The sequence below is a fragment of the Diospyros lotus genome, chromosome 11 (genome assembly GCF_014633365.1).
Source record: "Diospyros lotus cultivar Yz01 chromosome 11, ASM1463336v1, whole genome shotgun sequence".
In the NCBI taxonomy this organism is placed as follows: domain Eukaryota; kingdom Viridiplantae; phylum Streptophyta; class Magnoliopsida; order Ericales; family Ebenaceae; genus Diospyros; species Diospyros lotus.
Genome location: NC_068348.1, coordinates 24,502,949 through 24,647,127, shown reverse-complemented (window position 1 = coordinate 24,647,127; position 144,179 = coordinate 24,502,949). Strand labels below are relative to the sequence as shown.

At 36.3% G+C, this 144,179-nt stretch overlaps 7 protein-coding genes, 1 long non-coding RNA gene and 1 other non-coding gene across 15 annotated transcripts; 2 read left to right on the top strand and 7 right to left on the bottom strand.

The window, feature by feature from the left end:
• Positions 1–31,158: 31,158 nt before the first annotated feature.
• Positions 31,159–35,100, bottom strand: LOC127813649 (uncharacterized). The gene is made up of 3 exons (XR_008026165.1): positions 31,767–35,100; positions 31,578–31,682; positions 31,159–31,487 (listed from the first exon to the last, which is right to left on the bottom strand). It is a non-coding gene; the product is annotated as an uncharacterized LOC127813649 (long non-coding RNA).
• A 16,385-nt stretch (positions 35,101–51,485) lies between these two features.
• On the bottom strand, positions 51,486–60,130 carry LOC127813648 (uncharacterized). 2 transcript variants are annotated; one of them, XM_052354730.1, is made up of 5 exons: positions 59,484–60,122; positions 58,244–58,280; positions 57,307–57,543; positions 56,297–56,344; positions 51,495–52,414 (listed from the first exon to the last, which is right to left on the bottom strand). In XM_052354730.1, the coding sequence occupies exons 1-5, from the start codon at positions 59,804–59,806 to the stop codon at positions 51,941–51,943; spliced, it is 1,119 nt and encodes a 372-aa protein (XP_052210690.1). In that variant the 5' UTR covers positions 59,807–60,122; the 3' UTR covers positions 51,495–51,940. The 2 variants fall into 2 exon arrangements, with proteins under 2 accessions (XP_052210691.1, XP_052210690.1); XM_052354731.1 differs by lacking the exon at positions 56,297–56,344 and having other exon boundaries at positions 51,486–52,414; positions 59,484–60,130.
• A 7,509-nt stretch (positions 60,131–67,639) lies between these two features.
• Positions 67,640–91,221, bottom strand: LOC127813237 (glycerol-3-phosphate acyltransferase, chloroplastic). 4 transcript variants are annotated; one of them, XM_052354109.1, is made up of 13 exons: positions 90,619–91,218; positions 86,434–86,531; positions 80,838–80,924; positions 80,660–80,757; positions 76,648–76,705; positions 74,366–74,467; positions 74,219–74,280; positions 74,009–74,119; positions 72,783–72,861; positions 72,369–72,488; positions 72,185–72,298; positions 70,091–70,261; positions 67,640–68,124 (listed from the first exon to the last, which is right to left on the bottom strand). In XM_052354109.1, the coding sequence occupies exons 1-12, from the start codon at positions 90,914–90,916 to the stop codon at positions 70,127–70,129; spliced, it is 1,362 nt and encodes a 453-aa protein (XP_052210069.1). In that variant the 5' UTR covers positions 90,917–91,218; the 3' UTR covers positions 67,640–68,124; positions 70,091–70,126. The 4 variants fall into 4 exon arrangements, 3 of the variants coding, with proteins under 3 accessions (XP_052210069.1, XP_052210071.1, XP_052210070.1); XM_052354111.1 differs by lacking the exon at positions 90,619–91,218 and adding an exon at positions 89,078–89,691; XM_052354110.1 differs by lacking the exon at positions 90,619–91,218 and adding an exon at positions 87,314–88,355.
• Positions 91,222–94,415: 3,194 nt separating this feature from the next.
• On the top strand, positions 94,416–94,489 carry TRNAI-AAU (transfer RNA isoleucine (anticodon AAU)). Its single transcript has one exon. It is a non-coding gene; the product is annotated as a tRNA-Ile (tRNA).
• A 997-nt stretch (positions 94,490–95,486) lies between these two features.
• Positions 95,487–98,741, bottom strand: LOC127813739 (dolichyl-diphosphooligosaccharide--protein glycosyltransferase subunit DAD1). The gene is made up of 5 exons (XM_052354870.1): positions 98,573–98,741; positions 98,437–98,484; positions 96,138–96,225; positions 96,007–96,050; positions 95,487–95,836 (listed from the first exon to the last, which is right to left on the bottom strand). Exons 1-5 carry the CDS (start codon positions 98,663–98,665, stop codon positions 95,753–95,755), a joined length of 357 nt encoding a protein of 118 aa, XP_052210830.1. The 5' UTR covers positions 98,666–98,741; the 3' UTR covers positions 95,487–95,752.
• Positions 98,742–101,254: 2,513 nt separating this feature from the next.
• LOC127813232 (uncharacterized protein At1g32220, chloroplastic) lies at positions 101,255–109,207 on the top strand. Its single transcript, XM_052354097.1, has 7 exons — positions 101,255–101,444; positions 104,375–104,477; positions 104,632–104,720; positions 104,881–104,936; positions 107,508–107,654; positions 108,263–108,388; positions 108,738–109,207. Exons 1-7 carry the CDS (start codon positions 101,332–101,334, stop codon positions 109,016–109,018), a joined length of 915 nt encoding a protein of 304 aa, XP_052210057.1. The 5' UTR covers positions 101,255–101,331; the 3' UTR covers positions 109,019–109,207.
• A 397-nt stretch (positions 109,208–109,604) lies between these two features.
• On the bottom strand, positions 109,605–126,796 carry LOC127813233 (uncharacterized). Its single transcript, XM_052354098.1, has 5 exons — positions 126,572–126,796; positions 125,540–125,649; positions 114,355–114,899; positions 110,767–110,875; positions 109,605–109,860 (listed from the first exon to the last, which is right to left on the bottom strand). Exons 1-5 carry the CDS (start codon positions 126,644–126,646, stop codon positions 109,818–109,820), a joined length of 882 nt encoding a protein of 293 aa, XP_052210058.1. The 5' UTR covers positions 126,647–126,796; the 3' UTR covers positions 109,605–109,817.
• A 1,816-nt stretch (positions 126,797–128,612) lies between these two features.
• LOC127813121 (probable 3-beta-hydroxysteroid-Delta(8),Delta(7)-isomerase) lies at positions 128,613–134,736 on the bottom strand. 2 transcript variants are annotated; one of them, XM_052353892.1, is made up of 6 exons: positions 134,587–134,734; positions 133,747–133,799; positions 133,418–133,623; positions 129,348–129,494; positions 129,123–129,231; positions 128,613–128,993 (listed from the first exon to the last, which is right to left on the bottom strand). In XM_052353892.1, the coding sequence occupies exons 3-6, from the start codon at positions 133,590–133,592 to the stop codon at positions 128,726–128,728; spliced, it is 699 nt and encodes a 232-aa protein (XP_052209852.1). In that variant the 5' UTR covers positions 133,593–133,623; positions 133,747–133,799; positions 134,587–134,734; the 3' UTR covers positions 128,613–128,725. The 2 variants fall into 2 exon arrangements, with proteins under 2 accessions (XP_052209852.1, XP_052209851.1); XM_052353891.1 differs by lacking the exon at positions 133,747–133,799 and having other exon boundaries at positions 134,587–134,736.
• Positions 134,737–135,574: 838 nt separating this feature from the next.
• LOC127813120 (probable inactive shikimate kinase like 2, chloroplastic) lies at positions 135,575–141,245 on the bottom strand. 2 transcript variants are annotated; one of them, XM_052353889.1, is made up of 8 exons: positions 140,909–141,245; positions 138,889–139,091; positions 138,617–138,811; positions 138,060–138,121; positions 137,196–137,262; positions 136,990–137,108; positions 136,401–136,577; positions 135,575–135,855 (listed from the first exon to the last, which is right to left on the bottom strand). In XM_052353889.1, the coding sequence occupies exons 1-8, from the start codon at positions 141,140–141,142 to the stop codon at positions 135,749–135,751; spliced, it is 1,164 nt and encodes a 387-aa protein (XP_052209849.1). In that variant the 5' UTR covers positions 141,143–141,245; the 3' UTR covers positions 135,575–135,748. The 2 variants fall into 2 exon arrangements, with proteins under 2 accessions (XP_052209849.1, XP_052209850.1); XM_052353890.1 differs by having other exon boundaries at positions 138,889–139,079; positions 140,909–141,243.
• Positions 141,246–144,179: the final 2,934 nt, after the last annotated feature.

Below are 144,179 nucleotides of genomic sequence, written 5' to 3'. Positions count from 1 at the left end.
ATTTTTAATTATTAATAAAAATGATATTTTGTACTTATTTTTTATTATTTTTTATTTTGAATTAAAATTAGTAGATTGCACACATGACATGTTATGAAAGGCATATGTACACGTTAATATCATTGATCACGTGCATTGTGGCCATAAGGAGTACGAATTAGCACTGCTATTTTATCAAAAGGGCCCCATGCACCCCGACTTTAAAAGAGGTGGCCGATAAGATGGTAGGTAGCATAAAGGGTGCAGTTGACACCTACGATGAGTAAGACATTGCATTCATACACGAAAATATTTGATACCCTTATTTAGATGATGAATCATCTAATTTGGGATTTGCCCCTAGAATATTCAAACGTTCCAGATAGAGATTGTAGCAGATACGATGATGAATGAGGTATGAAATAGTACTTGGCAAGGTGCATGAAATGTATGTTATGTAGCCTATATATTTAAGTTCTGCTATTTTGAAATTTGAACGTTTTTCCATGATGTAAAATATGATTTATGATTGAACATTTTGAGGAGTAATGATGTATATCCTTAATTATGATTAATGATGATGTAAGGATTGATTTATGATCAATGTTAAGATATCAGGTTCGATTCAATTCTACCTTTCGCAATTTGATGTGTATAATGATTCTCTTTCGAGATAAAATGTATGAGAATTTTGGAACGGATTTGAGAAATAATGTGGTTTAGAATTAGTTTAAAAGAAAGAAAAAATAAATTTATTGTCCTAGAATTGTCCTAAATTATAATGCACCCGAGAAAAGCGTAGCATTACATTACAATTGCAACACCTTTTTCTAACAAAAAGAGAAAGAAAGGAAAAAAAAGAATAAAAAAAAAATAAGGCAAAAATGACAGGATTGTGGGCCACCAATATCGAGACATGACTAGAAAAGACAAGAAGAAAAAAATGGGTGTTAGGTGCATGCAACACACACTAAGAGCAAAGCTCACTATAAGATATGATGCATATGACACACATCAGAGTATGAAAAAAAAATAAGAAGACAATCTAAAACATGCATGAAAAATTGTAGAAAAATAAAGAAAATTATTTGGGATATCCCATAAATTTTACATTCTTCTTCCTTCACTTGTAGTTTCTGTTGGTTGGTTGTTTCTTCATCAGTTTAGATTTTGTATTTTCATCTTGCACTTATTGGCCATCAGTTTAAAAACTGAATTTATCCTTCAAATGACATCATTAGAAATTCTCCTCCTCTATGTTTAAATGCGATCTAAAAGTTTTTATAGTGTTTTGTTCCCCGCTAATGATTTTTTTTTTTTTAATTCAATGGTTATGATTTGTTAATTTATTGGTTTCTTAATTAAATTTTGTTTGATTTTATTGTTGTTTTTATTATTTCTTTTGAAAAAATAAAATGACAATTTCCAATTGATGCATTATTTTTGTTTTTGTTTTTAAAGGAATAACATATATGGTGTTTAATTTAATATTTTTGAAAAAAGAGTGAAATATTAAAATGATATTTCCTTATTTATACGTGTACTTTTTGTTTTCATTAGTTGAACCAAAACTACTACTTTCTTTATCAAACCCAATCATCTCCCACAACCTTCCAAGACTCATCTTTATTCTAGGGGATGGGTTAAGATAATTTTTTTAATATTACCTAAAAAAAAAGATAATATGATATAAATATATTGAAAAAATCGTATAATCACCAATACAATAACAATATACATGTACCGAATATAAATTCAAAATTTTGAATCTCACAAGAAAAATACAAAATTGGTTCAACGAGAGCATGATTTGCTTGTGGAAATTCTTAAGAGTTAGACAGGTTGACAAACAGACTTACGAAATGAGGGTTAAAAGACAAAAATATCCTCACTCACATTGCATTGCACTTTTTTTAATGCAATGTGGGTAAACACTTTTAAATTTTTTAGCTCTCATTTTGTAAGCATGTCTATCAACTTAACTAATCCTATAAAAGAACTCTTTGCTTGTACCCATCCATCAAATGAAAACAAACATCAATTATAAAGATTACTTAATCATTAAGTTTGGTTCAATTAATGATTTGTGGAAAGCTATAATTAATGATTTGTGGAAAGCTATATAAATGCTAGGAAGGGCTGTTCGATTGCATTGCATTCATTAGAGGGGTGTTTAGGGCAGTGGTTTGACTGATAAGTTACCCCTTCAGATATAAATTAATAAATCAAAGAGCTCAAACTTTATAGTAATTAATTTAGTTACATGTTTGTTAAAAATAGAATTTAAACGTTGTTTCAACAATATTTTAGCCCCCCCCCCCCAAAGTTTTTCTCAAAACGTTGTTACTAGTTTATTTCGTTGATCAAATATTTTACCATTTTGCCTTCCAAAAAGTTTAATATTTCCAACCTTATCCTTCTCTTTCATTCCTCTTCTTTCTATTGCCACCACCTTCATCTCCTCCATGGCAAACGCCACTTCCAAACCTGTCCCTATCGCCGCCGCCCTCATCTCCATTTGTCACCTCTATCGTCACCTCCTCTATCTCCATCTGTTGCTATCACCTCCATTGCAGCCTCTTCCATCTCTGTCAATTATTGTCGCCTTCATCTCCTCATCGCGTTACCTCTATCGCCACATTTTCCATCTTTGTATATATATATATAATATTGTATTAATATATTTTTAATAATTTTATATAATTTATCAACATTTAATGATAAAAATTTTATAGTTGAATATTAATTTATAATTTATTTTTATTAAAAATTAATATTTTAATAAATTTTATTTGTATTATTTAACAACATGTTTATTTTAATTTTTTTGTTAAATTCTAATAATTTATTAAAATTTTAAATTAAATATATAATTATATAAATAATAATTTAAAACACATTTACTTAAATACGATATCAATTTAGGTAGTATTTATTAAAATGAGTAAGATAATGCTTTATAAGATAACTTATTTGTAAAGTTCAAGATAAGTTATCCGGGAGAAGGGATAAATTTATCTTAAAAGTTCAAAATAAGAAATCATGTGACTACTTTCTAAAAAATTTAACAAATACAATGGAAAACACTTTTATCTAAGATATTTTTTATATCTCACTTTTTTTAATCTATACCTTAATTAATAAACACTACCTTAGAAGGTTAATCAGCCGTAATGATATCAATTCAAACGTTAATCAGCTGTAAAAGTTTACACGGCTTTTTAAGTGAAAGGCTTTACAACTTTCCGGGATTGGAACTTTCAAAAGTTGCCGTGCCTTCTCAATCTCTAAACCGCTACGAGACGAGTATACGTGACGGCAACTTTCAAAAGTTGTCGTGCCTTCTCAATCTGGCTATCGCCCTTGAGACGTGCAAGTTGGAAAGTGTAGGAATTTTACGCTCTATGGAATTGTAGGAAAAGAACTTGTTGAGAACTAACAACAAACCTTAGGGCTTTTACAGTATTTCAATTGCTGAAGATTGATGAACAAAAAATTGGAAGCAGAAATAAAACATACACGAAACTGAAACAAAAACGAAAGCGAGACACAAGAGATTTTACCGTGGTTCACCTCAAAACCGAGGCTACGTCCACGTTGAGCTCTGGTGAGGAGAGCTCACTGAACTATGAGAAAAACCAGAGATTACACCCACATATAAAGCCTCCCCATCACTCTGTACATACAATGGTTCGATGAAACAAAACTTGCCCTAAAATCACTTAATACAGATTAAAAGGCAACCTAATCGAACCCTATAAACATGCTCTATACAAAGCATTTACAGAAGAAAAGAAACAAAGGGCAAACCAAAAAAACCCTAGTCCGAGGGCGAGAGCCAACCACCGAATACCCGACTGATCCTTCTCATTCCTCTTCTCACCTTTTTCTCGATCTTTCGTCTCTACTGAACACATCCCGAGGTAAGATTAAAAGCAGCAAAGAATGGCTAGGATTGATCCTCATAAAGCACTGAGGGGCGGCTAAGATTCAATCGTGCAAGCACGATTGATTATTCCAACAGAAATAGCAGAGATTAGGATCAAGCAGGAGAGAGATCAACCAGGCGCTGATTGAGGCTCTTGATGGTTGCCACGTGCCGCCATCCAGTAGCTGCCAATTGGCCAGTTGCGGTTGCAGCACATGGCCCTCCAACCAGCTAAGAGGGACGGCGTCGTTTGATGCTTCATAACCAGCAATCTCCACCTTGAAGCAGCAAACAGAAGGCAAATCCCACAGATTCTTTCAAGTTCAGCATGCATCAACCCTCACCTTCATAGCTCTAGTTGAGCTGATCAACCAATACTCACATACAACAAGTCCAAGCAATGCTTGAACTTTATTGCACTTAGGAACTTTGTACCCATATCTACTAGGTTATTTTCTGTAGGCACTTTTAGTATAGAAATAGTGCCATTTAAAACCAAATCTCTAACATAATGATACCTGACATCCACATGCTTAGTGCGTTCATGGTAGACTGGATTTCTGGTTAAGTGAATCGCACTTTGACTGTCTGAATACACCTCAGCCTTACCTTGAAGTAGGTGAATTTCCCGAAGTATACCTTTAAGCCAAACAGCCTCCTTTACTGCATCAGTCACAGCTACATACTCAGCCTTAGTGGAAGACAGAGCAATTAGAGGCTGCAGCTGTGACTTCCAGCTGATGCAATTTCCACCTAAGGTGAATATAGAGCAGTAGTGGACTTTCGGGTGTCTTTATCCCCTACAAAGTCAGAATCTACATACCCAACAAGATCAAAAGAATTAAATATTTTCTTGTAAATTAATCCAACATCAACAGATCCATGTATATATCTTAATAAATATTTAAGAGCATCCCAATGAGGTTTACTTGGGTTGGACATGAATCTGCTAAGGGATATTATAGCATAGGCTAGATCAGGCCTTGTACTAATCACAGCATACATGATACTTCCAATTGCATTAGCATATGGAACATTTTCCATTTTAATGATTTTAGAGTTGGACGAAGGGCATTGAGATTTAGTTAAGACAAAATGTCCAGTTATTGGAACACTCACTGGCTTGCAATTTTGCATGTCAAACCTTTTTACAACTTTCATTAAATAGTCATTTTGATGAACCTTTAAGCTGAAATTTCCTCTATCCCTTTCTATTGTCATTCCTAAAATTTTCTTAGCTGACCCTAAGTCTTTCATGTCAAAACTTGTGTTGAACATCTGTTTTAATTCATTTATCTTAGACTTAGACTTGCTGATTAACAGAATGTCATCTACATACAACAGTAGATAAATGGGGATATTTGAGAGAATAAAATAGAAACAGTTATCATATTGACTCCTTACAAAACCAATCCCTAAGACAAAACTATCAAAATTTTTATACCACTGACTAGGGGATTGTTTTAAGCCATAAAGAGATTTTTTCAGTAAACACACATGCTCAGGTTTATTTGAGTCAATATATCCAGCTGGTTGTGTCATGTAAATTTTCACTTCTAAGTCTCCATGCAAAAATGCTGTCTTAACATCTAATTGTTCTAATTCAATGTCAAATTGAACAACTATTGATAGCATCATGCGAATGGTTTTAAATTTAACTATAAGGGAGAAAATTTCAATGTAATCTAAACCTTCCCTCTGAGTAAACCCCTTTGCCACTAATCTTGCTTTATACCTAATTGGATCAGTAGGAGAAATACCTTCTTTTAACTTATACAACCATTTACACTGAATTAACTTCTATTTCTGAGGTCTTAGCACCAACTCCAATGTGCCATTAATTTTAAGTGAGGACATTTCCTCATCCATGGCCTGCTGCCACTTTACATTTTCCTTGGAGCTGACAGCCTCCTCATACGTGGAAGGTTCACTGCTCCTTAATTCCAGACCTGCCATAAGGGCACAAAACACTAAGTCTAAATAGGCATACCTTGCAGGGGGTCTTGAAACCCTCCTGCTCCTATCTCGGGCTAGATGGTAATCACTGAGATCTTGGGATGAGCTGTGATGCTCCACCTCAATGTCATGTTCCTCTTCTTGTTCCTTTTGATCATCATCATGATCAGAGGTTTGATTTTCATTTGGGGTTGGAACATCTTCTAGGTTGGATTTTGTTGGAGTAGTTGGAAGAGAACCTTTAGCCTGTTCCACCTCAATTTGAGACCCTTCTAGAATGATAAAATCATCTGGACTTCTATTAATGTTAGTTTCTTCAGAGTGAATTGTTTTGCAAGGGAAAGTGGTTTCATTAAAAATGACATATCTGCTAATAATGATTTTAATCCCACCAGATTGTCTTTTCCATAATCTAAAACCTTTGGTTCCTTCTTGGTAACCAACAAACACACACCTAACGGACCTAGGATCTAATTTACCTTATGATTTGTGAGCATATGCTTCACAACCAAACACCCAAAGGTAATCAAGATTTAATTTCCTACCGGTCCATTTTTCTTCAGGGCATTTTAGATTTAGGGCAGTGGAATGACTTCTATTCACCAAATAGGCTGCAGTAGACAAGGCCTCCCCCAAAAAATATTTTGGCATATTTGTAATACCCCATATCTATGTAAGGTCACCGCGTAATTTAGATGAATTTAAAATACCGAAAAGTGTGTTTAAAAGTAAAATAAATTGCCGAATCAACTGGAGGGAGTACCCCGAGACTTATATGTCTAAATAAAATGGTACATCAGTAACGAGCGTCCCGAGAAAAGAATTATGGCATTTAAAAAAATGAGATCAGGAACAGTTTTCAATACAGCAAAAATACAGCTACCAATTAGGTCGTATTACCGAATTGTTATAGACGACTTCCAAAAAGTCAATGGAGCATGTCAAGGAATATAATTTTATGCATAGAACAACCCTTAAGTGATTTCGAGTCGAATCGAGTGGATTTAAGGTCAAAACGATCAATCGGGCCTAAGTGTAATTTTTTGAATTTGCCAAGGGAGGTCAAAACAATAATTTTTCAGAAGTTTCCAAGGAGAAATGAGAAGTACTAATCTTGAGGGTCTTAGTGATGGTGCTGGGAAGATCAGTGGCTTGAGGATAAGGACCAAAATGCAAAAGAAAATTTCAAGAGGGCCAAACTGTAATTTCCAAAAAATCTGCTCGGAAATGGCAGATCTGGCCACCATTTGTGGCCGAAAAATCTGGAGATTTGCAGCTGTTCTTCGATAGGGCATAGCCAAGGTCGCATAAGGGCGAAGCAATGGCCTCTGATTGGTCGAAAAAATGGACGAATTTGGCTATAAATAGCCGAGTTTTGGTGAGGGTTTGCATCAAAGATTTTACTTCGGATTTCTCACTTTTAGGAGTGAATTAGAGGTCGGGAATAAGGGGATTTTGTTCCCCAGGTTGTGAGGAGTAATTCTGGGAATTTTGAGGGTTTTTGGAGTAGTGTAGGGAGTGTTTTCGCATATATATACATTCGGCCGTATATATATATACATATTGCGTGAGTATTAAATCGGGTTGTAGAGTGATCTATCGAAGGATCTATTAAGGCATTTTTGGTCGCAAGACTATGGGTAGTAAATCTGGAAAGTTTTGTGTCAATCGGAGTTCGAATCGAAAGCCAATTTGATTCACCGGAGTTCAGTGGCGGGTAGCTTCGACGTACTATTTTCGGCCAAATCGGAAGGTTTCCAGTGGGTTGTCAGACCAAGATTGGTACCATTGGGATCAACTAAGGGAGAGGAGCAGTCTGGTGTCATCACTTCGATTTTCTGGTGTGCCGTCGTCGGAGAAGATGATCGAAGGTATTTTTTATATTTTTTAAATGCTGAAAATATAGAAAATTCAAGAAAAAATAAAATTAAAGGAATTAAAATTTTAAAAAAATATCCAGAAATTCAAGGAAAAGGAATAGTTTATTTTGATGAATTTTTATCTTGAAAATTTCTTGAGAAGATAATTATTTTTTATTTTTGAAAGAAAAGGTAAATGAAAAATAAATATGAGGGATTTTTATAAAATTATGGGAAAATTCCAGAAGGATAAGGAATTTATTTTATGAGTTTTGGTAATTTTTATTGGAGGAGATTCGAAGGAAATCATGGAGAAATAAATTTTCTCAAGGAAAAGTAATTATGGAAATTTGAGAAAATAAGAGAAAAATCTGGAAAATTTCCAGAAAATTCCAGAGGCTTATAAATATTGTTTTTTTAATTCCTATGGAGAAAAAGTTGGAAAAATGGTTGAATAGGTATTTATTTGGAATTATCGAGAGAAAAATAGGATGAAATTAGAGAAAAATTATGGGAAAATTGAGAAAATAGATATTTATTTTTCTTTGAATGCATATGATGTCTAGGTTATCATTAAAGCTCGAGATTGAACTAGAGAGCGCCTGGCACGAGAATCGAGGTCGATCGGGCACGCATTTCGAGAAATCTTGAATTTAGCCCAAGGTGAGTGGTTCTAACGAAAAACTCATTTGTGGATTACTGTGAGTGTTCATCGCCATGACTAAGTTTATTGTTGGTTTTACAAATGATTATTTACACCTGTATAAGATTTTGTACGGTAAATTGCATACATTGAGATGTTGATTTTATATCATGCATGTTATGATTTTCAGCATTGGCATGTTATGTGTTGTCCATGTGGGACGTGGGTTGTTAACCTGTGATGTAGCCCTCGAGTGACAGCACTCGGGATGCGTGCCAAAGGTTAATGCTATGTGACCCACTTGGGACGGGGCTGAGATGGACTTCACCCTACGGTACTCAAGTGGCGGGGCTGAGAGTGGACACCACCCCGATTGTTGGCTCAAGTGGAGGGGCTGAGAGTGGACACCACCCCAGGATCCTTTGAGTAGTAGCATTAATACTGAGGTGTCGTTGATTCCGGGAATAGTGCTGATGTGACACTCTTTGGGCTAGGGTTGCGTTGGGTTTTGGAATGCTTTTGGGTAGGAGCGTAATGCCTAACAATGACAATGGGGTGATTCCCGGGCTCATATGTCGAGGTTGTCCCCTCTTAAGTAGGATTGGTTTTCCAATGGGTCGGTGTGGTCATGTCACTTTTAGAGAGATTGCATTTTTCCCAGTTAGGGCTAAATTGTTGTATCATATTTTTTGGTATATGAGAAAAAGTGTTTGTTGTGAAATATGTCTTTGAAGAAATTCATATTTCGAAATAGGTTGTCATATTTCGAAACAATGCATAAAGAAATTCTAGGCGCGAAACCTTGTATGTTTGAAAGAATCCAAATGCCTATATGATATTTCGAAACCAACGGTCCATGTTTCGAAACACTGTTCTTATAGGTTTCATTGTTTGCAAAATCTGCATATCATGTTTCGAAACCTACCCTATCATGTTTTGAAATCTAAGTCTCTGCTTGTAGAACATCCAATCGTTTATAAGTTGCTTAATGTTTTTAAAAGAAGTTTTTTTTTAAAACATGTTTCGAAAGCTCTCATCTATGTTTCAAAACTTCTTACTATGTCAGTAGAATCTTTTCAAAACAATGTAGCATGGGAGCTGAACATTTACTTAAATAAAATGGCTTTAAATTCATTTTGAAATGTTTTCTCCATGCCTTGTAAATTGATTTATTAAATGGTTGAGTGGAGACCTATTTTATATTCAAATGTCCATAAGATTCCTTAAGAATCTTGTCTCCCACTTGACTGTGTCTCTAAGTGCTTTGTCCAGCTAGAAGCTGTGATGTTTCAAAACCTGAGGGTCATGTTTCGAAACCTTGGTCTAGTTCTTTGATGTTTCGAAATACAGTATGTATGTTTCGAAACCTACTTTCCTGAACTTGTCTCTAACGACTATTTTAAGTCAGAACTTTGCTCTCCAACACATATATAGCAGATCCTCAAGATGCAAAGCTAGACACCACACTCAAGACGAAAAAGAGCCGAGCACTTATCTATCTATACTCAAAAGAGACACAAGTTGCACTCACATGCACATGTGAATGAAAACAGTTTAGAAGGGTTTCTACGAAGATCCTTTGTATCCATCTTCAAAGTGTGCTGTGTGAAGTGATAAAGGAGAAGCAAGCTACAAGCATTCTTTCATCTATACTCTCCAATCTTCAACCAAAGAGGTTTGTACAGCCGAGTTTTGATAAGTCGTTTTCATTACGCAAATCTATTGGGCTGTAAGAGATAAACTTTACTTATCTCATTTAAAAATTGTAAAGGTTTGAGTTGAGCCTAAACCTCACAAGTTGTAAGGTTCAAGTTTATCCCGTAAAAGCTCATTGTGGTGAAGGTTTGAGTTAAGCCATAAAAACTCACCTTGTAAGGTTTTAGGGTGAACCGTGGTAAAACCCTTGGTGTGTTGATCACTAAGTAAAAGTGATTGTGGTTGAAAATCCTTGAAGTGGGTAAGCTTGAAGGTAGTGGAGTAGGCGGGTGCCGAACCACTATAAATCTCATGTGCTCGTGTCTTGTTCGTCCTATTGATTTATTGGTGCTATCAGTACACTCAAAAGAATCATTTTTCAAAAGTAAAAGAAGTTTCAAAATAAGCTAACCTGAGAAAAAGGTTTCGAAACATACTGCAGTTGGTTTCGAAACATACTTTCCAGTGAGTAAGATTTCAAAACATAATCACCTGTGTTTCGAAACATACTTAACAGAGAGGTCTGTTTCGAAACATACTTCTTCAGGTTTCGAAACCTGGTATCCTTCTTAGCTAAAATTCCCCAAGTTTGTCTAAAATCACTCAAATCCCAATTCACCCCCCTCTTGGGATATTTTTGCCATTACATAGAACTAACATAAATGCTGTGTGAGATTTTCTTAGGCTGGGGCAAGTCAGGATTTATCGGTTTTATATATATGATTTTGCATATCTACATGAAAATGTTTTTGAACTCTCACTTAGATGATTTAGCATCTAATTTGGACTATGTCCCTGAAATATTCAAACGTTCCAAGTGAAAGCAGTGGCGCCAAGGGAAAGAATGTCATCGAGATGTAACTGCTATGTTTAGTTTTTGTAGGTTTTTGTCTATGATTGCGATGATCAGCGGTTATGTAATATTTTGATATTTTCATGTGAAACATCGATTCAGTTATTATCTGTAAAAGGAAATTGTCAGTTATATATCATTGAGGTTTCGATCTTACTTCCACTAATGTGATTGATAATACATGTCTTAGTCTATTATTTTTAAATGCTGAGAAGGTATAGTTGGGATTATCGAGAAATGAGTATGATGAGGGCATGTATATTGAGAGACTTATGTAGTGTGTATAATATTGAAAAAAAAAATCCTGAGATCTCGAGGTAATGCACGTTCTGGGAAAACGGGGCGTTACAGTTGGTATCAGAGCAAACTAGCAAAAACCCCGATTGGAGACTCAGAGGTACTAGTGGAAATTGGGAATAATTGACCCAGTAACGATTAGTCTAAGGTGACATAATCTAGCTATCAAGTTAGGTTTGTAAATAGGTGATATGAATCATTGAGGTTCGAGTATTAGAATGATTTGGTATTTACCATGGATCATAGGGAAAAGAGAAACCTATGATGGTTCGGTTAGTGTTATTGGAAATAGAGTCTAAGGATTCTGATGATTGAGGTTACCTCTAAGAAAGTATTGGTGTTTTCCTTTTCCAGATGGTGAAAACTCGAAGAATCACAGATCTCAATGAACAAGATGAGGAAAGCGGTAGTAGCAATCATCGAGGTCGCTCTGTGAGTCACGCCACGAGCAGTCGCCGTAGTCGCTCTACGAATTTCGCTACAAGTAATCACCGTAGTCATTCGACGAATTGCACCGCGAGCAGTAGACGACAAGAAGAGCAATCAAGTCCTAGGGAAAGTAGACTTGATCGAATGGAGCGAATCTTAGAGGGCGTGCTGACACATGTAACGAGGAATGAGCCGCCAAGGCGCACCCCCCATGTGCTGGATCAGTATCGTCGACAAAGACCCCCGGTGTTTAGAGGAAAAGTAGGAGATGACACCAATGCAGCTGAGTACTAGATGGAACAAACTGAGAAGCTGCTTCAACATCTGTGGTGCAGTGACGAAGAGAAGGTTAATTGCGCCACATTCATGCTAGAGGAAGAGGCTGCACGATGGTGGCAATCAACCCAGCGAGCTCTGCAAAGGACACACCTAGGCAAGCAGCATAAGATCCAAGGCCGAGACAAGCTCAGCCGATAACCTAGGAAGCATTCAAAGAAGTTTTCACTGCTAAGTACTTTCCCTAAAGCTAGAAGGAAGAGAAGACTTGGGAATTCATGAAGTTGAGGCAGACTGATGAAATGTCAGTAACTCAATATGATGTCAAGTTTACTGTAACACCCGATATAATCGGTGTTAAGAGATCAGGAAATGAAGTAAGTAAACTTCCAAAAATGCCCCTGAGGAAGTGATGATCATTGAGATTGAGAATGCCCATGAGAAGGGCATTTTGGTAATTTGGATAGAGAAATCCAATAAAAGGGTATTTTGATAAATTAAAAATAATTCCTATGTGGAATTAGGTGTGTAAGTGAATAAAAATCCCAATTTGATATTTATGAAGAGATATATGAGATTAATAAATTCACAAATAGTATTTGAGAATTTTGGAGTGATTCCATGAAGGAAATTAATTTTGGAAATAGGGAAAATGGTGGATAATAAATTATTTGAGGAGAATAATTAAATTTTCCCTAAGTTAGTGAATTAATGTGGTAATGCCACATGGATAACCAAGATAAAGAATTGGAAGCCAAGTTTGTGTCTTAGAGTGACACTTGGCATAATCTTGGAAATTTGAGAGGAATTATATATATTAGAAATGTGGGAGCATATATATATATATGTGTGTGGATTTATGAGTTGGAGAAGGAATTAATTAAATGCAAAAGAAATGATAATTGGTCTTGTAAGCATTTAATGAGAGGCATGATTATTTGGATTAATGAAAATCCAAAAAGAAAATGGTAAATGGTCACCATTAATGCCTTGGAAAATATGAGAGTTAAATAAATCAAAAGGAAAATAGGAAAATGGTCTCCCATTAATGCTTTGAAAATTATGAGATTTATTTAAAGGAGAAAGAAATGATTTATGTCATTCATTCTTGATGTGTGAAAATTGTCTCCATTTTGTAAATGTTGAGAAATTAATAAATCCAATGGTTGGGATTAATCTTTTAATGGGATTGTGATCCAATGGTGGTGGATGAAAGCTTGTGGTTGGCATGGATTGCCAACTCCTTAAAGTGTGCTTTCTTTAAATGGTAGAGATTAAATCTTGAAAAGGCCAAATGATCCAATGGATGAGATTAACCAAGAAGAGAGCACATGGATTGTGCTTCTTGTGTTTTCTTCAAGAAAGAAGCCTTGTTTATTAAAATGGATGGTTGAGATCAAGTCTCCCTTCAGCACATGGATTGTGCTTTAAATGGATGGTGAAGATCCATTCTTGAAATTTGAAAAATGGTAGTATATAAGGGCAAGTATGGAAGACTTGTTTCCCCTTTGGCCATTTGAATGAAAAAAAAAGAGAGATGAAGAAAGAATACAAGAAAGAAGAGATGAGAGGAAATGGAAGAAGGGAGAAGAAGTGAAGAAGGAATCAAGGTAAGTCTCCTTCTTTTTCTCCTTATTTAGTGTTCTTGTAAGCAAAGAAAGTAAATTTCTTGTTTTAATGCCATTTTAGATGAGAGAAAGTGATGTTAGAAGCTCTCTTGAAGTGAAGATTAATTATTCAAGAAGAGGTAAGGGATGGCCCCATGGGAGGGTGGCCTTGCAATGGGTTTTTAAATATGTTTCATAAATGTATATGTTGCATTTGGCATGTTCTTTGTGTTCATGAGACTTATGGCCATAGGTTAGTTTGAGAACATGGTTGAAATGGTGGGTTGATGCCTCTAACCTTGGAGGGTTATGAGGGCAAAGAAACCTACCACACTTGCATGCATTTGGCATCATATAACTTGTTATGTTCATATTTATTTGGTATTGCACCCTTATTGAGCTTAATAGCTCATGAGGTTTTACCCTCACATGTAGGTTGTGAAAGCATGATAAAGTCAAGGCCAAGTGAAATGGCATGGGAAAGCATGGAAAGAAGATTCAAGTGTATGTTATGGCTTATGGAAGCTTATGTTGATGTGTTTGATTTATGAGATGTAATGTATTTCATTTTTGTAATGCTTGATTTTATGTTGAAATGAGGCATTGGCTTAAGGCATGTTGAAGCCTAGGTTGGGTGAAAGCCTCATTGTTAGGTATGTTGTGGGAAGCAACCAAGATGTAAGTAAAGGAATTTTTGTTGGAAAAATTAGTGAGTGTTTGATGTATGTTGTGGAAGCATCAAGAATATTGTTTAAGCCTTAATTATGGAGAATAATAGGCTAAAATTGAAAGCATGTGAAGTATTTTTATTCTTTTTAATTTCAGGAAATTTGGAGTTTTATAGCCCACAGAAAAGGAAAAAAAAAAAAGAGAAAAGGAGCGAAGGAGCAGCAGGAGGCTGCTAGAAGCAGCAGGCGCCTGCGCGCCGCTCGCGCGCGGGCAGGCGGCCGCGCAGGCGGCCATGCCAGCGCGCGGGGGCGTGCTCGCAGGCAGGCGCGCAGCCACGCGCAGCCGCGCGAGCGGGCAGGCGCGGCCAGCCCGGGCGGCCATCGACTAGCGGGGTCCCACGTGGGCGGCGTGCCAGCGGGCCCCGCTGGCCAAATTTTTTTAAAAATTTGGAATTTTGGGAAATTAAGGGGCATTTCTAAATCGATTTTGGGCCCCGGAGGAATTTTCAAAATAAATGGATTTTTCGGGCATTTTTGGAGAAAATGCCGAAAATTTGAAAAATTGAAAATGATGAGTTTTTCCTCCAAAATTGGTGATCCATCAATGGATTGGTTTAAATGGTGATTTTTTGAGCCCGGTAAAATTCTTGGTAGGAAAATAATTAAATAAAAATGAGAAAAAGGCGATTGGGCGTCTGAAAGAGATTTTCTTTATAGCCAATGCGGTGTGGCTAAAGCCCAATTCTGCTAGTGAATCCTAGGATTCAACGAAAGGAAGGACGAGCCTAGTTCCCACCTAGGGCGTTTCGTCTTGAAACATGGTCCGCCTTTCACCAAAGGCCGGGCAGGTAGACAATTTGGGTAATTGTTCACGAGTAACACCCGTAAGTGGGAGCGGGGCGTTACATTTACCCAACTAATCAGGTACGTGCCTATGTACGAAACTGACGAGAGGCAGAAGGCACAGAAATTTGTGGGTGGATTGAAGGTGGATCTATAATAAGCTCTCAACTCATATACTATCAGCACTTACAACGAGGAGCTGGACAGGGCTCTGACCACCGAGATGAATCTATTGCGTGTAGGACTAATAAGATCTGATGAAAAGTAAAGAGATTCGAAATGCAAGGAGCATAAGTCAGGTGGGAAAAATTTCAAAGATAGCAAATCGTGTCCTCGATGCAATAAAGAACACCCAGGCAGAAATTGTTCTCAAGGGTATATCACGTGTTTTTCATGCGGTGAAAAAGGACATAAGGAAAAAGACTGCCTTAAGAAGAAAGATGTACCTCCGACCGGGAATCGAATGGGGATCACATGCTACTCGTGCAATCAACCCGGTCACTACGCTAGCGAATGTCCGAAAAGACAAAAGATAGATTAACCCGGGAAGATAAACATGACGCCAGGACCTCGTACCGGACGAGTCTATTGTCTAGAAAAAGAAAATGAAGAGGTCTACCCTGGCTTGGCAAGAGATGACAAAGAGACCCATTCGACAATGACCAAAGGTATGTCAATTCAGATTGATTTTTTATGCATTCATAGCATATGCATTAGCTTGGTAGTAAACTTGGAAATTAGGTCTAAAGTCTAGAACACCAGAAGTAGATATTAAGAGCATGCGGATTATGTTAAGACGATGAAAGTCATGAGGCAAATAACTGTATGAATTAGGTGTTGCCTACCAAAAATCGATTCTTAACCACGTTACCTAAAAAGGCTAAAGCATGATATAGGGTGTCAACTAGAAAATCAAAATTGGGTGACGTAGAATGTTATTTTAAGAATCAGTCTGAAAGGAATTCGGATCTCCTGAAGACAAAAATAGAAGTGATTACGGCAAGAAACTTGTGGTGATATCAAAGTAATATAGGTCATTTTGGGAGATGTGTAACTACCTGTAAGTGAGCTACAACTGGAAATTCTGTGAGAAACACGTAAGCAATGGGCGTGTAATAAAAGCAGATTGGGATAATTGATTGAGGTATTTAGGGCATTTAAATTGGAAGTTGTATCAATATCAATGATGTAATATGTTAAGTGCAAAATTTCGAGGACGAAATTTCTTTAAGGGGGGGAGAATGTAATGCCCCATATCTGTGTAAGGTCACCGCGTAATTTAGATGAATTTAAAATATCGAAAAGTGGATTTAAAAGTAAAATAAATTGCCGAATCAACTAAAGGGAGTACCCCGGGACTTAGATGTCTAAAGAAAATGGTACATCAGTAACGAGCATCCCGAGAAAAGAATTATGGCATCGAAAGAAATGAGATCGGGAACAGTTTTCGGTACAGCAAAAATACAGCTGCCAATTAGGTCGTATTATCGAATTGTTATAGACGACGTCCAAAAAGTCAACGGAGCATTTCAAGGACTAGCATTTTATGCATAGAACAACCCTTAAGTGATTTCGGGTCGAATCAAGTGGATTTAAGGTCAAAACAATCAATCGGGCCTAAGTGCAATTTTTGAATTTGCCCGATGGAGGTCAAAACGGTAATTTTTCAGAAGTTTCCAAGGAAAAATGAGAAGTAATGATCTTGAGGGTCTTAGTGATGGTGTTGGGAAGATCAGGGGCTTGAGGATAAGGACCAAAATGTAAAAGAAAATTTCAAGAAGGCCAAACTGTAATTTTCGAAAAATCTGCTCAGAATGGCAGATATGGCCGCGATTTGTGGTCGAAAAATATGGAGATTTGCAGCTGTTCTTCGACAGGGCATGGCCAAGGTCGCGTAAGGGCGAAGCAACGGCCTCTGATTGGTCGGAAAAAATGACGAATTTGGCTATAAATAGCCGAGTTTTGGTGAGGGTTTGCATCAAAGATTTTACTTCGAATTTCTTACTTTTAGGAGCGAATTAGAGGTCGGGGATAAGGGGATTTTGTTCCCCAGGTTGTGAGGAGTAATTCTGGGAATTTTGAGGGTTTTTGGAGTAATGTAGGGAGTGTTTTCGCATATATACATTCGACCGTATATATATATACATATTGCGTGAGTATTAAATCGGGTTGTAGAGTGATCGATCGAAGGATCTATTAAAGGGCTTTTGGTTGCAAGGCTATGGGTAGCAAATCTGGAAAGTTTCGTGTCAATCAAAATTCGAATCAAAGGCCAATTTGATTCGCCGGAGTTCGGTGGCGGGTAGCTTCGGCGGACTGTTTTCGGCCAAATCGAAAGGCTTCCGGTGGGTTTTTCAGACCAAGATTGGTACCATTGGGATTGACTAAGGGAGAGGAGCATCCTGGTGTCATCACTTCGATTTTCTGGTGTGCCGTCGCCGGAGAAGATGACCAGAGGTATTTTCTGTATTTTTTAAATACTGAAAATATAGAAAATTCAAGAAAAAATAGAATTAAAAGAATTAAAATTCTGAAAAAATATCCAGAAATTCAAGAAAAAGGAATAGTTTATTTTGATGAATTTTATCTTGAAAATTCCTTGAGGAGATAATTATTTTTGATTTTTGAAAGGAAAGGTAAATGAAAAATAAATACGAGGGATTTTCATAAAATTCTGGAAAATTCCAGAAGCATAAGGAATTTATTTTATCAGTGTGGGTGATTTTTATTGGAGGATATTCGAAGGAAATCAAGGAGAAGTAAATTTTCTCAAGGAAAAGTAATTATAGAAATTTGAGAAAATAGGAGAAAAATCTGGAAACTTTCCAGAAAATTCCAGAGGCTTATAAATATTGGTTTATAAATTTTTATGGAGAAAAAGTTGGAAAAATGCTTGAATAGGTATTTATTTGGAATTATTGAGAGAAAAATAGGATGAAATTAGAGAAAACATTATGAGAAACTTGAGAAAATAGATATTTATTTTCCTTTGAATACATATGATGTCTAGGGTATCATTAAAGCTCGAGGTTGAACTAGAGAGCGCCTGGCACGAGAATCGAGGTCGATCGGGCACGCATTTCGAGGAATCTTGAATTTAGCCCAAGGTGAGTGGTTCTAACAAAAAACTCGTTTGTGGATTACTGTGAGTGTTCATCCCCATGACTAAGTTTATTGTTGGTTTTACAAATGATTATTTACACCTGTATAAGATTTTGTACGGTAAATTGCATACATTAATATGTTGATTTTATGTCATGCATGTTATGATTTTCGGCATTGGCATGTTATGTGTTGTCCATGTGGGACGTGAGTTGTTAACCTGTGATGTAGCCCTCGAGTGACAGCACTCGGGATGCGTGCCAAAGGTTAATGCTATGTGACCCACTTGGGACGGGGCTGAGACGGACTTCACCCTACGGTACTCAAATGGAGGGGCTGAGAGTGGACACCACCCTGATTGTTGGCTCAAGTGGAGGGGCTGAGAGTGGACACCACCCCAGGATCCTTTGAGCAGTAGCATTAATATCGAGGTGTTGTTGATTCCGGGGATAGTGCTGATGTGACACTCTTAGGGCTAGGGTTGTGTTGGGTTTTGGAATGCTTTTGGGTAGGAGCGTAATGCCTAACAATGACAATGGGGTGATTCCCGGGCTCATATGTCGAGGTTGTCCCTCTTAAGTAGGATTGGTTTGCCAATGGGTCGGTATGGTCCTGTCGCCTTTAGAGATATTGCATTTTCCCCGGTTAGGGCTAAATGCTCTGTGAGATTCTCTTAGGCTGGGGCATGTCAGGATTTATCGGTTTTATATATATGATTTTGCATATCTACATGAAAATATTTTTGAACTCTCACTTAGATGATTCAGTATCTAATTTGGACTATGTCCCTGGAATATTCAAACGTTCCAGGTGAAAGCAATGGCGCTAAGGGAAAGAATGTCATCGAGATGTAGCTGCTATATTTAGTTTTCGTAGGTTTTTGTCTATGATTGCGATGATCAGAGGTTATGTAATATTTTGATATTTTCATGTGAAACATCGATTCGGTTATTATCTGTAAAAGGAAATTGTCAGTTATATATCATTGAGGTTTCGATATTGCTTCCACTGATGTGATTGTTAATATCTGTCTTAGTCTATTATTTTTAAATGCTAAGAAGGTATAGTTGGGATTGTCGGGAAATGAGTATGATGAAGGCATGTATATCGAGAGATTTATGTAGTGTGTATAATGTTGAAAAAAAAAATCCCAAGATCTCGACGTAATGCGCGTTCTGGGAAAACAGGGCGTTACAATATTAGAGGTGAATAAGAGGCATCTAACCTTTTCAAGAAGAGTTCGGTTCATCCTCTCAACTACCCCATTTTGTTGGGGTGTATACCTCACGGTCCTATGTCTAAGTATTCCTTGGGTATTGCAGAATTCATCAAACTCTTTGTTACAGAATTCCAGACTATTGTCTGTCCTTAAGATTTTAATCTTTCTATCTATTTGATTTTCAATTATGTTCTTCCAAGTTTTAAACTTCTCTAGAGTCTAGTCTTTAGATTTTAGAAGAAAAACCCAAACATTCCTAGTGAAATCATCAATAATAGAAAGAAAATACCTGTTACCACCGTGAGTAGGGACTTGAGAAGGCCCCCATAAATCTGCATGTATATATTCTAGGCATACCTTCGCCAGGTGGGTTCCCTTAGGGGAACCCACCCTGTGTTGCTTTCCTAGAACACATGGCTCACAAAAATCGAGGGACCCCACTGGCACTGAACCAAGGTAGCCTTGGTTAGACAGTGCCTTAAGACCTTTTAGGCTCATATGTCCAAGTCTCAGGTGTCATAATTCTGTCTTATTAGATTTGACTATGCATGCAGAACTAATATTATCATAAGAGAAATAACAGCCATTCAAAACATACAATCCATTTTTCTTAGCACCAGTTAGAATTAGATCATCTCCTTTAAACACATACATTGATCCATTTTCTGCTTTATAAGAGAAACCTAGTTCATCTAATGTGCCAAGAGATATCAAATTTCTTTTTAGGCCAGGAACATATCTTACATCAGTTAAGGTTCTGGTTTTGTTATCATGTAATTTGAGAGATATGCTTCCTATACCTTTAACCCTACATGATTGGTTATTACCCATAAACACTGTTCCAGATTCATTTTTATCAAAATTATGAAACCAATCAATGTTAAGACACATATGGAAATAACATCCTGAATCCATGATCCATTCATTATCAATAGAAGCATTTGAAACAGTAAGAACCTCAGCTAAACAGTTTGAATTACTAGGATTAGTATTTACATTTCCCCCTTACTTTTGTTTCTTAATGTAGTCATAATAGTATTTCTTAATGTGTCCCTCTTTCCCATAGTGATAGCATTTTCACTTTTGCTTACCCTTTTTATCTTTCTTCTTACCCTTTTTCCCTAACCCACTAGCATGATCATTATTACCAGTCGAATGCTTTTTCTCATTCTTCCCCTTTATAAAAAGATTATTTCCAGATTTCTATAATGTCCCTAGTTCCAGTTCTCTAGCCTTAATGCCTGAAATAACAAGGTCTAGACTAGGTACTATGCCAGTATATCTTAATGCATGTTTAACAACATCATAATCATCAGGCAATGAATTTAATAGAATCATAGCTTCACTAAAGTCTCCTAATGCTTGATCAATACCTCTAAGTAATAATGCAAGCCTAGTAAATTCGTCTATGTTCTCATCCATTGTCTTTGATGCATTCATTTTAAAATTAAATAGCATGCCTTTCAGATATACTAAATTAGGTGCAGTAATGACAGAAAATAAAGCATCTAGTTTATTTCAAAGTTCTAAGGGAGTGGACATACCATCTAACTTGCGAATCACACTGTCATCCAGGTGGAGGAAGATCAGATTGAAGGCTTCTTCTCTGATTTCCTCTGTCCTCGCAAGCTGGTCTGCTGACCATTTGCGATCATCTGTCTCAAGTGCTATAAGCACTTTATGATAAGAGAGTAATACTCTCATCTTTTTCTTCCAGCTTCCATAATCTCCTTTTCCATCAAATATGCCGATTTCAAATCAGGTAGAATTCATCTTCGCCTTGCACGAAGGTAACTTAGGTGGCTCTAAACTCAGAAAAGAATCAACACAGCACACACCCACTGAAATAGACTCTCTCAGAGAAACCCTAGATCACCCGCAAGATGAGAAAACCCCAGAAATGAAATCCTAACAGATTGAAGTTATAGAAACCCTAAGAGCCGAACTTAACAAAGCTCTGATACCACTATTGAGAACTAACAACAAACCTTAGGGCTTTTATAGTATTTCAATCGCTGAAGATTGATGAACAAAAAACTGGAAGCAAAAATAAAACATACACGAAACTGAAACAAAAATGAAAGTAAGACACAAGAGATTTTACCGTGGTTCACCTCAAAACCGAGGCTACGTCCACATTGAGCTCTGGTGAGGAGAGCTCACTGAACTATGAGAAAAACCAGAGATTACACCAACATATAAAGCCTCCCCATCACTCTGTACATACAATGGTTTGATGAAACAAAACTTGCCCTAAAATCACTTAATACAGATTAAAAGGCAACCTAATCGAACCCTATAAACATGCTCTATACAAAGCATTTACAGAAGAAAAGAAATAGAGAGCAAACCAGAAAAACCCTAGCCCGATGGCGAGAGCCAACCACCGAATACCCGACTGATCCTTCTCCTTCTTCTTCTCACCTTTTTCTCGATCTTTCGTCTCTACTGAACACATCCCGAGGCAAGATTAAAAGCAGCAAAGAATGGTTGGGATTGATCCTCATAAAGCACTGAGGGGCAGCTGAGATTCAATCATGCAAGCACGAATGATTATTCCAACAAAAATAGCAGAGATTAGGATCGGGCAGGAGAGATCAAGCAAGCGCTGATTGAGGCTGCCGATGGTTGCCACATGCCACCATCCAGCAGCTGCCAATTGGCCAGCTGCGGTTGCAACACGTGGCCCTCCAACCAGCTAAGAGGGACAGCGTCGTTTGATGCTTCATAACCAGCAGAACTTGTAAATAGTCATAGATATAGTGGTGGCCTTACTGTGTATTCTAGGAAAACCCTATGATGAAAGAGATAGAAAGATTCCTTTTCCCTTAAAAATTTAGGAGCTGTATATTTTTCCAAGCTTCCTTGTTGTAATTGAGTGATTCCTCCCTCCAATCAAGTGTGAGGCTCAGTCAAATTGAGCGATTCTGCCATTAACAACATTAAATGGAATCATTGCCTTGAGTTGCGTGAGTTTTGGATAATTAACCCCACTTGTTGACTAAAACCCCCATGGTTTTGGCTAATTCAACCACCTCTTAACTAATCTGCCTCATTTACATATGTGGTTTTAATTGTATGATGTCCTCAATTCTTAATTGGGCGTTTTGAAATCACTATTGATCGTCATTTATCCCCAAAGTTGGAATGGAGGATGGACGATGACTTGTTTCATGTCCAATGATGGCCTGCCTCTAGCTAAATGTTTTGTTGCTGAGTACTTGATTGACACTCCACTGAGAATTGATGAAGGTTCCTGTGTGATACAAAGCTATGCGTCAATCATGTTGCCTTTTTGAATCTTTTGTAATGTAATTAATGAATGTACTTGAAGTTTGAATGAATTGTGGTAGAGCATAATTTCAGCTTTAGACAAGGTACCAACTCTCTTTAAATTATGGAGATTTGGTATTAACCCATAGTTTTGTATCAAAAGTAATGGAATTTTTGCATCCTTTTCTTTATCTCTCTGTCGCCTTCTTCTTCAACAAAAAATAGCACAAAACTTCCAACATCTGGTATCAGAGCCTTCTTGATCTTAGTAGGGCTGTGTGTGAGAGAAAACAAGTAAGGAAACCTCACTTAAAAGCCTAAACACTTGAAAGATTTGAGTGTTTTTTGTGATGGCTACAAGCAGCAATATCTCTACTCCTTCTCCTCCAATCTTCACTGGAGAAAATTACCATGTTTGGTCTGTGAAAATGGAGGCATATCTCAAGGGTCTGCTACTGTGGGAAGCTGTTGAATCAAACTTTGAAACTGTAGAGCCACAGAATCCAACTCTGAATCAGCTCAAAGTATATGAAGAAAAGGTCTCTAGAAAATATAAAGCCTTGAGTTGTCTTCATTCAGTAGTAAATGAGACTATTTTTATCAGGATCATGGCATGCAAAACAGCAAAAGAAGTCTGGGATCGACTAAAGTCAGAGTTTCAAGGAAATGAAAAAACAAAACAAATGCAGATCTTCAACTTAAGGAAGGAGTTTGAACTTCTCAGGATGAAAGAAACTGAGAATGTGAAAGAGTATATTGATAGAGTTATTAAAGTTGTTAATCAAGTAAGGCTGCTGGGTGAGGATTTACCAGAAAAAAGAGTTGTGGAGAAGGTAATGGTAACTCTTCCCGAAAGATTTGAGGCAAAAATTTCTTCACTTGAAGATGCCTGGGATTTATCTAAACTTTCTCTCACGGAGCTTGTAAATGCTCTACAAGCTGTTGAACAAAGAAAGGCATTTAGAGAAGAAGAAGGCTCAACTGAAAGTGCACTTGTTGCATCTCAAAAGGCAAAAGTGCAAACAGATGATGCAAAGAAAGGCTATCATAAGAGAGGTAAAGATAAAAAGTTTAATCAAAACTACAAAGGAAGAAATAGAAAAGGCAAGTATCCACCTTGTCCTCATTGTAAGAAGACAAATCATACTGAAAATTATTGCTAGTACAGACCGGGGGTCCAATGCAAATCCTGCAAGCAGTTTGGACATGTTGAAAGGATTTGTCCAGGAAATTCTAGTCAACAAAATCAAGCTCAACCTGCTCAAGTCATAGAAGGGTCTGAAATTCAAGAGGATAAACTTTTTGTTGCTGCCACAGTTGAGAGATGTTCAGCTGCAACTCAAAACACTGATGCCTGGATGATTGACAGTGGTTGTACTCATCATATGATAGCAAACTTTGAAAATTTTAGAACTTTGGACAGAACATATTCTTCCAAAGTAAAGCTTGGTGATGGGAGACTAGTGGATGTCAAAGGCAAAGGTGTTGTATCTGTGCAAACTTCATCAGGTACAAAGCTTATCTCTGATGTGTTGTTTGTGCCTGAAATTCAACATAACTTACTAAGTGTTGGTCAGCTGTTAGACAAGAATTATTCACTTGAATTCAAGAACAAGTTCTGTGAAATTATAGATCCTTCTGGTACAAAGCTTCTGACAATCAGAATGTACAATAGGAGCTTTAATATTGACTGGAAAAATGATGAAGTTAAAGGTTTAGTTAGTATTGAATCAGACTCTTGTCTGTGGCACAAGAGGCTGGGGCACATAAATTATGATGCCTTGAAGTTGCTTGAAAAAGAGAAAATGGTGAATGATTTGCTTGTTGTGACTGTAATTTCTGATGTTTGTGGTACTTGTCAACTTGGTAAGTTGAGTAAAACTCCATTTCCTCTAAACCAAGCTTAGAGAGCAATTGAGAAGCTCCAGCTAGTTCATACAGATATATGTGGACCTATGAGTATACCTTCTTACAATGGCAGCAAATATTTTCTCTTGTTTATTGATGATTTTTCAAGGTATTGCTAGGTCTATTTTCTCAAACACAAATCCGAAGTATTTTCGATGTTTCATAAGTTCAAGGCTGCAGCAGAAAATCAAAGTGGGCAAATGATCAAATCTTTAAGATCTGATAATGGGGCAGAATATAGATCAGTCATGAACATGGCAAGGTGCTTGCTGTTTGAAAAAGGATTGCCAAAGAAGTTGTGGGCTGAAGCAGTTAATACTGTTGTGTATTTGCAGAATAGACTTTCAACTAAAGCTGTTAATGGTAAAACACCTTATGAAGTCTGGACAGGTGTTAAACCATCAGTGAGACATCTAAAAATCTTTGGCATCATCTGTTATACCTATGTACCAGAGGCAAAAAGAGACAAATTGGATCAAAGAGCTAATGCTGGTATATTTGTTGGTTATAGTACTACTTCAAAAGGATACAGAATTTTAAATCCTAAAACTGAGAAGGTTTATGTGAGCAGGAGTGTGAAGTTTAATGAAAAAGATGCATGGAATTGGGAGAAAATGATTGGAGAGTCTTCAAACCAAAACACTAATGGTGAAAATGCATCAGAGACTCATGGTGAAACCTTTGAGGAGGACTCTGATAATGAAAATTATGCTGTGAGAGGTATGAAACCTCTACAAGATATCTACAATAGATGCAATGTTGCTGTATTGGAACCTGTCACAGTTGATCAAGCTTTGCAGTGTCCAAAATGGAAAGTATCCATGGAGGAAGAATTTAATATGATAGTCAAGAATGACACATGGTTACTTGTTGACAAACCAGAAGATCAACAAGTAATTGGTACAAAGTGGGTATTCAGAGTTAAGATGAATCCTGATGGCTCAATCAAAAAATACAAGGCAAGATTGGTAGTGAAAGGCTACACTCAGCAGCAAGGTATTGACTTCACTGAAACCTTTGCTCCTGTAGCTAGATTTGATACAATTAGATTGTTGCTTTCTATAGCTGCTCATAGAGGCTGGAAAGTTTATCAACTTGATGTTAAATCTGCATTCCTCAATGGTATTCTTGAGGAGAAAATTTATATTGAGCAGCCTGATGGTTTTGTTATTAAAAGTGCTGCTGATAAAGTTTATTTGTTGAAAAAGGCACTATATGGCTTAAAACAGACTCCTAGAGCCTGGTATGCAAAAATTGATGGTTATTTGCTTGACTTGGGATTTGAAAGAAGCATCAATGAAGCAACATTGTATGTGAAGCAAGTGGTTGCTGAAATTCTAATTGTTTCAATCTATGTTGATGATATTCTTTTTATCGAAAGTAATTCAAACTCTGTGAAAGAATTTAGGAAACAAATGGAGGGCATGTTTGAGATGAATGATTTGGGGGAGATGTGTTATTTTTTGGGAATGGAAGTGTCTCAGGTTTCAACAGGCATTTTCATTTCTCAAAAGAAATATGCAATAGATTTACTGAAGAAATTCTCTCTAACTAGTTGCAAAGCTGTTAGTACTCCAGCAGTTCAAGGATTGAAATCACAAGCTGATGATGGGTCAGCTTCTGTTGATCCTTCAATCTTTAGGAGTTTGGTTGGTTCTTTGTTGTATTTATCAATCACAAGGCCAGACATAATGTATGCAACCAACATTCTATCAAGATACATGCACATGCCAATTGAAAATCATTTCACAGCAGCCAAAAGGGTCCTGAGGTATATTCAGGGGACAATTTCATATGGTGTGATGTTTAGGAGGAGTTCAGCTCTGAACTTGCTAGGATTCACTGATAGTGATTGGGCTAGATCACTTGAAGATTCAAAAAGCACCTCAAGCTATTGCTTTACTCTTGGATCAAGTGTTATATGTTGGAGTTCAAGAAAACAAGGCTCTGTTGCTCAATCAACTACAGAGGCAGAATATATGGCTGCATCTGCTGCTATTAATCAAGCCTTATGGCTGAGAAAAGTTATTAGTGATCTGAAGTTTAAGCAAGAAGCTGCTACAAAGATTTTGTGTGATAACAAATCTGCTGTTGCAATGGTTAAAAATCCAGTTTTTCATGGAAAAACTAAACACATTAAAATCAAATATCATGCTATTAGAGAAGCAAAAAAGGAAGGTGAAATTGTGCTATTGCATTGTTCAGCAGAAGAGCAAGTTGCTGATATTTTTACTAAAGGGCTGTAGAAGAATAGATTCGAAGAACTTAGAGACAAGCTTGGTGCTGTGCATAGCTCTTGCATCAAGGAGGAGTGATGAAGGTTCCTGTGTGATACAAAGCTATGCGCCAATCATGTTGCCTTTTTGAATCTTTTGTAATGTAATTAATGAATGTACTTGAAATTTGAATGAATTGTGGTAGAGCTTAATTTCAGCTTTAGACAAAGTACCAACTCTCCTTAAATTATGGAGACTTGGTATTGACCCATACTTTTGTATCAAATATATAAGTTTTTGAAGTAACGGAATTTTTGCATCCTTCTCTTTATCTCTCTATCACCTTCTTCTTCAACAAAAAACAGCACAAAACTTCCAACAAGAATCACTTAACAAGCTTCAAAAGCATTCAAAAGAAGACTAATTACAGCAAGCACGAAGACTTTAATGTCCTTGTATACCCACTTGATAGAAATTGATTGGAACTGCTTTAGACTTTTGTTCACTGTCTCCTTTCAAGTCCGTGTCATTACAGGAATCGCAACATTGAGAGTATGTGACCATTTGACTAGTCAATGCCCTTGACTAAGTGCTAGCCAATCCATCTGTTGTCCAATTGCTGGGGAAAAATAGGAGGATCTGTGTTAGTAGATACTACAAACTCTTGTGCTGTTCAAGGATCGATCCTTCAAAGGACTGTATGTTTATATTTACAGTCAGAAACGTCAGTCAAATACGCAGAGCAAGAAAAATATATCATGAAATATGGGATACACAAATGTTATTCATCACTTGACTGGAATCTTGCTATACATGGTTCCACATACTAGTGAACAATGGCATTGGTAAAGTCAGAAATTGTTTTATTGACCCCGGTCTTTGGGTCTTTAGGCTTTTGTCATATTCTACCGATTCAAATAACTGCACTTTGTAATAACACCACCAGTTTAAGAAGCCGCTCACAATTTAAAAGGGAAGCACATATAGGATAACTGATATTCGAACATTGAAATAGCATCTTATGGTCTCAAGTCATGTCCTTCAACTTCTACACCAAAATGATGCAACCTGAAACATGGGTCTTCATTTCATTGCTGTTTCTTTTCTTCAGATTTTGCACTTCCATTGATACCTTAACTTCAAGCCAAGCCATCAAGGATGGTGACCTTTTGGTGTCAAAGGGTGAGACCTTTGCACTTGGGTTTTTTAGTCCTGGAAATTCCAGAAACAGGTATGTAGGAATATGGTACAAGAAGATCTCAGTACAAACCATAGTTTGGGTTGCAAATAGGAACAATCCAATCAAGGGTACCACTGGAGTTCTGTCCATCAACAAAGATGGAGATCTCGTCATCTACAGTTATAACCAAAGTGTTCCATTTTGGCAGACAAATATTTCCAAAGCAATAACAGCAAGCAGAAGCTATTCAACTCAACTCCTTGATTCTGGAAATTTGGTGTTGTTTCGAGGTGATAAGGCAAGTAGACTTGTTGTGTGGCAAAGCTTTGATTATCCCACACATGTTTTTCTACGAAAAATGAAACTGGGGCTGGACCGTAAGACTGGTTTAGACCGGTTCTTGACATCTTGGAAGTCGCCTGATGACCCAAGCACTGGGGAATATTCTTATAGAATGGATCCAAAAGGCTTGCCCCGGTTTGTCTTGCTCAAGGGCTCGACCCCTAGATGGCAAACCGGGCCATGGATCAATAATAATTTTAATGGTATACCAGTGTCTCCTAGCGTTCTCTCCGCATCCAGTGCCAGTTATATTGACAATAGTGATGGACTCTCTGTGATGTATGATTTCAATGCCTCTGTGGTGTATATAACATACCTGGATGAGTCTGGTTTTGTAGGGAGTACATGGTATCATAACAATGAATGGAACCTATTTTGGTCAGCCCCTAAAGATCAGTGTGACTATTATGGCCACTGCGGTGCATATAGTATTTGTGATCCAAACAATGGGTTTTCGTTTGAGTGCTCATGCCTCCCGGGATATGAACCCACATCTACACGTGATCGGTATGCAGGAGATGGTTCTGCTGGATGCAGGAGGAAGCGCACGGAAGATCACATGTGTGGTCATGGAGAAGGGTTTGTCAAAATTACAAATGCAAAGGTTCCCAATACCTTGGAGGCACAATTAGCAATGAACTTGAAGGTGGAAGAGTGTAAGCATGCGTGTTTGGGAAATTGTTCTTGCTTGGCTTACGCAAGTGGAGACAAGGGCGAATGTTTGACATGGTATGCGGATTTGATAGACACAAGAAGGTTCTCCTATGGGGGTCTAGACTTGTATATACGGGTGGAGGCTATTGAATTAGGTATGTTATTAAGTTTGTACTTTAATTATTTTTAGGAAATAGTATTATTCTAAATTTAGTTATTTTTGTTTATCTTAATATAATTATTTTCAACCCTAGTTCAAACCCTTTTCGACTATTGACAATTAACCATTTTCCTTTATTGGATCACAACTCCTGTCTGGTTTTTTAGAACATTACTTCTTGTATCATTTATCTAGTTCACAACCAAAGCCAAAAAGAACGTCTTTGGGAGTTGACCAAATTCTCCATTAACTTTTGTTGGAATTACCCGCTCTAAATGTAGTTGTTACTATTTCAGCATTTATTTGATTTTGATGAGGAGAATATCCTCGGGCCCATAATTACCCTAATAAAACCATTAGTTTCGGGCCTCACGCCCAAAAGGGAACAACAAACTGGCGCCATCCTACCTGAATTCGAAAGGGACACGTGGCAAGCCCACATCACCGCCTTACCTGGCCGGTTGCTCAGCGAGGATAATCCAAGCCTCTCGAGATTGACTGTCCCACCGAAGATCACGGAGACAGGAGCTATCCCAAATTCTTTGGGGGCAGTTACGATTATGGAAATCCTATCAACCAGATTTCGAGAAGAATGGGATAGGGATCTTGGGGATTTCAAGAGAATCCTTATCTCAGCGAGAGGAAAAAAGGAAGGAGGCAAGAAAGAGGTAAAGGATTAAGTGATATCCGTTCTTACGTTAATTATTGATCTGGTGATCTGACTTGATTGCCGGAGATAAACCGGGGGGTCAGTCCCCGTCTCCATCGCAGGTGCTAAGGCAGAGGCAGAAGAGGGAAATCGGCCACCGCATCATCAATTGGCGTCCACCGTGGGGCTGAGGCATTTTCTTTTCTGTCTCTCTAGCACGACTGGTCACTACGTTTTTAGCAATCTCCTTTGTTTTGATGGCAACGAGAAGGCAGCAATCTCGAGCTGCTAGGGGTAACCCCGTCCTAGAGCCAAGCCTGCAAAACCCTCCAAGGAGTCCGTCGGGGAGAGATTGAAGTCCAGAGGGCCCTCCACCCCCACCTGATCGGATAGCGCTCTTGGAAAATCAGGTTCAATGGTTGACGGAGTTGCTCATTGGCTTCTTGGATCGCCAGCACCAACAAGCTCAGCATTCTAGGGTGGAGGAAAGGCAAGAACCCCCATGGGATGAGGAGTCCTATCAGTGGGAAGGGGATCCTCAGAGGCCTGGACAAGATGATGGACGTGGTGAGGCGGCCGAATCTTCTGACATGTCGTATGCGCAACAGCGGCAAGAGAAGAGACTACGACAGTTGGAAGAGGAGATTGCGGCCCTGAAGCTAAAGTTAGAATAGACTCAGGGGATAATGGTGAATCAACCCCTCAGTCCGGAGATCATGGCCGCCATACCGCCGAAGCGTCTTCGCATTCAGACCATTAAGCCATATGCGGGGACTTCCGACCTGTTGGATCACCTCGATCTTTTTACCTCTCATATGATGGTGCAGGATGCCTCTGCACTACAAGAAAACAGTCAATTTGAGACGGATTTAGAGACGGATTTTGCGTTTGAGACGGATTTTGGGCCATCGCTAAAATCTCCGTCAGTAAATTTGAGACGGATTTTGAGACCGATTAGAGACGGATTTAGAGACGGATTATTTCCGTCTCTGTTTGAGACGGATTTAGAGACGGTTTTTTTTCGTCTCTGTTTGAGACAGATTTAGAGACGGATTATTTCCGTCTCTGTTTGAGACGGATTTAGAGACGGATTATTTTCATCGCTATTCGAGACGGATTTAGAGACAAATTTTTCCGTCTCTGTTTGAGACGAATTTAGAGACGATTTTTTTCTGTCTCTATTTGAGACGGATTTAGAGACGGATTTTTCCGTCTCTATTTGAGACTGATTTAGAGACGGATTTTAGAGACGGATTTTTCCGTCTCAAATTGAGACGGATTTATAGACGAAGTTTGAAAAGAATTTGAGACGGATTTAGAGACGGATTTTTGCCGTCTCTAAATCCGTCTCTATTTTAAATTTAATTAAAAAATAATTTTCTTACAAAATTTTATATATAAACCTGTTATGCACAATATAAATAATGTATAAATATATAAACTTGATATACACAATATTAAATCCATATAATATTAAATTCATACAAGAAATCCATACAATATTAATAAAATACATCGTCCATGAATAATAAAAATAATACAATGTAATATCTATCCATGGCAATGACGAATCCTCTTAATGATCCGATCCCATATACACGACCCTTCTTTTTCTTGCCTGCAACCTCCAACCATAATGATGTCTCATCAAAAGCTAGTTGTGAAGGCTGTGCAGCAGCGTCACTATCTTCTATCGGGCCAACTGCTGATGATTGTGATGATGCATCATGTTAGCACATTTGGAAGTCAGCCTGCAAGTATATACATGGAATAAGTTGTATTATCAAAAATGTCAGTTAAGCATAATAGAATATAAGACACAAGTATTGTTGTATACTTACATAAGTTTCCTCAGACCTATTGTCAACGAATCCTGATTTATCTTTTTTTTGGTGCGTCGCAATAAATAACTCAACCTGTGTAGGTGAGCGACCAAGTAGCTTAGACTGCAAGGGAAAAAATAAAGTGTTCATGCAACCATACTTAAGTAATTAAATATAATGAAAATAACAAAAAATATCAAATATTACCAGTCTCTTCTTATGCTCTGATATAGAGATGGAACCACAAGTATGCTTGCTACCTCCGACATCTGAAGACCGATTTTTCTTGGCCTTTTCTGATTTGTTTTTAAATTCTGGAGTATTCCAATACTCCTTGAGTGCTTCAAATACAACTTCACACATCCAAGATGGTTTTTTTGACAAGTCCCTCCTCACACGGAACAAAAGGTCAGTCAAACAATCAGAGGCTGTCTTTTCCTCCCTCACATTCTAAGTAAGCCAACATTGACAAAATAGGTATATAAACTACCCTAAGCCCAGTGCATATATATTTAGTCACTAATATCCAATGTTATTTTTAAAACTATTGTTTTTCACAAGACACTCAAAAATATAAATGATAAAATAATGAATCTCAAGTGAGAAAAAACAAATCTAAATAGTAACACCACAAAGAACATCAATCATATTCGGATTCCTTCAGATCCCAAACATCTTTGATCAATTCATCAATGATTTATCTCCATAAGTCATCAAATACCTCTACCAATAATCATCTCTAAGGAATATATGCATGAAAATGCTATTTGCTTGTATACTACAATAAACACATCCAAGGAACTATTAGTGTGTGTGTGAGAGAGTGTGTTTAAAAGAAAGAAAGTAGAAAGAGAAGGTAGCCATAGCAGTAGAGGCAACTGTTCACGACTAAGGCCTCGTTTGGCTTGGCAGTGTTGTGTTGTCCATAAGACCGCAAAATAAATAAAGATTTCCATCATTGGGCAAATGTATCGAGATATATACCACATTCAACCTTAACTTGTATATGAACATAACTTCAAAGGAGTGCAATATAGATCATACAGAGCAACTGCTTGCTAGTGATCAGACCAAAAAATCAGCAATTTAATGGCGGAAGAGGCAAGGAAAATCTGGGGCTAGAGAAGGCAGTGATTTTAAATAGTCATTCCATGCTTTGATAAAAATAGTGTTGGTAACGATTAAGCGCCAGCTTGGTATAACAATATTAAACTAAACAATAATTGATAGGTAGTACACAAAAGCTTAAGCAAGGAAAACACTATTCTAATCCTCAAACAAACTAGCAATACAACAACATAGCATAGCTATACAAAATAATTGCAATAAGAAAACCACTATAACTTCTAAAGCTTCATACTTGAAACACCTACAAGTAAAAATAACATTTAAGTAATCATGAATTAAAGAATCAAGACATAATCAACAAGTTAAAATCAATTGACTAGAGCGAGCATATCAAAGTTTCATGGAAGTGCTGGAAAGCAAAAGGAATAATGACTGATTTTTCACAAAAAGAATAAAAAGGTCAAGCAATACAACAAATTGGTACAAACTTTAATGATATTGAATTATAGATAAGGCCACAAATCCTAGTGAATCTATTTCCTATCTTTCAAAACTGCTTGTTCTTTTGTGTTGTTAAGGAGTTGGATGAAAACTATGGCAATTTTCAGCACTTTGAGAAAAAGAAAAAGGACATAAAGCGCATTTATTCACATTTACAAAGATCAAAGTCTCTATATATACATTTTGAAGTTAATTTATTCTTTCTAAATGAATGAACAAATGAATAAGTACTCCAATTTCTTTCACAACAAGAAGAGGAAGTATAGATTGTCCAAACATCTTAAAAGCTAACATTTGAAGCAAAGGTACACTTGAACCATAGCATGTTCAACACTTCCTAAGTTCCATGTCATACCTCTCATAATAGAATCTGAATTTCCAAATAGCCCACTTTTGAGAAAAATAAATTTATGTATTGCCCCACCCCCACTCACTTCATATATTTATATATATTTTATTTATATTGCCCCTCTAGCCTACAATACCTTCATATATCTTGTTGTTTGGTTAATTGGCTTAGATTGGTAGACATTTTTTTGCTTGAAAAAACTGCAGGCTAGTAAAGCAAGTAATATGATCATTATCTCATAAATCATGCTACTTTATCAGAACATCAAATTAGAGTTTGGGAGTGTATTTTAATTAGTGATAATGATAACAATAAGGGAAGGTTATCATTGATCCCACCCACTTCAGTTGCAAGCATGTAATCCCCTGGCATCACTGTGCTCCCAAATTACTGGATTTTCAATGCATATATATATATATAATATACATACGTAGAGGAAATGGGCACTTCAATTATTCATTCATTTCATATCTTCCAAATCACATGATTTTCACGAGTATAATAGAGATTAATATGTGTTCAAGTTACCTATGGTTTTGTTACAAAAAAAAAGTCACCTCAAATAATATATATTTAGAAAATAAATAAAAACAGAATTTGAGAGTTTAAAAGTTCATGTCTCTCTGAAAACTATATCTATCTATATACATTTTAAAAGATTATGTGGTATTCCAATTTCCACATAATCTATGAAAAATAGGAGTATACAGTTTGTTGTGTGAATCAAAAATACATGTACAGTAATTTTCTTTTAACAGTTAGACATAGTAATTCATAATTCAATGGGATACTCATAGGTATAACACATTCAAGTAAATGTCTAAAACTAGACATCGAAAACACTCTGGCTGCAACAATTTCACCTGTCTGATGAACATTGCCTTTTAGTCACTTAACGAACAGTCTTATTTGCTATTCAGTTGAATCAAACAAGAAAATATCTTATATTAAATTATCATCAACGACTTATTTCCTTTCTTGCTCTCTATATTTTATTCTATTTTGTTATTATCATTTTTGCTTTTCGATTGTTCCTTTAGAACCTGCAAGCACCTATATGGCACAGCCAAGCATGCACCGATCCATCCTCAAGAAGGTTGAGATTTCTAATTGAACTGACACAAACACAATTCTTATCCTAGAGCTGAGCTCTGTATGAAACGATTAAAATCAAACAGCATATAATTAACTACCAAACTGACTAGAACAAATGGAATCATCAAACTCTTAACCAACCTAGTCGAGGAGGACTTGGAGAAGAGCTGGTTGAAGAGTGAGAGAGAAAGGGGGGAGTTTAGCCTTACGGTTTCTTTTCGCAAAGAGGGAAATCGAAATGGGCGGTGGAAGAACCAGACCTTGAGGCAGCTGCGATGATGACTGGAGGCGGATCAAGAGGCGGTGACGGTGACCGAAGGCGGGAGACGAAGCGGCAGCGACGACCCGAGGCGGGAGACGAAGGCGGCGGCGACGACCGGAGGCGGGAGACGAAGGCAGAGGCGGAGGCGGAGACGTCGGGCGTGAGTTCAAAGAGAGAGAGGGGGGAGCTAGGGATTTGAGGGAAAGAGGGAATGAGAGAGGGAAAGAAGGATTTAGGAATTTGGGGATCGTGAGTTAGGGATTTGAGGGAAAGAGGGAATGAGTGGAGGAAAGAAGGATTTGGGGATTTGAATTTTTTAAAAAAAATAATTAATTATTAATTAAATCTTAATAATTTTTTTAAGTACTGTGTCACACAACTTGGTTTATAAAATATTAAAAAATTATAATTTTTATAAAAAACAACAAAATTTATTATTAGATATACTTTTTAATAATAAATGATACAAAAGTGATTTTTTACTTTCTCATTTGTATATGTACTTTTCTATTATTAGATATATTTTTTCAATGATAATCTTTATTATCCTTTCTTGAATATCAAATATTACTTTAATATTTTCACATTTATGTATATATTTACCATTTATATTTTTTAGCTGAAAAAATCTCAATGATCTAAATATAAAGGATAATGATAACATCAAAATTAGTTGTCCAAATTGATTGTCGAGTTAATAAAAAAATAAAAAATAAAATGTCAACAAAATTATTATGTAAATAAATAAAAAATAAACTATCAAATATTTTATTATATTTTAAGTTTGGGAGTGTCATAATACTTGAAAAGTAATCAAATAAATATTTAATTTTGAATCAGATTAGTCAATAAACTTTATAATAGTAAAATAATAAATTATATTACTTTTAGAATTAAGAATCTAATTTTGAGTTAGTATCTAAATTACGACTTAAATTTGATAATGTGTTGCAAGTGCCATTATTTTTATGAAACGCTCGTGTTTTTGAGTTTCAATACCATTCATTCTCCTACCAACATACTCAATTAATCAAAAAAATAAATAAATAAATCATACATAAGCCCTCAAACTTCTAAAGAAAGGGTTGCACGATTAATGAAGATTCATAAAACAAAGTGAAACACTGTCAATTGTCGCCGGCTATTTTCGACGATCAGAGACAAGCACCCAACACCCTTACCCATATTGACCAACATACCCAAAAATCAACAAAATCCAACGGTTGGATCTCTATAGACTTACCTACTTGGCCAAATACTCAATTTCCACATATAAGTATATATATAATGGATATATACTGAAAAAATTGTATTGATGAAACTAAAAGACTTACCTACTTGTACATCAAGTTCACTTTCATAATTAAAACGTGTCGGATCGACGATCGAACGGCTAGATACATGACATAAAGCGATGATTTAGAAAAGTGTTATTGAGATAAAATTGAGAGAAAAAATAGAGCAAAATTGGTGGGGAAACTTTCGTCTCCCACTATCGACCCCATCCTATTTATCTTTGGGCTGATCGGCAAGAGACCTTCCCTTTTAGTAGGCGGATCTGACCCGGTCCGCTTGACTTCTCTTTTTTTTTTAATATAGATATATGTGTATATATATCTATTTTTTTAATATAGATATTATTATTATTATTATTATTATTATTATTATTATTATTATTATTTAGAGATCGATTTTCTCCCATATCTTCCGTCTCTAAACTGTTGCTTTATTATAATGTCATTTCGTTACAATAAGTATGTTGTCAGAATTTTCATACCTATTGTGACAAATTAGTTTGTCAGAACAAGTCTAAATTCTTGTAGTAAATGTATTCACTATCTTAATGTGACTGGCATTGTTGAAATCTATAGGGTCCAATTGAACATGTCTTTAACCTATCATCCTTAAATAAATAAACAGTTCTTAGATTTCTCAAAAGAAAAATATTATAAATTAATTATAAACTGACACATGGACTACTACTTTTAATTAGTATGAAATATTTATATTAAAGAATAATAAGTCACATGTCAATATTCATGAGATGAATATAATAGATATATGGATAAATGTTAGTTGAACATCTACTGAATGTGACACGAGTCACATAGGTAGTACCATTTTTTTTGTTGATTCATATTAGAAAATTATTTATATATTTATTATTGAATGTCTATAATTTTTTTTATTTAACATTTTTTAATTGATTTAAAGGTGTTTTTAATTAATTAATCATCTTAAATTTTAGATTAATTAAATTTTAATTTAATTATTTTTTAATATTTGATTCTCCCATTTTACTTCCTCAAAATTTAAAATGTAATGTATGTTTAGTATATATTTTATTTATAGAGTTTTATAATATTAAAATGTAGTGTATTACTAATTAAAATGTAATGTATATATTATTAATATTAATTACTAATTAAAATGGAGTGTGTGTTTTATAAAATTTTATATTTAGTTTACATTTTTTAATATATTTTTTTATTATTTATATATTTAAATAAATTTTCAATAGATTTTAAATTAAATAATTATATTTAATTGCTAATTAGAGACTGATTTAGAGAAAAATATTTGTTTCTGAAGTTTGAGATGGATTTTTTTCCGTCTCAAATTACAGACGGATTTAGAGATGCAAAAAAATTCATCTCTAATTAGAGACGGAAAAAAATCCGTCTCAAAATCTGTCTCACATTTCAGAGACGGATTTTTTCCGTCTCTAAATCCGTCTTTAATTTGAGACTGATTTATTTTTGTCTCTAAATCCGTCTCAAAATAGAGATAGAATTTTTTCCGTCTCTAAATCCGTCTCAAATTAGAGACGGATTTTTTCCGTCTCTAAATCCGTCTCAAAAATTTTCTGTCTCAAAATCCGTCTCAAAATCCGTCTCTAATTTACTGTTTTCTTGTAGTGCTGATGCAATGTGGTGTAGAGTCTTCTTAGCAACCTTGGAAGGGCACATGCGGGCCTGGTATTCAAACCTGGCCCACCACTCCATAGCAAGTTTTGTGTAGCTTCAGGGTAGTTTTTTGGTACATTTCACACCTCTTCAGAGGCATCGAAGGTCCACTATGGCTCTTGTTAATCTGAAGCAGGACCAAGGAGAGCCTTTGAAAGACTTTATTTCACGCTTCAATATGGAAGCCTTGAGCATTGAGAACTTCGATCACAGTGTAGCTATGGTGGCGTTCCATAATGCCCTAAGGCCCGGTTCTTTTGTACAGTCGCTAGCCAAAACACCCCCGATCACATTCATGGACATCTTGGGTCGTGCTACGAAGTACATAAATGTCAAAGAAGTTATGCAAGCTAAGAGGGCGGAGCACGCAAAGAAAAAGGAAAAAAAGAAACACCCCGAAGAGAGGAAGAATGAGGACCGGAAGGAAAAGCATCGTCCTCAATGGGACTCGAGTGGTTTTACCCCTCTGAATGCCCCAAGAGCGGAGATCCTCGCCACCATTGAAGGTAAGGACTATCTGAAGAAGTCTCGGCCGATGAAAGCACCGTCTAATAAAAGGAACCGGAATAAATACTGTTGTTTCCATCGAGATCATGGCCATGATACGGAGGAATGTCACTAATTAAAAGAGGAGATCCAAGAGCTAATCAACCGAGGTTTCTTGAGGAATTATGTAGCCAAGGAAGTTGATTCTCGAAGAAGGAAAGACTGATGGTCTAGTCATGGAGCCCCTCTAGGAGGGACCGGGTGGATGACAGGGATCAAACTCGACATTCGCCTCGAAGGGAGAGATCGCAGCGGGTGGAAGGCGATCATCCCCAGCCTCTAGTATTCCATATGCTTGCCACAGGGGAAGTCCCAGTAGCGAAGGGTGAAGAAGGTGATAGCAGTCGGGCCGGTGGGCTAAAAAGGTCGAGGTGTGTCGAGTCAATCTCTTTTTCAGATAGCAACCTCCCAGGGTACCTGAATCGAAATGACCCGCTGGTAATAACAGCTGAGCTCGAAAAGTGGGAGCTTCGGTGGATCTTCGTGGATCCAGGAAGTTCTTCGAAAATTTTGTATCGACAGGCCTTCCTGGGCATGGGTTACAAAATGGAGCAGTTGAGGCCAGCGAAGGTCCCTTTGGTGGGATTGGACGGGGAGGCTGTATATTCGGAAGGGATCATTCAACTTCTGCTAACCGTGGGGAGAGGCTCCCGAACCTCTCGAGTCATGCTGGATATCTTGGTAGCAAATGTGCCTTCGGCCTATAACATGATCCTCGGAAGATCGGGCCTTAATGCCCTACGGGCTATTCCTAGCACATATCATATGATGATAAAGTTTCCTACGGTCAACGGAATAGGCGAAATGCGAGGAGATTTGCGCTCAGCCCGCGAATGTTATATGGCCTCCATAGGCATAGCAAGGGATAGGGGAGCAAGAGAAGTAGCGTTGCAAGAGGAAGCTATGGGTCCTCGAAAGGACTCCTGAGGAAAGAAAGGAAAGAATCCCCCAAAGAAGGTCAATTTTCTACTAGAAGGGCCGAAGGATCCGAAAACAGCAGAGCCAGTGGACAAATTGGAGGAAATACCCTTGAAGGAAGATTGCCCAGATCATTGTATAAAGATGAGTGCAGAGTTAAAAGACCCATTAAGGGGTCGGATATTGGCACTCCTTCCGCAGTATGCGAATATTTTTGCATGGACTGCTTAGGACATGCCGGGAGTAGATCTAGAAGTTATGACGCACAAATTGGGAATACGACCGGGCTTCTGACCTATTAAACAGAAGAAGCGGAGCTTCGCCGCTGATAGAGCTCGAGCAATTGAGCCAGAATTTGCAAAGTTAACGGAGGCACAATATATTCGGAAAGTTGATTATCCGAAATGGCTAGCGAATGTTGTGTTAGTGCCTAAAGGGGAAAGCAAGTGGAGGCTTTGCATTGATTTCACTGATCTTAACAAGGCCTGCCCGAAGGATAGCTACCCTCTCCCTAGGATTGATGCCCGGATTGATGGGACTGCCGGTTGTTTGGTTATGAGTTTTCTAGATGCCTTTCAGGGATATCACAAAATTCCATTACACACGGAAGATCAGGACAAAACGACGTTCATTACCAATAAGACAACTTACTGTTACATAGTGATGCCCTTTGGTTTGAAGAACGCAGGAGCCACTTACCAGTGCCTGGTGAATAAGCTTTTTCAACACCAACTCGGGCAGAATATGGAGGCGTACGTGGATGATATGCTGGTGAAAAGCCTGGTTGTGGAGAATCATCCAGAGGATTTGGAGGAATGCTTCAAAACCCTTCGTAAGTTCCATGTAAAGCTTAATCCTGTCAAATGTGCTTTTGGCATCTCTGCAGGAAATTTTTTGGGTTACATAGTGCATCACTGAGGGATTGAGGTAAACCCAGCAAAGGTTAAAGCCATCATGGATATGTCAGCCCCAAGGAATGTCAAGGAAGTACAAAGCCTTACGGGCAGGATGATAGCCTTAGGGAGATTCCTCTCTCATTTGGCAGAAAAAGGTCTTCCTTTCTATAAGGTCCTATCAAAGGCAAAAAAATTTGTATGAAACGCTGAATGTTAGAAAGCTTTTAACAAGCTGAATGAGCATCTGGCTACGCCTCCGATTCTCATGAAGCCACAACCAGGAGAACCATTGTATATCTATTTGGCGGTAGCCGAGGAAGCCGTAAGTTCGGTGCTAGTGCGAGAAGAAGATAAGAGACAAAGGCCCGTTTACTATGCAAGTAAGCGGTTGATAAGAGCAGAGGTCCAGTATCCTCCCATGGAGAAGTTAGCTTTTGCCTTAATAGTCTCGATAAGGAAGATTCGGCCCTATTTTCAAGCTCATACGATTATTGTGCTTACTAACCAACCTTTGAGGAAGGTTCTTAGCAAACAGAACTTTCAGGGAGAATGCTAAAATGGGCAATAGAGCTTACATCTTTTGATATTGAGTATAAGTCGCGGCCGGCTATTAAGGCTCAGTTATTGGCAGACTTCATCACCGAAGGGATAAAGACGTCAGAAGCTCCAGAAGAGGATCAGAGGTCATGGATAGTGGTTGTAGATGGGAGCTCAACCTCGGGTGGCGGTGGAGTAGGATTAATGATCAAAAGTCCTAATGGACAGACATGGCCTTATGCTTTACATTTTGAGTTCCGAGTATCTAACAATGAGGCGGAGTACGAGGCTTTGTTGGCAGGATTGAGATTAGTCGAATAGTTGGGAGCTCAGTGCGTCGAGGTGAGTTCAGATTCTAACCTGGTAGTGCAGCAAGTGAATGGAGAGTATAAGGCTCGGGAAGGCCACATGGCGAGATACTTAGCCATGGTCAGAGAATTAATTGTGTGTTTCCGATATGTAAAGGTGGAGTATGTCCCTCGGGCCATGAATATGGAGGCAGATTTATTATCCTGGATCGCCTCTTCCTCTTTTCCTACAAGCTCTCGAGAAATTCGGATCGAGTCCCTACCACAAAAGAGTATCGAAGAAGTCCCTGATCAATTATGTGTGGAAGATGAGCCTAGCTGGATGGATCCTTTGTTGTTATACTTAAGATAGGAGAAACTCCCTCTAGATGATTCAGAAGCTCGGGAAGTCAGAAGGAAGGCCCGAGGCTTTGTATTAGTTAACGGGGAGCTTTATAGAAGGTCATTCTCGCAACCTTTGCTCAAGTGTATCAGGCCTCGCGAAGCAGACTATATCCTGAGGGAAATTCATGAAAGCATATGCGGAAGTCATATCGAAGCTCAAACTCTCAGCTAAAAAGCTCTTTGGCAGGGGTACTATTGGCTAACGATGGTAAAGGACTCAAAGCAACTAGTCAGGACTTGCGATAGATGCTAGCAAACCTCTAACTTGGTTCATGTGCCGGCAGTCACACTAGCTCATTTGGCTACACCTTGTCCTTTTGCTCAATGGGGTATCGACATCTTGGGGCCTTTTCCCCCAGCGGCTGGGCAGGTTAAGTATATCATGGCTGCCATTGATTATTTCACAAAGTGGGTTGAAGTTGAGGCAGTGGTTTCTATCATCGCTCGGCGTGTAAAGCAATTTCTGTGGAAGAATGTGGTATGTCGCTTTGGGATTCCTCGGGTACTAATATCTGATAACGGCACTCAATTTACTAAACGATCTGCTTAAGAATTGTGCCAGGAATTGGGAATAAGGCAGCAGTTCACAGGCCAACAGACAAATTGAACTCGCCAACAGGACTTTGCTGCGTCGTCTAAAAGCGCAAGTGGATAAGGCAGACGGAAGCTGGGTGGAAGAACTACCAAAAATCCTATGGTCTTATTGAACCACTGTGAAGGTATCCATGAGAGAAACCCCTTTCAACTTATGTTACGGTTCGAAAGCATTAATCCTAGTTAAAATAGGAGTACCTACGCTAAGAGTGGAGCTTTTTAGCCCTCAATCCAATGAGAAAAATCTAAGGGATAACTTAGAGCTCCTTGATGAATTTTGCGATCAGGTATAGATTCGGCAAGCTGCCTACAATCAACGTATAGAAAGATACTACAATTAAAGAGTAAGGGCACGGAATTTTCTTCCTGGAGATTGGGTATTACGACGAACAAATGTTCGGGGGGCCCGAGAAGCGAATAAGTTAACACCGAATTGGGAGGGTCCTTTCAAGATAATGGAAGTTCTCAGCCCTGGTGCTTACAAACTCTAGACCCCCGAGGGTACACCAGTTAAAAATGCTTGGAACGTGCAGAATTTAAGAAAGTTCTATCAGTAATGCTTTCTTTATTATTTTCATATGTTATTCTAAAATAAACTTATTCTTTCTCTCTCCTGTTAGTAAAGACTCTTCGTCTCAAAAGACACAAGAGGGCACCCTTGATTAAAAGTGAGCCTAACTTCAGGAGGCCTCGAGCCCTAGATCGAAAACAACAAGATCAAATGTGATCCTCAAGGGACCAGAAGCCTCGATAAAAAATGAAAGGATCAGATGTGATCCTCGGGGGGCCCGAACCCTCGACAAAAATAGAGGGGTCAGATGTGATCCTCGGGGAGCCCAAATCCTCGACAAAAAATGAAAGGATCAAATGTGATCCTCGAGGGGCCCAAACCCTCGACAAAAATGGAAGAATCAGACATGATCCTTGGGGGGCTCGAACCCTCAAAGAAAATTGCAAATTCAAGTTCTTCGACAAACAAAACAAACAAATTCGACAAAAACGAAGGATCAGACTTGATCCCTAAAGGTTTTTTTTTACGAAGGATCAGACCTGATCCCTAAAGGTTTTTTTTTCGATGAAAAGCAAGGGAAGTCAACTAAAGCAAGATAACATCCAAAGAAAATTTCCAAAAGTCAGGCAAGTGAAAGCTAAAATTTTATTATGGCAACAAGTTTGAATACAAAGATATCTATTCTAAGGAGAATAAAGCGGCAGTAACATCGAAGGGGATAGAGTCCACATCCAGGTTCGAGAAACGCTCCTTTGTAAGCTTCTTCATATGCTCAAACCCACCCCGAATGACTCCTTCCAACTCCACTGCATAAGCTTCAGAGCTTCGAAAATCCTCCCGACCATTTTGAAAGGCTACCCGGCATCCTTAAGTGCAGATTGGAGTTGGGTATGAGCGGTGCGAAGGTCTTCCTTGCACCGAGAATAGGACTCCAAGGCCTCGACTTGCCCCTTCTTAGCCTCCTTCAACTCTAAGGTGAGTTTTCTTATATTTTCTTGAAGCAGGTCATTTGCGCCCTTCACGACATCCAGTTCCTCCCCGAGCATGGAGTTAGCCTGATTAGCTTCGAGCATATTTCTCTAGGCCAACTCCAGATCCTCGCGAGCTTGAGCTTCGGCTTCATTAGCGAGTCTTGCCTTTTCTTGCGCTAGCTCGACGGATTTGGTGAGTATATGTACGCGGTGTTCAAAATCCGACAGTTGGGAAGAAAGGGACTCAAGCCCTCGAAGCCTCTCGACCTCGGATTCCAAAGAGGTAATCCGGGCGCGGAGTTTGGATTCTCACCGGGAGATTGAATCTTGGAAGCCCGTAAGGTTCTGAGAAGCAAAAGCGAGGTGAGGATTAAGACCTATCAGCATAAAAAGAAAGGAAAAGACAATGTGGTCGTACCCTTAGAATCTCGGCGCAGTAATCTGGTTCACCCGTGCCAGGCGAAACGCTGGAGAAGGCCAAGGTTTTAGTAGGGGGCCTGTTCACTTTAGGAGCCGAAGGTACGGGGATTGTAGAGACAGAAAAAGTAACTTCTACCCTCCGGTGCTTAGTCTGGCACGCCAATATCTCCTTCATGGACAGTACGAAAGCCTCCCCTATCATTCCTGGGCGCTCCGCTGGTGCCAGAGACGTTAATATCCGCTTAAAGACAGAACTAATAGGAATGCTGGGAGGCGTTATAGTGGGCTCCGTACCTGCAGGAGGTTGTTATCTTTGTGCTTCCATGCGAATCACCTCAAGTGCTTGGGAAATAGTCTCTGTATCGTCTTCAAAGGGGACTGGCATGGGGGCAGGCACTGTTGTTGCTATTGGTTGCATAGATGGGGAGTCCTTGTTTTTAGAGGCAGGAGGCTCCGCAGACGGGCCCTTTCAGCATGCCTCAGCACTGTTCTTGGAAACCTCTTGGAATGTCTGAGGATCTCCCTCCACCATTCTTCGCGATCTGGAAGAGGCCAAGAATTTCCTACTCCTGGTGTTCTCCGGAGGTCGCTTGGGTGGCGCGAATAGCCCCGGGCCTTGGGAAAGTTTGGGAGCCTTCTCGGATGTTTTCTTACCGCCAGAAGGGCCTGAAGAGCCCTTACTCTCGGGGAAGTCCAGGACCATCCCCGAGGAAATAGGAGAGTAAGTTATCTCCCAAAGGTTTTTAATTACCAAAAGAAAAATAGAAAGAGTCAATATTGAAAATATAAAGGTGATGGAGGGGCGAAAAAAGAGAAAAGGCAAGAGTGGGCACTCACAGTTGTCGCCATCCAGACCCGCTTGGCGAAGCATGGGGTTAGAGAGCCAATGTTCCTTCTAGTCCCGGCTAGGGCCCATGATTCGAGAGGCTGGTTCTATGATAGCTTCAGCATTCGGGCATTTATGTTTAGTATCCAAAGTCCACTCGTTACACACCGACCAAACCTCTTGCACAGAGTTAGACGCCCTGGGACGGACGAAGACAAAGCCCTCCTTCCAGTCATCCGAATCTTTAGATCCCCCTGAGAACATGAGCGAGGTAGCAAGGATATCCGGATTAGGATGCTCTTTAGCCCTAAGAAGGGATTTCTCTTTCACAACTCAAGGGGAGATGGAAATCCAACCACTGGGATCGCGGTTAGTGGAGAAAAAGTAATCAAAGAGCTCACCTATGGGTTCCACCTTGGCAGTATGGTAGATGACGATAAAGCCCATTAGATACCTCCACCTGAATGGGGATAGTTGAGCTGGAGCAATGGTAAGATGTTGAAAGAGCGACATGACCCTCTTAGGAGGCGAGAGGAAAAAAGGAAGGAGGTGAGAAAGAGGTAGGGGATCGAATACGATAATTCTGAAAAGATTAAGTGATATCCGTTCTTACGTTAATTATTGATCTCGTGATCTGACTTGATTGTCGGAGATAAACCGGGCCTGGGTGAGTCCCCGTCTCCATCGCAGGTGCTGAGGTAGAGGCAAAAGAGGGTGATCGGCCACCGCATCATCAAATTTCATTCCTACTACACATGAAAAAAAAAAAAAAAAAAGATTTTAAGTTTGCTGATTCTGGTGTGTTCACAATATTTCATTGATAAAAAAGGGTCTTTGAGCATGCCACAGAGCCCTCCCATGCTTTTCATCTTCTCATTTTAGAAGCCTTCCAGTATCATCTACTTCATGGGTGATTCCGATAATTGTGTCTTGTGAATCCCTGGCCATAGTTGTCTTCTTTGCAGCTCAACACTCGAAGAAGCCCCACAAATTGCATGGCAAGGAGATGGCCATTGTGGTAACTTCTGTTATTGTGATGTTATTGCTGAGCGTTTCCTTAGTATGCTCGTTGGCAAAAAGAAGAACAAAAGGTAAATAAAATAATTTCTATTTATTCCTGCCTCCCCACTTTATTATTGTTTCAGTCTTTCATCTTTTTCTGTATTTCCAATATTTTCTTTTGATGAACAATTTATACCAAAAAGCAATAATTTGCACTCCATAGTTGTAATAAGCTATTATTTCTTTTGTGCTTGCATAGAAACATCAATGAGAAATTATGGCAGTAGTTCTTTTGCCTGCACACAAACATCAATGAGAAACACAGGATTTATATAGAGGATTTATATAGAGGTAACAAATAATTTTTCTGCCATTTTGTGATAACAGATGTAGGATCCAACATTCAAGCCACTGATAAAGAAAATCTAGAATTGCCCATATTTGATATAGTGGAAATTGAAGGGGCAACTAACAAGTTTTCTGATGATAATATAATTGGACAAGGTGGCTTTGGGCTTGTCTACAAGGTAAGTATAATACATTAGTATACTATTTTAGGGGACAATTGAGGTCCCTACATACTCAGAATAGAAAGCTGTAACCTTTAGCATCAAGATCCAATGAATGTTATGTGATTATCATAGGGTCTTTTGTCATCTGGAAAGGAGATAGCTGTCAAACGGCTCGCAATCAACTCCAAACAAGGTCTTGATGAGTTCAAAAATGAGGTTATTTTGATCACCAAACTTCAACATCGTAATGTGGTGAGGCTTTTGGGGTATTGCATCAATGGTGAAGAAAGGATGTTAATTTACGAGTACATGGCCAATGGGAGCTTGGATTCCTTCATTTTTGGTTCGCTCTCTTTACCTTCCTTTATGTGCTTTTTCGAATTTGTTTTTGACCTGGAAGGTCATGGGTTTGACTATTGGAGAACTGCTTATTTGCTGAAAAAACAAGGAAAAGGTTGAATACAAATAAGATCCTCCCCCGACTCTCTTGAAGTTGGGGACTTCTTGCACTGGGAACTCTTTTTTAATAAATTAATGACGATCATTATACTGACCCCACTTGTGAGAGTAAAGGCTTGTGATGATATTATTGTTGGTCTAGTGAGATCATTATAGAAGGTCCCTTTTCAATGCAGGTCTTGCAAACACAAGAAGTAAATCCCTCGGGTGGAGGCCGCGTTTGGATATTATTGTGGGGATTGCACAAGGACTTCTTTATCTTCATCGTGATTCAAGATTGAGAGTAATTCATAGAGATCTCAAAGCCAGCAACGTGCTACTTGATGATGATTTAAATCCTAAGATTTCAGATTTTGGAATCGCAAGGGCTTTTGGAGGGGATCAATCTTCTGCAAAAACAAGAAGGGTAGCTGGAACTTAGTATGTGACCAATGCTCTTTGTCCTTATCTAGGTTTAGCCAAGAAAATGACCTAATTACATCTCTAATCATCTTGCATTAATCTTTAGTTCCTTTGATAATTACGTGCAGTGGTTACATGTCTCCAGAGTATGCTATAGATGGTCTTTTTTCAATGAAATCAGATGTCTTTAGCTTTGGAGTCATAGTTTTGGAAATATTGAGTTGCGAAAGGAACAGACTGTTCCATCATTGCGACCATGATTTTAACCTTCTTGGGCATGTAAGTTCATGATCGAACATACCTTTTTTACTTTCTCCTGTTCTGCAGTTGTTAATATTATCTTTCTTATTAGTAGTTGATTTCTTTGATGTGCCATATTGAGTGATATCAGGCTTGGAACCTTTGGATTGAAGGAAAGGCCTCTGAGCTATTAAACCCTCAAGTTGAGGGCTCAATTCCAATGTCAGATATATTGAGATGCATGCAGGTTGGTCTTCTATGTGTGCAGAAATGCCCTAAAGACAGACCGACCATGTCATCTGTGCTCTTAATGTTGATTACTGAGACTGCAATCCTACCCCAGCCCAAGCAACCAGGGTTCTATGTGGAGAGGATACCCGAGGAGACATATTATATGGGGGCCGAAAGTATTTCCAGTGTTAATGAGGTGACTGTGACACGACTAGAGGCCCGCTAAAACATCTCATTGTATGCACCTGATATGTAAATAGTGAAGAACAAAATCATACAATGCCTCTGCTGCATTACCCGAAAATTAACTTAGTATTTGTTTCCCCCGTCATTAAAATACATGATTGTATTGATCAGACAAATCAGTATTGAAAATTCTTGTAAAGTCGTCTTTTTGTTTCTTCCTCTGTATATATAGCAGTGCTTTATTGATAAAAACAACTATTGACTTCATATGTTCAGCCTAGAAATCATGTATTAAGTTAAATTTTAGCTATAACACTTGTACTTGCACATAAATTTTGTTTGGATTAGCTCCTTTCTTGTAAGAATTCCATTTTTGTGATGAACGCATTCATCGAAATAGAGAATGCACCCTCTTTATATTTTTATTGCTCTTCTGTTTCACTTTTTCCTTTATGTGAGTGAAGGAATACTCTTTCATTGTAATTCAGCGGGGAGAGATCTGTGTATAATATAGCCAGTTGTGGACAGCCATACGTTCCAAGTTGTAGAGGTGTGACCTGTTAACGGGCGCCATTCCTTAGGAATTGGTTCTGTGTAGGAAATTGGCATAGGATGGTTACCAGCGGAATTTTTGGAGTGCTGGATCAAAATATGATTGAACAGCTTGAAATTAAGGCGAGATGAAATTTTCTTTTGGTCAAACTTAGTGTTGTATTTAAGTGAAGCTTCAAACGGCAGTATTTTGAGGAGGGATAAGAGGGTCTTTTGGCAACCCTCATGGCTGACCAAAACAATAGCATTTTGGGCCCTGAGTGGAGGGCCAAAACGGCAACCCCCCTGCCGTTTCATTTGGTGTGCTTCAGCTTGTCCTTTAGCCTTCCTCTTCCTCGATTGTCGATGCTCTGTTGTGCCTTTATACGATGCAATCTACACCGCTTGTGTTCTCTTTATATCAGCTACAGTCGCCTCAAGATGTGGAATGCTTAGCCTTCGATTATCAGCTTCGTTTTAGGGTTTGTCTGCTCATTTCTCTATTTTCATTCTCGTTGTATAGTTTGTTCGATTGGTTTATTTCTCTCGAGGGTTTGTGCCTCTAGCCTGTAGATTTGTGGCTATGGGACCGATTTGAGTTGAGGGATGTTTTTGTACAGTGAGATTTGAGAGTGAGTTTGTATATTGAGACTGTAATCGATTTTGTCCCGATAGTGCAGTGAGTTCCCTTTGCCGAAACTCAACGTGGACATAGCTCTCTTTAACGGGTGAACCACGATAAATTGCTTGTGCTTCTTTTCGCTTTAATTTGTTTTACTTTTCTATGTATGTTTGTTGGATGGTTTATTGCTGAAATCGGTCTGTTCATAAAAGGGGTTGAGGAGGGTTTAAGACTTTTAAATTTAAGGTGTTACAATATTACTAATACAATCTTAACGAGAACATAGTAACAGTTCATCTTCTAGTGAAATATAATCCAATAAATATAAGAAATAGTGAAATACTTTCATCTTCTAGAAACTTCTAATTTAGTAATACAAATATAGATATATGGAGGTATATTGTCATTTCTAGAAGAGCAAAGCCAAAGAAAGGAGAGACATTAGAAGACAAAGGAAGCAAAGACAAAAAGAAAACCTGGCAAGAAGCCTGAGGTTGACCTATTTACGTACCAAGGATTGAACCACTTGTGGAAATAAATTTATAATGGATTTTTTATTAATTCTTCTTAATAAAAGGGATCATTTACTCTTAATCTTAATAATCAGAGCAATCAATTAAGCAATAAAAGCAAAAAAATATTGTTCATGAAAACTTAAACTCTGTAAACACTTCAACGCTCATGTTATGTTATTTGAAATGACACTCTAATGATAATTTAAATAGAGAATTATTTTATTTTCCCCTTCACAATTCTTACTCGCTTTCAAAATTATAAAAATTATAAGATCCGAGTTATTATATGAAAACCCATCAGTCTCCATTTCAAAACTAAAATGGAGGATCGCCATTCTATCCTCATCAAACATTTTATTTACTTAATCTTATATCTATAAAAAGTATCTTATCCCAATATTAAGAAAACAATTCCATGCAAGAGTCTTTCCACTTTTCTTTCTTGCCTCTCTCTCACTTTTAGATAATTTGCTAGCAATAATTATGGGTGTTATTATTGCCATCTTAAAACAAATATTCATAATTTTAAGTGAAAAACTAAGGTGGTGTTCTATTTGTGTTTTAATTTTTAATTTTAAATTTTAAATTCATTTTTCAGTTTTGTGTTTTGAGTGTTTGTTTTGAGACTATTGAAAATGAGTTTTTTTTGTCATTCTGAAAAATTATTTCTCAAATTAAAAAATTGAAAAATGCATTTACTTTGAAATTTTGAAAAAAAAAATATTGTGATATTTTATTCAATAAATTTGATTCAAAGTAAATTGTAAATAATTATTAATAAATTGTAAATTTGATTCAAATGTTTTAAACTATAATACAAGAGATAATTGTGATAATCTAATAGTATGTAATACATTAAAATTACAAAGTGCTTTTTAAAGCAATTTTCGATTTGGTTTAACTATTAGTTCCGTGATAAATTTACTTTTGTCTACAAATTAAAATCTGATGTTAATTTCAAGATTTAAATTACTCACATCATGAGACATTGAAGAAAGGAATTATACATCACAAAATAACAGAACATTGGTTTATCATAAAAAGAATCCAAAACTTTAGAAATATCATTAAAAAGAAAAATTAATACAAAAAAATCATATTACATATTCACTATTCAAATAAAATAAAACAAAACAAAAATCAAATCACAAAATGATTCAAAAGACAGAAGATGAGGAGCCACAGTAGTAAGAAATCAATCATAGAAAAAGAAATGATCGGTGAAGGAGAGGTAAGTCGTGATTCGAACGGCAATGGTGGTTGGGCTTGTTGGTCGATGACGGTGGGTGGTGGCAGGCGTGATGCTCGATCGAACAAAAAGGGGGCGATGATGTCAGACGCGATGCAAGGGAAGCGACGGTGGGCGGTCGACAGTAGCTCGCACAATCGATGGCGGGGTGCAATCAACGATGGTGGTCAAGGTGGCAGTGGCGGGTGCAATCGACGGCGGTGGCGGTGGCGGTGGCAGTGCTGTGTTTCCGAATTTGCAAGATTTGGGCGTCTTAGAAAGAATAGATGAGAGAGAAGAGGGATGCGGGTCTGCGAAATTTGGGAGGGGGTGTCGTGTTTTTGCATTTTGGGTGTTTTCAGTGTGTTTTAACATATGTTTTTAAAAACAATAAAGAGAATGTATTTTAAATTTTTTGAAAAACTCAAAACAAATTAAAAACAACAAAGAGAACATAATCTAAGTTTTCAATTTACCACTTTTACATTATTTACATTTAAACGGAACCCACAATCATTTTTTTCAATCTCCTTGAAAGCAACCCATTTGTAATATAAGGCTCCAAACTCTGTGTTTCAGCCATAAAATGCCTATTATAACAAATTTTTATTTTCTATTTATAATTATACTGCACAACGAAAGCTCTAAATTCTTCCTTCTACGCCCTATACAGTAGTGCATACAGTCATTCAATGCTTTTGCTGTTGCCTAACGGCACAAAATATACACTTTTCTGAAAAACGAAAAAATACAAAACAGGTATCCAAGAAGTAAATAGAACATTCATTGCAGCAATATTGTTTATTGCTGATTTTCATCTATCTACGACAAATTCCAACATTGTTTCATTTGGTTCAAAAACAATTTCAATCCCCCAATAGTTTGATTTGAGAGTTAACATGTTAACATAAAATTTATCCAGTACACATTGAAAGAAGAGTATCATCATTTACGGGTTCTCATCATAAAAAAGAAGAAGAATTCCCACAACACCAATTCTTTTCCAATACCCATTGCTTCAGCTTTTTTCCAGGACAAGTATGCCATTGGTTTACAGAACAACCCACAAGCAACAAATTTTGGATCATCAGATCATCAAATTTTGGAGCATCAGATGGGTAGTTGGGCAAAAACAAAAAGGAAAACAAACTTCTAAACACAGCAAATTGATTGTGAAGAAAGCAAATGTGTCAGGAATCATATAATTAGATCCTTCCTATCCCTTTTCAACTCGCAAGCAACTACTTCCTCTTGTGTGTCAGCAACTTCAGCAACCTATACACAAACTTTTCCGCAACTAACTATCGCCAGCAACAGCATAAACATCGCGCGCAACCAGGCCTCCAACATTTGATGCATCTGCATCGACATTCACAGCATTTACACTGCCACTCTGGGCATCTGCATCTCCATTCTGGGCACTTCGGCCACCAGAAGCATTTCGCGCAGCTTGCTTTCGAGCATTGAGGCAGGCATCTGGGTCGGCTGAATTTGATCCCACAGCACCTGCTAGCAGCATTGGTGTTAGCAGTGTTAGAAGAAGTATTAGAAGAGCGCTTTTGCAGACGAAGGCTCTGCCTGATCTTTCTAAGTCGGATTTCTGTTGTTATGCTCTCCATTTCTTGGATGAACCTGCAGAGGTGGCGGATGTAATCTGGGTACAGCTCCAAGTTGCAGTGCCCGCCTCCTTTAATCCATAGAGGCTCGTAAGGGTCTCTCGCTCGTTTCCACAATCCATTACCGTGTAACCAATTTACAACATCATCTTCTGTGCCCTGCAAATTTCATTTAAACAAAAAGTACATGTTGAGTATCAAGCCACAAAAGGCAGGAGTAAAGAGGAATAATCTAGTGTCTTTTGCTTATCATTCTTTTTCTCGTTCTGCACAAAAGCAATACTACAAATAATGCTCAGTTTTTTTTTTTTTTTTTTGGGTGCTCCAAGGTTAAAGAATCCTATATGCAAGAGTTCATACAAGGTCCTAAATGCAAGAGCTCATACAAGATATTTCTCCAGTGATTTGACTAAGGTCATCTAGTAAGATTATACCACTCACTTATCAGGGGAAAAATAGATTAAACCACTTGGGACCTAATGAGGGAGCACCGGCAGTTGCTCCCAAAGCTCAAACTCAAGACTTAGGCTCATTAACATTACCCATACCACTAGGCTACAGCTCCAATTGTAAGTTCGTCTATCTTAATCATGCATCTCAAGCAATATCTCTGGCTATCTTACGAAACCATGTGAGTTTGGCAACTGATCACAAGGACCTGAACGGGTGACCATAAAAAAAGGGAAACCATTACTCATGATAGAATGGCTATTTTTTTAATAACAGTGTACGAATGACATTTGGTCATCAAAAATTTTGACCAATAACTAATTTTTTTATAAGAATAATTTAGATTTATTGGGATAAATGCTGCTTGTTAAAAATAATTTGAGTAATGATAAAAGAGGGACTGGATGCATGAAACATACAGGTTACTTGTCAAAACAGAAGGCATACAGATTACCCAAACATCTTAAACCAGGAACGGGGAGGGGGTGGCAGGTCAGGCGAGAAGAGACAAGTCCAAAACAGTCCTGCAATCAAATCCTTTAATACAATAGCGGACTCAAAACCTTCAATTCTTCTGCTATTGTAATTTTGTTTTTATGGGAAAAAGATATATTCTGTAGTCCTAATGGTTAAATTTAGTTTCCCAAAAGTCACATAATCCTATTTTAAAATTTTTAAGCTAAAAATATGCTCTGGCGTGCAGAACAGGTTACAAATTTTCAGTGATTTTGCCCCAGGAAGACACATGAATAACAGTTTGCAGAAGATGCCATATCAACAAATACATACTCAGAAACACCGAGCACTATTCACCGACAAATGTAAGATCCAAAAAGATCTTCAATTTTTAATTTAAAAGCGCTGTAGTGGAAACATCCAGGTGCCCACTTCCCATTGCCCCAGAAATTTGCAGTTGGAAATCCTTATATCAACTAAATACTGATTCCAATAGTATAAAACTCTCGTAACACCAAACAAACCAAATTAAACCAGATGTAGATCAAACAGTTTTACTTTCTCAACGTGCTATATATAGGCAATTTATGACTTAACACTATTTTTGTTATTCAGAGTGTATGGAAAATCCAAAATCCACTAAAAAAATTTCTTTGGATGTGACAGCAGTTGACATGTTGAATCATGTCTGGAATCCCACCCGATAGTTGACAAAGGCGCGCCTAGTCTCAAGGCTCAGCTGAGAGCGCCTTGATCTATGAGGCACACAACCAGGTGCAAGGTGTGCACCTTTTGCACCTATCTTTTTTTTTTTTTTTTCAATGGACTTGTCACAATCTAACCAGTAATAACCAGAAAAAATAAAAGAAATTTGAGAAAACAATAAAACACCCCCCAAATTAATGGTGTTGGCTATTGTTATGTATGATTTTATAAGGTTGCATTTATCTCTTTATAGGTATTTATTAAAAATAATTATGTATATGTACTTTTATACAGATCTTTGCCTCAGTGCGCCTTGAGCCTTTGATAACTAGGCTCCACCATTGTCCTAACAACTTAATCAAGCAAAACTCTCATGTCTGGCCATAGAGCAAGATTAAAATATATTACAAACTTAAGGGAAGAGAATTTATCTGAGTGCATATTTAATTATCTAGAGGTATTCATAAATTAGCAACCATAAAGCAGGAATAAATTTCTAGCTGATACCACAATCTTCTATCTCAAAATGGTCAAATAACATGGCAAGCAAATAATAGCATCGCCTACCTAAGCCACAAACCAAAGTACATTTGCATGAATATGCATACAGCATGGAGCAGAAAGATCACACACGTGATCTTGAAAACAAAAATAAAATAGAAAAAAATTAGCATTTTCCAATCTTTAAAAAAATAAAAAGTAACTAATATAAGTACCATTTAGGAACTTGAGATGTTTCATTTGCATTAGCTCCCCATGTGGAATCATGTACTTGTCTATGACTGATTCTAAAGAAACAGGTAGAGAAATCAAATAACTCTTTTATTACCATTAGTAGTAAAGGTATTACGATCATAGTCAGTCCCAAGTTCAAGTGAACAAGGCTTGCTTTAAATAGCAGATAACCAACATATAAATTGTCAAATCTATTTATCATCAATTCTAGACAATCTATTTTCCCTAACAATGAACAAACTGACTAAATGCATCCAAGAAAAATGTCTTGGTTTCTACTATTGCATATGGCATTATAAGATAAGGCACGAACACCAAACTCAAGCTGTAGAGGAACACCTTAGAACCAAAGGCTCTTAATTGAAGATATAGAAAACCAAATATACAGAGTGCAAGTCTAGTAAAAATAAAACTATGGATAATGTTGTGGTTAGACTTAAGAACAAGTCATTCCAAGAAAAGATGAGTTCAGGTACATGTACCTTGTATCAAGTATCCAAAAAGATAACTCATAAAAAAAAAAAAAAAAAAGTATCCAAAAAAGATGGGAAAAGATTGTTGAAGATGTTGTACTCAGAATTAATGAAAGATGGTTAAAATAGCAAGTGCGTCCAACATTTATGTGACTGTAAAATCCAGTTAAAGCTATATATATATATATATATATCAAACATCTACAAGACCAGCTTTATTGTATGATACAAAATGCTGAGCAACGAAGCATTAACATGTGTAGAATATGAGCATAAACAAAGCTAAGGAAGTTACAGTACCTGCGTAGCCATACAAGAGAGGACAGTATTAAAAATGAGGTAATCTATCATGAGGTCTAAGTGTTTCCTATTGAAGATAAGATACATGACAGGCAATTAAAATGATTTGCTTATATGAAGATATGACCAATAAATACTCCTAAGAGGATAATGGATGAAATGAAAGAAGCTTTTAGTAACAGAGAAAGAGAAAACCAAGAAAAACTTGATGGGAAACTCTTAGGCATAATATGCATTATAATGGGCGTGCAAAAGATAGAATAATAGATAGAGATGATTAGTAAGCTAGAATCCATGAAGCCAACCTCACCAAATGTATTAAGGCTTGATATGTTGTTGTTGGATAGAGAAATCAAATGATATACCAGTGTTTCATGATGCACTGGCCAGTCACAGAAATGGTGATATTAGTTATTGGTCCTAACCATATTTTTAATAGCACCAAAAACATTGAGCAAACAAATCAAATAGCCATGAAATATTACGGAATCCACCAAATTGGAACTTTTAGATTTCCCATTGGAACTGCACCAGCAGAAAATCTTTGTGTGTCCCATCAAAAATGATATCAGGTGGAAGTGAAAAGAGAAGGAAGAAAACAGCACATCATTAACATGAGATGTTTCCTGGAAATTAAGATGCAATAACTGTAACAAAATTATGCAATATAATGGAGTAATTAAAAGGAAATGAGGTCGAAGATATCATTGACAGCATTTCTTCAAATTTATCCACACACAAAATGAGCGGAGGCAGGAGAAGGTAAAAAACAAAAAACTGATGCACTAAACTTTCAAATGAAAAGCAAAAATTTGCCGTAGGGATCATGTAGCTGGAATCTGAAATTTCAATCTAAGGAAGAACAAGAAAACAAATTATTGGTGCATTAGAGCTAATATATTTTTAGATGTCAATAACTTACATGTATGACTAACACAGGGCATTTCACCTTCCGAATTTTGTTTACATTCTGCATTAACCAGAACAATTATAGGTTGAGTCAGCACTGGAAGAAAGGTAAAAGATAGGCCAAAAAAAAAAGAGCATGGCATGCTTGTGATCAGGTTGTTAATCACCGAACAAACTAATATGTTGAACTACGCAAGAAAAAGAATGGTATTAACCAATTGTACACCGGAAAGAGATGTGATACAACAACTTTGCGTATTACTAGTTGGTTCAACACCACAAGTAAGTGAACTATTTAGCAGGAAGTTAGGCTGCATGTGACAAAAAGTTGAAGACCAGTTGTATTGAATCATCCACTCAAGCTCCACAGCACACTTAAAATAAAACTTAGTAAATTAGGTAATAGCATGCCAAGAACCAAGGGTAGTGATGACTTGGTTCTAGGAAATAAAAAGAATCTTTTCTGTATATATTTATTGTTGTTGAACGCCAAGTACATAACTGTATTTCCTAACACAAAATAAGCAGTAGTATAGAAACACAGGAGCCAGTTATTTAACAAATAAGGATGTGTCTATTAATTCCTTCTTCCTAGGCCTCCTATTTGTTTATGAGTGAAGCTTTGTGAACAGATAAAAATACAATTTGTTCATACTATTTTTCTAATATAATGTGGAAATAGTTACTAGTTTAGGAATAACAACATTTTTATGCATCTGTAAAACCAAAATTAGTAGTAGTGATTATAGAATAGAATGAAGATATCTCTTGCACCCAATCATTTATTAACATTATTCGATTTATCATAAGAATTCACAATAGTCCAACTATAAAGAGGAAATAAACTTATTATTCATGATTTTTTTTTTCTTTTTTAGGTAAATCAGAGAGGGTTCAAACAATTTTTTACCATTCCATTATTGTTAATTGCATAACAAAACCCATTAAGCATATTGTTTATCAGATGAATGAATATCATGTATCTTAAATATAAAACAGAACCAGTCAGAATGTGCTTCGCACCTTATAAATGTCAAAGCAACACCTGAATTTCACATGGCATACCACACGAAGGCCAGACAGAATAGCACTATGCAGGACAACGCCTCTCAACCTTGGCAATTTAGCTGCTAAGTGTAGTGTTGGTCCACTTCCAACCGATTGCCCATACAGAATTACATTTTCCTGGCTAATGCCATATTCTGTCTCAAGGCACTGATACACTGCCTCTATGTCAGCATACGTATTGGATTCACTTGGCTGGATTACATAAAAAGAAAAATCAGTCCAGTCAAGCTACCAATGCAAGCAAATTATAGGACGTATAAAGGGGGAAAAGGTAACAATGAGCAAAATCAGAGAAAGCATTGCCAATTGTGAGATGGACTTAGACCACAAAGGGTTATCGAGAAGAAAAAAATCTCTCCATTTTCATGGCACTAAGAAACTTCTTGAAACCAAAAGAACAAAACAGTAAGATGAATCGATGCCACAGGCATTCAACAAACATAGTTGTTTCTTCAAATTAGCCAGGAACTACTTTATTCGCAACATTGCAATACTAAATCTTGGAACTAAATTCTGATCGTTAAATGATAAGAGGGACCAGTATCACAAATTGGCATCGAAAAAATGACAACTAATTTCAAAATAAAGTTACAATGATACCTATATTTAAGTACTTTTGAGCACTCCCTTAATCAATTGTGAATCCCAAAGTCATCATTGTGGAAAAAGAGACTTAAATGCAACCCATAAAAACTTAATATTGGTTTCAAATATGGCTGATACAGCACTATCAATTAGAATTTTAAGAACTGAAGCCAGTAGTAACATACATATACATAAAGAAATAAATATGTACATATAGATGTGTGCGCATAAATATGTATTTCCATAATCCTCAAAACGGAGAAGTATAATAGGTTGACCATGACATATAACGGGAGTAAAATCCTACCTTGCCTGTCGAAGCTCCATAGCCAGAATAATCGTATCTGCATGATAGTATTAAAATGAAAAAGATCAGAACGGTACTCACTTGATAGAAAGAGCAGCGGCATTATTAAGCGGAAAACATAAACCATTGAATTGGAACCACAGAACTAAAAGCTAACACCAAATGAAACATAAAAATACAATCTTCTTAGAATTTACATGAATTTGATGCAAGCATCGAATTGAAGATTTTATCTGGAAGAGTCCATTGGAATTAGAACAAGCTAAAACCCAGTTTCCTCACAAATTTCCAGGACTTCCAAGAAACCATAGATTGGAAGAATGAGTGGCACTGTGGCAGAAAATGGAGAATTCCAAGATCTAATATCAGAAAGACTGTATCTGGAACGAGCACAGGGAAGCAAAGATACCCCAACAGTAAACACTCTGAAAGGATGAATAAACCTCGAGATTACCCAAAAGGCAAGCACCAAAAATTCACAAAAGGCGGTGAAATTGAAAACATGACAAAGACTAGTTGGACCAACAGAGGCCAAAAGCAGCTCAACTTACGTTTCACTTTTTTATTTTTGGAAATATAAAAGATCTGGACTAAAAGACATTGAAATTTACAATAATGGATAAATTAAAAAAATCATGTATCTAAGCGGACATGAAGACCTGAAAACTGGGAGAAGAAAATTTAAAGGAAATCAGAACATGATACAACCTATAAGATAGCAACCACAGAATCAGGAGACTCAGAGAGCATAAGTGTGTAGAACAGAAAAATGATTTCTTTCTTTTCAGATTGTTCTTAGTTATTTATTTTTATTATTTTTTTAGTTCGTAACAGGTTGAAAAATGCTTTATAACCTTCACCTTTCACAGGAAAAACGAGAAAAATGTGAGATTCACTATAAATCTAGAGTCACAAACAAAAGTGTTTATGAGACTGACCATATGGTTCACATGAACCTCAAGATTTTCTATAGATCATTTTTTTATAAGATTTTCGATAAATCAGAAAAATAAATTTGAAGGCTAAGAGTTGGGTAGTGGTAAAAAGTCATAGTGATAAAAGACTGTAGTTCAAACTTTTGCAGCTTATCTAATGCTTGCGGTTGCGGTTAGTGACTCTTGGACGTGTTCGAAGAGTGCACCCGAAAAATATTGGATACTGGTTCTCGTCATCAAACAGAAGGGAAAAAAAAAAGGGAAAGAAAACCTTAAAAATGAGTAAGCACGGAAAGGGTGAATACCCAATGACATTGACTCTGAGATTGGCTCTGAGCTGAACAAAAAGGTCGTAGAGCTGGCCGAGATCGGCGGCATTGCCGTGAGAGTAGAGCAGAGTGAGGCGAGCACACGGGTTTCGGAGATAGAAAGCGACGATCTTGTTCCCTCGCTTGGTGTCCAGCAAGAGGACATCCAGGCAGCCGTCGTCGCCGATCGGCACCGGCATGGCCCCCGCCGTGGAGACGGCCACGAGCTTGCCGCCGTTGCAGTTCTTCACGGCGTAGGTCGCCGGTGACGGCGGGAAGAAGGCGAACTTGGCCGCCAGCTGAGACACGAGACACCCCATTTGCGGCCGCCGCCCCCAGCAAGGTAGCCCAACACCCAACTCATGAATATTGCATGTGTGATCTCTCTCTATGTATATCTAGAGAGAGAGGGGGGGGAGGGGGGGGAAGATTTTTTCTGTGTTTTGGTTCGTGGATGGAAAATGAGAGTGAAGTTGAAAGGTCTAGCACAGAATGAGAAGCTACAGAGATAGAAATGGCAAAACTTTTCAGAGGAGAGAGAGAGAGAGAGAGAGAGAGAGGGAGATGGAGATGGGTTAGTTCACTGCAGAGTGTGCTTGTTAAGCTTGAATATATTAATGCTGAAAGAAAGAAAGAAAAGGTGAGTTCCCTGTAAGGGGGGGATTCAGTTCAGATAATGACTTCATTTTTTTTTTGTCAGTTACGACAAAAGAGAGGAGGAAGAAGGGAGGGGGTGAATACGTCATTTCAATCCGCTCCGCAGCGGCTCAGACTTCATTTTTGGCCCCAATCTGAAGAATTCCGATGCACACTCACTCGCTTGCGTCTACACAACGCCTCCTACTCGCTCTTTCATCTTCCCTTTGTCTCTTTCTTCCAACTCTCTACGATCTACTACACTTAATTGCCATATTTGATAGAAACTGTAATATAATCATGCCCCTCCCTTCTCACAAGCTATGTTGCATAGAAATATTTTATAAATGTCGTTTTTATTTTTAAAGCGTTTTGAAAACGTTTCTTATTTTCATTTTGAACTCTATTTATGTTTATTTTTTAAAAAAAAATATCTATTTTTACGTTTTCATTTCTTATCAAAAACATTTTTTATTTTTATTTTCGTACAATATAGCTCACAAATATTGCTATTTAAGCAGCTCAATTGGTAAGAATAAGTGGCATATCTAGAAGAGCACAAGTTCAAATTTTTTCTTAAGTAACAAAGTAAATTTTTTTATTTATGATTTATTTTCTCTTACATAATTAAAAATACAAATACGGAGATTGTGCAAGCACAATCATCCCAAATAACGTTATTTAAAGTAGAGAAATATTATCCTACTTAGATTAGATTTACCCAATATGAGCATGAATGAGTCTCCCTCACCCTCCTAATTTTATCTGTATTCAATAAATAGTGTTATTTCAGTATAAATAACATAATAATTTTAATTTAAAGTGAGTGTCATCTCAATACAATACCCCCTTTCACATTCTAAACTAAAATCAATTTACTGCATATTTTAATAAATTATTAAAAATTTAATATAAAATAATAAAATTTACTTCACCTCAATATTCATTATTTTTTAAAATAATACACCAAAAGTGTAAAATTTTGTCTGTGGTGTCCATTAAAAATTAGGTATTATTATTTTTTTATAAAAATTTATTTTGAAAGAATAAAAAAGTCTCTATTTATTTGCTACTACTACTACTTAGTTTGATTCCTTTATTTTTAAAATTAAGTTTTTGAGCGTTGTTAGGACCACCCACCGTTTCTAATTACTAATTATGCACGCCGTGGAGGGTTAATCCAACCAGATGACCCCCTCAATTATGACAATTGACACCGCCTTAGTTACGTTAATACCCTTCCATTACTTGGAAATCCCAATTTAATCTCGCCCCCAAACAAATAGATTGCTCACTCAACGTGGTCCCAAACAAGTAGATTATAATATTTAAAATGTTATAATAAATACCCTTAAGTTTTAATAGAATTTTGAGTCCAAATTGGAATGGGAAATCATTTTTATTGAATAAGATTTAGGTTGAAGCCGCAGTTTAAACTCAAGAAAAAATTATAAGTGGTGTCCTTTACATTTAAGATAATTATAAGAAAGTATTCTTAATATTTAAAATAATGTAGGAAGTACCTTTAAAATTCAACGTTATGTTGTAATTTTTTTTTACTAAGTTAATTTTTTATTAAACATTCAAAAATAGCCAAAAATATTATAATATTTAAAGACTTTCTCTTTATTTTTTACTTTACTTCTTATATCTTCTCAAATATCTCCTATATTTATCTACCTCTCTCTTTCACAATTAGTAATGACAACGATAATTTAGAGTTTGGACTGTTATCCTTTTCTTTCTCATTCTTGAAATTCTATTCTTCAAAATACTCGAATGATATTTGGGTTTGATTCACGATAATTTCTAAGTTCACAGATTAAACTCAAATTGATAAATTTTAACCACTACTTCAATGATATTATGGTGATGGAAGTAAAGATGAAAATAACCCTCTTTTTTCTCTCAACCTTTGAAATTCTAATATTCGAATAACTCATATGATATCTAGTTTCAATTCATAATCATCTATGGGTTTAATTTAACCACTAATTCAATAATGTCACCACGATAAAAATGAGAGCAAGTGTATCTTGTCATTTTTTTTCTCTTTTACTTTTAATCTTTGAACTTCTACCTTTCAAAGAATCCAAATTATGATTCTTTGTTCTTGATTTTTTAAAAACTCAAATAAATTTAGATTTTATTTGTATTCAAACAAGATAAAAAAAAGATTTCTTGTTCTTTTGAGTTTAATTCAAAACTCAAATTGACGTAGTGATCACTAATAAATTGGTAATCACTTATTGTATATTTTTTAAATCAGATAAAAGAAAAAAAGAGAAATTGAAATGGCCATTACCTCCTTATTTAATAACAAAAAGAATTATTATTATTTTCGAAATAAATATTTTAATAATTATGTAAAACTTGAAGGGTAATTATTATAATTTACGCAAAATTTAATGTTGCAACCTCACATGACAGGCACGTGGCCACAAGTGTCAAATATTCACATCACAGCCATCTATGTCAGCGGATCATTGGTCCTTTTGTGGGTCCAGTTCCGACGTCATCAACCGCCAGCTATATCTGGTAGATTCTTATGTATCGCAGCAGTAGCGTAATAAAAAGTCTGAATTTTTCTGATCCGACGGCTATCATAACTTCACGGGTTTGTCAACTATCATCGGACACGTGTAAGGCTCAGGGAACGTCGTAGGTCCGGCCCCTGGTCACTGGGCATGGCCGATTGGCTACGTTGGTGGTCAAAAAGGTAATATCGTCCACACCTGGTCTAATAGGATGTGGTAGGAGATTAATCATGGTGATTCAGCTAGACGTAGTGATTAAATCTGGGCTCACCGCGTACAAGGATCCCCCTCACTTTAGAGAAAAGTACCCCCACACTGTCACTTGCGAGACTCGATTCTTGATCATGGTCCAAGATTCATCATGAAAGGCATTTTGTGCCCCCTTCTTGACCAACTAGACTGCCCATGCAGGCACCGATTGGCTATGTTTGTTTTGTGGTTATGCGGTCGTTGACGATTTGGTTTCAATTCTTAAAATTTTTAGTTTTGATTTGAATTAATTTAATAAAAAAATTAAACTTAATTTATATAAATTAAATTATCTACGTATTCTCTTAAAATTTAAAGAAATCAAACCTACATAATTCACCTATCATTTAAATTTATAATCCCTTATCTTAATTAAAATTATTTTTGAAAAATCAATTATTATGTATTATATTATATATTTTATATATATTTTTTAACTATTTAAATCGATTCTAATTTTGATTCCCATTTCAATTCTAATTTCTTATTTTTAAGAATTAGAACTGAATCATAAATTTTTTGTTTCAATTTCGATTCTTGAATTGAAACTAAAAAGATGATTTCGATTCAATTTTTAAAAGAACGAGTCAAGCCTATATTCACACATCTTAAAATTATAAATTGACAAATTTGACCTCTAACACTCTTATCTGACTATATGCAAGATAGATAGTAATAGTTATTAAAATTTTTCAAAAAATAAGAGTAATACTAATTATTACGATTAAATATACCTTATTTTTAAATAAGGTACAATAAATTTTGAGTTGAAAGATACTCATATATTGATGATGAATGTATCATGCTTTATAATATTTTATCAATTAATAAAATTTAAAATAAAGTATCATAAATATAATTTATTTAAGAATAAGATGCATTTAAGGTCATGATCAATATTACAAAAAAAAAAAATAATAGTGATATATGCTACAACTGCATAAAAACTATAATCCTAGTGATATAATATTATTTAATTAAAAAACAATTTATTTTTTGACAAATGCATGAAAACTAATCCATCAATATATCCACTTGGTGAACCCCAAAAAACTTTTAATCCCATAAAAAAAAGTTTTAATATAATATTAAATAAAGCTTATAAAAAAGTTTACTTATAAGTTGGTAACTTATAAAATGAACTTAAATTTAGCTGCCACGTCATGCCATCCCATCCACTAAAATATTATTGTTATATTTCTCGAAAGGAAACAAAAGAGAATCCAAATGGCACAACACCCCATATATATATATATATATATATAGACTTAGTATACTGTATATAGTGCTGGTGGTGCTGCTGCTTGCATATTTATTTTCATATGCATGACCACATCCTTCATTAGAATGTGAGATGATTCCACAACCTCGTGCAGCCAAATTTTAAATAATCAATCTTTATCTATATATAGACACACACACACACACTTGTTCAGTTGTGTCTGTATTTATGAGAACAAAACTATTGTCTTTGAGACACGATGTAACCCACAAGATAATTTCTTAGCTTATAAGCTCTACATTAGTTGGTTGTCTTTGATGCTTAAAAAATGAAGAGGTGTCAGTGGTTTTGGGAATTATTAATTAATGTAACCCACAAAACAGAAACAATAACAAACACAAGAGTGAGTTTGTATTGGATTGGATGAACAAATTCAAAGTTGCAAAGGGGAAGGTGCCCTGTCATCTCTCTCTCTCCCTCTCTCTCTCTCTCTCTCTCTCTCTCTCCACACCAACGAGCACCACCAAGAAGAAGGGACACCCAAATCTGGACGCCAAGGCCAACCCACTCTCCAATAATTTATATACTTTCTCTAGTTTTGAGTCAAATTGGGAGAGCCAATTTCTTGTACTTTTGTATTTAATCTAACACATAAAAGAGCATAAAGTGTCAATTTCTTTTAGTTATTCTTCTCGTAAGAGCATAAAGTGTCAAATAAGCTTAGAGAGCTTATTGGACCATTTTTTTTTTTTTATATTTTTAATAACTTGCACATAAGAAAGAAGGGAGGTGCAAAGTGAGGGTGAGCGGTCAAATGGCGCAGTCTCAGCCGGCTTCACTTCTCTATTTTGTTTATTACATCGTACTATTGTTACCTTATTTATGTATATTTTAAATTACATAATATACATAAATAATAAAAAAAAAATTCGCATCTCATCGTCTTATCTCACCATGCCTCATTGTCTCACTATCTTTAGTGAGGGATATTTTAGTTATGCACCTCACCGCTTCACGCTTCACGACGCCTCATCACTTCACCTCACTATCTTGAGTGATAGGTATTTTAAATATTTTAACATTATTATATAATCTAAGATATACACAATGATGTATCAATAGTATTTTTCTTAATTTATAATAAAAAAACATGATTGAGATTTATAATGCACCCACAATCATAAATTCTTACTCCAACATACGTGGAAGGCCAAAGTCTATTTGTATTTTTAGCCAAAGCTATATGCAATCATTTTAGTGTAATACTATATATGATTACACAATATATCACACTGCCATAATACTTTGAATAAAGATGATAAAAAAGTGGTCTTCCTAGCTACCTCCACCTAATTGGGTTAATCATTTATTATTGTCCTAAATTCTTGTGTGAAATTATATATATATATATATAGAAAGTATATTTAATAAAATTTTAATATTATATAATTATATTAATATAATATAACAGTCTAATTATTTTGATATCTAAATAAGTTACATCATCTTAGTCTAATTTTCATACCTCTTTGAGAGTCCAATTTAATACATTATTAAAAAAAAAAATCAATCCCATACCCATCATCACGTGACTAGCTCACCGTTAAGGGTGGGTTTGGCCAACAATAAGTTGAAAATCCATTTTGAAAAGATTATATATTATTTACATAAATTGAGTTCATATTTTTTGGATGATTGTCCCTGTGTGACTCCCGATATTTGTATCTTTGATTATTTTAAGAGAGATAAATCGTAAGTTAGGCCTTTGACTCTTACGTAAGGTAAGGCTTGAACTCGCAACTTATTGAATTAACACCGATATATTGCTCATTTAATCGCTTGACCTATACTTTGAAGACGATTGAGTTCATATTTTATATATATATATATATATATGTATATATAAAAAGAACAAAATAATGTTATTTATCTAAATTAAAGATGGTGATATATAACAAAAATATATATAAAAATATGAACGCTTAAATAGTATTATTAAAAGAATGTTTATATTAAAATATATATATATATATTAAGGACATCATTCTTGTCTTGTCGGGAATCACAACAAGGTGAAGGATGTTAGAAGAGACTCATTGATTTCATCGTATTAACACTTTGTTGCTTTTCATTTATGACCACTGAAGAATAACACGAATTCAAGCAAGACACGAAGACAGATATCATGATTATGCCACTGCCATTTTGCCACCTTCACTTTCAACTGTGAATGGCCCCCACATAGAGCCCACGACCGGCCCACTTATGAGTGATGAGCCCCTCTCCATTTCCGGGCCCTGCTTTCCACTTTTCATTTTTTTTTATTTATCTTACTAAATAATAAATAAAACTAAAAAAATTATAAACATGCAGTTTCCAAAATGGAAAAAACAAATAAAAAAATATATCTTAATAATATCTCAAATTATTTTTAGAATATATTTGTTGTACACCTCTTAAATTTTAATTATTTAACTCGAATATCCCTTTGATTTTAGAATTTACCATCTCAATCAATTCCTAAACTTTCTAAAAATAATCATAACCACCCTCCAATTCAGAGAGTGTCTAATCAATTTGTCCTTATTTTTATTATTTCAAATATTAACTAACAATCAAAGGAATATAAAACACACAATTTTTTTCAAAATTTTCTTATTACAAAAACATTGCTTATACAAAAATAGTAAATAACACATCAATATGTTTTTATTGCATCAAAATTTTAACAAATAGATTTATTATTTACAATTATACATTTTCATAGTTTATATATACGCGCGCGCGTAATTCACTTCTCGGGGCTTGCAGGCGGGATATGCCAGGCCACACCCCCGGGCCCCCCGCGGCCGCGGTGGCGGGGCACGACACGCTTCTAATTAATGTTCCAAGGGGGCTACTTGATTTCTGTTTTGTTCCAGGAATTTCATTCCATTTCACCCAATATACAATGAAAATTCATGAATTTTGATTCCACCATTTCCAATTCAGAAATCAAAAACATATTTCATTAAAAAAATGAAATAATGTTTTAAACCCTTTCCCCTTTGATTTTAATTTTTTTGTTAGGGTTAAAAGTGTTTTGATTCTTGTAATGCCATTTCAACCTCGCAACCCCACATCTAGAGGCGCCGACCCTAGATCCTCTCTCTCTCCACACACACACACACGCAGACAGTAAAAGAAGAAATCGCGGGGCCGGGGGGTGGGGGGCGCTTGGCCTAGCCAAACATCAGATCTGGGTCCTACCAGGCCCTGATTTACTACTAAATGCATTGGAACGTTAAACATAGAATGAAACGAAAATTTCTCACAACATTTTCAAGATGCCCCTAAATGTTAGGGCTTCGTGAACCCAAGCTCCACACCTCAAAATATTACCACTTGAATACTCGAATCATTTAGTAACTACTGAACTACCAAAATTCGGCTGCCAATATGTCTTCCCAGAAACATCTGTTAGCAAGTCAAACGCACAACACCAAAAATAAATAAATAAACGAATGCACTTGTTGAAAGCAACAGAAAAATTGCTTCTCAATAATTACGTTACTGGTTCAAATTGTGAAACAGCTTATAAAGCAAAGATTAAACTTTATACAAAACCAGCATCCAAATCACTACAATTTCTGGTACAGGCATCTTTTTCTTTTTTCCCTTTCTTTTTTTTCTGGGGGGTGGGGAAGGAATTACCTTCAAACAAAATCTGATAACATTTTACCTTTCTGTCTTCTGGGACGTTTAGTGAATATACAGGAGAATTGCTCCCAAGGATAGGGATATTTGTTTCAGAGGGAGGCTGAACTATAGGCATGCATCCAAAAGAAGCAGCTGCTGAAACCATTCCCATCTCTGTTGATCTCATCTCCGCAAAAAAGAATAAGCCCCATCAAATATGGCAGATTCACCGGAGATGCTTCATTTGGCAACACAACAGTCTCTTGATTCGTGTCAAGAGAAGCTATACAATTCTTGTCAAAAGAATCATCCTACCCTGTGCAAAAACATAGCAGCAACAAAATCTCAGTTATTTGCCCTACTAACTGGTTTGGAACTCCACCAAAACATTTTAGTTTCAGAAAGCCAGGATGCAATGTAAGATAACTAAGTCGGATTCAAATCAAGGCAGAAATAAGAATGGGATGGAGAGATTAGCGATAAAACAACTACCAACAACATAATATCAAACCTTAATTCCACTATGTTGAGTGGGCCACATAAATTCTGACTCATAACACACCTAAAAGTCTCTCCTCAAGTTTTTCTTGGTTTTCCTTAATCTCTTGCTAAATATTCATTCCATTCCATCAATTCCCTTCCCAAAAACCTCTATTTGGTCTTCTTCTTGCATGACCAAACCATCTTAATCATTTCTCAAGCATCCTATCTTCAATTGAAGCACTTCAATCTTATTACAAATAACCTTATTTTTGATTTTATGTTTTCTTGTATGACAGCATACATATTCATCTTAACATCCTTATTTCCGCTATCATATTTTGCCACATATTTGTGTTTTACTACCTAATATTTTGTGCCATACAAAGCTGGTCATATAGTTATCTTTTAAAACGTTTCTTGTAACTTAAACATAATCTTACTATAATATGGAACATCGGAATGCACTTTTGCATTAACCATTCTACCTTAATACCATGGGTATCCTTTTGGATGATTGATCTAAGATATTTGAAAATCTTTTCTTGATATTATTCTATCTTTAAGGTGTTTTTTTTTTTTTTTAAATTTTGGCTAATGGATTTTTAAGTTCTATTATAAGATCATCCACACCTATTATTTTACTAAACTACATTTCATATATTTGATTTCCAATCTACTTGAACTTAAAATTTCTAAATTCTAAAGTGTTTCTCCATATCTCAAACTTAATATTTATACCTTCTTGTCTCTTATTCACTGACACAATGTTATCTACAAATAGAAAACACTAAGGTAACAATTTATTTGGAAAACTTAGTAAGAATCTAATAAAGAAACATTGTAATACTAACAATGCGTTTAGAATTTAAGGTTTTCACAATATGGAAAAAAAGGGTAAGGAAAATGTTAAAGCTTATGTAGAAGCATCTTACACGTACATAAAAACATTCATTTTCCCAGTGGTTCCCTTTCCCCTTAGTTGTAAGTATTCACTTACTAAAAGGAACAAGGGTGCCTAACCCAATATGGAAAGAAAAATATAAAGAAAATGTTACAACTTATGTAGAAGCATTTTGCACGTACATAAAAACATTCATTTGCCCTGCGGTTCCCTTTCCCCTTAGTTGTAAGTATTCACTTAGTATAAAGGAGCAAGGGTACCACATTGGCGCTGGAGCAGGGACTTTGTGCAGTAGCTAAGTGGCCACTAATCCCCTTCTATTCAGCAATTGCCTAGAGGTGATGATCAGGCGGGTCCCACTTTTCCATCTGTAGTCTCTATTCAGCTCATGTTTGCCTTGTGGTTCCCTTCCCCTTAATTGTAAATATTTTCACTCTTCTTTTTCTTTTCTTTTCCTTCTAAACATCCTAATTCCAGATATAGCATAAGAGAGAATCTTGGAGAACTTTATTAAAATGTTACAATAATTCTTTAATAGACCATAACAGGCATACTAAACTATCTGAAACATTTTTCAAATTATTGTAAATGCTTCTCCAAAAGTTTCAAAGAGTTTCATTACAGCTGGACACACACTCTTGCATCCATTTAGGATTTCATGGTAATTATAGTTGAACTTCTGCAGAAGAAAAGCAAAAACGTACAAAAAGAAAAACCCTAGACCACCAACAAAGGAAAAAGAAGAGAATATAAAGAACGTTTCCCCACAGCAAGAACGAATGCCAATCATGCCAAACAGGTATCCATATTTAACAATATATAGAGAACAACATTAATGACCTAGTTTTCAGTAAAATACATTAAGGACAAAATGCTGCAGAAAATGAAAATAAACTACCTGATCATAAAGCAATGTCATAATATAACCAGTTGACTAATTCCACGGTTGTGACAATGAAATGCTTGGAGCTGACGACTCCAGACCTTTTTTGCCATGTATAGCACATTTTAGCACATTGTACTGCTCCATCACAGAATCATATAGGGCCTGTGTAAATGCCATCTTAGACTGCAACAGAGAACACTTGGAACAGTCAGCTTTGGATTGTAAAACCAATTAAAATAAGACCACACATGCCCACAGGCCAAGCTTTTAAGGAAACGGGTAGAATTGCTTGGCTTCAAACTGTAGAACCAAAAATTGATTTCACATGAATGAAAACACTTGGTAGAATTTCATTTCCTATAACAATAAAATGGAAATAAGATATGAAAGTCATCAGGCTCAAGGATTTTGTCTCTGTTCTGATTTTTGAGGGACACCTGAAGTTCAATCATCTGGAAGTTCCTTGAGCACCATAGTTTTGGAGCTCTATGAATGTCATCTCTTCAGCCCACATGACATAAGCACCACTCCCTAGTGAACAAGTGTTACCAAGCCCACATGCATAGTATAAGTGCCATATAATGATACAATACAAAAATTTGAACCAGATTTAAAAATTGGATATTTTCCACCTCATTTGAAGTAGAAGCAATTCAATTGAAACAGGCAAAAGCAGAAATCCAGAAAAGCATGGAGAACAAAACAGAAAAAGAAAATAAAAGACTTAACTTATGCAACACATTTTTTCAGTAAAAATGTTAGAACCAAACTTTTTGTTCTCCCACACTTGGCAACTGTAAAATGCATCTAGGATTCAATTTAACATATCTTCTCCACTAGCATCTTAGTCTATCCTAATAAGTTAGATATTTGGGCATGTTCCTTTTGGTCATTTCGCCATGTGCAATTACACCAAATTTGAGAACATAGGTCCAAGCTCAAGATCACCATTTAAAGCATCTAATATATGATTTGCTCATGTCTCAGAGTATTGGAGAAAGAAAAAACATGTATTAACACTTATAAAATGGTTTAGCAGGCACAAAAAACAGCACGTCCTAGAAGCATTATGACTTGTAGAAGCCATCACCTTGCCATTCACTTGTTCAAGTCACATAGCACACAGCTATTAGCCTTTTTAAAGTGTGTAGCTTGAAGCCAATGATTTGCACAAAGAACTCCATTAGTATATTTCAGTGAAGTGCATGGTTTTGACACTTTTGTTACCCTATATCAGGGAAGTACACGCCTTATGACCTATGAACAATTTATGTAAGAGGTTCAAGTATGAATTAAAAGAAAACATAAGAGTGATGTGTCAGGAACAGTCTTTATCTCAAAAATCCTGAATTGGCAGATTATGTTGGAAATAAGTTGGTAAAACACAATTCACAGATGGCCTGAAGTTTTTGCTATCTATTTGCTGATTCATAAATTAGAGCTCTACCCACCGCCCTAGAGTGGTGAGCAAACTACTAAATTAGTGGTAGTGCTCAGGTCATTATTCTATTAATCCCACATTCCTAGCATCTCCCATACTTACATCTCAGCACCCAGCTTTATTTCCAGCCAATAGTATGTTATTCTTGTGATGATTTTTGCTAAGATTCAGACTTCAATCAGCATGGCACAGTTGCAAGCACTTTAGAAAGCAGAATCCTAGTTCAAGCACCCAAAATTATCTCAACTGCAGTAGCTATTGCTAAATAGACCAGAGTACTACCCAGGACCCAGATCAACAGTTGTAATGTACAACTGCAAGAATGAAAAATGGACAAATGGAAGGTACTCTTCTTACTTTGGTAAGGTATCAAAAAAGATGGTTCTGTTTATAATATCTTAGTCAATTAAATGAAATTATGAACCTAATAGCTTGAAGTAATCTCTCCTACAATTACAACTATGATTTTTTTTTTTTTTATCGTAATTAAGAACAACAGAAGATTTATAACCATAAAATTAGTACATTGATGTTAAAACTGGTGGATTTGCCATCCTCTGAAACAAATTTAAGTTAACCACAAAAAATTATCATTCCACTCTTCTTAATGCAAGAGAAGAATTAAAAATTCCAATAAATTCAATGGGTGATCATATTGGCCAAACCTCTTCAGGGTCTCCACATGAAGCAGCAATTTGCTGGAAACTGATTTCAGGTACTACTGATAATCCAGCTCCATGAAAGGATATCACTCTTCTCTCTCCAATTTCTTTCTCAACCTTGAAAAACTTATTGTAAGAGAAAAGAAAATGATGTTGTGAGACTTATCTATCAGGGGTATGCATATACCTGTGGTGGAGGGGGCATAATGTCATAACACAGTATTGCTAAGGGATAAATATGACCAGGAACACCAGCATGTTCTGTGAGCCTTCTCATATTGTCCACCGCAGAAGCATCAAAGGGCGCCTGGAGCTCTTTTATCAGTATGGAAAGGAACATTATTGTATTGCAACAAATAGGAAAAGCTGAACACTTCAAAAGAGCAAGAGTGAAAAAAAAAATAATAAAAAAAGTGCAATATGAACACAGTTAGCATATAAAAGTATATGAACAGTGTCCATGTAAACCTAAAATTTTAGCTCCCATATATAGCCATGATAATGTGACAAGAAAACTGTGATATGATACCAACATTTTCAGCTCTAAATTGTGCTCATTTCTTAATCTTTTTGTACTCTTGACATGGGGTTAAAATCATACCGGATACCATTCTTTTGTTACAGGGTCTGGGCGGTCCCTTCCACCACTTGGAGCAATCCATATAATTTGTGATCCACCCCTGGTCAAGCAATCAAAGTCATAATAATCTTTAATGCAAGACCAAGCATGTTAATAAATGTCAAGAAACTAAATGACCTATAGTAACGATGCAGTGGATACAACAAACTGTAACATAATTCAAAAGGACAGAACAAAGGAAACATCTACTATTTAAGGATGAAATAAGCAAAATAGGTCTATTCTCCAGAAATATAAGCATCACATTCCTAATTTGATATCGACATATGGTCTGTTACAAAGAGATTACAGTTTCAATACTTCGTCTACTCACAACCTGAGAACTTGATGTAGAATCCAGGCACATTGATCAACCAGATGCTCTATCTTACAGGAATATAACCTTAGCAGTTTGTCATTTAATGCAAGTTGTATTCTATCTGGCATGTTTCTTATTTTTCATTTGTAAGGTAAGATACATGCCACTCCAACTTCTAGTTATCAAAGAAATAAAATCTAGTAAAACACCACATAGTACCAGACAATGGAATATAGGAGAAGAAAATGAAAACACGAGATGGATTAGGCATGTGTAACAAGGGGCAATTATCACACTAAGGGAAAAGTGCCATTGTCCAATTGGTAGGAAAGGGGCAAGGCTAGATACATGTAGCAGTAATAATAACATAATAGACCAGCGATTGCCTGAAAGTCTAGCTCTTGATGGAAAAACAGGAGCTGTGTCTAATATGAAATAGTAAGATAATGTACTGTTGACTTATAACAGAAAGTGGAAACCAGTAACCAACAGGATTTGTAATTTTAGTTGTGGAGGCAACAAGCATATACATACTCCTTACATGTGCTCGCAAGAAGTTCTTACATTGTTGTACTCAATATCACATAATTCTACAATACAAACTTCATGTTTTCAATGTGTATATTTGTTTTTCTCACTAAGTTGAAATGATCATCCAGTCTTATATCACAATTCAGTTAACTTCAGCAACAATTCAGATATCCTTTTTATTTGAACAAATATGACACTACATGCATGTGAGAGGCCCTTGTGTCCACCCCTAGAATTATGGCATTTGGAGGGATGGCCTGTTACAAAAAAACCCACATGAAAACACCCCCTTCTGAAGGGTTTAATAGAATTGTTTTCAAGAGAAAAGGGCAGCATTAAGAACGTAATATATATGTACCTCAGAAGCAAAGCCATTTCTTTTAAAGTTCTTGTATTTGCTCTTTTTTTCATATCAGCAAGCTTGGGGACATCATACATGTGCTTTTTGGAGTACACGCAAAAGAGATTCCTAGGGCCAAGAGAAGTGAGGGTAAAAAATTAGGAAAAAGGAATAAGCACATTATAATTGTTTAACTATTTTGCACAGCAAAATGTATTTTTAAAGCACCTTCCCATGCTGAAAGGCTTGGAAAGAGGATCAGTTATGACTCTATCTCCAGCTACACAAGTCTGCATTACAATTTTAGGCAGAGTTCAAACAAACAGCTCTGCACACACATAACTTGCACCACAAGGCAGTATAAAAAACTGTCACCAAGTTCTCAGCAATATATGGATGAGTTGCTTCAAGTAGCAAGGCAATAATAGCTGGATCTGCTTCTGTTTGGTGGTTGGAAATCAATACAACGTTATGGCCCTGCATTCCATGGCATTCTGTTACTGATTACATATTAACGAGGAAAGAGAAGGGAAGATAAAAAACCAAGAGCAAATAGGGAAGCTTAGAATAGCATCAAGAATTTTACCAAAAAGAAGATTTATGCAATGCTTTGAAAAAATTGGAGACAGATCCTACCAGGTTTCATTAACCACCCCCTTTTGTTGTTGCGGGTGGTGGAAGGAAGAAGAAGAAGTGGAGGAGGTTAAAGGCCTTAGCAATTCTTCCAAACCGATGAGCATTGGGGTTTGGACGCATAATCACAAATAAAACATCACAAGGTCTTCTCACCCTAATCCCTGATAATGAACTGACACCTCAACAGTGCCTCCTGACCAAATTCCAGCAAGGATCTATTGTATGCGTCCCATTGTACTGAGTGCCCGTGCCCCAAAATGTGGGACCATTTCACCATTGCAGTGGCAATGTCATCCAGAATTACAAGGCCATTTATATTTCAAGGACTATCAGGACATTTTTAGGCTACAAGTTCAAATGCCCGGGTCAAGTTACATAGGTCCAAAGACATGGATGCATGACATTAGTTCTGGCATAGCTTCTTTAAATAAGGCATGTCAGACAGGCAAAAAAAGTGAAAAAGGTTAGAATATTTATCTTACTTGTTTATGCCCTGTTATTACCATATTGTGGTCTAATCTCTTATTTTTCTTTATACAATTGCTAGACAACAGTCAGAAAACAGGGTAATGTTTCACTACATTAAGATGTTGATAATGGCGGTGATGGTGTTGAAGCCATGGATGGGAACAATTACAAGTACTATGTAACACATATGCAGTTGTCACATGGTTATGTTCTAAAATATTTAAGTCAGGTAACATATCTAACTTCTAATAAACTAAGCAGATCAACCAAAGATAAAACCCCAAAATAATTAAGGTCTGATGATTTATTAGAGTTTCATGTTTGATGCAAGTGGACTGGGGTTACTGATACCAAAAGTAAAAGTGTTGTCCAGTATCTACAGTGCCATGGTCAAAGAAACTGAAATAATTTAGTTTGGGTTTTATGGGAAAAATACAATAAATACATTTTTGCTTGTGCATTGACCATCCAACTTTTTTGCTATTTCTTTTCTATCTTTCCGATGCAAATTTATTATGGCAAAGGGCCAAATAAGTCACTGTACTTTGGCCTGGGAGCTAAATTGGCCACTTTAATTCAAAAATGATCAAATAAGCCATTGTACTTTCAGACCCAAGGCCATGTTAGCCATTGTGGTGGATGTCGTCTTATTATTGTCAACGGCATTTTAATTCCATTAACAACATCAACTCTATCCCCAGTCAAACCTAATTAAAAAATTAGATCCAAAATCATATTCCAAACACACTGGGACAGGACAGGACAGCTTTCACGATTGTGCTCTAGGGTTCTTGCATTGTGATGAATTTGCAACTCTATGGGGTTCTTCAAATCAAGAAGTGGGGTTCAATTTGGGCCATTGCAACTGTCTAGGGTTCTTCAAAACTGGATTGGCGGTTTGATTTGGGCATTTGCAACTATGTGGTGTTCTTCAAATCCAAATTTGTGAATGTTTTTCAAATCTCAATCCCGACTAAGGTGGATTGCTTGCGATTGAGGTTTATTGAAAGTACAGTGGCCAATTTGAGCCAAAATACAGTGACTTATTTAGCCTTTTTTAAAGTACAATGACCAATTTGGCCCTGCATTTGAAAGTACAATGGTCATTTTGGCCAAAATACAATGACTTATTTGGCACTTCGCACAATTTATTATAATAAAGTATGCATCACATGCCAAACCATTGATAGCTAGTAGAGAAAAATTATTAATACCATTAGTTATTAGGGAAAAGAAGCAATTAGTAATTGCCTGACAATTTTGACCATACAGAGAACAACTTCATAAAAAATTTATTATTTATAAAAACTGTATATGATTTTTTGAGGGGGCTCAAACTACTATACCATGAATTAGCTTGCTTATTAAGGATAAATTGTATACTAAATAGGCAAAAGTTAATAATATTTGGATCTCTCGTGATTATTAGTTATGAGAATTCAACTGTACATAACATATCAACACTGACTAAGATTACCAAAAAAATGACCGAGAGAAATAACCAAAAAAAATAAAAAAACACCTAGTAAAAAGAGAACCCTAGAATTAGGCACCTGTCGAAGCTTCTCTTCCATTTCATAGAAAAGATGTATGTTGCCAACATATGATCTCCTGAAGAGACAAAGCCAAGCAACATCAAGAACAAGAAAGAATAACTTTATTTAAGGCACAAAATACAAATTTTCATACAGTGTACAATAGTTGCACTAAGGTTTGAGAACAATAACACCTGTTCCACACTAGCTAAAAGATCACAAAAATACATATTAACCTCAACTGAGATTACTTATCAACCAGCTTTAAAAGCTAGGCGCTTCATATTTAAGGAAAGCTTCAAAAACTATACTAGAAACAATTTGGTGTTAAACAACCTAATTCAACAAAGTAATGTCCATCTGTCAAGGATTATAGAGAATTGCAAGTGTGAATTAAAAAATTGAGACACATACCCCTGCTGATTTGTTTCTACCTTTACCCAAAGTTACTGTGCCATCTCCTCTTTGTCTCATATCCTTGCCATACCTCTAAATGGAAGGAACCTTAGCCCTTGGAGGTAAAGTGTTTAGTTGGTTTGAAGGACAAACGTTAATTTCTTGGAGGATGGGAAAACTTCATGGATAAAAGACTAGACTGGAAAGCTAGAATTGTCTAATTCCTAAAATGCTTCAATTTCAAAAATTCCCAGAACATTGATCTAATTACTCAAGGACAAAAAATTGTTATATCCATGTAGAATTCATAAGCCCATCTAGTTATTAATGGTTTTGTGTTTCTCATTATTTTTGCTTTTGAAGACTATGAAAACTTGAAAGACTTTTGTCTTTACATGATTTTTAATTTTTTATGATAATAATGTTTTGGAACCAGCAAAAATATTTATATGCTATTTCTTAAGACCAATGTGTTCTCAGATAAATTTTATTTTACATTTTTTTTTAAATGTAGCTAATGGATCCCACGATATCTTCACATTGCCATTTGCCATCATCGTGTACTCCCTCCCCCAACCCAAAGCACGCATGCACATCACCTAGAGGTGGGCCTACCTGAAGAATAGCTATATAAAAGCAACAAACAGAATCAAATTATGGTTTTTAATCAAGGAGCCAAAACATTGAACATGGCTAGATGATAGCTTGATTACTTCAGAACGAGATGACTAGATGAATTTCTAGGAGATTAGCACTCCAGTATAGAAGAAAATAGTAAAAGCGGTATGTTTATGCAATCATTGCTCCCAGATCCTTAGTTTTTCAGAGTTAGCTCTCCCCAAAATTCTTTTAAGATCTCATCTGTTCCATCCAATTAGTCAGGGATAAGCATATTCCTGAACCCAACAAGGATGTGTATGGCATGATTGAAAGAGTAGAATCAAGATCATTTTACAGCCCATTGTGAATCTCAAAAGGCAAATTAAGATAAGAATTAGCAAGAAAACAAGGGCACACTTTTTTTTATATATCTTTTATCTCTCTGCAGGGATTGGTAGTTCCCAAGTGCATGTGTCTTGTAGTATGGTTTTGAAAGGGTATTCAAAGATGTTATAGTGAAAGCAATAAGCTTGCAGAACACATCAGGAGAGGTTTTAGCAGATACACAAATTGGAGGATCAGAATACGTTGGGAAAAGAAAGAACAAGAGGAGCATAAATTTTGGTCACATCAATAGGCCTCTAGGTCCCACAATTGTTGAAATACAGAAAACGCTTCCAATGGGTCTAGATGAATCTAAATTACCACTCATTATGCACAGATAAAGCTTTGGTAATAAGGATATCCATGTAGTTTGCCAGATCAGGAATGATTTAGTAATTCAATCATCTATTTTCGTAAGAAGTATAAACCAAATCATTAGCATTCCTAGTTTGGCTATCAAAACTGTTCAGTATTGCTTAAAGAACAGAGGGTTCGATGGAAAAAATTATGAGGAAAGGAAAGGATAATCAAGAGGTCTAAACATGTTCTTATGGAAAGATCAGATTATACTAGAAGATTCACACAATCACAAGTTTTCTGTGAAATTGATAGATTAAGGTAGCTTGAGAGTTGAGACTGAATAGATTCAATTGCACAGGCTGCCTCAAGTGCAGGTAGCAAGTTATTTTTTTTTATGCCAGGTTAATGCTAGAGGCTGTTCCTTTTTTTTTTTCCTTTCCCCTTTGTTCTTTTTTGTTTTTGGTAGATTGTACGAGAGATTTCTCTTTTCCATGACAAACGATTTGGTGTAGACAACACAAACCAGCACTTCAACCACTGAAACGGCAGCTAACTATTTAAAGAATTCTCAATGACGCCAAAATTTCTCAATCAAGTAGCTAGGCCATGTTCCTATTTCTGAAGGGGCTTACACAGGAAGAGGGCTTTCCCCTGAACCAAGTAATATCCCTGGTTATACTATGTCAAATAGCCTAGGAATTTCCTATATTAGTTTTTGCCTGGTTCATTCAAAGGGGACTTTTCCTGGGTAGGAAGCAGCTTGAATTCTTAACATGTATAAATTACTAAGATGAAGAAATCATCAATTGGTTATCCATGTACAAGAAGGGTTGGAACCTGGGGACTATCTCCCAGGTAAATTTTCAAAAGCTATTCATTGATGCCTGAGTGATTATAGCTTTAACTCAGTGAAGTGTAAACAACCTGTATACATGTTTGGTAACCCCCCATGATGCCCCCACAGTGCATTTTTTACAATAATTTCTTCATTTGTGTAAAGAAAAAAACAGAATTCAGCATGTGTTAGGCTGTACATAAACAAAATACCACATGCAGAATAAATGTTCCTCAAATTATTCCTACAGTCTAGGAAGCAGGTATATAAACTTCAGTGAAAATAAGGGATCACTATAAAAGGAAATCGAACAAGGAACCATTTTCAAAAAAGGTAGTGTAGGTTATTGGAGATTGGATTATGACGGGCTACTCTTATCTTGCATAGAAAAACCTCCCAAGAAGTCTAACGGCTTTTTCCTTTATGCGTGTTAATCTTTGGTTTCTGCTATAAAAGGGCCCAAGTTGAACAGATTTAATGGTATTTATATCCTTAAAGGTTGTTCTTCTTCAAGCCATTTGATTAGGAAGCCTCTATTTTTAAGTTTCTCTTTTAAAGGATTGGGAAAGAATGCTCAAACTATCAGCGCCTATGGCGTAAGCTGACTACAACAACACAATCAATTGAGCTCAATTGAGCAGAAGTACCACCACAATGGAGAAAGAGAAGGTTCCTAACGAGGTCAATACAGTGATGTTTCCTTCTCTATGATAACTAAGTTTTTCTGATCTGGAGGGGACTTTACTAGGCCAATTCTAACAATGGATTTTTTCATATAAGTTGTTCTCAAGAACCACTCTCTTTTATTTGATTATTACATTTATTAACAGTTCAAATCCTACACTAAGACTAAGTGTACTCTTTTTCATGTCATGCACTGTAAGTTCAATCTTATCTGACAAGAAAATGTCAAAAAATAAAAGCACTGTGCTCAATTCATCCATATCTAGGCCATAAATAACCAAAAGGCGTTTATGTGGATGTGCTTTTCTCATTTTTCCAGTTGATAACTGCTCCAAGTTTCAGTTTCTTTCCCACCTCCTAAAACTGCCACTCATTTCCTATAACAAAATAAAGCAGGTTGCACCAATCTCCATTGTAATTCTCTGCCTTTTGCAGTGATCTTAACTCCACAACCTCAATTAGAAATAACCATCAAATGTAGCCTGAGTCTAAAAGCAACCAATAAATTGGCAACACTGTCTACAACAACAATAATCACAAGCCTTTAGGTGGGGACAGCTATCTTTCAAATATAAACAACAATTCCATCTCTATAATTATATTGGTGGAGATAGCACAGATATCCAAGTGTCAGTAGTGTGCCTTTTGCCAATGTAAGTGGTGATTAAATACAAGTCATAAATGAATGCATGCACAAATATACATGTAGCACTGTCATATACTGAGTGAGTTCTGAACTACTAATTCAAGTCCACAAGGAACACGCTGTTCAAATACTTCACTAGCACACGGTAAACCAATGAAAAGACATACAAAAAATTATTGACTAACCTGAAATCAACCAAAGGCCGAATATAATTTTGAAAAAACATGTAGTAATCAAAAGGTTCACGTATGGCTTTGTGATGTGGCAAGAAGACAAAAGGATCCTGTAAAGTAACTGCAATGTTCATGAAATGGCAAATTCATCTGAAGTTACAAAAAACTTGGCAAGATCAAGTCCAGATACCTCCACATCCTTGAAAATACGATCAAGTGCAACAGTCATATTTGATAGAACAATCTCATCTGCATTAGGAATTCCACTTTCGAAAACCTGAAGCATTAAATTTTGCAAAGAAATTATGAAATATAAACAAGTTAGAAAGGAAAAAAGATACAAGCAGCATACAAAACTGGAAAGCATAGCCAAGACAAACAAAAACAAGACTTAATCCTTAAAGAGACCTGGTTATGTATAAAAACAGTCCCTTCATAATTTTTGCATTCTATTTACCTGTTTGGAAATCCCAAAATGAACAGCAAGAAACAAAGGAAAAGGCCCGACACTGAATTCACGGAATGATTCAAATTAATTATTTTATATCACCAAGTCCAATTGTTCCAACATCTTAAACCTTTTTAAGAAATGGACCAAAATAGAGTGCACCAATACAAACAAATAAAAGTGCACAACAAACAAGAATAATGGGCAAACAAAGACAAAGAATCAGATTTGAACTTAAAAAACTGCTTTGGAAAGAAAAATTTGAGAGAAACAAACATGGATACCAAACTTGAATGCAAGACCTCCTCGAACTAATGGTGTAAGGCATTGATTGCCGCAAGAGCATGTCAACTTGCCAATTGTTCCAAGATCTTAAAACTTTAATAAACTGACCCAATAATGCATATCAAGCTATCAAACAAGCACTTGTAGCATGACAAAATAAGTCCAACGAGCTAATTTCCAATAGTAATAAGCTATCAAAGAAACAACTACAATTCCTTCCTTCAACTTACTTTTTCCTATCAAATCTTAAGGTCATGATTACATAACAGTCAAAGCTTGAAAGTCTTAACTCGTGCTCACAAAAAATAAATAGATAAAACTTGACAAGTCATGGAGATACTATAAGAATCACAACAGTGACATCCAAATAAGAGTTTAGGAACGCTTAGTTTCAGATATACCAAAGCATTCCACTTTTGCACTTAGATTCCACTAGTCTATGCTAATCTATTTGCTTTTGGGATTCAATTTTTGATATATACAAAGTCATCATGGGATTGTTAGCCCACAATTATTTTGGATTTTCTTTTGGCCTACTAAGAGAGAAGATTTCACGATCCTTGTTCACTTGCACCTTGTGATCATGACAGTAAGTTGGTTTCTAGGTTTTGATTTGACAAACCCCAAACAAGAAAATTCTTGATTTTCTAGATTCATATTGGTGATTAAAGTATTCAAAAAGAACAACAAGAAGAGTGAAGTTGCCTCCTAATGCAAGGCATAAAAAACATGAAAAATCTACTATCTCTTTCCCAGTCTTAGTATCAAAATTAAAGGAAACAATATAACATATGATTTTTTCTTTTGTTCCAATCAATGATACTAAAAAAGAAAACTGCCAAAAGAGGCAAACCCTGTCCATGGAGAAACACAGAGCCTTGCTGAAAGAAACTAACTACAAAGAAATCTCATAAAAAAATTAAAGGAAAGATGGAATCTAAGGGAAGGGAGTATTCTTCCTAATCTGCAAAAGAGGGGGGGGGGGGGGGGGGGTGTTAACAGAAAATAACCCTACATAGAAGACCCCCAAAATCCTTCTAACTCCAGTCACGCCAAATATGTCAAAGTTTGTAACAGACCTGTGTTTCTGGTGGAAGTTTTAGTTTTTTGTAGCCACCATATAATCTTAAGAAAAATAGCACCCACGGTGCTTTATTTACTTAAAAACTATGAAGAAATGATCATCATTAGAAAAGTTGGGACTACAAAAAATTCTTGTTCAAAAGAAAACAAAAGATGTGAAAAGGCATACTAAATTATTTTGGTTCATCAAAGAGGAAATTGATACAAGCAGTTAGAAATGAACCTCCAATGTGTGTGTGTGTGTGTGTGTGTGAGAGAGAGAGAGAGAGATGTCACATTCCTAAGGGCAGGATGGTAGTTATAGTTATTCCATATAAGATGGTTGTACCTAGTTGGTTAGGGCTGTGCTGTACTGGGTGTACATTCCGAATGGTTATGGAAGCTGGAGGCTATACATAAGGCCACAACTGGTAATGATTGGGTGTGATGAGCTAAGACAGATCTTTTCTGTCTCTATTCTGTTATCTTCCCCTCTCTCCTTCCTTCTCTCCCTCTCTCTCGAATATTCTTTCTGTCTTCCTCCTTGAATTCTTCAATTCTACCAGAAGAATCCCTTGTCAGATCAAGGAGTTGACAATGGGCATCAGAACCAGGCTTTCCTGGCCACCCGTTTGCGCCCCAGACGTCAGCTAACAGAACAGAGCCAAACGGCAGGAGCCGCTGCCTCTGTGATCGGAAATCGATTCCGACCCGAATGGGTGATATGCGAGTGGTCGATTTAAGTCAGAAGAGTCACTGATGGCGGAATGGACGAGGATGAAGCAGCTGGAAACACGTTTGGATGCTCTAGAGCTGGGGCTCCGACAGCCCCCAATAACAACTCGACGATAAAATGGATATGATGGATATCGCCATATTGGCCTGCATCAAACCCAAGAAGAGTTAAGTCGGACCCAAGCAGAGGGTGCAACCACTCGAGAGAGGTCACCAACCTTCGAGCTGACGTCATGAGCCTCTGTGCCAACAATTGAGCACCGTGTTGAGCTTGTTCTCCCGGTTGCCGAATGCTAGCCTTCCGGTGGACTTTCCTCCAAGGCCTACCGCAGCCCCGATCTTGACAGGGACAAGAGATAGGCCGCATGTCACCAATCCTCTAGGAACAGAGGAACAGCCGGAGAATTCACAGAGGGGAGCCTGTAACCGTGACTCACACCTCTATGCCGAAGCTAGATATTCCGGCATTCAAAGGAAGCAAGCCGTGCTGGTGGGTCTGACATTGTGAGCAGATTCTTCCATCACTACCGGGTGGAAAAAAGCCAGAAGGTGAATTTGGCTGCAGCTTACTTGAATGATATGGCTAACTTACGATTCCAGGGCTGGAATAGCAGGAGAACTGTTCCAGGTTGGGAGGAGTACGTAACAGATTTCTGTGTCCACTTTGGGGAGAGGACCATGACTGACGTTGTGGGGGAATTCAACCAGTTAAGGAAGGTCGGTTCAGTGGAAGAACATAAAACCAGATACGAGGAATTGAAATCGTTACTCATGATTTCCCGTCCTACCCTGGACGAGCCGTATTTTGTGTCGAGTTTCATCAGCGGATTAAGCGATGAACTTCGACCAACGGTGAAGATGTGGCAGCCGGTCACAGTCAAACAAGCTGCAGAAAAGGCTCAACTGCAGGAGTTAGCCTTAGAGGCAGTATTTAAGAAGCAGAGGAACACAGCTAAGGGGTATGCTGGAAGCAGATTGCAGAATTGAAGAGGAGCCCGGCCAGCAAATAGGGCATAAAGGAAATTTGCTTCCTAAGAATCCACCTAATCCAGTTCCAGTGATGTCCCTATCAGTGGAACAGAAAAGGCAGCTGGGGTTCCACTACGGAGAAAGGTAGTCCCCGAGGCATCAATGTAGGAGGCAGTTGTTGCAAATGGAAGGCCTAGAAATCGAGGAAGAAGAAGAGGCAGAGAATGCTGGTGAGTTGGAGGACACAGGAAATGGAGTTGCCAGAGAAAAAGGTAGAGAGATATTGTTGCACGCCATAGAAGGCTGCCCATCAGAACAGATAATTAAGGTGAAAGGCTTGGTGGGTAAGAAGAGAGTGGTGATCCTCATTGAAGCACATAGTTTCCTGGATGAGGATAGCAGTGTTCTGTGCAGGCTACTCCCACTTTCAGTTACAGTTGCTAATGGAAGTAAAATGGTGAGTCGATTTAAGTACCTGGAGTTCAAATGGACGATGCAGGGTCATGAGTTTACTGCCGATCTGAGGATCCTTATGTTGGGAGGCTGCCACATTGTATTAGGGGTAGACTGGATGAAAACGGGGAACCCGTTGATTTTTGATTTCAACAAACTGGAAGTAATTTTTGACTTGTCAGGAAAGAGGGTAACATTAACAGGGAGCATGGAAGAGGGAGACCGTAAGACGTTGACTGGCCGAACGATGCAAAGATTATTCCAACATGGGGAAGCTGATATAGCCCAATTGCATCCCTTATATGCAGTGGAGATGGTGGCTGATGGGGAAGAGGTTGACAGCACTACAAAGGCAGAGGAAGGTGATCATTCATGGCTTAATCCCGCCCCTATTCTACATTCTCTTACCGAGGTACAAACTTGTGACTCTTTACATTCATTGTTGATTGAGTTTGAGGATTTGTTTGCGGAACCTACTGCCCGACCTACCCCCCAACCCATTTCCTTGACCACACTATCCATTTAAAACGCAATACAAAGCTTGTCAATGTCCGATCCTAGATCTCTCTCCTTTTCAAAAAGCTGAAATAGAGAAATTGGTCAAGGATATGCTAACCAAGTCCATAATCCAGCTGAGTCAAAATCCGTTTGCCTCACCCGTCCTCCTAGTTAAAAAAAAAGGATGCAACATGGCAGTTTTGTGTTGATTACCGCTAATTGAATTCCCTCACCATCAAAAATAAATTTCCTATTCCAATCATCAAGGACCTCCTAGACAAATTATTAGGAGCCACCATCTTCTCAAAGCTCAATCTAAGATTAGGATACCACCAAATTAGGATGAGTCTAGCTGATATTCTTAAGACTACCTTTATAACTCATTAAGGCCTTTACGAATTTTTAGTTATGCCATTTGGCCTAACTAATGCCCCTGCTACCTTTCAAACCTTGATGAATCATATCTTTAACCCTTATCTGAGAAAATTTATCCTCGTATTTTTTTATGACATCTTAGTGTACAGCCTTCTTTGGATCAATATCTGAACCACTTACAGATAACCTTCAAGATCCTCCGATCCAATCAACTATTTGTAAAAAGGTCCAAGTGTACTTTTGCCGAGAGGAAAGTGGAATACTTAGGCCATGTAATTACTGGGAAAGGAGTGATGATTCACCCTGCTTTTCACGTCTCTCTCTTGAAGAAGTCAGTCTGACCTACTGATTCCATTAGCTTGGAGCTTCCCCCTACAGAAGAGGACTTAGCCGTGGAAGCGGATATAAGCTGATTGTACCTAGTTGGTTAGGGGTGTGCTGTACTGGGTATACATTCCAGGCGGTTATGGCAACTGGCTTTTCTCTCTATATTCTGTTATCTTCCCCTCTCCTTCCTTCTCTCTTTCTCTCATATTCTTTCTGTCTTCCTCCTTGAATTCTTCAATTCTACCAGAAGAAATCCCTTGTCAGCTTCAAGGAGCTGACGAGAGTGAGCGAGAGAGAGAGAGAGAGAGAGATCAATAAAAACCGAAACTGGGGAATAAATCACAGAAATCCATCACTTCCAAATAATAACTTGTTATCCCAATTTTAGCATTTATATGCTTGTAGTTTCTGTTTCAAGTATATGGAAAATACTCATGATGCAAAGGTTTTTCTTTTGTTTTTTTTTTTTTCTTGGGATAAGTAATCGAGAAGCAATTACAAGCAGAAATACAATGGATGAAAAAACCAACAGTACACGACTTTAAGAAGTAATTGTAAGAGTTTGGGGGGGGGGGGGGGGGGGGGGTGATCCTGTTCCTGCAGTAAAATAGCATGAATTTTAAAGAATTCATACCGCATTCCGATAATTCTGATACAATTCCTCCATTGCCTGAGCAACATTTGAAGGCAGCCTTCCAGCTTCTGCTTCCTTTCTGATTCCAGAAAGCAAATCTATAAAGGGTAATGCTGATCCAACATAAGACAGCAGCACCATATTGATTACAGATAAACATATTTAACCATTTAAGACTTTGAGGATGTCAGAATCTTCAGCATGTGAGACCTATTGACAAAGCATGGTAATCATAACATCATAACATGCTGAGCTAGATGGTCACAGGTCTGCTGACTCTATAAATAAAGGCAACAATGATATATCTAAGAACAACAACAATCACATGCCATAATTCCATTAGGTGGGTCTACTACATGAATTCTAGACCTCCAGAAATCTTTATGCATGGTCATATCCTCTGGAAGGAATATATCTGAGAACAAACCCAAAAAAAAATCACACATAGACAGCAGTTAGGAATTGGAGATTTAATGCATGTGAGATCAAATTGGCAGAAGAAATATTTTCCTATGAGAAGAAACAGCAGAACCAAGCCCCAACATGCTGAGCGTAATTAGATAATGCAAACCACTCATCAATGATGTCCCGCCTCTTTTAGGCAGCATTTGGATTGCTACTCCACATGAACAAACCAACTGATGCAAAAACATCTTGCATTTCTAGTATTTGTATCTAAAGACCAAATTGCCAGATTGATACTCAAAAATTGATGTATCATCCCGCTCTTCTCTATTCTTTTAAACTGGATTTTCCTTCTTTTATCGTCATGTAGATATACATTATGCAGGCACCAGAACATATGCAGCTCAAGCAAACATAAATAAACCAAAAGCAATCCCCCAATGAATACATCAAGAAACTGAATTCACCATACAACCTGGAAAGTAGTTAGGGTGGGACTGCAATCTCCTTCACACAAACATGCCTATATTCCCTAGTGAGAAAGACAATAAGTCTCAAGTGAATTTTTTGCTCTCTTTTCCTCCGTTACCCTTCCTCTTCCCACACCTCTTTGCATTCCAAATTTATTTATTTATGGTAGGCATTAATCCAAATGAAAGGGAAAATAACAAATCTTTGCTAGGATTTTATTTGGAAAAAATCCACCAAAATCATTCAGCATGAAGAACATGTCAACTTAATCTTTTGCACTTATCCTACCTCAACCCAATCTTCAAAATTTGATATTTAATATGGTGGTCCGCCCAGGGGAAATGAACACTCCTAACAAGTTGTTAGGTGCAACATACCTATCTATAAATTAAAGAACAGTTGGTTGGCCAATAAAAAAAATGAAAAAGACATTGTAACACATGCCAAATTTTTTATATAACCCTCCAATAATTAGAGGGAAAAATCCCAAAGGAAAATCCTCACTGTCAGTTAAATAATGGGTACACAATCACTCTTAAAATTGGGTAAACAAATAATCTCTCTACAAAAATGGATCTAAAACATCTATCAAGTGCATGACCAAAGACCTTGAGAAATAAAAAATTATAATTTCTTTTAATTCTCTCATGCACTATAATAATAGAAAATATGGATAAATCTATAATTTTTTTCATAACTGTTGCATTATAATTTTCTATCTTGTTCTTGTAACAAGAGAAATTCAAAAGAACAAAGTGCTTCATCCTGCACTTCCACCCCCTTGTTATAGGGGAATTTTGGAGCTGAAATCTAATAAAGCATACAGGACCTGATCTTATTAATACATGCAGATTTAGTTGCCCACTGGCTTTTGCTGTCTGCTCATAATAGAACATAGATTTCATTTTACAACTCCACCACCAACGAAAGGGAAAAGACCTCAAAATTTCCCCTACCAAACCCATGGGAGAAAAGAACACTAAACACAATCCTTTGTCTAAAATCCATTGTGATCACATTTATACAAAACTCAAACTATTTTCTTGGAATAACTTCCATTACTATATAAGGTACCACATCCACTAGAGAAAGGAACACCAAACACAACCATTCACTTAAATTTCATTTTGAACATGCTTCTACAGAATTCAAAATTCTATCACAGAATAAGTTCCATCATCATATCAGATGAATTATTATCTGTTTTGATCTTCTTAAGTTACATTAGCAACATCTCCATAATTATGCATATTCAATAATAGGGGCATCTAATCTAAGTGCTCAGTGCATGAATGATGCATGAATTTTTTGTTAAAATCCATGATATTTCTGTCACAATGTACACCATATACACTCCTTGCTTTAAACACAATTCTTGGAGAATATAATTTATCCAAAGCATTTTTCCCTACTACAGAAATGACAACCCACTCAGCCTTGATTACAAATAAAAAAACCTCTGTAATTTTGACTATCATGATATAAACTCCCTTGTAGAAGTGAATAGAAATCTATAAGTTGATATTTTGCAATCAAGGTTGTCTGTCCAGGCCAACTACTGTAAAATATTTCAAGACCAGTTTAAAATCTTGAGAAAACAAGCCAAAATTGGAGAAATCCTCCAAATACTTGAGAATCTACTTGAATGATTCCCAATATTCTCTTTGTAGATTAGAAAGAAATATGCACACCAAAATGTGCGACCATGTTTTGCAGGGTGCATGCTGTATATTAAATTTTCTATTGCAAATAAATAAGAATTCCTTACCATTGCATCTCTTCCTTGGCAGAAGAAAATGAATTCGTTCTCACTTTGAAATACCTTGCTAGGCTTAGTATTCTTCATATTAACCTCTTGTTTACCTGCTGAACGTATATCTTTTACAAAGGGGTGTCCAGTGCTTTGAGAGGGGATCAGCGGGAGTCATATTTTGGAAGCAGTCTTCTCCTTGTTTTTTAGCAAAATAGTTTCCACAACTTGAACTCGTGACCTTACAATTACAAAGGAGCAACCTTACCATTGCTAACGAGGCCTGCCTCAATGAGTTGAATTGCATAGTCTTCACATTGAATGATTTTGGAACAGTATTTCAAACAAAATTTTGGCACAGATCTATTCCAACTTGATTTGGATTTTACACCCTCCTTATATCCTCCTCCTTCACCTCTCTCTCTCTCTCTCTCTCTCTCTCTCTCTCTCTATTAGAAATCTGTTGTTTCACTTAGAGATTTTGAATTTAATGATCTTATGCTCCTTCACCTTTCATTCTCCAGCAATTTGTAGCATGTTCTTCTTCACCCTCTCAGCAATGGTGGCATTGGCAAGCTGACAAACGGTCTTTTGGTAATGTCACATGTAGAAACCCTTGTGCTCAATTGTCAGTACCAAGCAACGTGTCTATAAGCGATCAAAGAATGGATTTTTAAATATGGAATAATATTTTTCACAAAAAAAATAATAAATCCTAGGCATATTTTTTCAGGAAAAAATTACAACGTTAAAATTTTTTTTTAATTAGAAATTTTGAATATTATTTCAAAATGAAAACAGTTTGAAATGGTAGCTTATCCTTCCAAATATACTATTCAGATATGTAAGCTGATAATTTTATGCAAAAATTTCATTTTCAATAATGATCATCCGTGGTTATAAGGATGACCTACTATCTACGCATACCAGAGAGTAGGAAAATGGATGCAAACTCACATGCTCAAATTGTTAGAATATATTTTGAAATCTCTCGCATCATAATTTTTTTTCCTGACAATAGAATTTTTTTCCTCTTGGAATGACCATTTTTGCGCGGCTTCTGCCGCTCATGCCCTCAATTCCAGGGGGATGAGGTAAATCGCAGGTACGAGACTTTGGCTCACTACCCAGGATCGAACTCACAACCCACGAGTGACCCAGCATATCACTTGTGCTTGTCCGACCACTCCACGTATGCCCTGGAGCAGATTTTTTCCTCATGCCCAAAGCCTAGGTGGACCGTGCCGAACAAGTATCTACCCTTTTTAAGTTATTTATTTTGTGCAGAATAGTCGTCCAAAAATCCTCAACCGCGTGTACCAATCAAACAAGGAAAGATAGCAAGTAAAAAAGCAACTATTTCTCCATTCTCAGGCCAACTGCCGAAAACACGGAACGCGTATATGTCTGTACGCACGGGGAGCACACTTTAACCCGAGCTCTACAGTGAATTTAGTGAAGCGCGAATGTTTGAACCGTCTACTCGGCACAAACACTCCAAAACCAATGCGCGAAGTCCAAAAGCAGAATAAGCAAGCAGAGCATTGCAGAGAACTGACCTTCCTCCGTTCGGACATCGAGAAATGTGCGCGAGTGGCCGACCGCGGCGGCGCTTGTCCCCGAACCGGAGCTGGACGGCACGACCGTGGAAGCTTCCGGCTCCTCCTTCACCATCTCCGCCGTTCCTCTGGTCCTCGAGAAGCAGTAGAGCACGCCGCGGCACGGACACCTCCGAGCACTCGATCGAACCGCTGCCGAGCTAGTAACCGGAGCGCGCTTCTGGAACGAAACCCTATCTGCGGCGAAGAAGTACTGGTGAGGCGAGGGGGAGAGGATCAACATAGTCCGAGAATGCATTGAGAGAGAGAGAGAGAGAGAGAGAGAAAAGATCGAAAAGAGCGATGGTTGCTCCTTATCAGAGAGACGGGGAGAGAGGTGCGGGGGCGCACGTGCATTTCGTTGCGAACTTGCGGGGCCTGTGATTAGCTAGCTAGTTAGAGAGAGCGAGTGGGTGGCATCGGAGCTTGAAACCGCCAAGACTTATCGGGACGCTTGTCCTGAAGTGGGCCTGCGACGGTGACCTTTTGGTTCCCAGTGACTTCAAAAGTATCAAATTTTCTTGTTCTCCTGAGGGGGAAGAGAAAAGGGAAATGCGAATGAATTTAGATTAGATGCGCTGTTTTTTAGTAGTTCGTGTAGATGATGATGCATTGATTCGTGAGCTTTTTATGCTTATCCATGCCTCATAAAAATTATAAATTTTTATTTAAACAAACAGACCAGCAAGAAAATTGTGAATTTTTATAAGTTTTGAATCTTTTTCAAATTAGTTACAAGACCCATCTATTACTAATGGTGTTAAGTAAATTGATATTTGACTCGTATATTTCTTGAATTTTTTTTATCAAATTAGTCTCCGAACTTTTTTAAAATAGTTAAGTGGCCCCATTTATAAAAATTAATATTAATTAAATTAATTTAAGTTAAAATTATCTGTAATCCTTATTAAATTTAATTTAATTACTGTTGTTTGTTACAAATGGGATATTCGAGACATTTTGAGAAAGTTGGGCGAGTATGTAGCAAAGGTGTAAAGTTTTGGGGCTTGTGGTCCAAATTCCTAAAGTTTAAAGGGTTATAATTAATTTAGTTAATATTGTCAGTAAGGGATGAGATGTTGTGATTCATTGAGAAAAGTTCACAAACTATATGATAAAACTTAAAATTTAATTAAAAACTCAAAATTCAAGGGATATAATTAATTTATCCTTTATGTTATGGAAAATGCTATAGCATAAAGCCTCAATTTATTGTCCGACATTGATGTGGCAACAGATCATTGGGATTGTGGGTCCCAATTATGGATTGGATCCCCCTTCTAATGATTTGTTGTTACGTTAGCATCGACACAAATAACAGATTAGTTTTGATAAAGCACATATAATGCAAAATATTTAAAATTCTCTAAATGTGCATTTGATTGCAATCATGAAAATAAAATATTTTATAAATAATTGAATTGAGTAGAATTAAATTATAGAAAAAATGTCAATTAAATGTATTTGATTGAGTTAATTTTCAATTTAAAAATTGTTGTACTTTTTCATTTTTGTTGTGTTTAATTGCCATTATTTTCTATAAAAATAGTCAAAAATTTCAAGTTTTGTTATTTAATAGCCATTATTATTTCGATGAAAATTGTCACTTTTTTCGTGAAAATTGTTTTTTTTTTAACTTGAAATTTGACACGCCTACACAATGAAATCCCAACATGTGAATTTCTGACGATAAAATTAGAAAATTCCCACGTAACATGCACAAGCAAATTAAAGGAAAACTATTTTAAAGACTTACACGTAAAATACACAAGCAACTAAGATTCTAATAAACAAATCAATAATAACACAAATCAAATATGAAATACCAACAAATCGAAGGACAACTCAAAATCGACAGAAAAAAATCGAAGATGAACTTAGAAAGAATGCGAACTTAGAAACTAGAACAAATCAAAGGAGAATCGAAGCTTACCAGAATAAAGGGGGAATTCAAACCTTACTATGGTAATTTTCATATGATTTCATAACAAAAAATGAAAGGGAACTCGAAATTAACTGAAACCAAAAAGAATGTAAACCTTATTGTGGATGAAGACAAAAGGGAATTTGGAATTAGAACTTAGATTTGGCGGAGACCGATGACGAACAATAGCAAAGAAACCCTACGAAGATGATATGAAAGTAATGTGTGAAAAAACTAATTGGAGACAAGTTGGAGACAAGTTTAATAGAGAACATGTTGGTTAGTGTTCATAGTTCTTGGAAAATTCAATCTACTCCAAGACAAAACATTTTCCAGCATTTTGTGGAAAATTTGACCACATGACAAAAAGTGAGAAAATATTTTGTCTAAAAAATTTGGCCAATCAAACAACTTAAAAGTTAAAATTTGAATAAAAAATGGTCAATTTTCATAAAAAAAAAAAGTTGACCAATCAAACTTACCCTAAATGAAGGTGAAACACCAAATCCAATAATTTTATTAAGAAGCATAGGTGTTGGCGATGAATGATTCTCAAAATCAAAGTCAGATATCAAATCCAATACTTTTATTAAGAAGCATAGGTGTTGACGAGCAACGGATTGGTATGAAAAATGCATATTAAACTTCCTAAAATCTTATCCAAAGTTGGGTCATTCATTAATTAATGGCATTGGATATATAACTTCAATCCCCACTTTGTTTGTTGTATTTGTAAAAAGACAAGTCATCCATTGCTGTGTTTAATATAAAATTTTGGTTAATTTATTTTATTGGATCCCTTAGCATATATAATCATTCAATTACAATTGAAAAAATTGTCTTTTACTTATAAATAGAGTTATATATTTAAATATTAGATTGCTACGGGGTCTATATTAGTGAACTTTAATGAGATTATGAGTAATAAAGTTATGGGTCGAGAATCAAATAATTTTTTTCTTTATTTTTGTAAACTCCTAGCTCAAATAATAAATTTTGTTTTTTTTTTATATCATATAGTCTAACCATCTTAAATAAGATGTCTTTTAACTTTGATCATATGTAGACATGACAAATGGTGTTATGGGTATTTTCTATATTACTTCTTATGGCCTGGAATCAATTGAGTAGGCCAGCCCAATCTCCAAAAGTTCAACTGGCCTAAGGCCAAGGCCGAACGTCGTCGAAACTCGAGCTAAGATCGCAAAAATAAATGAGTTTACAGTGATGCTTTCCGGTCATTGATCGAACATTTCAACTCGCATAACAAAAAGATCATGAAATAATTAGAGGCGATGTCCACATGCATCATCTGAGGCAAACCAAATCCTTGATAATGCAGAATCTACTCCCGATTTGATGGAGCTGATAGAGACATGTTGTCTCCATGATATTATCCTCTTAATTTGGATTTTATAAAACTTATAAACACCCCACACTATAAATAGGAGTCGAAAACTATTGTATAAGGAGGAGAAAAATAATATACTATTACTCTATCGGAATAACCGGAGAACAGTCGTGAACTGGGTATCATCCTAGTCAAATTATGTAAAACTTTATTGCATACAGTTTGTTATTGGTCCTATTTTGTTTCTTTTCTTGGCATTTGTGTTTATTCTTTCAGTGCGAGCCGACGAATCATGATCGACCAATTTTGAACGTCGGCAAGTAATATTATAATTAATTACTTAGCCGATATATTAAAATTGATTATCTCACCTAACTCATAAAGTTGGGGGATTTATTTTATTTTGTGCAGCTTCAAAGTGGCGCATTAATGTAGTCTTATTTTCTCATTTGAAGATATTTATGTAGAATCAGAGTAGCAGTTGGCCTATTAGCTCAGTTGGTTAGAGCGTCGTGCTAATAACGCGAAGGTCGCAGGTTCGAGACCTGCATGGGCCAGTTTTTCTTTTCGGGCATTTTTAATGCATTGGAATTTGGACAGCGAGGGGGGTTTATTTAGCATTGGTTCGATAAATAATTTTTGTTTTTGGTTCTTTTGTAGATGTTAAAAATTGTATTTTGTCGCTTCTTATTTATTAACAATCCTGTCGTCTTATAAACTTGGCTTTTGGTCATGCCAAGTTGTAAACCACTCGATCAATCCATGTCAGCATGAATTTGGCTAAACAATTATGTAATAAATAAATACTGTATATACATATATATGAAAATAAAGAAAATCCTATTTCCATACGGTGAAGGGTTGATTGTTGTCACTATTTGAAAGTAAGATTTTTTAACAATTAGAAAAATATCTATATACTATTTTTATATGCAAAAAAAAAATATTTATTTTTTTTATCCCATACATAGATCGGCTATATGGGAAAGAGATGATGCCCCAATAATTAGTAGAGAGTGATAAATGATTTGAATTTTCATATTTGAATCCACCCTCTAGTCATTGTAAATTAGACTCAAATTTATATTTTTGTCAAAGATTATGAGACCGAGCAACGAAAATCCGAGGGAAGACATCCCAAGAGGGGAGAGGGATGAAATGAAAAAAAAAAAAAAATCCAATTTTATATACCAACATATTAACATTAATATTTAAAAAAATATCCTTAAATTAAAAATAATGATAAAATGACAATCGGTCACCCACCCCTCTGCCCTTGCTTTAGCAAGGCGATATTAATTTTAGTGTCCTTAATTTACAATAGTCTAGTTTTCCATTAAGGTGATACTTAGTAATCATTTATTATTCAATTAACTTTTATTCAATTCATTTCCATTACTCTCCTAAAAGATCCCACATAAAGAGAAACATTTTAATTACTTTCGGTGAGTACTCTCTCAAATGTCCAAAAAATAAAAAAGAAACATTTTTCATCCATAGCTCATTTCCTTTCCATTCCAGTGGTCACATTCTCACTCAAACAAAGACTTGAGCTCAGCTCCAATTCCCATGACAGAGATGATATAATAACAGTAAAGGCCGAAATTTTCCCAACAACATTTTCCGCCAAAAGAGACATAAGCAACTGAAATTAACTAAACGATGTTTACACAGCAGCATGAAAATCCTGACATCGAGAAATATTCCAATCCTGATGTTGTTCAAGTCTGTATGCTAAAATCAGAGGCAAAACAGTGGCTGGATGGATACAGAACTATTTCCTTAAGCAATATTCCTACCGCCCTCCTGGGATCCCAACTTCATCCAAGGAAGTTCATAATCACCAAATGAAGCACCAAATTGCAGAGAACAAAGTCTGCGAAAGCACGTTCAGGCGGCAAGTCCTGCAATTCCATGATTAAATAGATGTCACACTGCACAGGCTTGAGAATTTACACAATGCAACGTCAAAAGAACCTATAGATTCTGTTTGTGCTTGCAACGTTTGTTGATCTCAAGCTCTCATTCTTCTCCCCCATATGTGAGACTGTGTACAGAGAAAAGGAGAGCTTACCTTGAATTCTTTGTTTTCTTTGTTCACTTGAATACGGAGACAAACTGTGGCCAAAAGAAACAATCAGTCCCTATTGCCTTATATGTATTTGGTACAATCTCTCCACTAAAATAAAATATTATTCTGCTTACCAGCAAGAACTGCTGTGCCTATGCAAGAAAGAACTCCCGAAAGAAAGGAGTTGAAAGGGAATGATCCAACAATAGCCAAGTAAACCACCTGTTAATTGGCAAAATGAAATCGTCAAGCAAAGAGCAGATAGAGAAGAAGTCTCTTTTTTCCTTTTTCTTTTTAATGATGCTCAACTTCAGATTCTGAAGATGAGGATGATCCACTTGAATCATCCACATCCCAAACAAAAGCCTTTTTTTAACTTCTTACTGCCTTTTCTTTCTTATCCTTCTCCTCAGGACATTCATAATACGAACTAATAATGCAAGAGAGATATATACTTCACAGAACTAGGTACAAGAAACTTTAATGATAGATCTTTAAGGCACTTCAATACAGCTTCATTTTGCTTTTAGGTTGAGAGACTTGTCATTGTTTTCTTAGCTTTTAATGCAATTGATACATCTTTTCATCCCTTTTTGAGAGCTTATGCATAGCCCAAGAACCAGTTTTAAAGCTTTCCTAACTGCTACTTGCGTATAAGTTTGATAATAATCTGTCGAGTTTCAGAATGTACTAGAAAACTAGCCATCACAGACCCACAACCGATTGACAGTTGACCATGGGACCAACTGTCCTCAATAACAGTCAACTAGAGGGTCAAGATGGGAAATTTTAAACAATGCAGAATCTCATAGAGATCAATAGCCATCCATGACAATTGACTCACAAGGCATGATGGTGAGAACAGGATGACTGTTGTAAGCACGAAAATGTTAGGCATCCCTGAGAATGAACAAAAGAATGAAAATCCTTTACAAATTAAATAACAAAAGCCTACCCAAATTATTATAGGATTGATCTCCTAGTAGTCCAACAATAGACTATAAAAATACTCTAGGATAATGGCATTGAAAGCTTGAGTCCTTAATAATCGCATGCTTTCGCCTTAACCCTATGCCTTATTCTCCAACAATCAACTCGTCTGCAATTCATTTTGAAGGTTGACAATCTTTGGTAAATCACAATGAAGATAGCATATGTCATCTGAGAAGAAATTTTTTAGCATTCCTAAAAATCCAGCTAGTTTTGAGCAATGTGCAAGAGCATGTTCAATCTAGAAGGCACAATAGGTCCTGTCTGTACTCTTGCACCAGGATCTATAACCTACACAGATAATGCTTCAGGGAAGATATAAACTTCAATGGCAATTAACCAGATTACCTCCTTGTCAACAAGTGAGTACTTTGATATTATCGTCTTATAAATAGATCAGCAGTGTACCATTCCACCAACAATCTGCTCAAAAATGGAGGAGATGATGTGCACCTTGGTACTAAAATATTTTGATAAGGATTTTTTTTCCCTTTTAATATGTAAGAAACATAATATCTTTTGAGACGCAGGTACACTATCAGAGAGGGTTTAAAATGAATTTGGGGCAATGTTACATGGAGTTCATATGACTCTCAAAAGGTCACGGATTCATTAGTATTGTGTTTCCATTGCAGCTAAACTTTTCTTCTCTTGGACAGACTAATTATCAACGAGCACTTTGTATGAAGGATTCATTTAGTGTGGCCATTTCAGAATTCTCTGGTCAATCTATCTTGTATCATTTTCTCCATCTTTAGGTTCTTCCAAAAAATTTAGTCACAAATTACTTCTTCAACAGTATGTCTGCTTTTATGGTTTTTGAGTCAATTATCTGTTGTTGCTCATTTTGGAGATGGCCAATACTACAGAAAGGAAAACGGAAACAACTTATAAAAAAAAATTTTGGAGATGACCAGAGCCTAGAGGGGTTTGTGTGATTTGGCAAATTGAACCCAGGACAAGAAGTAGACTTAAGTGCTTAACCAAATATAAATAATTTAGGCAGACATATAAAAGGCAGAGCAATTTGGTCTATTGAAAAAGCCACTTGTACAAGGTTATCTAACCTCAATATGAAATTTGGGGAATGCATGGGGGAATTCTTATTACCCTTAAACACTAGACATTGGCTATTAGATACTCCCAAAGGACAGTTGTCATTAGTTTACAAATGGAAGAGTTTCCAAACATCAAAATTGAAAAGAAAAAATAAAAGAACGTTCCCAAGAATACTTACGGCCCAACAACTGCTGCTTGTTCCACTTATTCAAAAATAAGAATCAGTATTTAATCCAATGTATTACTGATAAAAACCAGCAACAGCAAACAGATGTAGCAAACTTTATGAACCAGTAATCTCGAAACCACAGTCGGCAAAAAAAAAAAAGCAGATCTAATATTAATCGCTAAATCGGCGAGAATCTAAAGATAGGATCGCAGTACCTGAATCACAGCGGTGAAGACAGCGAACATGACGTACAGATCGATGATCTACATGAGAAGAGCCCGAAGTCAATATAGATTATTAGCGCCATGGGCAATTGCGATGGTATATAGAGACGGAAGGAGAGAGAAAAACCTTGAGGTTCGTCGGAGTGGCGGCGTAAGCTGAACGGAGCGAGTGGAAAAGCGCCTGAGCATCCTTTGCCGCCGTGGACGATGATTTCCCCATTTTCAGACCTCCTGCAGCTCTGCTCTGAACGCAATGGAAGCTATGTGAAACCCTCGCTGACGCTGATCTGGAAGAATAAATTTCCTTTATTTTAAATACATAAACATGATTAAGCAATAAAATTGTTGAAAACCGTATCAGTTATCACTGTGATTTACAAAATAGCCACTCACGGTGATTTTTTCTGTCTTGGTATAAAATCATTTTGGATAAATAATTAGCATGTTCTTGTTAGTTTTAAATTTTGAATTTATTTTTATTTTTATATTTTAAGTGTCTATTTTAAAATTATTAAAAATATATATTTTTTATCTGTAACATTTTTTGCTTTTGAAAAATTTTGAATGTATTTATGATAAAAACAACTAAAATAATTTTTTATTATTTAAAGTTTTCTTTATACAAATTTTCGTTATTTTTTAAAATATAAAAATAAACATATTTTCATTATTTTTAAAAATTTAAAACTAAAAATAACAAAAATAATAGGCTCTAATATTCCATCTTAATCTCTAAAACTGGGTCATTTTCATTTTTATGGAATATGAATACACCTTATAGTTATTTTTTAAATATTTTAATCATTCATTTTTTTTTAACTTAAGTTTATCTTGGTACCTCTTATCCATAAATTGATTTGGTTAAGATTCATTTATTTATAATTTTATATTAAATACATATATTTAATTCAAGTTGACTAGATTAATTTGCTAAATACATATAAAAAGAAATTATATATATTTTCTTTTAAGTAAAGAAATATGATATATTATCCGACACAGGCTAATAAGGATATGGTGTGTGGGCCACCACTTCCATGAGACCCACTCATCGTCTCTAAAACTACCTGTATTGAACAACTGTTATACTGTCTGATACAAATAACATAATAATTATATACATATCAATCCTTGTAATGTTAATTTGTTAAGTTTAATATAACAATTAACTCCATATAAGATATTCACAATTTTACAACTATATTGTTTATGATCAATTGTAAAAAATACATCTATGGTTTTGGTGAAATTGTAATAAAGATTTTCACGTTTGAGGAATAACAATAATTATTTGTATTATCAAATAAAAGATAAAATTATCAATTTACCTTTCATTTTCTCCCGTCCCGTCCCAATGACTTCCATTCGAGATGCAATAAACTCATTTAAGTTAATCACAATAATGATATCATTTGAAGAGTCTAATAATATCATTTGTAGTTGGTATTTTTTCAAAAAGTCATCTTATACGAGTTATAATAGTTGTGAAATTTTCATGAATTTTGACAATAATTTAGATATTTTAATGCGATATTGAGAATAACCATATCAAAGGAAAATTCTAAAAGTTTCTCAAGGTTAAGAGTGGAGTATAGATGACTTAAAAAAATATAAAATAATAATATTATTAAGATTCAATGTAAACACATTTAGATGTGTTGGAACTTTGATTATCACTCCAGGTTATACTTTTAGAATAAATTTGTATATTTTCAAATGAATTAAGTCGAAAAATGTTTAGTAATCATTGAGTTAATTTAATTAATTTTAAAAAAATGTGTTACATTCTATCACTATGTTCGATACATTCAGGAATGGAATGAACATTCAATTTTATTGTTATACATTTTCATTTTGATGGAATGAAATAATAAAAATAGTTCGATTCACAAAAAAACCTTTTTTACGTTATAAAAAATAAAAAATATTATAAAATAATATTTCATTAAAAAGATAATATAATTATTGAGTATATGTTAAAAAAGTTAAATAAAAATAAAAATATTATATGATTACTCAAGATAATATAATAAGATTAAAAAATGTAAAATAATGATAAGTAAAGAAATGTGGATGGGTAGAAATGTTTTCTTTGTATTTCAAAAAATTGTTAAGATATATTGAATCTTACAGATAAAAAAGAATGATTCTGCAAGTTCATATGAATGATACAATATGACAAAGTAGTATTTGTTAATCAAGATATTAATAAAAAATATAAAATATGGAAAATATTTAATTTTTTTTAATTTTTTAATATGTTTGTTAAATTTATCTGACGATCATTAAAAAAGAAGTTACGTGACTTCTTATATGATATTTTTTAGATATGTTTATCTCTTATTTTTCTAGATAAATATATATTAGATCTTACAGATAAAATAAAATAACGCATACGTTCTCTCGTGTATTTTAAAAAATTTAACAAATAGTTTGATAAAAATTTTAGAATATTTTACAATTTTATTTTGACCATTGCATATATTATTTTGAAAAACATTTCAATCTTATCTTAATACAACTTTATCTTACTTATTTTAATAAATTTTATTGAGTTAAATTTAGACATATAATTTATATATATATTTTTAAATTTATGTTATTAACATATGGGATTACTAGATGTCACTGTATAAGTTGAAGTTGAGGCTCAAACCCGTGTTTATTGCATTTAATTTATTCAATTGTATTTAGAGATTCGTTTGTTTATGAATTTAAATATAAAATTAAAATAAATATAAATATATTTATATTAATTAATATAAAAATAAAGCAAATATAAAATGAAAACCTCAAAACACAAGTACTGGGCATCCACTTCTCTCCACACTTCTCTCTCCTCCCCTCTCTCTCTCTCCACAGACATAAATACAGAGCTCGGTTGCTATGGCGACGTTCTCATCTTTCGCCGCCATTTCTACTGCTCCGACTTCCTTGAAGAGAGATTCGTTGTTTTCTCGTCCGTTCTGTAATCATTACCAATTCCCTTCGAAAACCTGGTCATCTCTCGCCCTCACCCTCCCTATCTCTCTCTCTCTCTCTCTATATCTGTCTCTCTCTTTATGTATATAGATTCTTTGTTTTTTCTGATTATTGGACGTTTCTTGCACGAAATGTTCCCACTGTTTATGTTTAGTTTTCTCTTTCATTTTTGGCTTTTAACAAATTAGTTAGCTACGCGGTTATCTTTCTTGGATTTTATTTGCAAGTTCTTATGAATTTGTATGGTTTCGTTCCCTATTATGCAGTTATAATCAGAACTAGCTTGCGAAATTAAACAACCAATTGGTGCCCGATGTATGTTTTTACAAGTGTAAATTTCAAGAATGCTTCTCTGTAAATAAAATCTGTATCTAATTTGTGCGATGTACAATATTTCCCTGTCTCCCCTTTTTTAATTGTGAACACCACACTAATTAGTTCTTGATTTTTCTTTTTACAAATGTAAATTTCAAGAATGATTCTCTATGAATGAAATCTGTATCTAACTTGTGCGATATACGATCTTTCCCTGTCTGCCCTTTTTTAATTCTGGATACAACACTAATTGGTTCTTGATTTGTCCTTTTACAAATGTAAATTTCAAGAACCCTTCTTCTGTAAGTTGTATACATATTCTATGTTAGGGAGTGCGCAATCTCTTTCTTGCCCTTTTTAAGTGAACTTCATTAACTACCATAAAAGGGGGCTCAAAGTAGGATTTGCACATCATAACTAGTGAGTCCACTAACCAACTCTACCTTGTAGGATTAAGACTTCTTGTTGTAATTTAGTATATTTTATTGAAATGAGTGAGTTCAACAGCTGTATTGATTGCACTTGCATAATTAAGAACACCTTAATAAACCTGATGAACACATATATAGTTGCCTCATTCAAAACCGAATTTGGTCCAGATCTCTATTTTACCTCAGCTGCATGTTCAGATATGCTTCAGCTCTCTATGAAATAGCCGATTGATGATGCTAGTGAATCCTTTCGTAGATACCAAAATCTAAGTTTAGACTGCTGGAATATTTGTACTTCTGTTGCTATGTTATTTTGTGAATAGCTAACCCTTCAGCTTCCTATCTTTTAGCTAAAATTTACCACTTTTTCCTTCTTCGTGATGATATTGGAAATAAAATAGCTTTTACAAGCTTGGCATACTAATTTTAGTTACTCAGCAAGGTCCTTTCTCATTTTTCCTCTTTTTTAAGTTCATCAGCAAAGTTTGAGTTTTCCTATTGTGGAGGAATCCACTGGAAGACTGCAGCAAAAGAGAAGTACCATTAAATGTTTTGGATAATAATGAAAGTTATATCTGGCCAACAATCATAGATGAGAATTTGATAAACTCCTTTTCCGCCTGTGAATTGTTCGTGGCAAAGAGTGTCAAATTTATTGATTCTCAAGTGACTGAAACAGATTTATCTTTGTTAATGCATCGACTAGTTCTCAAAAATACCTATTGTGGTTTGGACTAGATCTGTCTTGGATTCGATTTGCTTACGAGTCATTAAGGTAATGATCCTGTCCAAATTCATTGGTATTAAGTCTGGATCTCAAGGATATGGATCTCATGGATCATATTCTCTCTAGTGTTGCATTTGGTTTTAGAATATTATATATATATATATATATATAAATTGTAACAATATATTTTACTATTGTTTGGAAAAAGTTTATGTTAAAGAATGGATACATCAAAATATAAAATATTTTATGTTAAAAAAGTCAAAACATTAGAAAATTGACAATATTATGTAACTTTAAGTTTGATTGCTCATCAAAATAATAAATTTATAGTTTTAATTAAAACCAGAAAAAGATTTACCAAAATTTTCTAATTCATTTTCTTATATTGTGATGTAAAAATATTTGCTTTAAAAATATTTTACTTATTTTTTTTGCTATCCAAACACTGAAAAATAAGTAAAATGTTTTAAAATAAATATTTTACATCCAACCAAATGTAGTTTTTGGAATAAAAGTGGAGACAAAAAACAAGAGGAATGCTATTTTTAAATTTTTTATACAAAAAATTTGTTTAAGATGATGTGACATTCATATCTATACATTCATAATGAAAAACTCACCAAAATTAATTTTAATGGAAAAGATGGAATTTTATATTATTTTTTGCAAATCCCATATTTTAAAATTATACAAAAATGCTATTTTTAATAAAAAATTACAAAAAAGGCAAACAAAAGTTAGCTCACAATTTCTCAAAATAGAGGAATGGTGCCAAATACGTATGGGAACAATGTGCCAATGTACTATTAGGATAATAATGGAATCAAAAAGTTAATTGTTATCAATGAATGATAATAACATCTTTTAAATTAGTATATGAAATTGGATATTAGAATTTATAAATACGGGCCTTTGTTTCAATTTTTTGCAAGTAGCTGGTAGTTAAGAGAATGTATGTGTAATAAGGTATTTAACTATTTATGTATTGCATCCAGTTTAATGGCAAATCCCAATGGGTCGGTCCATATCTAACCCAATTATGAATGGATTCAGATTGGATCTTCTTGTAGATGGACTGGATTATGCAGGCAGATCTAACCCATTGGCAGCCCTAATATTAAATGATGACAATGGGCATCTTATGTTTATTCTTTTTGTTCAATACTCTTTTTGTTGCTTTGCTTTTATGACTGGTATTATGGTAGTTAACAATCTCTTTTGCTATGCTGCTTTATGCTTGCAAAAATGAAAAACTGAAAGGAGAGGGGCCACAATTGATAAAGGTTCTTTAACATGTTTACTTTTTTGTGCATGTGAGAAACTGAGTCGGACTCTGTTGGTTTTTTTTCCCAGTTCCTTCTTTTTTTGGGGGGATCAATTTTTTCCCAGTTCTAGCCTTCCTGCTTGTATTAACTGCTTGCTATTGCTGAAATTATGACAATGATGTTGAAGTTTCCCATTCTGGTTATAGTGTGGCCAGGTTTGGTGTCAGATGCAGTTATGCGGATGCCAGTGTTAGGGAAGATTTCAACTCTGCTGCAATTGATGTTGTCGCTGACGTGAAGACTGAGCAAGTATGAAGTGCTACACTCATTTCAGTTTTTTTTTTTTTTTTTGGGGGGGGGTTGGGGGGGGCTGTGGTGGGGGTTGGTGTTTCTGATCATCAAGCTACACAGTGAAAAGCTAATCTTAACAATTCTGTTTGCACTAAAGTTCTCTACTTGATAGGTTGTAGTCTTAGGAGGCAGTGGTTTTGTTGGTTCTGCCATATGCAAGGCTGCAGTATCCAAGGGCATAGAGGTCATAAGTCTAAGCAGGTGTGAGAATGTCGTGGACATGCTGCCTTCATTAATTTTCACGTTCTTCACTATTTTCTCCTTAATGGTCCGCTTTCCATCTCAAATACTGGAATCATTCTGGCATCCAAAAATTGTTTTATGAGACTTTAGAGACTCAAACTTGACTTGATGTTCGCAGGTCAGGGCGACCTTCAGACTCAAGTTCATGGGTAGATCAGGTTACTTGGAAATCAGGTATCTTTATTTTTTGCATCTATCCTATAATATGTTTTCAGTTGAACCTTGACACTCACTGAGTTATATGAATAATTTGGCTATTGTTATTAACATAAAAATGAAAAACTAGTAGGCACCGCAATCCAGTCTTTGTGCTTGAGTGAGGGAGGTGGAAAATGCAATTTTCCAATTTTATGGGAAGGACTTGTGAAATGAAGTTAATCTCTATTATTTTAGTTTCTCTTACACTAGTGGTTTTCAGAAAGTTGTATGGAATCATTCTGAAGAACTTTAATTCTGATGTTTGGGGAAAAAAATGTATCCTCCTTCAGTAATACTTGTTTGGAATGCCTTTAAGTAATTACTCACCCAGTCATGCTGCTGGGGTTTGTTTAGTTGGTTTTTTAAGGTCAGTTCATGTGAGCTTGTGTTGTGCAAGATTGTCTGGCTCCACAAGTGTTTCATTCAAATTTACTGTTTGGAATTTAAATATTTATTTGATGTACTTTAGTATCATGCATTATCTTAGATCGTGAGATTTTATCCATTGTTTATGGTCTAGCTCATGGATGAGCCTTGGTAGCAATGGTAAGGTTGCTCCTTTGTGACTAAAAAGTCACAGGTTCAAAATGGGGAAACATCCTCTCTGCAAAAAAAGGGTAAAGCTGGAAACAAAACTACCTCTTTGCAAAATAGATTCATCTGTGAGGTGAGTCGATGGAATGAGAAAGGTTTGTAGCAAAAGGGATAGAGGGAGACTAATAAAACTTGGTAGAAATGTAATATAATTGCCTTACAAAAGATGTGGCCATGCATAGAATGATTGGACAGTTAGATTAGAAGCAATCTAAAGTTCAACAATATTCTTGTTTCATATCATTGTCAGTTTTGCATTGATAACAGCTTTGTGGAATGCAGAAAAGAATCTGTAACTGTTTCACAGTAGTTGGGCATTTTGAGAAACCCTTCTAAAAACATTGTTGAAACATGATGGTAGAACCTCTGCTTTACTACTCAGTCTCTTGTACAGGGGTTCACCCACTCTAATGTTCTTTCTTTATCACACATTTGTTTGTCCAAAAAAGAAAAAGGAAACATTGTTTCAGAAATAGTTTTTCAAACAAGTCTGTTAAATCACCTTTTGCTGTTTTCAACAAAAGAAAGCAGTTTGCCTCAGAAGAAAAGACCTAATGAATCCTAATGTTCTAAGCTATTACCAGAACATGTACTACTATGTCACAGCCTAAGCCTGACAACTGTCTCCCTTCCTATTCGATGTGAATGGGAAGGCATTCCCAAAGGAACAGGGCACTGAACAGAGAGAGAGAGAAAGGAGAGAGAGAGAGAGAGAGAGAGAGAGAGAGAATGAGAGAGAAAAGTGAGAACGATAGAGGATGAAATCTTCAGATATTCTTCATTGATCCCCAAGGAATCATTTAGGGAACGATTTATACAATCTGCCAAGGGCAGATTCTTACAGCGTGGCGGTTGTAACCGTCTGCTGCCAGCTATATCCACATGCACGTGGATTCCCTAGGCCAACAGACTCTAAACAGGGAATTGAAATTACAGCAGTAAGTAAAACAATTACAGTAAAGAAATTACAGCAGTAAAAGAAGCAAGGAAATTGAAAATTCTCCCTACGGTCAAGTTCATCACGTGGCATACTAAAGAAGCTATTGCTTTAGGCCACCCACTTGAGGCAAGAAGAATTTCGGTCAGCATACATATACAAAGATAAGTGCTGATTTTATGAGTGTTACAGTTACAGAAAGACTAGGTTGTTGGGCTGTGGACTAGAGGAAAAACTTTCTAAGGTCTAGAGGTCAGAAATGGCTGGAATTTAGCTTTATTGAAAGGTCTCTGTATTGAAGGATTTGCAACAACTGGATTGCTTGAGTTCTTTGATAGCAGTCACTCTTTGATTTTGAGTGTTTAATTAAAGGCTAAAGAGTAGCCAAAAAGGATTAGAGTTAATTAGATCTTGACAGAGAAGCATTTTTGGATTGAAATAGGACTTGTTTTGTGGCTTTAGCTTAGGTACGTAATATGTGAAGAGAATAGATTTCCTGTTCATTCTGACAAGAGTTTTTCTTAATCAAATAAACACAAACTTGTAGCACAATAAAGTCATTCGGACTTTGCCCATCGGGTGAACTACTTCACATTTATAGAGTTTTTAGGATAAATCTTCAACTAGGACTATCTATGATTATCGATCACTAAGATTGCATGAACAAACTAGTGATTTTTGCTTAACTGTGTGACTAAATTACTTACAGGGAAATTGCTATAAATATTTCATTGTCAAGAGAAAGTACCATATCCCCACTATTGAAGTCTCGTCATGTTTGAGCTAACATACAGTTTTCTAAAGTTGAGTTGTAGTTACATGGATAGGCCTGTTGTTCTTGCCTTACGCATGGCTTAGTTTATTGAGCCTTTAAATTCCATTAACATTTGCTTTTGCGTGCCATTTACTTCAATGTTGATCATTCATCAATTCAGACTAGACTCTGCCTTGTCTAGCTCAAAGATTAAGATTTTTGATCTGGCACAATTCATTCAAGTCAAATTAACATCTTGCAGGAGATGTTTTTTATGTAAACTGGGATGACGTTCTTGCTGGGGCTACTGCAGTGGTTTCAACAATTGGAGGTTTTGGCAATGAAGAACAGATGCAAAGAATTAATGGGGAGGCTAATGTTGTTGCAGTATCTGCTGCAAAGGATTTTGGTAAGAACTTAGATTTCACTTCTCATTTATTTACAAAATCAAGGATCTTTTTTTTTTTTTTTTTTTATTCTATTGACTTTGTCTGTGAGTGGACCTCTGTTAGGCATACATTACTATGCTAAGAAATAGGCAAATGTGTTCAGTATATTTGTGCTTGTTTTGTCAGTGCAGAATTTAAAATGCTATAAATTTAGTATTGCTGTCTGACAGCAGCACGTTACTTTTCTGTTACTTTCTATTAATCCTCAGTGTCATCCTAAGAAATCTAGTTTCCATAGTTGGGAAATCGGCAGTTACCCATGATATTCAGTATTGCCTCACTTTAGAAAGTGAAAACATACGAAAGGCACACGTGTATATTCTGATTTGTTGAGGACCACAGAGGCATGGACCTTTTCTGTTTGTTGGATCCACCATAGCAGCATATGGTAACAGGACCCTAGGAAGGTCAGTGTGTCACTTTCCTCCATTCCCACTGGGACTGGATCTGCAGAAGAGTTGGCAGACACTACATCGAAATAATAGTATGTTGACTTCATGTGTGCATCTCATCTATAGTATGCTCATGGATATGTATCTACTCACCAAATATGTTCTTTCCCAACCAGGAATTCCCAAGTTCATCTTGATCTCAGTGCATGATTATAATTTACCATCGTTTCTACTTTCATCTGGATACTTCACTGGAAAAAGGAAAGCGGAATCAGAGGTTCTCTCCAAATATCCAACTTCTGGTAATTGTTGTTCCCTTTTAGCATTTACTCCCCTTGTTTGGTGAAAATCCACCATAGCAGCATATGTTCTTTGCTCATGCAATTTTTACTCTGCTGTTTGATGAGCTTCTTATAAGAAAAATGTTTTGTTATTGGTACACCTTTGTGTACACATTGGGCTACACAAAGATGTACCAATGACAAAAAAGTTCTTCATGAGGCGCATAGAGACTCGTGAGGCGCATGGAGACGAGAGATATTTTGATTATAATATCCCTTTGTGTAGTCCAAAATGTATAAAAATGATATATAAGTAACATGACTCTTCTTCTAATACCTCCCATGTTTGCTCTTAATTTCTACTTCAAAGGTGTTGTCTTAAGACCAGGTTTTATATATGGGAAAAGGCGGGTGGATGGCTTGGAGATCCCTCTGGATCTGATCGGGGAGCCATTGGAAAGATTCCTAAATGCTACTGAAAACTTCACTAAACCCTTGAGCTCTCTTCCGTGCTCTGACCTACTATTGGCTCCACCTGTTAGCGTCGATGATGTGGCACTTGCAGTGATAAATGCAGTCGTAGACGATGATTTCTTCGGCATTTTCACAATAGAGCAAATCAAAGAGGCTGCAGCCAAAGTGAGGGTGTGACGTAGAATTCTGGACAACAAATATATAGGAAGCAACAATTATATCTTTACTGCCAGGTCCAAGTAACTTTGATGACTTGGTCGTTCCCCTTTGTAAAGATGTATTCGGATCCCTTTTCTTTTGTTCTTTGAATTGATTGGGAAAATGTAATCAGGGCCTTTGTGAAATGAATCACAGATACCCCTATCATATCTAGGATCCATGGCTGAATGTAGTTGTCGTCGTAACACACAGCTTTGGAATGTGACCAACAAAAATTGATGCAAAAGAGAAGAAAAGAAAAAAAAGAGTCTGGACCAATCCATATCACCTCTTCTCATACCCAAAAGAAATATCCCACTGCCGATTCAAACTTCCAAAGAAAGTTTTTGTGTAAATGCACATGGTGGTCTAATTCTGTTGGATTGGATTTGTGGAAACAATCACATAAGGAAATAGAAAGATTGTATATAAAAACAATCATGTTTTGACCCTTCCAAAGGGTTTTCATTGCAACCTAGGCCTCTTGAGTGCCTGAGACAATGAAAACAACTTCGAAATATGTAATACGGTGTCCTGTGAAATAACCATTGGTTGGTCTGCAATGTACAAAAAGAGCCATGCAGATTCATACTTTCATGCAGCAGGTAGTAGTATTACAACTCTTTGACTGATTGGCTTAATTTTCCACAAGCTGAAACAAAAAGCTTATGGTACATACATCCATCCAACTCTTCATTGAGGCATATACAGAGTAGACAAGATGTAAAAAAACGTATCAAACTCTTTATTGCCTCCATCTGACAATGTGGTTCCAGGCCTAGCCATGCCGTTTCTTTGCCATAGACTGCTCTGCAAGATATCTACATCATATGGCAAAGAGTTAACTCAAGAAAAGTTAATTTCAAGATCACTAAGCAATAGAAGCTAATAGAACAATTTAAATACGTGAGTAATGAAAAGAAGATAATCAATTCAAGTGATGAGACATCTGGCAATAATTAAAAAAGAAGAAGTACCATGCAATGACTTGATTCAAACTGCTCTGACACATTTAGTTCGACTAGCGCTATATGCACACAAATTAATATATCATGCAAAGTGGACATTTATGTGCTTAAATGTTTTATTATGATTAGTAAGTTTTTCCAGGGGGAAACAGAGGGGAGACAATCCCAGCACACAGGAAATGTACCAAAACAGAGTCTATTCACTCCATAGCTGAGTTTCTCCATAGCAGGGTCCTTTGCTGGGCATATTCACTCCCACCACGCAGCAGTAAAAGTGGCAGCCCAATGTTCCTCTGCTTGCTTGGATCTATAACATCAACTAATGATTGCTTGGATCCATTTAATATACAAGGGCAAAGTTTTCAATGCCTACCCCTTTGAGAAAATTGTTAATCAAACCCTCCAAAAGAAAATAAGGGCTCAGGTGTGAGTACCTACTGTGATATGTCAATATGTAAATTTGATAGCAAACATTTACCTAAATTTGAAATTATTCTTGTTTCAGATTTGCTCATCATGCTGAATCTTGAACATGTTAATTTATCTAATCTGACCTTGAAAATGTTTTGTATCAAAGTAACAGGTTTACCACAACATATACACTGAGCCAGAGATTTTGGCATTAACAGAAATTTGGTAGCGTTCAAGAATATTTCCCAACTGTACAATTTGATGAACAATGAATGCAGGGTACGGATAGCAGCCAATATTGACAGAAGTACATAAATTTCATCTGGAAGGATCGTGCATATCACTTACTTGCCAGTGTGGAAGCCGGCAGAATACCAAGCATTAAAAACATCAGTCAGGTTTGTTTCACAGATGGCACTTTGTTCCAGTTGTCCTTGGATCACCTCTTCCCCTTTCTCTGCAGAGGTAAATAATATTAAGAGACAGAATTGCATGCATCTGAATTGAATAGGTAGAGAAATTTACATATTATGTTTTATAAATGAATTAATAAAGCCAGAGAAAAATCCAATACACCAAATTACATGCATCCCTAGAGCAAGACATTATAATTTAAAATGCATAAACAAAGTCAGCAAATTGTTACACGTTCCTAGCAGGACATATTAATAATTATGATCGACGGGAAAAACTTCTGATGTCTTTGTTATATTCTTTTCTTGGTAGCAATAGTAAGGTTACTCTTTTATGACCAGAAGGTCAAGGATTCAAGTTGTGGAAACAGTCTCTTTGCAAAAAAGCAAGAAGAATTCTGTGTACAAATACAACCCTGGTAGGGGGGGGTGTTGTAAAAGTTGTTCATAAAGATTGTACTGCTACATTTAACAGCTGATATCATCTGGGTAAAGATACAAGTAAACGAAAAGAGAGAAACAACAGCAAAACACCCAATAGTGTAAAACAAAAAAAAAAAGAAAAGAAAAGAAAAGGAAAAACATCCAACGAGGTGATGTTGATGTTTGTTTGTGTTCAATTCAAATAGCTTTCTGTTTAGGTGTTCATTTGGTTTGGATTACTCAGACTTAATCAGAATAGCTGATATTTATATTAATTTGATGAAAAACCATAACAAATTAGCCCAATAATCTAAACCAAATGAAAAGAAAAAATATGTGATAATTAGCCTGGAAAAGCTTCCAAACAATTCTGACTGCAAATTTTGAGGAAAATTACTTTGATCATTAACTTGAGTATAAATTTAAAAGAAACATACAGCACAAGACTTGTGTCACATGCACAAGGGTGCACACACAATCCAAAAATTCTAAAAGAAAAATATCCCAATTCTCTTTGAAATTCATAATTACAGTTAATCACATCTCTATTTACAAAACAACAATAAAAACATACCAAGCCTTTATCCCACTATGTGGCTACATGAATTATTTATCTCTATCTATTGTCTTATCTTTGTAAGGTCCATATAATTAATATCAACCCTAAGTGTCTCACAAATTGTTTTTGGTCTTCTCCTCTTTTGCTAAATTTCCGTCTCCCTTTACCCACAAAGTTTATGTGTGTCCCTCTTCTTAAACTTCCCTGTGGCAAGCAGATATGCGACAAAACCAATTCCAAATCTTCCACAAAGTTTTTCATTTGGTCTCGGCAGTTTAATGAGAAACAAATCTAAACAGGTCTAGTTAAGTTGAAGAAAACACCATCCTTTTCATTTATTAGAATGAAGCCATGTTGCTGTTATGTCAGTGTAGTGGGAGTGAAACCTGGCAAAAGCAGGTGGTTTGGTAATCCAATGAAATAGACACCGCGGTTACCCAATATTCATACAGATGGCCACACACACAACCCTTCCCTTGAAGCAAATGGTAAATTGGTCCCAGGGGTATTAGAATGGTGGCTAAGCAAAGGGCATCACTGTGCTGAATCAAGAATCGTCATCAGGATCAGCATGGCTCCCCCTCTGTTCCACTTAAGAGAAAATGGCGGGTTGGTCATGCCCGTTTAGTTCTGGTTGGTCCATTTAGATACATTAGTGAAGTCTATGCCTGCCTCTGCACCAGAGTGTAAGGGCTTTGGATGAATAGTCTCCCATTCACGCAGGATTTGGAGTAACACCCTAAACCTTATGTTAAAGTGATTTTGAGGTTATTAATGGGACTGTATTGGTTTTAAGTTCAATTGTTTAGTCAAGGATAGGATACAAAAAACTAATTTGCCTAAGTCCTAGTGCATAGTGGATAGTAACCAGTAGTCAAATAAGCCCAAAACTGTGCTGAATTACCTCGGATTGAGGTAGGATTCTACAGATGGACTAACTCTAGAAAACAGAAGTATTGGCACAACATATATTCAAATCGGAAAAAGTTGAAAAATTAGGATTTTTACCAGCCAATTCATAATTAAGGAAAATAAGTAACGAAATGAGGTACCAAATGACGGAGATATGAAAATTTGGATATCCAATTGACATTGGGAATTTGATGATTTTAGTGAAATTCTGACTTTTAAGGTCAAAGCCAAAGAAAATTTTTTGTATGATAGCATGAGTACCTCAAATTTAAAATGACTTATGAGGTCTCTTAATAGATGAATTTCAAGATGAAATTTGACATAAGTCTGATTGAATTAATAAACTACTGAATGAAAGTAAAAAAATGATTTTCCTGAGGCCAAAGCAAAATGATAAGTTTTCTAGTTAATTGCCACCTTAATTATTCTTGGATAGGGGTTAATTGAGGATTAAGTATTTAAGTGCAATTACAGAAATTCTTAATTAGATGAGCACACAATCATACAGGTATTGTTACCAGACTAAACTAGCCAAATTTTTTAGGTAACAAAGCAAGATTCTAACAACCATCATCCTTACCAAAGTGTGTTTTGTATCAACAGAACTCAAGCTTGGTTCCTTTTAGGGTTAGACCACCTCCAAGATTTAATACTTTCTGTGAATCACTACAATTTAATCCCTTGAACATACTAAAATCATACTAGGAAGGATTTGCATGTAAATACTACAAAAAAACATAAGAAGGATCATGATTTATCTAGGCTTTTCCCCTTTCTTCCTTTATTTCTTCTTTTCTTTCTCATCTCTTTCCTTTTCTTCCTTGGCCATGAGCTCCTCCCTTTTGTTTCCTTTCACATGGTTTCTCCCTCTCCTCTCTAAGTGTGCGAGAGAGCCAATAGTGTGTATGCCTATATCTTCAGTCACTTTTGAATCAATTCACATCCCTTTACAATATAAAAATCAAAATAAATTTTTTTTTGGAGAATCACATATCATCTGGCCATCAACTTTTAAGGGATTTTAGAGTTGATTTTGCATAACTTCAAGTAGCTTGACTGGCAGCACACAACACTAGGCACCAAGTTTCTACCATCTGAGTCCAGTCAGCATGCTCCAAATTTCAACAGTACCAAAAAGTTTGGATGTTTGTCTAATAAATGATAAAAATAGTTGTTCTTTTAATTCTTTTTTCCTAGTCGATTATTTGAGATTCAAAAGATAATTTAATATTATTATGCTTTGGGTAATAGCAAGTTGGGGGAAAAAGAACATTCTTAAATGTGCTTGCTATGTGAACAACAATAAGGACATAAAAGGGTGATTCTAGTGCATGAGAGGCTCCCCACTCTTTGAGAATTGGGGAAGGGTTGCTTTTTGTATGCAACTTCATCCTTACTTCGTAAAAAGGTTATTTTCACAACTTGAACCCATAACTCATGAATTTCAAAATAGCAACCTTACCATTGCTATCAAGGCTTCACCCTCTTAACAATAAGGAAAAAAGAAAGAAAGAAACATGAACTCCCAAAAATCTCTATGACAAAAAAAAGGCTTAAAAAACTCAAAAGTTAATAAAAAGTTTTCCCACACAAAAGCACGATATTTGCATATATGAAAATTAGAATTACCAGGAGATTTTATCTTGAAGGAGGAAAGTGCTCTTTCAGCAGCTCCAATTGCTGTTTCAATTATATTGCCATCTTTAAATGAAGGTGAGTTCCCATTCTGACCTATATCTGGAGTTGCACCACAAGCCCCACCAAAAGAACAAGGAGCTACAAGACACTGACAAACATATGGGCAGTATGCTGTGTAAGACGGTTGGCCCATAGGATGTTCCTGAGAAGCAGAGTGAGCACCCCACTGTACAGTAGAACCAGAATCTTGGTAATTCCAATTGCCAAGATGCTGAAGTTGCTGCAAAATCTTTTGCTTTTGCTCCTCAAGCTCATAATATTGATTCAGCAATTGGGTATAATCTTCTGCTCCTTGTGTGCCTGAATAGCCTTGAGCTCCATCTTGTGCATGTTGTAAGTATGACGAACTTGCATTTGGTTCCTGAACAAATGAATCCACAACATGATTGTTTTCACTTGACATCAGATTACTAGTCTCTCCTGCTTCTATTTTGGTATTTGATGCATCATTGCTGTTATCACCTGCCTGTGCATACCTGCATGTAAGGAGACATGAAGAAAACAAACTCAGTACGCACAACAATTTAAATAGTGGAAAAAGACCACTTCTTTTTTCATTTCAAAATGAAATGTCACATTTTAAAAGCTTAAGCTATCAGCCTAACACTTTGTTCCCTTTTCATGGTTAAACTCAACATTCTATTTGCAATAATTTTTCATTTGGGACAATCGTAATGTATGGTAAAAAAGTTCAAAAGAAAAATGGACAAATACAATCACTATTTTAGTTAGGTTACACACGGTACTTGAACAAGGTTATCTAAATAGAAGAACAGGTAATGCCAACAAATTTTCCGAATATTAAATACCAGTTCCAGTCTGTGGAAATAGTTGAAACTTGAAAGCTAAAAGTTTCTTGTAGATCACATCTGGTATAATAGACATGAGGGGCTAGAAAGCAGTGGCGGAGCCAAGAAAGATTTTTAGTCTGGGCCAAATTATAATTATCTATAATAATATATATAAAAAATCAGAAAAACAGAAAAGTCAGCTGGGGTCAAGGCCCCAGCTGGCCATAATGTGGCTTCGCCACTGCTAGAAAGGCTCCATGAGTGACAAATAATTATAATTACCCAAGCAAGAAGGTCATCCACCCTACATATTTTTATACAACAATGCCATTTCACTACAACTCAAATAAGAAATGTTGTTGGTCCCTTCCATCAGTATTACGACTTTTAAGTATCACTTATTAATTTTCCCTAGGGTACTGGAAAGAGCAAGTCAGGGAAAATGATAGAAAGCTGAGGCACACTGACATCAGCTACCAGACAAAAGGAGTAAAGCGATTCCATGACTTCAACATTTTGACAACGATAAGTGCTTGAGAAACTAATCCATGGTTGGCCTAAGAATTGGAGCAAAGTTCCTTTCCCAAGTCCACACGCTATCCAGCTTTAATAGCCTCCACCTATTCAAGCAATTCTCATTCATCAATAAGAACCCAGAGCTGTAGGCTGGCCTTTTCCAGATAAATTCAATTCATGGCCATTTGATTACTTGTAATGAACTTCTCCAAAACCAATCCCATGCCGATGATAGGCATTAGTGTCTTCCTTCCATCTAAGCAATGAATAAAATAAGCACAATAAACAGGCTGTTAAAGCCTCCACTTAACTCCTTGTTCATTCCTGCCCTCCAAAGATCTATTTTTCTCCTTCTGTACAAATTACGAGGCTGTTAGCTCTTTCCGTGTACTCTGGACTAATGTGCCAACCTGACACATTCAACTACACATTTCACCATATGACAAACATGAGCACAAGAAGCCCAAAATTTCATGGAAAATATCACCTAATGGTCAGGAAAATAAGTATGTTGTGTCATTTGTATTAGGTTAGAACAGATGTAAACGGGATTATTGTATTGCTGCAAGTATATGTTTTTCTGTTGTAGAGTTAGAATTATAATACTTCTAGAAGGTATGTTTCTAGAAGGGTACCTGACCGAATCAGTCAGTTAGGTTTTCTCGGTCAGCCAGTCAGCTCTATTTCTGTTTTGTAACTCACAATCCTATAGCTTATAAATGGGAATCGTGGGATGAGGAGTAGAGAGTGTGAGTGATCAGTATTGTCCGCTTCTATCAAAGAAGGTTTATTTTCAGGTTTCTATCTTGTATTGGAATTGAGTGAGAGGTTGAGAGTAAGGCTAGAGATAAGTCTTGTAATCTCTAGAATACTGTTAGCTTTCAAAGCATATGGACTGGGTAGGATTCGGGCTCTCGTTGTAATCATCCTAAGGTTGTTTCAAGATAGTGAATTGTGAGGCGCCAAACAGTATGGACGTAGGTCTTGTTTCAAGACCGAACCAGGATAAATCTCCGTGTGTTCTTATTGTTTTATTTTTTCTTGCTTGTGGTGTCTATATTGTTTGTGTTCTCGGGTGTGCGAGTGCCTAGGGTGAGCTATTTGAGTTGAGAGAATCTATGGGAGTGCGGTGATCTACTCTAACAATGTGGTATCAGAGCCAAGAAGCCTTCTTCAGCGATCAAGATTTTCAAGAAACTCAAGGATTTATACTCAACACAAGAAAACGGTATGGAGCCATCTGCCTCAAGATTTGACATCGATAAATTCAATGGGACAAATGATTTCAGCTTGTGGAGGATAAAGATGGAAGCTCTACTTTGTAGTCAAGGACTCGAGGGAGCTTTGGAACAAGAAGTCAAGACAATAGACTCTTCTACCGCGAAAGAAGCATCGGTGATGACTGAAGAACAAGAGAAGGCTCAAAAAGAAATCAACAAAAAGGCCTACAGTATGCTGATTTTAAGTCTGGGAGATAAAGTACTTCGAGAGGTATCGAAGTGGAAGACGGCGGCAGAAATCTGGAAGAAGCTTGAAGATCTCTACCTAAAAAGAACTTTGTCCAGCCGTCTACACTTAAAGGCCAGGTTTTTTAACTTTAAAATGCAAGAATCTTAGTTATTGCATGATCATTTAGATGAATTTAACAAGTTGTGCCTAGACTTAGAGAACAAAGCGTTAGTACTCTTATATTCACTGCCTAAGTCTTATGAGAATTTCGTAGATATCCTTCAACATGGTAGAGATAAGCTCACATTAGAAGATGTAATAGGTGCATTAAATTCCAAAGAAGTGAGGTTTAAGATGAATGAGAAAACTTCTCCTGGGGATGCCTTATCAGTTAGGTCAAGAAGCACGAAGAAAGACCAAAATAATAGAGGTAAATCTAGAAATAGAAAAGGCCTGATAAAATGTTATTATTGCTAGCAAGAAGGCCATATTAAGCATCTTTGTCCTAAGAGAAAGAATGATCTTGATGAGAAGGAAAATTCAGGAGGGGAGGCTAACTATTGTGACTCCGGTTATGATAATTTAGAGGCCCTAATAGTAAGTGAAAGTGCAGACAACCTAGAGTGGGTCCTGCACTCTGGCTGCTCATTCCACATGACCCCAAGAAAACATTGGTTGCAAAATTTTAGAGAAATTGATGGAGGAAAGGTCCTGCTTGGAAATAACCATGAATGCAAGGTTCAAGGGATTGGAGATATTAGGTTAAAGCTCCATGATGGCACTCTTAGAACCCTCTCATCAGTGAGGTATGTCCCTGAATTAAAGAGAAATTTGATTTCTCTTGGTGAATTGGATAGGAATGAACTTAAATTTAAAGGGGAGAGTGGAGCTATCCAGATTTCAAAGGGGTCTTTAATCTGCATGAGGGCTGTTTTAAAGAATGGGATTTACCTCTTGCAAGCCACCACTCTAAGTTGTGAAACTGCAGCCGTTAGCCTTAATTCTAGGTCCAGGGCAAGTCTGTGGCATTTAAGAATGTCACATATTAGTGAGCAAGGGCTCAAGGAACTTGCAAACCAGGGTATTCTGGATTTAAGACAGTCTCTAGAATTAAATAAATGTGAATCTTGCATCTTAGGCAAGGTAGCCAAAGTTAAATTCAATAAAACAACAATCCATTCATCTAAAGCACCCCTAGATTATATACATTTAGACTTATGGGGTCCAACCCAAACAGAAACTCATTGGGGCTCACGGCATTTCCTATCAATTATAGATGACTACTCAAGGATGTTGTGGGTATATGTTAAAATCAAAGGATAACACTTTTGAAACATTTAAGACATGGAAAAGTATGGTAGAGAACCAAAAGGGAAGGTCGGTCAAGGTCATAAGAACTGACAATAGGTTGGAATTTTGTAATAGAGAGTTTGATCAAATGTGTAAGAATGGTGGTATTATTAGACACCTTACAGCTCCTGGAAATCGCAAGCAAAATGGGGTTGTCGAGAGGATGAATAGAATCCTTTTAGAAAGGGTAAGATGCATGCTTTTCCATGCTCATTTACCTAAGTCTTTTTGGGGGGAAGCTGTTGCTGCAGCAACTCATGTTCTTAACAAAACAACCTCCAAAGCTATTAGCCTCCAAACCCCTTATGAAAGATGGATTGGACATAAGCCAAGCTTAGCCCACCTTAGAGTATTCGGTTGCCTAGCCTATGCTCGTGTAAAGCAAGGAAAACTAGAACCAAGGGCAAAGAAATGCCTGTTCATTGGTTATCCATCAAGTGTTAAAGGCAACAAACTATGGAACTTAGAAATAGATGGACCAAGGACTATAGTTTCTAGGGATGTTTCATTTGATGAGAAGTCTACCATAAAATTAGGAAGCCATGAACCTCAGCATGATTAGGAAGAACCTAGAGAAGCAGTTCAGGTGGAGATTCCTGATATAACGCCAAATCTGACCCAAGATATCACAGAATCCGAGCATGAAATTCCTGAACCTGAATCTACTAGTGACCATCACCAAGACCAAGAAACTTCTCAAATTGAAGGAGTAGTCGATGACAGTGATGTAGATTCCAGCCTAGGAGACCTCCCTAACCCTGATAGGTATAATGTGGCTAGAGACCGACAACCTAGATCCCGTAGGCCTCCCCAAAGGTATGGTTACTCAAACCTAGTAGCCTATGCATTCTCTAGTGCAACAGAATCTATAGGAGAAGAACCTCTTACTTATGAAGAGGCAATGGCCTCAAAGGATGCGAATAAATGGCTAGAAGCCATGCAATCTGAGATTGCATCCCTTAAGAAGAACCACACCTGGGAATTGGTTAAAATACCAAAAGGGCAGTGTGTGGTAGGCTGCAAATGGTTGAATAAAATAAAAGGAGCAGGTGAGAATTCTAAGCCTAGATTTAAAGCAAGACTAGTGGCTAGGGCTTTACCCAAGTGCCGGGAGTTGATTTTAACAAGGTGTTCTCTCCAGTGGTAAGACACACCTCCATACGAATTCTTCTAGCCATTACTGCTCAATTAGATTTATATCTTGAGCAAATGGATGTAACAACCGCTTTTCTTCATGGGGACCTAGAGGAGAAGATTCTAATGGATCAACCCAAGGGTTTGAAGCTAAGGGAGAGGTGGAGAAGGTATGCCTGCTTAGAAAGTCCTTGTATAGACTTAAGTAGTCCCCAAGGTAGTGGTACCGAAAGTTTGATTCAGTCATGTTAGGCCAAGGGTACTCTAGAAGCTCCTATGATTGTTGTATCTACTTTAAACATATCTCTTTTAGTATTTCCATATATTTGTTGCTCTACGTGGATGACGTGCTCATTGCAAGTCAGTACACTCAAGAAATCCAGCTCGTCAAAACCCTAGGGTGTCTTAGGGTTTGAATAGGAATTTAGAAGAAGAAGAAGAACAAAATTAGAGGGAGAGACAGAACACATTAAGGAAAAAAAAGAGAGAATGAGAGAGAGACACACAAACAACAATGAGAAAAAGGTAAGAATTTATTCTTCTTCAAAGATAATCCTCCTTACTCCTGTGTAGGTCTTTTTATAGAGCCTCTAGTACAATCACCCACCTAACTAACATTACAGCCAAACCACTAGCTATTTATACAATTTCAGATAGTTAGCCCCTAACAGCTTATACAAGGTAAATGCTACTCAATTAAAATCTTACCCTAGGGTTGTGACAAATCCCCACCCCTTTAAACAATTCTTGACCCTAAGAATTGATAGCAAAGACTATGGTTAAGCCAATCCCTACCTTCAATACTTGTTGACGCCTTCTCTTCTTCTTACTATTTTGCCTTTCCCCTTTGAGTGGTAGAAATGTAGCAGTGTTCACAGCCTTTGGTTGTTCCACTACTACCTCAATTGTTCCTTCAAATACTTCAGTCAGCATAGGATGCAACTGTGATTCCTTCCCAATAATCACTTTGCACTCACCAGTTTCTTCATGGGAGACATCTTCCTCTTCTTCTTCCTTTTCCTCTTCTATATTCATTAGTTGTCTTTTACATTGATGGCCGGGGCTAAATTCGTCTTCACACCTAAAGCATAGCCCTAGTTGTCTCTTCTGCTCTATCAGATTACCCTTCATGCCATTATTATAGGGTTGTGCTTTGGCTGCCTCTGGATTAGGCCCTGCAAGCAAAAACCTAGAGTTACCACCTCCGTATTGCCCGACTAATAAACTCGGCTCGTAGGGAACATTATGCTTCTTGAAAATGGCCTCTAAGGTCATTTCTTGTAGCCTAGCTTTTTCTGTAGCCTGCCCTATCGTTGTTGGCATCATCATCTTTACCATGGGTTGTAGCTCCTCCTTCAACCCACTCACAAAAATTGATACCACATACTGTTCAGAAAGTCCGGGCTGAATTGTACATACTAATGATCTCAATTCTTCGAAACGGGCAAGGTACTCCATTACAGTACCTTCTTGCTTCAGCTTACTGAATTCTTCAATAATATGTCATCTCCTTCTCACCGAAGCATTCACAGAGGCCATCTGAGAAAGCTCTCCAACCCTGTTGCAGCCCTCCATGTTGGACCCACCCTCGGTACCAAGACTCTGCTACTTCGGTCAAATAGGCTGCTGCTAGAGTCACTTTTTGATCCTCCGTAGTCTGATAGAGATGAAAGAATCGTTCACACCGCCGTAGCCACCACCTTGGGCTCTTTCCCTCAAACAAGGGTATTTCCAGCTTTGGCATGGGTGCATGGCCATGCGCCACCGGTTGCACATTCGTTCCTAGATTTTCTCGAACTAACTGCTACTTCTCCTCCTCCTCTAAAACTCCTTCCGACCCCGATCGATTGCCCTGATGCGGCAAGATTGGCTCCGACGCCTGCCTTGGTGGAAATTCCGGTGGCAACCGGAACTGAGATAGAGAGGCCAACATATTTAACATACTGTTGATCCTTTGCCCTTGTTGTTCCATAGTTTCTTGGCACATTTGGACAAATTCTTAGCATCTTTCGACTGTTTCTTGTTGCTTTTCTGATGCCGCTTGCATGACTTCCTTCCACTCAGCCAATTCTTCCCACATTTGGCGCATGGCCTCTTGGGTGTGATTCATGCCAAACTCCATGGTTTCCAACCTCACCTCCAATTGCCTCAAGCGTGTTCCTTCAACCATCGCTTCTTGCTCCTCAATCACACTGGGCCCTGCGATTCTTGGCTCTTTTCCTTTCGCACTAGAGTGGCAATTAACCGCTGCTATCGCCACTTCCATCGCCGGACCAACCGACTCTGCTTCCTCTTCCCTTGCTGGAATCACAGTTGTGGATCGACAATTCCAAAATTCACTGCCATGAGACTACCTCCTGCTTCACTTTCTGTTTCCGACCCTCAAGATCGTCCGGCTTTGCTCGGGTCTCCTTACCCAATCACCACCCTCCTAAAATGGGCTGAATCTTGAATCCGCCAGCCTTGTAATTTCCGTAATCGCCATAATTCATTGCTTCTTGAGTCGCCACCTGTGACTCGATCAATTCCACCCTAATCTCAAATTGCTTCACCAGCTTCGCGTCTGTCCGTAAGCTTTAATCAAGAACGCCTCTTGCACCTGCACTAGCTTTGTGTCCGTCGTACTGCCTCATCTTGGGTCGCACCTTGCTCGCGTCTGTCAACCCAGATCACCTGCTTTCATCCATTCGTTCTGCGTCCTGTAATTGGGCCGGACTTGCTAGAAAATTCCGACGTCGCGCCTTAAACTGAACCCGCTGAAATTTGTGTCCGTTATAGGATTCTTTGCCGTCGGAATTGTTGGAATTACGATTAGAACTAGTTGGATCCACAGCTAAGAATGTTGGCTCTGATACCATTTGTCAAAACCCTAGGGTGTCTTAGGGTTTGACTATGAATTTAGAAGAAGAAGAACATAATTAGAGGGAGAGACAGAACACATTAAGGAAAAAAAAGAGAGAACGAGAGAGAGAGACACACACAACAATGAGAGAAAGGTAAGAGTTTATTATTCTTCAAAGATAATCCTCCTTACTCCTGTGTAGGTCTTTTTATAGAGCCTCTAGTACAATCACCCACCTAACTAACATTATAGCCAAACCACTAGCTGTTTATACAATTTTAGATAGTTAGCCCCTAACAACTTATACAAGGTAAATGCCACTCAATTAAAATCCTACCCTAGGGTCGTGACACTCCTTAAGAAAAAGCTGAGGGCTGAATTCGAAATGAAAGAGCTAGGAGAAGCTAAGGAAATTCTAGGGATGAAAATCTCACGAGATAAGCATCATAGGAAGTTATATCTCTTGCAAAAATCCTATTTAGCAAAGCTATTAGCTAGATTTGGAATGGCTGATGCAAAAGTAGCAAGTCTGCCATTTGCTGCACATTTCAAATTGTCCTTAGATCAGGCCCCAAAAGATGAAATAGAGAAGAAGAAAATGGATCATATTCCCTATTCAAGTGCAGCAGGCAGCATCATGTATAGCATGGTGTGCACCCAACCTGACTTGACTCATGGAATGAGTGTTATAAGTTGGTTTATGGCAAATCCAGGAAAAGCCCACTGGATGGCAATAAAACGATGTTTAGATATATCAAATGGTCAATAAATAATGTTTTATCCTATGGTGGAGCAAAATTAGGAGAAAAGGCTAGCATCCTAGGATACTCGGATGCCGACTATGTTGCCGACATAGACAAAAGGAGATCCACAACCGGTTATGTCTTTAGGATGTGGAACTCCACAATTAGTTGGAAATCAGGCCTCCAACATGTGGTAGCATTGTCCACTGCTGAGGCAGAATAAATAACTGTTTCAAATGCAATTAAGGAAGCTATGTGGCTTAAGGGTCTAGTAAGTGAGCTCCTAGGGGTAGAAGTCATGGCTACTTTGATGTGTGATAGCCAAAGTGCCATTCACTTGTCTAAAAACCAAGCCTATCATGAAAGGACTAAACATATAGATATAAAACATCATTTTATAAGACAAATTGTTGAAGATAAAATTCTGTTTCTAACCAAGATTGCAGGGGAAGACAATGCAGAAGATATGTTTACAAAACCAGTTCCTACAGCAAAGCTGAAGCACTGCATGAGGATCCTTCAGATAGATCTAGGAGGAAATTGAAGATGCAGGGCAATGGAAGATAGTGAAGGACTTAAGATGAAGCCTAATCAAAGTACAAATGGGTGGAGAATTTGTTGTGTCATTTGTATTAGATTAGAACAGATGTAAATGGGATTATTGTATTGCTGCAAGTATATGTTTTTCTGTTGTAGAGTTAGAATTATAATATTTCTAGAAGGTATGTTTCTAGAAGGGTACCTGACTGAATAAGTTAGTTATGCTTTCTCGGTCAGCCAGTCAGCTCTATTTCTGTTTTGTAACTCACGATCCTATAGCTTATAAATAGGAATCGTGGGATGAGGAGTAGAGAGTGTGAGTGATCAGTATTGTGCGCTTCTATCAGAGAAGGTTTATTTTCGGGTTTCTATCTTGTATTGGGATTGAGTGAGAGATTGAGAGCAATGTTGGAGATAAGTCTTGTAATCTCTAGAATCCTGTTAGCTTTCAGAGCATATGGGCTGGGTAGGATTCGAGCTCTCACTGTAATCATCCTAAGGTTGTTTTAAGATAGTGGATTGTGAGGCGCCAAGCAGTTTGGATGTAGGTCTTGTTTCAAGACCGAACCAGGATAAATCTCAGTGTGTTCTTACTGTTTTATTTCTTCTTGCTTGTGATGTCTATATTGTTTGTGTTCTCGGGTGTGTGAGTGCCTATGGTGAGCTATTTGAGTTGATAGAATCTGTGGGAGTGCTGTGATCTACTCTAACAAAGTAGTTAAGGGTTGACAAAGTCGAAAACTTATGCTAGTCAAACTGCAGGTTTGTCACCACCTACAAAACTAAGAAGGTATTGAGAAATGTGGACTTATGTATAGCAATAGGAAAAAAAAAACAATATCATGTGATAAGATCAGTCAATATATTTACAGATTATATAGATGGTGTCCATAGAAAGTCTGACCTGTGAACCAAGTTGAACAGAGAACTTTGGAACCAGTAGGTAATCAAATTCTCCAAGGTTACTCCCTTAGGCTTACAATTCTATTTTGGAGCCCAATGAACATCTTATAAAATCAGGACAAAACCATTATACTAATGAAGATAAAAAAACAGCTTAAATCAGATTCAAATAGGCCTGAACACCGGATACAAAATGTGAATTTCTGGCCCTGATTAAAGAGTTTCTTATCTTCGTACTTTCAAGTTGTAAAAGAACCCTATGCAGCACCATGATACCATATTATCATTTTTTACATGTTAAATAGTATTTCGTACCTTTATCGTCAATGTGAACCTATAGCACCAGACTTGACCAACAAATAAAAAGGATAGCCACTGTTGTCAAGCAAGCCATTTGGTAACCTTTTGACTTGACATGCATAGACATGTCAAAAAGGATATCAATTATTTACTTCAGTCCATTGTTTCAGTAGTAAAAGGAATCAAGAAAAGGAAACCCCAAAAAAGTACATTTCTGTAGTAACATTTCTGCAATACAGAAAATTACTTGCTAAAATAAGATATGATAACTAATTTACTGAATCAATGGATAAGTGAACACGGTTCAAACTTGCAGTCAAGAGTGGTAAACATACATTGTCCCCAAAGTTTGTTGCCTTGAATTCTGTTCCATTTTACTGCTAGGTAGCTGATATTTCTTATATTGCAAGCTCAATAACAGGTAAGAGTTATAACAAGGCTTGAAGTTCGTAGTCATGTTTCAGAGACATTAAAATTTACAATCTCAAACTCAAAAGAAGAAGCATTTGATCAATAAGTAAAATGTGTTAAAGTTCAGTAATATGGACCTTGGAGGATTTTGGCTTTCATCAACAAAAGCTGATAAACTCTCTTCTGTGCTGTCCACAACGTTTCCTCCTTTGTCAATGCTATCATTTTGGGCTTTCTTATGCATTATCTAGAGAGAAGAAGAAGGGATGCCACAGAACTGATTTTCAGTAATCAAAGGTTAATAATACACAAATAGGTCAAAGAATGAAGGATCAAAGTTCAAAGATAAAAAATTCTGCCAAAAAGTAATATTCAACAAAAATTCCCTGTTTTCTATGACGCATAACACTGTAACCAATTATGAGTTCATTTCTATGTTTCCAGACAAAGAAATTCAAGAGAATATATACACTGAACCCTGGTAACCTTACCTATATCACCCCTTCACCCACCATATAACCCAGGTATCACTGACCCATAACCATCCAAGGGCCCGTTTGGGCAAGCATTCAGCGTTGCACCCCAACACGGCAGCTGGGGTGTTTGGCCTCAACCTTTTTGGTGAGGCTCCGTTTTGACGCCTTGAACAGCATGTAATTTTTATCAAATTACAGTTCACCCTTTGTGAAATGACTAAAAATAATATATTACTCATCATTCTTCATATCTTTTTTAATCATTTTTACCAATTTAACTCACCTCAACTCAAGTATTTACCAAACACTTAAACACAATCAAACTCACCTCAATTCACTCACCTCACCTCAGGCCAAACAGGCCCTAAGAGTTCATCCACTCAAATATGCCCATCGTCTTCACAAACCCTAGAGTTGATGAATCAGTTTGATCCCAACAAAAAGGTCACAAATTATCTCACTTCAAAATTTTTGATTTATTTTAGAAAAGTGGAATTTACCACTCATGACAAATTGCTCTCGAGAAGCCTTACCAACCCATCACCCTACCCATAACATCCAGCAAATATATCCAGTTGAATATGCATTTCAATTTTCTTCTTGATGAAAAGCTAAAATCTAAGAACCTGCCAGGCGCTAATAGAAGAGACATTCAAGTTCAGAACGAAGGGAATAATAGGAAGTAAAAATGACCTTGTACTTGGAGATGGCATCATCGAACGCCTTGACGAGAGCAGAGTCATCCCAAAGATCGCCTTCCTTCCCCATTTCCTTCCCGCGCAGAGAAACTACGAGAAGAGTTCAGTTCAGCTTCCGCATGTTCTACAGTTGTATACTGTGTAATTCCGCCAAAGAGACGCAACCCACCCTCCCTTCAATTAAACCCTACAAAAAATACTCTCCTTAGTCCTTCGTTGGGTAAGAGGAAAGTGAAATAACCCAAGAGGAAAGTAAAATAAATATAAAGAATACTTCTTAAAATCTTGCTTAAATGCTTTAAAGTGGAGATGTAAAACTGCTTGTTATGTGAGTGGTGCAGTCACTGAACAACCTTAGTTCTGGTGGCATTTGGGGGCAGGTAATTTAGAGTTCAATTTTGTAAGTAATTTCATTTGGATTCTATTTTAGTTACATTTCATAGAGATAATATTATTTAGAGGCCGTTTCGTTTACCCTTTTTTTTTAGGGGTTTATAAACCTTTATACTTGTAAATTGTGTGAAATTTAAAAGTTGAGTAATATTTAAATAAATGACGTATTTGGATAAATATGTTTTAAGTTGTCATTTATATAATTATGTGTTTAATTTAAAAAAATTAATAAATTATTAAAACTTAACAAAAAGACAAAAATAAATATATTATTGAATAATATAAATAAAATTTATAAAAAGATTAATTTTAAATAAAAATAAATTATAAATTAATGTCTAACTAATAAAATATTTATAATTATATATTAATAAATTATACATAATTATTAAACAATATATTATACAATATATACACATATATGAGGGATGACATTGATGATAGAGGCAAATGACAGCGATGGACATGGAGGACACATCGATGGAGGTTGAAGGTGGCGAGCAATGGAGATGGAGGAGATGATCAGCATGGAAGAGATGGAAGCAGCAACAACGACGAAGAAACTAGAGGGAGACAGTGATAGAAAAGGTAGAGGGATGAAAAAAAAAAAAGAATAAAGTCTTGTAAATATCTAGAATGTTTGAAGGTAAATTTATGATTTATTTAGTTAATAAAATAAGTTATCAAGATTATTTAGAAATATTGAGGGAGCTTATTGGATAAACTACTAAAATAACTTATAAGATCGGTAATATTTAAATTCTTAAATTTTTAATAAATATATAACAAAATAAATCAAATAATTTATAAGATAAAAAAGTAGTTTATAAGTGATCAAACCGGTAAGACAAATACCCTCTTAAAAAAAATGCTTAGAGAGAAATTTACGTAAAAATCAAAGTCACTCAAGTCAATTTTGTGATATCTTATTCTTCACAAAAACAGTGTATCTAACGCTTTGTCTGACCTTTACTTAACCAAGATACCATCCACAGCAACTCTAAATTATAATTTTCCACCTATAATAAGTGAATCAATGGTGAGAGAAGTTGATGTTTGACACTTTTCCCAAGCCTGTCAAATTTCTTTTGGCTAGAAAAACAAAAGTCGAAATTTTAATTAAAGTTTTCTTGACTCAAATTTATTATTGATTTTTTCTGAAATGACTCACTTTGCCCTAAAGTGCTAAAATGTTAATTTACCCATGACTTAAAAACCCTTTCCAAGAATTCAAGGATAAATTTGAAAAAAAAAAAACTAATATTTTTAGAGATTAAATTGATCAAAATAAAAAAAATTCAATGAGCATTTTGACTTTTTCCTTTATGCAAATAAAGCAACTTTCTCATTAAGCATAATATGGGGGTGCATGACACCGCTAAGATGCATTAACAAATGCTCAAAACTCAAAAGGCACATAGGCAGAGGCATAACCTCCTACAATTACAAAGTGGTCTAATACTTAAAAAAGATAAATAAATAAATAATAAATACATGGAAAAGGGGGAAAATAAATTAAATTAATTAAGCCCTCATTTAGGGAGCAAAATTCTGATGATTAAAAAAAAAAAAAAACCATTTTGAGCCTAAAATGACACATTTGATTACGACTCCAAATAAAATCAGTTGAAAACAATAAGAACTAAACAATCTCAAATTATCCAAATTTTCCATTTCCAATGAAAGACAAATGCAATAACAATGTATAAAGTCCTTCACCTCGTCGACTACGATAAAATAAAACATTCATTCCACCTTAGTGAGCTTTGGTCTTTCTCCCATTTTGTTGGACATGAACTGCTGCACATATCTTCTTCCAGCACCTTATGGTTATCAGTGTTGGAATTACAACCCAAGAAGCATTTGCTATGATGTAATAGGCACAGTAGTAATATAAACTTGCAGCATATTTATCCCCTTCCAGATAAGAAGTTACGAAATACACAGCAGTCCCGTAGAGCTGCCCTAGAGAAATTGCCAGTTGAAGAATGTAGCTGTATGACTTTCTTCTGGCAATGGCATACCTGCAAGAAAGTTAAAAGGGTAAAAATGATGGTTTTTAATGTAAGATGGTTCCATCGAAGAGAAGAGAATCTAATCGCCACAGCATTTTTCAGGCAATTAATACTAGTTTTAACTTTACAAGTACTTACACTGCTAGGAGACAAGCCGGACCCTCTATAACAGCAGTTATTCCTTCGACAGCAACAACTCCAGAATCTCTTGCTGCATATCTTGAATCACCTTTGCTGTATTCCTTCCCTATAAAGTTCAATTTGGATGCACTATCACACACCTTAATCTCTGTACTTCATCCCGACAGTCAAATATTTCTATTCCAGTTTGAAAGTCCAAGAGTAGAAAAAGGGCGAACTTACAAACTTCTGCTAGGTAATTGGCAGTCTTTTCCTTGTAAAATTCAGGAGAGAACACAAAATAACCTTCCAGGATCATGTGGGTCAGGCCCGTGAAAATCCACCAGCACATAAGCAATCTATCTGTCTTGGATAATTTTGCCACCCGTCCTAGAGCCATGAAAATATTACTACAAGTACTCTACAACTACATGGACACATTTTAAGACCGAAAGAAAAATTATTACAAATATCATCAAATAGAAAAAATAAAAAGGTGATAAATCATTTACGATGGTTAAAATATGACAACCATTAAGAGAAATAACCAAACAGTACAATAATAATAGCAACTTAAAACAAATAGATAAAATTCCAAACATAAGGGCACGGACCAACCTGAAGAGAAAACACGAACATGTAAAAGCACACAGCACCTCTGGAATTTGAAGCTAATAACCAAGAAAATATTGTTCAATCCAAAAGCCCCAGTCAGTGGCTACTATTAAAGATTATTTTATCCTGATTTCATTATCATGCCATTCAGAGTTTACACCCTCTCCTTTCTAGGTGCCTAAAAACAAAATACCAATAAAGAAAAACAGAAATCTGTACAGAACCTATGAGAATGAAAACAGAACACATAGCAATTTCAAGTATGTGGCTGCGTGGACATGAGAGTCCTAATGAAGCACGGAAACGGCTCGGAGATGCCGTTTCGGCGTTTCCGAACCGTTTCCCGTTTCGGAAACGGGAAAAACGGCCCGAAACGTTTTTCGGGCTGTTCGTGTAATTTTTAGAAAATTCTGGGCCGTTTCAGAATTTACCAAAATTTGTTGGAAACGCGTTTCCAGCCAGACGCGTTTCAGCCGCACGATTTGATGAAGCCCTGGTCTAAACTCCTCCTCTTTTCCTCTCTTCTTCTTGTTCTTCTTCCAGTTCGGCCCTGATCTAAGCTCCTCCTTTCTTCCTCTCTTCTTCTTCTTCTTCTTCTTCTTCCAGTTCGATCGCCTTCGCGCGTTTCTGCAGCGCGTTTCTTCTTCCAGTTCGATCGCCTTCGCGCATTTCTGCAGCACGTTTCTTCTTCCAGTTCGATCGCCTTCGCGCGTTTCTGCAACACGTTTTCCTGATATAATGCTTTTCTAGCTATAAGGGCTATAACTTACTTATGCGATGTGGATCCTCGGTCTTCGGGTTTTCTTGTTCCGCATGATGCAGTTTCTGCTCTTTGTCAGAGATTAATTGCCGTCCAGTAACTTGATGTAGCTGAACAAGTATGTTGAAAGCTGGAATGAGTACATTTGCCCCTGTGCATATAAGCATGCATGATGTTGACCCTGTTTTAGTGTGCTGAAAGCTGGAACAAGTATATTGAGCCTCTCGCTTTTGTCTATTGTTTATATTTAAATTTTTTTATTTTTTATATTAAAAATTATATTTAAAAAAAAGTCCCTATATTTTTTAAATTTATAATTTACCCCGTATTTTCGTTTCTTATTTTTTTAGAAAAATGTCATTTCCGTGTTTCCGTTTTCTATCAGCAACGTCACCCATTTTTATTTCTGTGCAACTTATATTATTACTACATGAAGACTTCCCAAGATGCTTCTAAGATGTCTGCTGGAATAGAAATTATTGGGTTCCTCAGTAACTTAAGAATGACAAAGAGGTAAAGAGATCATAATAAAACTATGATAAAATGTCATCAAAGCCATTGCCAAATTGATCCCTGGCCAAGGTCCTTTCTTGCACTTATTGACCTCAATTTGTGGATTGCCAATCAACTCCAAACATGGTCAATGAGTCAGCTTAATTAAACTTTAATCCAATCAATACAAATATGATAAATAGAAAGACCAGAAAACAGATTACTGGGAGAAAATAAACATCTATATAACCCCATTACTATACCAATATTCTACACAAGTAAATTTCTATCAACTAAGAATAACAGGTTCATTGCTATAATAATATTCTACATAATGATTAAAATTGTCACTATCATTCCAAAAATGCAAGATTATTATCACAGCCAACTGGTGCAACTTACTCATGTAAGCTAGCACGTATGGATGCAGATTAACTTGTTATTGGACTAGTTCAAGTGCCTTAAATTAATTTAATTGTAAAAGTATTTATACCACCAGCTGTCAGCCAATCAAAAAAGTATTAAGCCTTAGATTTTATTGGGATAGGATAAAAAGTGGCATCAAACCATTAATTTGTATATAAAGAAAATTAAAATTGAAAACCTGTGGAAAAATCTTTAGTAGAAATTAGTTTAAATGTTTATTTAACTTGTCAAATTTGAGGAAATTAGCTGGCTCATTTCATTAATCTGTCAAGATAGAATAAATTACTTTGAAATGGAATAGAATAATAATTGAAATCATAGAGTAACTATTTATAGTGATCTGTACAAAAGTTCAATAGAAGTAAAAGAATTGCTCCTTCACGAATCAAACACACTTACATTACATACCATTGCTTGCTAGCTATGATCATAGATAATTGAAACTTTAAATAAGGGCTCCCAAAAGTGATAGGAATTATAAGAGCTTAAACTTGGTATTAGTCCCCAAAAAATCAGCCACAGAAGAAATATAAAGAAAAGGATGGAAAAATACAATCAAAATCCAGTACAAGTTGATTAAAGTAACAATCCGCTAGAGTTCATACTACAATTCAAAAGATTTATCACATATTTCTGGCAAGTACATTATCCAGCAGTTCTGATCTACAAAAATAAATAAATAAATTAATAAAAAGTCAGATTCATAGAAATTGAGATTATAAATGAGGCCTTTCTCATAAACAAAAAACACATCTCTTTGGCCTAGAACAGGTTGGTTTTGAAAATAACTTAGTGAGATCTGTTGGATAACTCCTCAAATCTCAACCTAGATGGAAATTGGATTTTTTAGGAAAAATTAAACTAAAACTAAGAATGTATGAGAAACCTATTCCAGGTGGGCATTTTTATCTAAGAATCTAAGAATGTGTGGGAATTGGTTTAATCCACAATCATTTTTATCTTCAAAAATCATCAACCATGCATCAATAATCTTCTTTTGTGTCGTGTTTATTTGCTATCATTGTTTTTATGTCATTCAATCAATGCACACAACTATATTCACACATAGGTTATTAGACTTTGATAAATCACTGTTAGAAAATAAGATTGCAATAAGGTTCCATAACCATCTTAAATATATTCTTCTTAATAACTTAAAGGAGTGGCTTGGACTTTAATATTTCAGTAACATAATTCATTAATCAAACAGTAAGGATTGAATTCAAATAAATCAACATGTAAAAGGACAACAAATTTGGGAAAGAAGCTAAAATGTTTACAGCCCCCCCGGGGGGGATCATGCATAGGTTTTTGAGTGACACTTTAGTTTACTAATTTGCTTGTCCAAAAATTGTGTCATGAGAGGGCTTATAGTTTTTCCTTTCAAAAACTACATCTTCATTGATTGAGTGAATTTTTTCATTATTGTGAGATTGTGGACATATCCCTATTGATACCTACCCATATTAAATTTTTTGTGTCCTTGTGTGATTCGATCCTAAAAAGATCTCTAAGTGCTAGGTAACCTTTCATATGGAAGTTGCATACATTTTTAGTATGGGTTTTAGCCATCCAATACATAGCAAAGAAAAGGCAAGATCTTACAAATATGCAATAATCCCCCCCCCGATAGCACCATGTAAAATTTCAGAGATGCTAAAGATTATACATTCATGGTGGGGCGGTTAACATACAAGGAGCCAATTGTGTTGCTAGATGTGTTTGATCTTAGGATTTTAAGAAGAAAGAGAAAAAAAGAAAAGAATTTTAATTGCATATATGCAGCCTCTGTGTGTCTACTAAATGAACTATTAAATGAAATAGTTACCTATCAGTATTGTCCATGATTTTCCAAACAAAGGCAGGTTATAATATCAAAGCATAATCCAGCAGCTTAGTACGAGAAGTAAAGCATCACAAGGCAAATTCAAGGTTGTAAAAGTAGTGCACAAGCAGAAGATTGACATAAATGTTGTTGGTGAAATCTACCGGGGTCTGTATCAAGTAAGGATTTATTTACCAGAGAGAAGCCAAACGAGGGAGACAATAAGGAGGGAAGACACGCCGTAAACACTGACAATGGTGGACTGGGAAAGAAAACCGGGGATGAAACCTGGCAGATCCAAATCCCTTGGGACATAGGGGTGAGGCTGAAGAAGTATAGTCTGCTGCCTTTCTTCTGCGCCTCCCTCCATTTTCTTAACTCTCTCCACACAATCCTGATGACTGCACAAATACCCCGACCAAACAGGGGAACTCCCAAATTTAGAACTTAGAGCTGGACTATGAGTTACCTTTAATAATCAAAATTCGACAAGTTTCAACATGCAAATCTATTGCAAATCTCACTCAAAATATATTTATATACTTCTGTCCATGCTTCACCTTTGACTGAATTCTATCTGTAATTATCAATAAAATAATGTGTCATTAACATTCTTAAAAAATCAAATTGCATTCTTTGTATTTGCTTTAGTGATAAGACCAGCAATGTCACATTTACGTCAAGCTGATTCTTTGCACAATTTCTTCTATTGGTTTAATTAACATATATTTTAATTGATCAATTCATGATCAATATGCCCTTTAGTCAGGAGACAGTAGAGAAATCTTTGGAAGTCTGGATTGACTTCATAGTGAATAAAGGCCTTTTAGTTACAGATAGGTAGATTGAATCATTCATATTTTCAGAATAATGATTGGAATGTCAGAAAAGATGCCAAAATACGTACACAAGGTCAAAGTAAGCCCTTTGTATTATTCTTCATTTTCCCTTCACTTATCCTGCTGTACACTAATCTAGCTGCGGTAAATTGTGCTTAGTGTTAGTGCCAGAACTTATTATTAGTGCTACAAGAGTTCTGGTTCTTTTTATTTTCTCTTAAAGTTTGAAATTGCATTGCAAATACTTTTTGGTATATTGATCTGATAAAATTAAATTCCCATGTTCCCAGGACTCCGAAGAGGAAATTGACATGCTGAGAAGTGAGGTACAGATTAACAATGCTTTTCTTGATTTATATAAACTTACTCTCTCTAACTGGTGGTAAATTCTACTTAATTTTTTCTGATAAACTACCAAAATTAGAAAGATAAAAATAAAAAAATTATGCTCGGCTGGATCTGTGAAGGAGTAGACATTAAGATTAAAAAAAAAGAAAAGAAAAGAAAAGCAAAACAGGCTCATACCTAGATCTGGCAAGGAACTATAGATCTGCACAACACGATGGCGGCGGAATGAATCGCCGACGGCGGTGGCGGTAGCCGACGATGATGCTTATGGAAGAGTGAGCAGCAGAAGGGAGAGTTGAGGCTGAGGATGATGGCTGCCGGCCTTACGGTTAAGGATGTGGAGTGGCAGAAGAGAGAAGTCAAGTAAAAGTGGAGGAGGGACTATACAACGGTAACCCTTCCAAATAGTGGAATTATTTATCCTGGTAATTTCGTAAATAAATCAACATCAAGGTTATTTTTGCAGAATTGTTAACCCTACACAAAAACAAAAACAACGGGTTTGCCACTGCAACCCCTCTAACAGGCTAATAGCGTCTATCCTCTCCTTAGAATCCCAATTGGGCCAAAATCGGGGTGATTTCATTTGGGTCGGATTGACCCAAAAATTCTACACAAGCAGCCAGGGCTTGAAGGTTGTTTTATTTATTTATTTATTTTATTATTTAAGTAAAGAGTCTTTATGATATACTGAATTTTTTTTTTAATTTCTCAAAGTGTCTCTTTTTAATTTTATATTTTAAAAATATTCCTTTGTTATATGAGATATTATAATAATAGATGTAAAACTTAAACAAGAAAGACAATTTATTCTCTATTTTCAATTCAAGTGTGAAGTGATAATTCTTATGCTTAGAAAATACGGATTTTCTTTCTGTGAGTGAGTTTTCTATTAATTTATAGGAAGAGAGAGGGCCAATAATTGTTAGGATGAATTTTTTGCATGATGCATTTCTACTTAAATATACATATATTCTGCAATTAACAATTGATAGGTATTTACTGCACTTACCTGCTGCAATCTACTTGAATATATCATATATCAAACCAACATGGCCTATATGGCAACATCATATATATATATATATATTCATATTGCTCGAAATTAATGGGTATCTATGAATTATATGTTTTGTTGAGAAATCTCTGATCACATTTACCACTCTTGGTTTGAAATGTTTCCTTTCATACATTTCGATTATTTCCCAACAGTGTTACAGAGGAAATATTACAACAATAATCACCAAGTCTTTATCGAATCAAAAGCAAAAACAAAAAGGAAAGAAAAAATCACAGGAAGCTACAAAATCCTAGGGGTGATATGTCTAATTGGCTGGTTCTATGACGTGGGAGAAGGATCAACCCCAGCTGAGGGGTCCCAACCGGGTGGTTTGATGTTTGGCCAATCACCTCGACATCCCAGCCTTATATACAAACTTTTCTTACCTGCCAGCCAAAGCATAAACATTATATAACCAGTCATCCATATCTGTAAAGGAATCAAAGCCTCGCTTTGACGTTAAATGTTCCACTGAAGAAAATGAGATAAAGAAAACAATTTTACAGTGTAAAATATTTTAGGCTGAAACAAACCAAACCGAGCCCTTACTGAACGAAGGTTTCTATTTTTTCTGGAATTTTCCAAGGCAGTAACTCTTGCACAAGGGACCAATATCATTAGCAGCATCAATATTCAAGAGGCACATCAAGTGTTGAAACCTTGAAGTCCTAAACTGGAATAGTTGCCTTCAAGGTTAAAAGGGAGTAGAGGCTTGCACAGCTTAATACAACATAAACCCATAACTACTGTCAAATGTGAAGTACAAAAATGGTTTTTGTAAATCTGTCACGATTTGCTCTCCACATATATAATTTTTCAGCTTTGTGGTTATTCTAGAGATCAGAATGAATGCGTTCATCATCATGTTGATAATGCCTTAGACGATAGTGTAAAGCTTGATGGAGTTCAACAAAACAATAGGTGACGGTACCTGGGAGCTTTTTATCTGACAGGATCAACTGTTTGAGGGCGCTCAAGGAAGCCTGAGCAACAGATTTAGAGTAGTTGGGATCCCAGCCTCCAAGCTTGACTACCACATCGGCTTTGGAGTAAGCTTGACTGCCATCCTGGACGTTCCTCCTAGCCTCCTCCTTTGCTGATTCATCATCTGCAGTAATTTTCAGGTCATGCTCAAAGGGCATCTCTGGTGTATAAGGGTCGCTGCTATGTTTTATCTTTGCTTTGCATCATAACTTGAATCCGTGAACTTTAATCACAAAGCAATAATCTTATTGTTGCTACCATGGGTTACAGTACTAGGTAGGGAGATGTTTTACTGCAATATTTCTGCTTGAACTGCTTACATTTAACATAGTTGATGCAGAGCTAATCAGAGAGCATACATGTGCATTTGGCATGAATAGTTAACGCAGAGCAATTGGGAACTGCAATATTTCTCTTACCAAGAAGAGAAAAATAAAAAAACTGCAATGTTTCTGCTTGAATTGCTTACATTTAACATGATTCAAACATTGCATTGGTTTTCCAAATGAAACCATAGTGAAAGACTAATATGTCACCTGTTGCTTCAGACTGAGAAAGCCAAACAGTAAATCCTGCATAAAGATGCCGCCATTTATCGGTTTGTCCAGCAGCACCATACTGCCCTCCTAATGTTGCAACGACAGAACGGACATGACTGCAAAACCAATTAAACCAAACATAAGATGCTTGAACTTTCCAGACCGGACAGAATTAAGCAATCTAGTCAAGCTGAAGGCTGCACCTACTGAGGCTCTCTAATATTGCACATTCTGCTGCTGCAACAGAGTCGGACCCCTCAGCAATCACCCCTGTTGATTAGACTTGTTAATGGATTGCATGTTTTCAGATGTAAGTCACTTTATGCAATTTGCAGGAAAATATGTTACTTGAGAGGCTATAACTCCTAAAGATTTGGTTGATAAGTCTCATCATCTTTCATTAATATTTAGAAGAAAATAAAGATTCAAAATGAAGCATCTAACAGTGAGGAGAACACAATTTGAAATCACTCTACTTGAAGTTAAAGTTTTAACTCCAAAACCCCGCCCCTCCCCCCCCCCCAACAACAACAAACACAACAAAAAAAAAGAAGCCACAAGAAGTTACCTACTATGGAGATTTTGTCCAAGTCTCAATAAGTTACCCACCAAAAGGAGAATGGACTGTATTGACTCTGAGTTAGACTAGTGGGGAAGGTGCTTGATAGGTGGTCTTGGCAAGGGTTTAAAGTCAAAGGAAGCAAATATGAGGAGATAACCCTTATGGTGGTGGTAATGCAGATTGTCATGGCTGGGATTGAGGACAAAGCACCTCGGGAGTGTATTGACTTAACCCATCCCTTCTGAGGAGAGGACTAATGAGCTCCTGTGCTAGCACATGGAGGGTGCCGCGACATAGACTATTGCACCACATGGAATCTTCTAAGCTTGTGAGCTTGCCAGTTGCAAAATGGTGAGAATGGGATGTGCACCCATAATGTGATGTGTACACATACTTATGTATGGATACATTGGATCATGTTTTCTTAATAAAATACTTATAACACACTAGGGATGGATGATCACAAACCATATGAATGAGCAACCAGTAGTATGACCAAACTCACATGAATCAATTGTTTGCTCGGTATATGTTTCCAGCAGCTCTTTTGTATTAAGTGGTGTATACCTGCCATTCACATAAACCAAAGTGGAACTAGCTTACTACAATGGGGATACTCAAGCCCAGAGTCAGAGAAGTCCTGAAAAGACTTTCCACTAATTAAACTAAACAAAGTTGAGCCATCATCACACAATGAGTTCATTGATTCTACACCAGAAGTTACTTAGAAATGTTGCAGATTTTAGCCACAAATTCTACTGAGATTATTAGAATAAATTGAGCAAAGAAAACAAGGCTCCATGATAAGCAATTGGTTTGTCTTGTTTGTTCTATTTGGAGTCAGGTAACTGAAACTTAAAATATCATGTTGTATAACCAATATTAGCAATTTTACATGGTTATGGATGAATGCAACAAACACGAAATGTGCTGCTGGTAACATATGAAAGATACCCAAAATAGAAAGAACCACAAGTAGGCAAATGTATAATATCAACTCATCAGGCAAATATCCACCGGAAAGCTTTTTTCCATAGCATTGGAAAGAAAGAAAGGCATTACCCCAGACCAATAGCTAGTTCTCGAGCAATTTTTTCATTGATCTCAGTTGAATCCCCAACTAAATAGATTGATGTTCCTTTCAAGAGTTGCAAAACTCCTACTGTCAGGGACTCCCAAGACTCAATGATGTCAGGCCATTTCAAATCAGGATCTTGTTTCTTCAAATTAACAACCAGTTGGTCATCATCCATATACCTGGAAAACAAATAGATTCCAATTCAAGCATGTGGTAATGGTGGCACAGAAAACTGAAATATGATTGATCCACAGACCATATTGTTTCAGCAGGCTTAATCTTGTTGAAGAGACAAGCAGTCTCCATCAGAGTCCTGAGAGACCCAGATTGTTGTACTCTGATTGCTAAAGAGCTCTCATCCGCATCCACGATTATATCTCTATAACTTTGTATCTCATGGCCCCCAAGTTCTAATCTCAATTCTACCTCAGTGGAACCATCCAAAAACTGCAACACAACCTACCATTTAACTACTGTCTCTCAAACCAAATCCAGTTCATTCTTAAAGTTTGGATATAATAAAGCAGAAACCAGATTGAGGAACTAAAAGAATAGTTTTCTTATTTGGTTCTTCTTTTGACAAAAAAGACATGAAATCCGGAAACCAAACGTGTTCAATATTGCATAAGTGGAATATTGTGCAGTTTAAGATAATAAACAGTTAGCAACCCTGTCAATAATCTCATGTCTTAAAAGTACAAGTGGAATATTAATTCCTGAGATATGTGCAGAAAGATGCATACCTCAGGAAAGTTATGACCCTGTTCAATTTCAGAAAACATTTTTAAATTTTCAAATCCAATTTTCTATTGAATTGTTGAATCTCCAACAAGAAAATAGAAAACTCATTTTTTTTTTAATTTTTAAACTTTATACTACGAATTAGAAAACATCAAAAAAGATGTTCTCTAAAATTTCTAGAAATTAATGCTATTGCCTTTTGAAATAAAATGTTAAAAACATGATTAGTTGTAAAATTGGAGTTGAAATTAAAAAATGTGTTCCACAACTGAATGGCCTGATGTATTTCCAGCAGAAATGCACGGTTGGTGATGTTTTTTAAAGTAAAAATGATTTTGGATGAAACTGAGTGAGGAAGAAATGATCATTCATGTAGATAATTAATAACCAAAACTCTTCCTAAGATACAATACCAGAAAATTGTAATTTATTAGGAATACCATAAAAACAACAAAGAAATATACAAGCTATATACTTGACATGGAGTGCATCTCTCGCCCTGTAATATGGCAACACGTGGCACCTTACTACTCCAATCACCGAGATAAGGGAGGCACTCCTAATCGAACAACCACGCAAACAACATGGTGGAAGTCCCCTAGGAGGACAAAAGGGCATGCAAGCCCCAAATAGAGCAGCTGATGATATCAGGTATCGATTATGAGTCATTTTCCAGAATCATGTGGGGATAATGTTATGATTAGGGATTTATTCCCTAGTGAGATGGACTCCAAGTTCTATCCAAGAAGAAGCATATCACCAACTCTCCCTGACCCAGAGAGAACAGACTTCTATATGAATTGGGCCTCTGCAAATATAAGCAGACAGCCCTATCATAGTTTGGAAAAATAGGAATCCTGGAGTTCTTTACTGTTCTATGACTGCCTCCCTCTTGACTCTTGTTCTCATATATTTTCTCGGGTACCTTAAGCACTTGAGAGCCCTCCCACGACAACCCTGGGGCAATTTTCTGTGGTGGTTGCCGATCAACCAGCTGGAGATTCACTCCGTCAACCTCAAGATCTTACGCTATTGGTGCAGGTTCATTACAGTAATTAATGGTGATATTTTACATCATCACTTCTACTTCGAAATAAAATCCTACCCTCCCTCTTCAAACTAATAATTCTTATCATCTTTAGTGAAGTTCTAATGTGCAACCATGAAAAAGTTTGCATGTGATTCCGCCAAACGTAGGAGTAAAATTTATACTTTTTTCTTCAACTTGAATTGCTAACGGTTGCAATGTTCTTGTTAACAAGAAGAGTCTACTGTTTTGGTCGCTGAGGAAACGGGTCAAGGAAAGTAAGAAACCAAAGCGAAATCTTTTTTATGCAATTATCATGCAATTTTGGCTTTTAAAAAAGCAAAGAAAATGTTCATACTAGTCGAAACCGGCACAGCTGAGCCTCAACGTTTAATCTTCAAGTTCAGAAACAGAGTTGAGATTCAAATTCAGTTCCTTCCCAATTATATTTTCTGAGCAGCCAAACAGAGCAAAGCAAAGAGAAATTAAAGGGACAAGGAAGCAATACCTCAGAATGGGTGGGGTTCGTGGAGACGATTGAAGCGCTTCTACAGGAAACGCGATCGGGTCTGGCGAAAAGGGTTGAAGCCAAACGGGGAATTGAGGAACAAAGACGACTTGGGATGGAAGAAGAATTGGGCTTGGAAAGAAATAGAGGGAAGGTTGGAGGCGGAAATTCGGAGGGTTTGGTTGGGTTTGCACAAGAGAAAAAGCATAGAGCAGTAGAAGCAGCAGTAGACATTCGTGGTGTGGTGTCGTGTGGTTTCTCTGTAAGAAATGAGTGGCAAATGGCGATGGATAAGATGCCGCCGCTGCTTCAACACTACTCACATTGGACTCTCATAATTTATAAATGGTTCTGTTAGTCGGTTCTTCGGTTGAACGAGCGCTCGGTTAGGTTTTTAATTTAGTTTTGAGTTTAGGTTTAAGACGTAGGGTTTTAGTTTTTAGTTTAAATTAGTTTTCTTAAAGAATAACCGTCAAATTGATTCAATCAAAAAATTTGAAGCATTTATTTTTTTAGAATTACAATTGAATTGAGTCGAACTGAATGTCGTTAAGCTTAGACTCGACTCATTAAAAAATTGATGAGTGAGCTCGAGATCACCTGCAAACTTGGGAGATATAAAGGGAAGGGGTGTAAGGTGGCAACAAATAGTAGCGAAGCGAGAGGAAGATGTGCAGTGACAACAAATAATGGCTCTATAGCAACCACTTCAGAAAAAGAGAGGGTATATGACGACGGTGAACGACAATAGTAGAAAGGGAGGAAAGTGTGCACAACAGGCTATCTGTAGCAACCACTTCAGAGAAGGAGAGGGTGTATGGCGACGGTGAATGGCAATAGTAAAAAGGTAGGAAAGTGTGCACTACAGGCTATGGCCTTGCAACGATTAGTTTTAGAGAGGGAGGAAGTGTGGATGATAGCGGACGACAATAACTATCAAGATGGAACTTGGAGGCTATAGCGATGACATGTGGCGACCAACTGTGGGTTTGTTGGTTTTTTCTTTCTTTCTTTTCTCTTTGGCTTTTCAATCTTTAGTTCATCTAGGATTTTGTTATTATTTTTGAATGAAGTATTTATTTGGTGTGTTTAGTTAAACTTTATTTAGAGAAAATTTAATCAAACTTAACCACACTAATTCTATGTTGAGAAACTTAATAATTTGATTAACAATTAATATGTCTCAATTATTACATTAATTAATATAAATTATAATTTATGATATGTAAAATACAAAAGTTTTTATTTTTTTATCTATTACTCGACAATGTGTAAAAACTTCCATATCCTTTAAATAATTACCATGTTTTCATAGCACCATTATATATATAATGTTATATATATATGTATTTATGTAATACTATATAATTTATAAAAGTTTAACTTAAAATTAATAATAATTTTAATTACTATTATGGATTATTATTAATTTTTGATAGAATTATTGTGAACTATTATTGATTTTAGATAAAGTTCTTATAAATTTTATAGTGTCATGTTAGTTTATAAATTTTGTCTGTGGATATAATATTTGAAATGTGCATTTAATACTATCCGTAACAGCTACTTTTTTGAAATTTAATCTAATATTAGTCAAGTAAATTTGGTATTACTCGAAAGAGATATGTAATTACGCGAATAAGTTTTTTTAATACTCGAGTAAAATATAATTTTAATTTAATCAATTAATAATTATTAATTGAGTAAGATTTATGTTTACTCGACTAGGGAATGAATTATTTGATTAATATTTCTTCTTAGTCAATTAATGATACAAATACAAAAACTTGTCATTTTGATCCAGATTTATTACTCAATTAAAGGATATAGTTCCTCAACTAATGTATTACTTATCCTTTAATAACTACTAGCACCTGTTACTCAGATTTATTACTCAATTCAAGTCTTGCTCGATTAAAAGAATAAGTTGAGTACACCACTTGTTACTCAACTAAACATTTCCTTACTCAATTAAATAATAATTACTCTCTATTAAGATCATACATTAGTTGATTAATTTTCAAGTCATAATGTATTTTATTATCAACACATTCTAGTGGAGAAGTGTATTAAAGTTTAGGATTTAATTTTTCATGGTCAAAACATTCTCAAAATCAAATTTAACAAAATTTAATGATATATTATAATAATTTAAAGTTTGATAATTTTATATTAAATAATATATTTATAAACTAGTCTATTCACAAGTTATTCGTGAACTTCTAATCAAGTTTGCTCGTGAATCTCTAATTGAATCAGCTTGCGAGCTAATAACTTTAGTTTTATTGAGCTAGAACTTGATTCGTTTATAAATTAAATTCTAATTCAATTTATTTATCTTAATAAATAAATTTTTATTAAAACAAATACTAAATTACTCATAAATGACTCGGCTCATTTGCCATCCTAGAGGCATGGTAGATTGATTGTTGGCCCACAATAGAATCAGCGAGCATCATAATTCTTTCATGAAGGTGACCCGCTGCATCGTGTCCTCCATTTGAATCAAAAGTAATTGATCACTTTCCGCCATTTTCATATTTACATTCTCTCTATCTCAATCACGATTTGGAAGTCTTAAGATTTGGGAAGGGAAAAAAAAAGATCAATTTAACCTTTGAACTTTTAGATTTTACTCAATTTAGTCTTTAAACCTTTTTTTACTCATTTTTTTTTTTTTTTTTGCAAGTGAGAATTTTATTTAAAAAATCTTGAAACGTCTACCGTATATGATAGGGCAAATACCAAGCATCACAATTAAACTAAATAAAAAATGAAAAATGGATCTAAATTACTATTATATATTTACATTCTTCCTAAGATAGAGAACATATTTATACAAATGTTAGAGGAAATTAAACTTCAATTGGCTTCACTCTCAAATTGAAACTCACAATTTTCTTTTGTCTTACCTCCATAAGCATTATAAGGTTTTTAAAGCAAATGTTAACATTTGTGACGTCAACACTCTTTACTCACCAAATAAGTATTTAAAGAAGACCACTAACATCTTTATTTTACTCACCTTTTTAAGCATTATAATATTTTTTTGATGTGAATATCAACATTTGTGATGAAAATATCTACTTACTCACTAAATAATATTTAGCAAGAGGCACAACCACTTTTTCAGTTTCTTAATTTTTTTTTTTATATCTCTAAACATTATTTGGCTTTTAATGCGAATGTCGACTTTTGGTGATAAAGACACTCGATTACTCCTCAAATAATAGCTTAAAGTGCATAAAATATACTCATGATTTAAACCACC

Coding starts and splice junctions, on each gene's coding strand:
- LOC127813648 (XM_052354730.1), bottom strand. CDS start 59,806: ATGGGGTGTCTCGTGTCTCAGCTGGCGGCCAAGTTCGCCTTCTTCCCG. Junction 58,281..59,483: donor CTCAGAGTCAATGTCATTGG/GTATTCACCCTT, acceptor ACTATCATGCAG/ATACGATTATTCTGGCTATG. Junction 52,415..56,296: donor GCCCTGTGTTAGTCATACAT/GTAAGTTATTGA, acceptor TGAAATTTGCAG/GGCACAGAAGATGATGTTGT.
- LOC127813237 (XM_052354109.1), bottom strand. CDS start 90,916: ATGCATTCTCGGACTATGTTGATCCTCTCCCCCTCGCCTCACCAGTAC. Junction 72,489..72,782: donor TAACAAAAGAATGGTATCCG/GTATGATTTTAA, acceptor AAAGAGCTCCAG/GCGCCCTTTGATGCTTCTGC. Junction 70,262..72,184: donor CATGTGGAGACCCTGAAGAG/GTTTGGCCAATA, acceptor TCTCTGTTGCAG/TCTAAGATGGCATTTACACA.
- LOC127813739 (XM_052354870.1), bottom strand. CDS start 98,665: ATGGGGAAATCATCGTCCACGGCGGCAAAGGATGCTCAGGCGCTTTTC. Junction 98,485..98,572: donor CCACTCCGACGAACCTCAAG/GTTTTTCTCTCT, acceptor CTTCTCATGTAG/ATCATCGATCTGTACGTCAT. Junction 96,051..96,137: donor AGGCACAGCAGTTCTTGCTG/GTAAGCAGAATA, acceptor TTTTGGCCACAG/TTTGTCTCCGTATTCAAGTG.
- LOC127813232 (XM_052354097.1), top strand. CDS start 101,332: ATGGCGACGTTCTCATCTTTCGCCGCCATTTCTACTGCTCCGACTTCC. Junction 101,445..104,374: donor CAATTCCCTTCGAAAACCTG/GTCATCTCTCGC, acceptor TTCTGGTTATAG/TGTGGCCAGGTTTGGTGTCA. Junction 104,937..107,507: donor TCAGGTTACTTGGAAATCAG/GTATCTTTATTT, acceptor AACATCTTGCAG/GAGATGTTTTTTATGTAAAC.
- LOC127813233 (XM_052354098.1), bottom strand. CDS start 126,646: ATGGGGAAGGAAGGCGATCTTTGGGATGACTCTGCTCTCGTCAAGGCG. Junction 125,650..126,571: donor ATGCCATCTCCAAGTACAAG/GTCATTTTTACT, acceptor TCTTCTCTCTAG/ATAATGCATAAGAAAGCCCA. Junction 114,900..125,539: donor GAAAGCCAAAATCCTCCAAG/GTCCATATTACT, acceptor CCTTACATGCAG/GTATGCACAGGCAGGTGATA.
- LOC127813121 (XM_052353891.1), bottom strand. CDS start 133,592: ATGGAGGGAGGCGCAGAAGAAAGGCAGCAGACTATACTTCTTCAGCCT. Junction 129,232..129,347: donor CAATTACCTAGCAGAAGTTT/GTAAGTTCGCCC, acceptor TGAACTTTATAG/GGAAGGAATACAGCAAAGGT. Junction 128,994..129,122: donor CCGGCTTGTCTCCTAGCAGT/GTAAGTACTTGT, acceptor ACTTTCTTGCAG/GTATGCCATTGCCAGAAGAA.
- LOC127813120 (XM_052353889.1), bottom strand. CDS start 141,142: ATGTCTACTGCTGCTTCTACTGCTCTATGCTTTTTCTCTTGTGCAAAC. Junction 138,812..138,888: donor AAGCCTGCTGAAACAATATG/GTCTGTGGATCA, acceptor TTTGTTTTCCAG/GTATATGGATGATGACCAAC. Junction 135,856..136,400: donor GTCAGATAAAAAGCTCCCAG/GTACCGTCACCT, acceptor TTTGGCTGGCAG/GTAAGAAAAGTTTGTATATA.